This window comes from Ambystoma mexicanum, chromosome 1p (assembly GCF_040938575.1).
Source record: "Ambystoma mexicanum isolate Mex_15411 chromosome 1p, UKY_AmexF1_1, whole genome shotgun sequence".
In the NCBI taxonomy this organism is placed as follows: domain Eukaryota; kingdom Metazoa; phylum Chordata; class Amphibia; order Caudata; family Ambystomatidae; genus Ambystoma; species Ambystoma mexicanum.
The window spans coordinates 195,451,056-195,595,234 of NC_090921.1; the positions used below are offsets into that span (position 1 = coordinate 195,451,056).

At 46.5% G+C, this 144,179-nt stretch overlaps 1 protein-coding gene across 1 annotated transcript; it reads right to left on the minus strand.

The window, feature by feature from the left end:
- Positions 1-68,735: 68,735 nt before the first annotated feature.
- On the minus strand, positions 68,736-120,395 carry LOC138465425 (extracellular calcium-sensing receptor-like). The gene is made up of 8 exons (XM_069607223.1): positions 119,922-120,395; positions 119,205-119,230; positions 112,958-113,140; positions 111,624-111,915; positions 107,810-108,634; positions 98,319-98,543; positions 69,743-69,866; positions 68,736-69,652 (listed from the first exon to the last, which is right to left on the minus strand). Exons 1-8 carry the CDS (start codon positions 120,393-120,395, stop codon positions 68,736-68,738), a joined length of 3,066 nt encoding a protein of 1,021 aa, XP_069463324.1.
- Positions 120,396-144,179: the final 23,784 nt, after the last annotated feature.

Below are 144,179 nucleotides of genomic sequence, written 5' to 3' on the forward strand. Positions count from 1 at the left end.
TACAGACAATGTTAAGTACACATGTTCTCATGTCTTTGGATGAATGCAAACATGATTCAACTGGTAATGTGATGGATTTGTTGCATGATCTAAGTATACAACAGCAAAATTTGAAAATAAAGGAATTATCGAGCAAATCAAAATTTGTGCCTACTTTCCCCAAGGACAATTTAATTGATACATTTCACCAAGCAGTAACTAATGACATACACAAATTGCAAGATTCTACCAATTCGAAAAAAGGGTGCAAACGCAACTTATCTCACCAACAACAAATAGCATTGCAAAAGTTAGCCTCCAACGATAATTTGATCTGGCAGATAAGGTGGCAATGTGGTAATAATGAACAAGAAGGACTACATTGCCATGGGTCTTGAACATTTAAACTCACCTGGTTGTTATGAAACCTTGCCCTCAAACCCAATTGGCACAATACGGGCAACAGTCAGCCAACTTGTGGCCAGATGGCACGCCAGAGGCCTCTTATCAGATGTTGAAAAACGTTTTCTCATTGTAGATGGTCCAGTCATGCCCACAGCCTACTTCCTGCCCAAGATTCATAAAGCCTATACCACAATACCAGAAGGGAGACCCATCCTGAGTGGGGGCGGTGGCATTTTTGAACCAATCTCTATTTGTATCAATGAATGTCTTGCACCCCTGGTGACGTCCATTCCGACCTTTATTCGAGATACCATGCACATCTTACATATATTGGACCAATTACCTGTTCTCCCTGATATGTTATTAGTGACGCTTGATGTTAAAGCACTTTACCTCTCTATTGACCATGTTAAGGCAGTCACCAGTGTGGATTATATTTTCCGTGAGCATTCTGCCTCGTTCTTCGAACACATTGAATTGATCAAAGAACTCCTTCTCTGTGCACTCTCCAACAATGTATTTCTGTTTAACAACATCTACTATCGTCAACTCATTGGTATCGCAATGGGAGCAAACTATGCGCCTGCCCTTGCAAATATATTCATGCATCACTTTGAACAACTGGTTGTGTTTACAAATGTTATGTTTTCACCATATATCCATACTTGGAAGAGATATATAGATGATGTGATTCTGATTTGGACGTGCTCCTGTGACACACTTAATGACTTTGTGAATTATCTTAACTCTAACTCATGGGGAATTCAATTTACTCAGACTGTAGCCAAAATAGTATCCATTTCTTGGACTTAACCATTACTATTTCAGATAACAAATTGACAACTAAAACTTATCGCAAATCGACTTGGGTTAACTCATTATTCCATGCGAGCAGTTGCCATAAGAAATCGGTCTCACGTAATATTCCTAAAGGAGAATTCATACGTGCCAGATGCAACTGTTCCTCAAATCAAGATTTTCAAACAGAATGTGCATTTATCCGTAATCGCTTTTTGGCCAGAGGATACGACAGTCGCCTCCTTGACAAAGCTCAACGTGAGGTGAAATCGCTAAAGAGAGAGGATTTACTCACTCCAAAAGCACGCCCTCAGAATACTCACAGCAATAAACTGAAATTTATTACTAAATATAACACAGAAAGATCCAATCTGTACAGCATAGTCAAGAGACATTGGCACATCCTCCAACTGGACAGAGATATCACACCCTGGGTAGATGACTCGCCAAATTTCATCTACACCAAGGCAAATAATCTTAAAAACATCCTTTCACCTTAATTTATGTCTAACCCACAACATAAACCAACTTGGCTAGGGCTAGCAAGTACAAGTGGATTCCGCAAGTGTGGGGGGTGTTCGATGTGCACCATTGTACTTGAAACAAGCAAGCTTGAATTTGGCCATTTGGGTACACATACAATCACCTCATTTATTAACTGTAATACCAAGTTTTGTGTATACTGTATTCTGTGTGTATGTGGACAGTGCTACATTGGCAGTACAATTTGGCCACTAAAGAACAGAATTAGAGAACGCTTGGCCTCCATCTGTCAGACAGATTCTAAATATCCATTAGCAGTACATTGGCAACAAACTCACCAAATGGATAACAAAGCAGAAATTAGATTCACTGGGATGGCCAAGGTTACACTACCACAACGAGGTGGGAATTTGATTCTCAAATTGCGACAATTAGAAGCGCAGATTATCTGCCGTTATCGCACTGTCACACATGGCCTCAATACAGACCATGAACTCTCTGTGTTTTTATGAGCTAAGAGTAATGCACAAATGTAATGTTCAAATTGACTTCTCACTATTCTCTCTCTCTATTTTGCCTGTGGCTCTTCATGCGTCATACATTTAGCTGGTTTTCAATTTTGCCGATCATTGTCATACCTGCTAATATCAGGTGTAATAGGCAAGGTTGGTTCCCCATGCCATTTGTACTCGCTATGCAGCTTTTCTCCTCACCTATCTTCAAACCCGTCTCTTTGTTGGGTTATTTCTCCAAATTCGCGTATATTTTTACTTTTAATGCGATCAAGGGGGTCGAGTCAATTGGATACTGGCCCTTTTTTATTTCAGTTATAACTGTCAATCTCAATGCATTTGTGTCAAAAATAAAATAGCATGATGATTACCTGCAGGCCATACCTCCGTCATTCCTGTAAAAGACGGAGCTGGGCTGCTATGAGTATATACTTTTCTAATTAATTAATTCACATTATCTTTTACTTTCTATCTACTATCCAGCTAACTCAAGCAGATTTAATCTGCAGATCTCATCCCCCACAGGGGCGCACACACACTCAAGATGGCGGGCTCACATTCCCACACGTTAGGCCGCGCACGTTGACTTGCACACGCTGCTGCTATTACTATGGCAACACGGGCCGCGGCCGGCAGGCTCCAGATTCATTTCTCAGCGGAAACGCTGGTAAGTACTACACTTGCACGTAGACCCCTAGGGCTCCGAGGGTCTACGTGCTTAGCAATTACCAAACCAGACAAGCAGCTGATTTTAATTGCGCTGCCTGTCTGTCTTTTTCTCCCTCTTTCTTTTCGCTGGGCACGCGCTACCGCTCGTCTTCTCTCCATTATCTTTGTAAAGCAGACACGCGGAAACGCTTCCTTACTCCCTTGTCGCAACTGCAAATGACAGGTACTCACTTGGCAATTGCCCTCCCATATGCTTAACTGATTCTATTATGTAAATAGTGCACATGTATAACTTACTCTTTATAAAATTGAACTTACAGTGGAGCCCATGAGAAATCCATCTTAAATTGCTTACCTTCAATTAGGGTAAGTGTATAGCGAATATTTTGCAGGAATGATAAGATGTCAAAATTTAAATTAGTGATGCCGCCTCTATAAAGTGTCCTAAATTGGATTTTTATCTCACTTTCTCTCAGTTCATATTTGAACTACATCTGATCACAGGTAAACGTATTTAATATCTAACAGTCCTTATATCTTGTATGGCCCACCGAGAACCATCAGGCTAATGAATTCTTATTTACCCTCTCTTCCCTTCTTCCATTGTTGATCTGATGAATTCAAACATGCAAATGGTATGACTTTTCCTTTCTCCATTGTAATTACACTGTACATGTTTTTGTATCGTTGACTTATTATTTTTACATTTTGAAATTGTTCATATATGCTTTGCCCTTTAACATTATGGATTGCCAAATTCGCAATATTGTGCCATATATGACTACTGTACTGGTCCATGGCTCATCCCTTGTTTTGCCCTGTAACCTTGGGTCCACACAATTCGTTTAATTTATTTGCAATACATTCTTTTTTGTGTTTATTTAAACAAACTTGTAGCCTCAGAGGAAGGGCGAGTGCCCAAAACACGTGTCAGGCTACCTCAGTGTCAATTAAAAATTTCTTAAACAACTAGTTTTATTTAGTGTTTATGCGCAGTGTGTTTGCAAAAACTGTATCTAAGATACAACACAGCCCACATTGAAACCCGGGGCATAGTGGAGCGCACATTCAGAGTGCTCAAGTCACGCTTTCGCTCCCTTGACCTTTCTGGCGGGCAGCTGTTATACGCTCCCCCAGTAGTGTGCAGGATCATAGTGGCAGCATGTGTCCTGCACAACGTTGCAACACGCGGGGCCTGCCCATGGACATGGTGGTGCCCCCACATCCCCAACCACAAGCACGGACGCTGCGCATGGGAGGGGAACGGGCACGGGGTGAGACAGCCCGTACACAGCTGGTGGATAATTACTTCACCTAAAATCACACCCCTGTGGAGTGCACACAGCCCTGGCACATACCAGCTGACAATCAATGATGATGACATAAGGAACAAAGCTGTCACAAACATACCAGCCTGAGATTGGTCACCTGGAAGTGTTACATTGTGTGCCCTACCTACACAAACACCACCAATGCTGTGTCATCAAAAGACACACTTCTATGCTGCAAAAATCATTACCCCCTTGCAAAATACAAAATGAAACAGTGCCATGTCACCCAACTCCTCCCCAGCACCGCCACCCAACACACCATGGCATGTCATGCTATGTGAGAGCAAACAAAGCAATCCCCAAAACATCACACAAGTGTCAAAGTACAGTGCCCTCAATGGAAACTGCCCACACACAATATGCTCCCAGTAATGTAGAACTAACAACACACATGACCAAATACTTACCAACAATACAATGCAGCTACACAACCTCAAACATAGCATAAACATGACAGTACTAAGTTAAAGTAGTGGTAGTTTTACAACCTGCTCATGCCAGCACATCGGCCACTTCCAACTGTACAGTGCTGCTGCCACGCAAATGTCCAAGTGCACTGCTTACAACATGAACTCCATCTCCAAAGTAGACAGCCTTGTGAAGACATGAGGAATTAACCTGCAAATTAGGTGAAAGACCTGGATGCACAAGCACATAGCAATACACCATGCAGTGTATAATTCAACAACAATATCCACTAGGAATGTATACACAGTATTGACTACAGACTGCCCACACAGCTCAAGATAGTCCTATGTCACCGTGTAAGTCAATGTCACTTGGGAACACTCTTTGCAGGCCCATGGAAACAGGAAGCAGGAGGGGTGTGTGTCTCACGAACCCAAGCATTTAACCCAAACTCAGGACAAGCCTGCATGTGCCCAGCTGGAATACAGTGGATGCCCACGGGAGCCACACAAGGCAACACACTGCAAAAAAAAAGAAAAAAAAAACAAAAACCAAAAATCAAAAATCAAAAATGGACATGTGGGGGTCAGGGGGGGCAGGCCACCCAGGAGGTCCGAGGACAGGGTGTGCACCAACACCCACCTGTGTGGATGTTGGAGAAAAAAACACCTCCATGGGCTCATGGCCTGCACGGCTATGCGAATGTGAGAGAACTGCTGCTGTCGCTATCATCACCCTCTGCTGCTGCCACAGGACGTGGTGGTGCAATGGGAGGCAGCCCAAGCAAAGCCCTGGTATGGTCCTCCATGGCAGCAAGCATGCAGGTGTGGAAGGTCTCGTTTTGGAGGATTATAGTGCAGAGATCCCCATGCAGCACCTGACGTGATGCACGGATCTCCTCCCGAGTTGCCTGCATCTCAGCTGAGAGCAAACGTGTGAGCCGCTCCAGCTGCTGTTCTGTCTTCAAGTTAGTGGAAGCCTCAAGGTCAACAAGAGTCTGCCGGAGGTGATGGAGTTCTACCCTCAGGGCTTCCCTGTGGCCCTGGGACTCTATTAATATCGATTGGCGTAGAGTCTCCAGTGCCGCCCGTCTGTCCCTGTCGGACGCCTACATGTCCTCCCTGTGTGATTGGCAAATGGAGTCTGTTGCCTGCTGTAGTAGCTCCATCTGCCTTTCAGGGGGGAAAATGGAAGTGGCCACCCTCTCCATTGCTTGAGCCATCATCTCAACTGATGCTGCCTGTTGGGTTGCCATACCATAAATGGATTGATCCCATGCGTCGGCTGGCACCACACCTGTTTGGGGCAAGGCGATCTGCGCCTTGCTGTGCCGGCACTGCCTGAGGCTGCAGGACCCCTCTGATCTGCTGGCCCAGGAACAGGATCAGATGTTGTGGAGTGTGACCCTGCATCCGTAACCGCCAAAGGCGGACTTACCAACACTGACATCCCCATAGAGCATTCTACCCCTGGTACAGGTGGGTTGGACAGAACAGAATCCCTGCCAAAAACACTTACCTACGATGCCACATAGGTCTCATCATCCGAATAAGCACCTGAATAGAGGTCTGGGGAGGTGCACCCAGAGGCACCCCTCGACAGAATGTTCTGCAGCAAGATTGGGTTCTCACCCACCACCACACCACGTCCCCCACTGGTGCCCGGTCGTGCCTGAGATTCCTCCTGGGACTGCACCATCTCCTCAACCTCAACAGCATCAAGTGCGTCATCCCCTGCAAAAACATGAAAGACAAAAAATGGAAACAGGCATTAGCACCATAGCACACAAATAGGCCTGACAAGCTACATAACCAGTACATGATTTACACGATTTACACATGTCCCACTTGACTATAACCCTCCCATGCATGCACTGTCATGAGTTTGAAGGGAGGCACTGATGACACCTACATGGAAGAGCAACACATTTGCTGCATGCTGGGTAGCCCTGCCATCACACATTGGGCTGTGAGTGGCATGTCCAATACACATACATGACACATGCCATCACACAGATGGCATGTACCATAGCCATGGTACATTCCACAAGTACATCCATATGTCAGTGAATGAATACTGTCAGCCATCCATGTGAGATGGACATGATGAGATTAAAAATGCTACATAGTGTGACAAAATAGGCATGTGCCACACACTGCAACACATCCAGTGTACAAAAATACAGTGATTGCAGACCGATGTACACATCAATGGTTTGTCACTTCAACATGACAGGAAACAACTATCATGTTCCACATTCAAACATGCCCCATAAATTACTGTGATCAGGCCAATACTCAATTAGCCTGAATGGTCAAATCATTCATCTAACAAGGTAACACATGTGGTCCAATGTGGGGTTCATCAATGACAGAAGCATGTCACAAATGTGACAATAGGGCTGAGGAATGCGTAGCCAAAGTGGGAGAATTGAAACAATCAGCCTGAACGAACACTGAAAAATACAAACAATGTTGTTGCAAGATGCCACTTCAAGGGCAACTGCCGCAATGTTGAGCCAAATTACTAATGTGGGCAGAAGGGATACAGTCACACCCAAATCCAAGGCCGCTGAATGTTTTGGATGAAGCACATGGGTGACCCATACTACTCAGGCACACACACCCTCACCTGGCACTCAATCAGAACCCGTCACCCAAACAACATACACATGCATTACACACACATGCATGGGCACTCACCGGACAATGCTTCATAATCAGGTAGTCCTCCCACACCTTGGATCTGTTCCTCTGTGACGAAGGCCCCAGCAGCAGACTCATGTTCAGTGAGTTTGTTGTCCTCTTGTCGAGACCCACCGCCAGTCACCAGAGTAGCGGCATGATTTGAGGCCAGCTTGTTCTTTGCTCTGCGTTTCAGGTCATTCCACTGCTTGTAGCAATCATCTGCTGAGCGCCTCACAAATCCAAGGGCACTTATGCGGTCGGCGATGGTCTGCCAGTGTGCCTTACGTTGACCAGGTGTGGTCTTGCACCCTGCAGTCACCACCATTTTGTGGCTATGTGCTGACACATAGCCCACAAGTGCATCAAGTTCCGGATCATTGAAGCAAGGCTTCCTTGAGGTACCAGAGTGTGTAGCCGTGTGTGGGGTCTCAGCCTGTCGTGCCAGAGCACCCTTCTTCCTCTTCTTTAAAGGTGGAGCAGAGCCAGAGTGGCTTACGCCGCTCTGGTCAGTAGGGGCAGAATCACCGGTGGACTGGGTAGTAGGAGTGTGGGAATGCACAATGACCATAGGTCTTGATGCAGGCATTGGTTGAGGGTTATGATGGCAGTGGGAACGTCAGTGTGATGGACTGGGACTGACACTGTCCTGGATGGGAGAGTCAGAGCTGGGGTGGATGGAGCTGCAGGTGCCCCTGCAGCCTCCCCACCCTGCATACTTGGGGCAGCAGGTGACATAACTGCCCACAGATCCACGTGGATTGGTGACAACCACTTGCACCACCACACATGGCCTAGACTTGCTGACCTGGAAGTCAGCCAGGGAGTCATCCTGTGCCAGGTCAGGTGCCACAATGGGCTGGTCCAAAAGGGGCTGAGCTTGGATGGTGTCAGCCACGTTTCCCTCAACCATGGGGAGGGGCATGGGTGTCCCTGATTGTTCCTCCACACATGGGGGCATAGGTGTACCCTGAAAATCTCGGCCACGTCCCCTACCACACCCACCACACCCACCTTTTGAGGGTCGGCCACCTTTGCCTCCCTTACCGCTTGGTCGCCTCCCAGCCATGGCACTGATGTTGTTGTGTGTTTGGGAGTTGCAGTAAACTATTGTCCTGGGCAATTTGGGGTCAAAGGGGTAGGATACCAGATGGAATTCGTACCCTAGTGCTCTAACAAGGCTGTCTGTGACCCCTGGGGGAAGATGACGGGTCATGCAATGCACAGGCAGCCCAAAATCAAAAATAAACGTGCACGCAACCCCTCGTAGACCAAGTGCGTGAAAAAATGAACCCGCATTACGCTGTGGCACCCAGAAACACAAAAATAAGCATATGCGTAATACACGCAGCCTACAATGACCTCTGAAGGGGAACGCGACACACGGGGCAAGCACAGTTGCTAAGTACGTGCGGAACTCACCGTCTGCCTGGAAAAAGAACATGAAAAATATGCGCGTGTGCGCGTTGGCAACACCCCTGCCAAAAGAAGATTTGTACGCTGTCTGAGGAGACAGGACAAAAGGAGAAGTGAACTCTGTTTGAGGAAACAGGCCCAACAAAAAATCAGAAAAGAGCTGTCAGAGGTAACAGGGAGTACGAACTAGAAACACTGTGAAGTAATCGCGTGTGAACCGACAAGAAGTACAGATTTCACCCACTCGCTCTCCACAAAAAGCACGTACAAGGAAATGGCTTCCTACACGCAGCTTTTAAACCGGCCCACACATACACGTCAGAGACGCGTGTACGCGGGCGCTTTCATCCAATTACACGCGATGACACTCGGACGTGCAGTTTTTCCACGTGTGCTCTGTCATCACGTGCTATGAGGGAAACGTCCGCGCGCGTAATGTAACTTACGCGCCTACGCGCTAAGGGCCTTTGGTCCAATGGAATCGCGTGCGTGTGCTGACGTGCTTACACGCTAAGGCCCTTTCCTCGAATTACACGCTGACGTGCAAGATGTTCACGTGCCAAATCACTCCGTATCAAGCTGGCCACGGGAAAACACACGGAAGACCACGCTCCTGCTCTGAACGCAATTTTCCTGCCCCCCAGAGCCCTGAGCACGCTCCCACCTGCCATCTGCTGCTGCCTGACTGCCTGCTGTCATCGTGCCCTGCTATTTGGAGCCTGCACATCAGCCATCTGCAGGGGTCCAGTTGCTGTGTCCACTCCTGCTGGAACAGAAGACTCCCGACTGGGATACCATCGCACCACAGCCCAGCCCCAGGACCCAGTTGCCCACCCACGCCTGCCTAGGGGGTCGACATGTCGGGGCAAACACCATCTGAGACCACTGGCGACCCCCAGCTAGAGGGGCAGAGGGCCACCAGCTTCAGTCAGAAGGAAGTTGGTGTCCTGGTGGAGCATGTCCTGGGGCATTGTGATGCCCTCTTCGGAACATCACGCGCCAACAAGGAAGGACGGGATAGGATCTGGGACGACTTTGAGGTTGCCATCAACGCGGAGGGGGTGGAAACCCGCAACATCAAGCAAGTCAAGAAGCGCTGGGAGGACTTGAGGTCCAGGACCCTCAACAAGGCCCGGCGCCTCGTGGATGGGGGCCAGGGCAGCATGAGTACCATCCCGATGAGGGTCCTGGAACGTGTAGGCCCAGGGCTCCACGTCCAGATCCTTCGGAGGCAGACCCGTCCGGATTTGAGCAGTAAGTGGCCAAGCATTGCTGTGTGAGACAGGGCATATTGCAGGGTGCTGGTTGTCTGATACTTGCCTATATGTGTGACATAGGCCATGTACGTATGTGTGTGTGCATGGACATCATGGTCATGCATGTGAGACCAGTAATGTGTGAACCAAATGGTTGGTGCATGTGTTACAATGCAACATGCGGAGCAGCATGCGGAATGCACACATTGATGCATGCCTGTCTCTGTTATTAGACATGGATGGGGTGTGAGAGATGGGTGCTGCTGACATGGACATGTATGGTGTCCATGTCTGTGTGACTGACTTGCGTGTCTGTGACTTGTAAATGCCATGGATGCATGACACATGTCTGTGACAATGTTCAGATTCACTGATGCAGCCTACTCATCCTTGTATCCACTGTGTCTGGGGTGTACGAGGCCAGATTGATGAAACTAGGGTGAAGTGTGTGCATGTGATAGGCATGACCCATGATGCATGTGAGTTTCAAACCAGCATTGTATGTTTCAAGAGTCCCTTGGACATGTATGCTAATGTTCATAGCATGCGCCATGACTGTTACTGCATGTGTTTTGCCTGTACTGACCCATGTGTTGTGGAGGGACATGATGGAAGTGATGTTTGACAGTGCCACTCATCTGCTATTGCTTCCTGTTTAGGGGACCATTGTACAGTACCCTGAGGCTTGTGTTCTATGTCTGCCTCTACAAAGTGGCAAGTGATGAAGAGAGCAGAGACGGCGCTGTGGAGCAAAGCGGCGGGGATGCCCCCACCGGCTGGTGACGCAAGGCCCAGTCACCCTCCCAGAATTTACCATCGTCCAGGAGTGAGGGGACTGGTGCTGCGTCTGCCACTATGGCTGCAGCGGAAGGGGTGGGTGCGCCCCCACAGGGGCTTGCAACGGCGGAAGATGGTGTGGATCCATCCAGGTTGGTGGTTTCCACAGAGGAGGAGGAGGCCGCTACTGAGCCACACATGGGGCCTGGTGGGGGTGGTACCACTGGTGCAAGTGGTGCAGTCCAGGGCCAGGGGCAGGAGGCAGCACAGGTCACCGCGGAGGGGCCTGTGCATGTCACTGTCCCTGACCCTGTGACTGCACCACCATGCAACAGCAGGGATGCCCCATCCCAGGCCTGTCCGCAGGTAGGGGGGATGTCCATGTCATCTGACACTCCTCTACCTGCGGATGAGGGGACCCCTGGCCGTATGGAGAAGGTCCTGATTGGTGTTGCGTTGCGCACGCGTGACATTCATGATGACGTGCCTGCTTCCCGGGGGGAGCACGCACGTCATCACGAAGAGCAGCGTGCCAACGTGGCCCAATTGGGAGTATCCATGGTCGGGGGTTTTGTACATGTGTCGGCCACTCTGGCGGCCCTTTCCTCCTCTGTGGAGACTATGCGCCAGTCGTTCTCCATGCCATCTTCCGGCACATATGCCACAAGGGCCCCCTGTGGACCTGCCCTGACCAACGCAGCCAACTCGGTGGGGATCCCATCCCTGCCACAGTCGGGAGTCAGAGGTCCAGCAGGGGTGGAAACCACAGCAACTGGACCCCAGCAGATGGAGGATGTGCCGGCATCATCGAGCAGGGCACGTGCACAATGGCGTCGGTGGATTCCATCAGCCTGGCGGCCGTCATGCTGGCAGAGGCAGTTGCGTCGGAGGCAGCGGCAGGCTCAACGTGGGAGGCATCATGGCTCGGGGCCATCTACATCAGAGGGGCAGGCATCGGCCGGAGGGCAGGGGGACCCTGGAATGGGAGTGTCTTCCGTGTGGCAGCGGTTGGGCCAGCAGATACGTGCGGAGCGGCGGCGGGCGAAGGAGGCACGGCTCACAATGGTCAGGGCGGAGAACTCCATGCGCAGGGCGCTGAGCAAGCTGAGTGCCTCGAGCGAATTTGCAGGGAGTTGGAGGTGGACATGGTGTTATCCCTGCGAGACCTCGGGGACAGAGAACAGGCCTGCCTCCAAGACATTGAACAGGAGTTCGATGATGCCCTGGCCCATGACATCAACAAGTGAGCCATTGGATTTGCCCGCCGCCATTGTATATAGTTCATTAGTGTTAAGTTTCATTTCTTTTTTCTTTCATTTGGGGCGCATGGACTATGCCCCACATTTTTGTATATAGTTAGTAATTAGGTAGGTTTAATTGTAGGTTTCATTTATGTCGTTGGGTTCATGGACCCTGGATTTTCTATTTGTACATAGTTTTACAGTGGATTTTTCTCCTTCATCTTTATTTTTCTTCACCATGGAGCAATGGATATTACGCTTTTCTTTCCCTTTGGATTTGCTTTGTTGGATGGTGACTTTGGACACATTTTCATTTGGATTAATTTGGATTCTCATTTTATTTATTTATCATTTTTTGGGACATGCTGCATTTTGATTATTATTGGCATTATTGTGTGTTTTTATTTTATTCCCTTCATTTTGACTTGAATACATTTTTGTTTCTTACTTCAATGTGTGGTCTTCTCTCATTGGTTTCATGCATGTCATAATGTGGGTTTTCTCAGTCATGTGTTGCCATTGTGTGGGTCTGACAGACTTGTACTCATGCGCATACTGCTTATTTGTGATCTATCATGTAATGGTGATTTCAATTTGGAGTGGATGTAAAGCTTGGTTGGGTGTTTGGACTGGGGTGGCGTGGGGTGGAATTTGTGTGGCCATAAGAGCCAGGCATCTGGATTGTGACAACATGTTGGCTGGGGGACATGTGTCGGGGCCTGCTGGCAGGTGCCTGTCAATGATGGGGGGCTGGGGGTCCTGGGGGACATGAGTGGGACATGAGTGGGACCCCCTCCTCACCTGAACCCTCTATGCGCCAGTCATCCTCTGTGCCATCTTCCCACCCATGTATCACCTGGGTACCCTGTGGAGCTGCCTCTGACCGTGCGGCCAGGCTGGTGGAGGACACATCCCTGCCACAGTCGGGAGTCAGATGTCCAGCAGGGATGGCCACCTCAACAACTGCACCCCAGCCGGAGGAGGATGTGCAGGCAGCAGGAGCCAGGGCATGGGCACAGGCACAGCAGCAACAAGGGGGGAGCTATGATGGCTCGGGCCTTCGACATCGGAGGGGCAGGCATTGGCCGGAGTGCAGGAGGACCCAGGACGGGAAGTGTCTTCCGTGTGGCAGCGGTTAGGCCATGCTATAGATGCGGAGCGGCAGCGGGCGGAAGAGGCACGGCTCACGATGGTCAGGGCGGAGAACTCCATGCAAAGGGCTCTGAGGCGGGCCCAGTGCCTCGAGGCAATTCGCAGGGACCTGGAGGTCCGGATGTCATCGTCCCTGCGAACCCTCTGGGCAGGCCCGGCTCCAGGAATGTTCATCTGGGTGGGCCAGGTTTGTGATCAGGGGGGCCCAATTTCTATTCTGTGTGGGCTGGTATTAATCCAGATTTCCCAGATCTGTGATCCAGAAGAAAATGTCTTCCCAGATCCGGACAAAAATAAATGAGCAAAAGAGAAACTAGGAAAATAGTGTTGCAACATCAATCTACCTATCTTCACTTGTCATCTGCTACTCCCGTTTCTATTATATGCACTTCTCCGTCACTTTGCACATCCAATCACCTTCCATCAGGTCAGGTCCCCTGACCACCATTCCCATTTACCTCCGATCTCACCTACCCCAAAAACCCACACCATGGTCATCATTACAAGTTTGCCAGTCCGGAAATAATGGTGCCGGTAAGCTTACCAGCACTGTTGTTTCCGGACTGGCAAACTACGAGTCTGCCTGCCAGAGCCGCTGTGTCTGACAGGGCAGACCCTGCCGGACACATCGGCCATGGTAGGCAGACCGTCACGGAAGCACCAGCACTGTTAACAACGGTGCCGGTGCTTCCCTGGTCCCCATTCCCATGGAGTCTTATGGGATTTACCAGCGCCTGACTTTCCGGAACGCCCGGGTTGTAATACCTCAGTCTTTCCAGCAAGTCTGGCGCCAGTAAATCATTAAGGGTCTGGCGGCAACCTGCCGGTAGTACCAGCACGGTTATCGCCAGACTCTTAATGAGCCCCCCATGTCTTTCTTGGCCTGGCTGCAGAGAATCAAGGGTGATGCTGCCTCTTCCTCTGCGAGGACTGGGCAGCGAGGCCCCCAGTCTTTGTTCCATTTCAGTTGGTGCGTGCCCAACAATGCCATCCTAAACACTGTGGCTACTCCCAGCAGGCCCAGAAGGAGGTGCTTTTTGTCCCGCCATCTAGTTGTAAAAGATAGTCCCCCCTCTCCAGAATACTGAAGCAAGGAATAGGACATCTTGTTTCTTACAAAATGACATTTCGAAGAAAAACATTTTATTTTTTTGTTACATTTTTGAAGAACACTTTAATTGAGTTGAGTGCAGGAGGGAGTGGTAGCATGTAGGAGAGAGAACTTAGGATTGGGGGAGTGGGATCAATAGGCAGGCAGTGCAGGTTAAGGGGTTTCCAGCTGCCTGGCATCGCTCCCGGTTGGGCTTGGCAGGGAGGAGAGGTGCTTCCTCCCTGCCATCCCCCTGTACATCAATGTCTAGTACATACTGTACATACTGTTTACATGCTGGTTAGAAAATATGAAATTGTCCATGATGGCTTTTTGTTTGATGTGTTTACTTTGATTTGCTATTCAATTTCACAATTTTGTTCAATATATGTGGCCTGATATTTTCAAAGAATGGTGCGTGTGTGTTCTTGGCAGGTCCTGACACATGCGCTGGTCATCTATTAAACCGCGAGTGAGGCTTTTTTGAAATAGCTTATACTGTGAACTGAATGATTACATTATTGCCCAGGATCACAAACTTTGGTTAAGCGGGAAAGTCAGAATTTGAAACTTGCTTGAAATTTAGATTGTTGACTACGCATCCTCCAAGCTCAAGTTGGTAGAAATATGTGATGAAATTTGGTTTTGAATATCTGAAATAATACTCAATTTTATACAATTGCTTTTAAAAGTCACATGATAAACCAACCTGACAAGGTTATCATTGTAGAAACGTGTTGATGAAAAAGAGTAAGGGAGTAATTTTGTTTGCAATCCTAAATTGCACCACTCCTGTTTTCAGTTTTTTGCAAAAGTACACCTCCATGCAATTGTTTCCACCAAGTACCGGTAAAGTAAAGCATAAAACACTGGTAAATATCGCCTTTGATCTTCCCTTTTCCTCTATGTGTCTGGAAAAGTGTAAATACCTCCCACAATTAACAATTGTTTTACATGTAACAAGTGTAAAAAAGTCAGGCGTATTCCATAGGAATCCATTGGTTTTGCAGCAACATAAAAATACATTCTGGTGGAAAACCAATCGGATTCAGCAAAGGGACCTTTAAGAGCAGGCAAACTTGTTAAATTCGATCTGCTCTCCAACTTCGCCTACCACCATCCAAATTCCTGCAGTGAACAAAAAGTTGTGATAAATGCTTTTAGCGCAACTTTTTCCACTTCGCTTGACTTGGAAAATGATCCACTATGATTATAACTTTATTTTCCCCATCCTGAATGATAGCCTACGAACTCCAGCATAAAAGTTAATGAGATGTTAAAAGAAATCTGATAAGAGTACCAACATCAACCCCAGACAAGTGTTTCGGTCTGGTTGGACCTCATCAGTATGGTGGAGCTGTGCTTCTCTAAGAATAGTGAGAAAAGGGTCCACGTCTGGGGCTGTTGCTGGTACTCTTGTTCAGAGGAGAATTGCTTAGCATTTCGGTGCTGGACTGCCCTAGGGCAGGACAAAGACTGATATGGTTTAGATATTTCTCCTTTGTTAAAGATAGTGAGCTAAAGACTCTGGGTAAGTCTATCATAACCGGGACAAATGTCCGGCAGAGGTACTCCCAGGTCCCCCCTTGTTTTTTGCATATTAAGTAACTTTGGGTCTCACCCTAAATTACTAGGGGAATCCAGACGTGGACCCCTTGCTCACTATTCTTAGAGAGACACAGCTCCACCCTACTGATGAGGTCCAACTAGACCTAAACACGTGTCTGGGGTTGCTGTTGGTACTCTTGTTCAGAGGAGAATTGCTTAGTATTTCAGTGCTGGACTGCCCTAGGGCAGGACAAAGACTGATATGTTTTAGATATTTCTCATCTGTGAAAGACAGTGAGATAAAGACTCCGGGTAAGTCTCTCGTAACTGGGACTAATGTCCGACAGAGGGACTCCCAGGGCCCCCATTATTTTTTTCACTTTTTGATTTTACTCCTCTCCGCTCCAGAATTACATTTTTGTTACTACCAACCTTATTTTTTCACTTATACTTAAGTTGTTATTGCAGCAGAATATATATTTTCAATGTAATTTGTAAAGGACCCCAGTTGATTGATGCACCTTCTGTAGACATCTGTGTAAAAGCAACATCATGGGGGTCATTACGAGATAGGTGGTAGCCATGGTGCTATTAGCACCCTGGCTGCCTCCCATACCGTGACCGAGTCCGGTCTTGTTCAAGTCCATTGTCCAGTCCATTCCGCCCCGGAGAGACCGGTAAAATTGAACAAACCATTCCCCATTCCCATTTGAGTCCCCATAGGGCTCAATAGGAATGGTGAGGGCGCTCACGACTAGCAAGCCTGTTATTAGCGCACTGGTCCCTTAGCGGGACCCGTAAAGGACGTGTGGTCCGACCACATGTCCCTTACGGTTCCCGCTAAGGGACCTCGGAATTGGGCAGTAGGGGATTACCGGCACCGGTCTCCTTACCGGTGCCGGTAATCCCTTACCGCCCAACTCATAATGACCCCCCATGTGTCATTTATTGTTTGATATAGTTAAACATTTAATAAAGCATGATGTGAAAAAATGCTATATTCCCACAACAAAATAGACATGCTTTAAATGACAGAAACCAACTTTGTGATTTTAGGTTTGAGAAAATAGTTGTAGGCCTGCTTATGTAAGTGTGATTGAGTATGCTTGAGTAAGTGTGCTTCTTCACTTAGTGGTGTTTAATGGCCCTTCATCGCCCTGGTTGTTTGTGCTTTCATGTCTGTGGGGCATAGATCATTGTTCAGGGCAAGCAAACAAATCCTGGCTGGGCCTCCTGCAGTGCAGCCTCTCAGAATGATAATCTCTCAGAGGTTCCTGCTGCACATTAGGGCCTGATTCACAGAACTCTTTCCTATGAGATTGCGCCATTTTAAAATACTTCTGTGAATCAGGCCCTTCGAGTGAAATGCCCACTGCTGGCGATTGAGCCGGCTCTCGCCAGAACCGAGATCCGGCTCCAGATGTGTAGCTGGATCTCGGGACCCTGCCAGAGCCAGCGCTGGGGGAAAAAAAAAAGGAAGCGCCCGTGAGCAAACTATAACTTCCTCTGGTGACCCTGTGCAAGGGGTCACAAGAGGGAGTTACAGTCCTCAGCCACAACCCGGTTCATTTATTTATTTATGCAATGTTTGTCTGATACATGGGCCCAGATTATTTATTTATTTCTGTAATGTATGCAAAATACCTGTATCCGACAAACATTGCATGAATAAATAAATACCCCTATTAGCATTGAAACTATCACACATGATGCTGCCACCTGTAGGGTATTTTGTGGAGATTTGGGGCCTGACGGTATTTTATTACCGCCGAAAAATAACTTAGCAATAATCACTCTTTGTATTCAGATTTGGCCATGTGCAACAATAATACAATGGACATGCATTATTTCAGCACCCAGACCTGCATATTTGGTATACGTGGTTGGTGGTATTTTGGTGAGCATAATTCCCTTGTTTTATTTGTGGCCCCAATGTCCAGAATCCCTTATCTTTGCTTAGATTTTTCGTGTGATCACTAGAGAGACCTCAGACCTGCATTCTAGGAATACCACATTTTCCAGTGATAGTGTTGGTGTGCCACCATGGGCGAACTCACTGACTTATTTACAACAGAGAGCTATATGTGGTAGTCTTGTGGTAATTTCCACTACCTTATATACGGTAGGGAGCTATGTTCAGAGAGTCTCTCTTCCCGTTGGCACATGTACCTCCAACAAGCTATGCTACAGTCACTCACAATTATTCATACTGATTCTGACATGCACACATCTGTCTTAAAATGACCATTGCACTGTTTAAAAATCTCCCCACATCATCAGCATTGTAATGGTAAACAATAAACATCACCCGTCTGTTTTCAAATATTTTTCTGTATTATAAAAGTTGTATTTAAACACGATCTCATTATTCACAGAAATAAAATGGTACAGTCAAAGCATTGTCTGTGACACACTGCAAAGAGAGTGGCGGAGAACAGAACTCAAATTGCAACATTAGCACTTGATTAAGACACGCACAGGAATCCTACACTGACTGCATATTACCGTACACACTCAGCTCCCACACTTCTCATTACCTTATCTTTTTAGTTGTTCTCTTTGTGAATGTGGCTCTCTTGGATTAACTCCAGCAAAAAGGAATGCTTGCCTTCTCAAACCGGGGTCATTGCCTGGAATTCTCAGCTTTTGCAGATAGGAATGCCTCAGCCAGTGGAAAGGTCCTTCTTTCAGCTCTCCCCAATCTCGACTGCAGCAGGACACAGGAATCTGCATTCAGTCAGGAGCCCCACAGCCAGGTCTTCTCCCCAATAGTGCAGAAAGATGTCTGCCTGTCTTTTTCCATGATACTGCCCACTAAAACTCTCCTCTCAGCCCTCTGTATGACGTGTCCCAATGAAATCCATCATCTCTCATCCTCCTACTCTTCAACAATAGCTTCGCTTATACATTTGCAATTGTTGCAAATCTGACTTCCTTCTTCCTGCAGTTACTGTGCACAAAAACACGGAGAATCAGGCAGAGAAGAGAAGAAAAAAATCTGCACACGCATTTAAATGGTTTTCAGAGTATGCCTAATTCTGCAGTGGAGAACACATTTTATTAGTGGGTTATGTTAAATAAGGTTTTATTAGTCAGGTTAATTGTTAATAGGTTAGCTGTTAATTTTCAAATGTGTCTCTAGCAATATAGGCATTTCAGGTGAAAAATAGTGTGCATTTTTAAATGAGCACGTGTGCTTTTAACTGTAAAAATAGATTTGCATCTTATATGTTAAAATCGTTTTTGACTGAATAGCCTGTCTTTCCTTGTTAATCTGGTAACCCATATAGCAATGCACCGCACCCTTGTGGTGGTGCTGCAAAAAGAAAATGTGCTACTTGTGCAGTATTACTGTACTCTGTACTGTAACACGACAAATATCCTTACATATACCCTCCTTTTGTTTTTAGAACTTGGCTATAATCCAAGCCAATTCCTAAAAACAACTTGTTCTATTTTTTTTACAATATAGCAATCCAACAAAATGAATATTCATGTGCATCAATGAAAATTTGCAATCAACATTTCATCTGAGTCCATCAGTTCATAAAATGTTCCACATTTGCCTTCTCAGTGGAAGTGGCATTACTTTAAGTTTAAATTTTCCAAGTCAATTAAAAACAATGAAATAAAACAACTAACTAAAACAAATAAGTAATATAACAAGTTAAAATAAATAATTAAAATAATAAATACGTGGAACTTCATATGCCGGAACTTTTGTTTTGTCTCTTTTGGTATGTCCCGACCAGCGATGTTATTCGGTTCATTCGAGTACTCTTTCATCTTGGCAATCTTGAATCCACAGTAGTCATCTCTTTTGGCATTCCGGTTATTTTGTCTTCACCTCCACCTGGAGGCAGGCATCTTTTGGTCTTCATCCAGGGGACTCCAGGACTCCATCGTCTCCCGTGGCCTCTGATCCCGGAACCTCCGACCAAATAATGTTAATTGTCTAAATCAAAATAGAAAATAAACAGATTAAGTACATAGCACAATACTAACTTCATCCTTTTGCCAAAAATAAAACATGCTTGGTAAAAATATTTCATTTTTTTTTTTTCTGAAATTAAACACAAGTTAAAAGAAAACAAGCAGATATTCAATATTTAACACACTTTCTCTCTGCACACCAACCACGAGCTTCCGTTATATGTGCATTTATTTATTTATTTATTTATTTTATATATTTTTACATATATTACAGTGTTTATGTGCCATCATAACAATCAACTTTTTTTAACTTCTTTGTCACTGCCTCCTGATTACACCCATTTATTTTCTCAAGGGACTCTATCTGTTTCTACATGCTCAAGCTGCCTGATCTCATGCCTGGGATGGCATGGTTTGATTTGATTTACATGGACAAACTGCTCTATTGCTGTTTCACCTTCATTTTTCAAAATGTTATACACTACAGGAGAGACCTTATCTATAATTCGAAATGGCCCCTGCCAGGCCGCTAGAAATTTAGAATTTTTCTGTTTACTTTTTCCAAAATGAAACTTGTACACCTGATCCCCTACACTGTATTCCTTTACTGATGTCTTTTTATCATAATATGACTTTGCACTGTCAGCAACTCTTTCCAGATTTCTCTGCACAAAAGCAAATGCATGTTGCAAATGCCTCCTCAGTTCATCAATATATTCATGAACTGTGGATGCACTCACTAGAGTTTGCTCATGTGTTCTGTATAGTAGGTGTTGTGGTAACACCATTTTCCTACCTGTCAAGACCTCATGGGGGCTAACACCTGTTGCTTTGGCAGGAGTCGACCTGATTGCCATCAGAACCAACGGTAAACGTAAATCCCAGCTGGAACCTGCTTCTGCCACAAATTTCTTTAAAATATCCACAACAGACCTATTGCTTCTTTCAACTGTACCTGAAGACGCCGCCCGATATGCGATATGTAGTTTCCTTTTCACACCTAGTATTTGCCATACCTTACTCATTAGAGTACTTGTGAAATGACTTCCTCTGTCTGACTCAATTCTTTGTGGCAACCCAAACCTTGAGAACACATGGTTCACCAGTAATGTGGCTGCTGTTTGCGCACTACAATCTGGTGCAGGAATGCACTCAATCCACTTCGACATCAAACATACCACACTCAAAATATAACGGTGTCCCCTGCTCGACCTTTTTAAAGGACCTACATAGTCTATTTGCAAATCTGACCATGGGAGAGTTAGGCCTCTTTTCATCAATGGTGCTCTATGCATTGGTGAAGCAGGTTTAAATTGGGCGCATACTAGACATCCTCTAGTATATAATTCCACATCTTGGGACATATGAGGCCAGTAAGCATAATCTTTTAGTATTTCTAATGTTTTTTGTGAACCTCTATGGCCTGCAGTTATGGCATCATGTGCATGGTGTAGCATTAGTCCTCTGAATGAAAGGGGTACTACCCACTGTATTTGTCCTGTTATGGACTCTCTAATCATGAGTCCATCCTGTAATCTGATTCGTGTTTTGTTCTTTAATAACACCCTCAACTCTTCTTTTCCCATGCAATCTTTTTCTGTTAAAGGATTTTGTTCAGGATCTATCAAATGATTATAATAGATTCCCAAAATTTGATCATTCTTTTGTGCCTCAATCAAATCTTGGTCTGGCGTGTCATGACTCCACTGCACCACCGGTTGATCTATCTCCTTTGGTGCTTTAGAACGTGTCACTGCATCAATTTGTATTTCACCCATTAAATAATCAATATGTAGCAATTCTCCCATCACAGCCCCAATCTTAGCCAGATGGTCTGCCTTATCATTTCCCTCCTTATCCTCTCCTGGTGTTTTTAAATGCCCACGAATTTTTCTCCAGTATATTGTTAAATTATTTTCTGACACCAATTTGTCTATGGCTTGTATCATTTTTCCATGTTTAAGTGGCTTTTTGTTGTATGTAACCATGCCTCTTGCTTTCCAACCAGGCAAATACTCCACAAAGCTATTCCGTGCATAGTCAGAATCAGTCACCAGGACAATTTCACTGAACTTTTTATCAACTGCAGTAGCAATTGCTTTATAGATGGCTGCCAATTCCGCCACCTGACTGCTCCTATCTCCAATCCTCATCCCTATACTAGGAACGCCTTCACATTTCAACCAGACATTTCCTATTCCTGCCACTAATTGTTTATTACTGTCATTTTCAATGTGAAAAGCACAACCATCCACATATACAGTTGGCAAATCCTTGCATGTTTTTTCATCAAAAGCTTTGTGTGGTGATTGTTCAAATTCCTGTAAACTAGCTTCCACTTCCATTTCATTTGGTATTTGTTCAGCTGCACAGTCATGTAAGTCAGCTAACCCTTGAGCAATTGGGCTCTTTTTATTTTGTCCATATCTTACTTCTACGGGAAAACCTTGTAATGCCAGCGTCCATGAAGTGATTCTGGATTGCGCTAGATTGCCTGATCTAATTCTTTTATTCTCTAAAAATTGCAAAGGTTGATGATTTGTTTCAATAATCACCTTTTCTCCCTGAACAATGGAGCGAAAATGTTGTAGCGCCCACACAGTGGTTAATAGGGCCTTCTCACATTCATTAAATTTCATTTCAACTTGGGAAAATGCCTTACTTGCATATGCAATGGTTTTGTGATTCAAATCGTGTTTTTGTGATAACACTGCTGACATACAATGTTCAGAAAAGCCTATTTCTATAAAGAAATCCCTGTCCTTTATGGGGTATGCTAAACATGGTGCCTTTACAAGACATTCCTTCAATCTAGCCACTGCATCAGACTGCTCTCTTTCCCATCTCCAGGGAGTATTTAGTTTAAGCAGTTTAGTCAATGGTTGCGTGATTTCTGCATAATTCTCAATGAACTTTCTGTTATAGCCTGTCATCCCTAATAAACTTTTTACTCCTTTCACATTTTTAGGATCTTTTAATCTTTGTATGGCCTCTATTTTCTTCCTTTGTGGATTTAGCCCATGTTCAGTCTCTTCATGCCCTAGAAAGTTCACTTTTTTCTTGCACCATTGTGCTTTTTGCAAAGATACTTTGGCGCCTGCTTTCTGCAATTGCCCAAGCACATGTCTTATTTCATCAAAATGGCTTTTAAGGTTTTCATTTTTTATCAGGACATCATCCACATAAACTATTGTTCCTCTTTCCGCTGCATCCGGCATGGCCTTTCTCAAAAATATGCCAAATTCACTCCCACTATTGATGTACCCGAACGGAGCTCTAAGCCAGGCATATTGAGTCCTGTCAAATGTAAAGGAAAATAAGTGTTGTATCTCCTCTGCCAATGGCACACACCAATATCCAGAGGTGAGATCTAACGTGGTAAATACATTTGAACCATGTATCTGAGCTAGGCCCTGATCAATGAATGGTAGTGGCCATCTAGATACTGGTACTCTTTTATTTAACTCTCTTAAGTCTGCACACAGCCGCCATTGACCATTTGGCTTTAACACACCTAAAATAGGCGTATTGGATGTGCTATGAATGGGCCTAATTATTCCCCGTGATTCCAAATTTTTAATAATCTCTGCCAATGATTCTAAACATGCCAGCGGTAGTCTATACTGGCGTACAAACACTGGATTTCTGCTACAACCTTCTGGTAGTGTGGCCACATGTAAATCAGTTAAACCACAATCATAAGCATCTTTTGCAAATACATCCTTAAACTCCATAAATATTTCCCTCAGGTCGTTTCGATCCCCATCGCTGTCACATGCATCCGCTAAGGAGATCTGCTCTTCTACCATTCTGGAAAATTCTGGAAACTCTTCTGGTAAAGGAATCTCAGCGCTTTCCTCTAACTGTGTGGCTGTGTCTTTTTGTAGAGCTGCCACTTTTAAATATTTTGGCATATCAGCTCCCACTTCAATGGGCTGATTTCCTGTTTCATTTTCATTTAAATTAAATATTATGCAATCCTCTTGATGGCAGCACACTGTCTCATTTGAATCATAAGGATACACAGAATGAATTTTAAATATTCCTTTGGGCTGAGAGTCCAGGTGTTCTGGCAACTCGCCCTTGGCATCTACATATTTTTCAGGAATATTCCCAATCACCATGTTATTTAAATCTGCCGTATAATGTGATTTTTGTATGGCCATTCCTAATGGGGAGTTTTCCTCTAAATGAATATCCTGACAACCTTTATTATTTACCATGATTTTTACAGATCCCTCACCAATGTCTACCAATGGAATGTATTCATAATCCAGGCCTTGCTGTTTTATGGATTCATTCAGGCATACAAATGCATCAGAGCCTTTCATCTGCTGCCCATTTTTGCATTTCAGTGTTATTGCAAACTGTTTTGTAAATGCAGGAATAATAGTATCTTTCCTTATTTGTAATTCGATGGCATAAGGAACCAGTTGTGCACAATGATAAGCCCTTCTTTTGTCTTCAAATTCAGGTGCCGACCCACCTAGGCGTGACCATATTTTTTGATTAAGGAAATCTAACACCATACACATTCTGTGCATGATGTCATTGCCCATGTAAAATTCATTTTGTGCTCCATTCACTATCCATACATTATGGTAAATTGTTTTCTGCCCAATGCTAATTTTAAGCATGCATCTGCCTGCAATTCGGTTTTCAAAGTCTGGACTGTCCAACCCAGAAACATATTGGTTTTTAATCCTAAATTTCGGGATTTCTTCCCTCTCCATAATTTTTTGCAACAATTTCTCATTAATGAAACTCCTTTCATGTTCAAGCGCTAAAGTGGCTTTTATTGTTTTAAGATAATCATTTATACCAACGTGAACCCATGGTTACTCATCTTCCATGTGTATTTCTGCCAGAGTGGTAATGTGTTTTTCTGAATCTGTTTTAGGAACAATATTCTGTTTGCATGTATTCTCTTTTAAGTAGAAACGTAATGTGTGCTCATCTATAGCAGTCTGCCAATCTTTCCTTGGGTCCAAGTATATTTGTACAGGTAGTTTTTCATTGTCGCTCTGATCTTTGTCTTGACACATTAATATAACAGTGACACTAGGTATGCAGCTATTCTGGAGATATACCTCCACAGCATCATTTGTTTTGGCAACGGTGTGACATTCATTTATATTGCTGTTTTGTGATTTTAGTTTCTTAGGCCTCAATGGTTTTTTGGTTAAGGACCACAGCACTCCATTCACCCCATCTATGAGAGGAGACAATCTTTTCAGGCAATCTGTCCCCATCAGAAATGGAATTTCACAAATAGATGTGATCAATACCTCTTGTTTCATTCTGTGCTTTCCTATTTTTATGTCAACCTCAGTTACACCTATGATGGGCACCTCCTCCCCATTAAAGTTATGCACTGGGCCTTGATTTGCCTTCACTGTGATCTGACTCTGTGGAGGCCTCCCTTCATTGATACTCTTTACCAGCTCCTTGGACATAATTGTGGCCTGTGCGCCAGTGTCAATCATAGCAAAGGTGTGGCACTTTTCTTCTACAGTGATGGGTGCATAATATCTGTCCTCAACTTCCTCTAATACACATAAGAAATGTGAATTCTTACTGATTTCAGGGCTCACCTTTCTCAGGTCTTTTTCACTTTTGGCTAAGCACATTGGTAAATGAAAAGACATTTTTCCCTCCTTTTTACCCATTTCTGTGCGAGATATTTTATTCATTTCTCCATGTTCAGAGGTTTTTTTGAGTGTGGCCACTGTTCGCCCATCCATCTGGGTAACATCAGAGACCACATTACAACCTTCCAACTGAACATGTGTAACAACATCATTCAGCAATTTGTCATTTTTTAATTCTGTGCATTTGTGATCATTTAGTGTAATACCAGCCCTTTCAGCCTCTTCAAAAATATGTGGCTCAAATAATTTTTCAGGTGATTGACTTGTACCCTCCTTGTGAGTATTTCCTTTTTCTGTCCGTGTTTGGTCATTGTTTTGCTTGCCCAGGGAAGGAGCTATGGCATCCCCACTTACTCCCTGTTCACTGGTATTCCCCATGCATGAGTCATTTTTCTTAAATCTGTTCCTTTGTTCTTTTGGAATTCCTAATGTTTCTTTTTCATTTGTGCAAATCTTTACTGTTTTATTTAGCTCTAAGTTAAACCGTACCTCTTTTTTAGAAGTATTTGCACTTTCTGTCACAATTTCATTTACTGGTACTTTCATTTTTAATCCATTAGGCATCTCAGAGTCGTTATGCAAAATTATATCAGAGCAATCTGTCATTTTGGCACTCCAGTTATCATGAGTACTTAGTCACTTTTCGGAAGCCCCCCGGTCATTGCTATGGCCATCAGCCCCCTCTTTGGAAGGTTGTTTTTGCGCTGTATAGAGCTTTCCTATTTGCTCAGCTAACATTTTCACTTGGGCCTCAAGGTACTGGAACCTTTCCATCTCTCTAGGATCCTCTTTCTGTGGCCTAGGTCGATATTGGTTGTTTTCCCCCTGATTGGATCTATTCTGATACCTCTCAGGTGATTGATACCGGTTGGGATGGTTTCTGAACTCTTGATTCATTTGTGGAGGGGAGCGGGTTGCACCCATCCTTTGATTATAGTCCCCTGGTGGGGAATCATTGTACTGGCGTGGACTGTAGTTCACGTTTTGCCTCATGTCCTGTCTCTCAGATTGTGGGTACTGGCCCCTATGTTGATTTCCATTATCAGGAAATCGATCCACATATCGGGGCCTATCCTGATTACCATATATCATGGTGTTGGGATCAAATCTGCTCTGTGTCCCCAATGACTGGTAGGGACCATCATTTCTTTGATCTTGATTTTGTCTCTGGTTATTGTTCATACCTGCCATATCAGACCGGTATCTTACCCGGGGTCTATCCCCTAAATATCTAGGGCTGATGTAGCTCTCTCTATTACTAGGATCATGTGATTGGAACATTGGTACAGGAAATGGCGATCTTTGTTGATTACCCCTTTGTTCAGGTGTCACATTTTTACCTTGACTTTGAGCAGACTCAAGGGACATTTTGGCTGACCTGATTTCCATTACTGTGGCTGAGGGTTCTTTAGATTTAGGCCTAGTATCTTTCATTTTATCACTTTCTCTACCCTGACAATAGAGTACCTCATATAGCTTTGTGCTTTGATGTACAATCCATTCAAGGGACTTGTCACGGTCAAATTCACGGACCAATTGGGATATGATGTCTTTCTGTAGCCCATAGAAGTATGCAGTTTTAAACTCATTGGAATTTGAGTCAAAAGATACATCAAAACGAGAGAATGCTCTTCTTAAGTCTTGTAAAAATTGGCGAGGGGATGTATTAGGTCCAGCAGTAATTGTGTACGCGACTTTCTTTGCCTCCTGCAATGACTGAAAAGGAGAAAAATGACGCCTAATTTCTTTTTCAAACTCCAGCCATGTCATATTCTGCTGTTCATTTAATCCCCTTATGATGCTGGCCGTCGGGGCATCTAAAGTTAAATGAAAATATTGTCTGTACTGTTCCTTAGGTATCTGGAGTGCTTTAAAAATGTCATGCACCGCTTCTAAGTGATCCTCAATGCAGCATTCACCTCCCTTTTTAAATGGTTTGATCAGGGCTTTAATGGATTTCATTATTTTTATGGGGCTACTTGTTGCAATACATGGAATTGCACTATTTTGTGAGTCAATCCTGTTTTCAGGTGTATGAGATTGGTGACTGCCCCCAATGGGAGTATCAAATCCCCCAAGGGCGCTGCAACCAAGTTCAGTCACCGGCCCAGTCACTGGGGCACTAGCTCTTTGGGCAGAGCTAGAATTCACCTCCACTCCATTGAATGTGGTACCCTGCCGCCTCTCCTGGGACCTGGGAATGCACATTTGCTGTTCTAAGTCCTTACACTTTTTAAGGAGTCTAGTTGCTTCATTCTGCAAATAATTATTTTCATCACTCATTTTATTAATCGCCTCCTGCATGTCGCACATTTGCATTTGGCATTCATTGAACTCTTTATTTCTTTTGTCTCTTTCTTGAATCATTTTAATCATTTCTTGTTCTGCACTCTGGAGATCACCTTCTTTTTCACAATGTTCTTTTTGTAAAATCTGCATTTCTGAAACAACCTCATCTTTATCCTGCCTAATGTGATCCACTAAGGCTTTTAAGTGTGTCAATTCTTGCTCACTATCTTCAAATTGTTTCTTGCTTTTGGATAACTGAGTATCAAAGTCTCTGCATTTTAATTGCATGTCTTTTTGGCATACATCCAATTCTGCTCTCAACATTTCCTGATTTTTACTTGCCCCATCTAATTCAGTCTTTAACCTGTTAATTAGCTGAGTATCATTCTCTTGCATTCGCAGGGACTTGTTTAAAATAAACCATATTTTGCCGCATAGCCGTATTAAACAGTCTTTCTCTGCACTTTTATCGGCTGCATTCAATAATCTTATAAGGCAGACCTGAATTATGCTGCCTTCTGCAAAAATATTGTCTAGTTTTTCTTTCTGCACCTCACCCTGAATGCGGTTACTCCATTCTAACGTGCTATTCGAAGACCAATTCCCATGTGCAAATAACTTTGCCTCTAAATATTGCACTAGATCTGAGAATGTGGTTTCCCTTTGTGACATTCTGAAATTCGTTTTTAGTGGCACACTGCTATTATAAAATGGGTTCCCTTTAATGTGCAAATGGCAGTGTGAGACACGCTTGCCACGCCCAGTAGGTACTCTATGATCACTTTCCCGGCCTGCAACGCACCATAAATATGTAGGGTATTTTGTGGAGATTTGGGGCCTGACGGTATTTTATTACCGCCGAAAAATAACTTAGCAATAATCACTCTTTGTATTCAGATTTGGCCATGTGCAACAATAATACAATGGACATGCATTATTTCAGCACCCAGACCTGCATATTTGGTATACGTGGTTGGTGGTATTTTGGTGAGCATAATTCCCTTGTTTTATTTGTGGCCCCAATGTCCAGAATCCCTTATCTTTGCTTAGATTTTTCGTGTGATCACTAGAGAGACCTCAGACCTGCATTCTAGGAATACCACATTTTCCAGTGATAGTGTTGGTGTGCCACCATGGGCGAACTCACTGACCTATTTACAACAGAGAGCTATATGTGGTAGTCTTGTGGTAATTTCCACTACCTTATATACGGTAGGGAGCTATGTTCAGAGAGTATCTCTTCCCGTTGGCTCATGTACCTCCAACAAGCTATGCTACAGTCACTCACAATTATTCATACTGATTCTGACATGCACACATCTGTCTTAAAATGACCATTGCACTGTTTAAAAATCTCCCCACATCATCAGCATTGTAATGGTAAACAATAAACATCACCCGTCTGTTTTCAAATATTTTTCTGTATTATAAAAGTTGTATTTAAACACGATCTCATTATTCACAGAAATAAAATGGTACAGTCAAAGCATTGTCTGTGACACACTGCAAAGAGAGTGGCGGAGAACAGAACTCAAATTGCAACATTAGCACTTGATTAAGACACGCACAGGAATCCTACACTGACTGCATATTACCGTACACACTCAGCTCCCACACTTCTCATTACCTTATCTTTTTAGTTGTTCTCTTTGTGAATGTGGCTCTCTTGGATTAACTCCAGCAAAAAGGAACGCTTGCCTTCTCAAACCGGGGTCATTGCCTGGAATTCTCAGCTTTTGCAGATAGGAATGCCTCAGCCAGTGGAAAGGTCCTTCTTTCAGCTCTCCCCAATCTCGACTGCAGCAGGACACAGGAATCTGCATTCAGTCAGGAGCCCCACAGCCAGGTCTTCTCCCCAATAGTGCAGAAAGATGTCTGCCTGTCTTTTTCCCTGATACTGCCCACTAAAACTCTCCTCTCAGCCCTCTGTATGACGTGTCCCAATGAAATCCATCATCTCTCATCCTCCTACTCTTCAACAATAGCTTCGCTTATACATTTGCAATTGTTGCAAATCTGACTTCCTTCTTCCTGCAGTTACTGTGCACAAAAACACGGAGAATCAGGCAGAGAAGAGAAGAAAAAAATATGCACACGCATTTAAATGGTTTTCAGAGTATGCCTAATTCTGCAGTGGAGAACACATTTTATTAGTGGGTTATGTTAAATAAGGTTTTATTAGTCAGGTTAATTGTTAATAGGTTAGCTGTTAATTTTCAAATGTGTCTCTAGCAACATAGGCATTTCAGGTGAAAAATAGTGTGCATTTTTAAATGAGCACGTGTGCTTTTAACTGTAAAAATAGATTTGCATCTTATATGTTAAAATCGTTTTTGACTGAATAGCCTGTCTTTCCTTGTTAATCTGGTAACCCATATAGCAATGCACCGCACCCTTGTGGTGGTGCTGCAAAAAAAAAATGTGCTACTTGTGCAGTATTACTGTACTCTGTACTGTAACACGCCAAATATCCTTACACACCCAACTGCTTTCAGAGGGGAGCTGTAGGAGCTGTGCCGCGTGTGGTGCAAGTAAAAGAAAACCTTGCTTATAGCAACAGAAATCACCCTGTTTGAATAGTACCTAAGGGGAAGTTTAAAAAAAAAAATGGGATGCAAACTGTGCATTTTAAAGAATATTTACTCAGCAACACTGGTCAAAACTATTTTTCCGCATAGTGAAGTAACTCATCATCAATGCCATGGAAGTGGTTTAAAGTGGAATTGATATATAGTTTAGAAAAGAAGCAGCATGAAAGTAATAGCGCTGTTTAAAACTATTATTTTAGACATTTCCTTTGATCGGAGGTCAACTGCTAACTACGCTCCCCTAAACCCTGCCTCCTCGGGCACTGTCCCCCCAAACCACTGCCCCCACCCGGCCCTTGTGGGATCCCCCACCAATTTCTTTCCATTTCCACCACTCTAAATGCCACCCCACACCCCAAATTCCACACTCCCTCGGGTCCCACATTGACGGCCTCCTTTCTAGGGGGGGCCAGGGAGTGGCCTTGGGGGGGCCTGGCCCCCCTGGCCCCCCTGCTGGAGCCGGGCCTGCCTCTGGGCCTTGGAAGAGGACCGCCTCTGGGACATCGAGCAGGAGTTCGATGATGCCCTGGCCCGGGAAATCAGGAAGTGAGCCATTGGACTAGCCCACTGCCATTGTATATAGTTAATTAGTGTTAGGTTTCCTTTTGGATTTCATTTCATTTGGGGCACTTGGACAATGCCCCACCTTTTTATATATAGTTGTTCATTAGGTAGGGTTTTTGTAGATTTCCTTTCAATAGTTGGGCTCATGGACCCTGGATTTGTACTTTGTATATAGTTCTACACTGGATTTCACTTCATTTAAGTTTCTTTTTTACCATGGATCAATGGATGTGTCTTATTTTTACACTTTGGATTTGGTTGGACGGACAGACTCTTTGGACCCATTTGCTTTTGGATTGCTTTGGATTCTGCTTTCACACATTTTTTTGAATATTTTGGACATTCAGCTTTTTCTTCATTATTTCCATTATTGTGTGATTTTTTTTTTATTCATTTGGTTAATTATTGAATACACATTTATTATATACTTTACTGATGTGGTCTTATGTCATTTGTTTTGTGCATGTCACACTGTTGATCTTTTCACAGTCGTGTCACAATTAGGTGGGCCTGAGGGACATTGATTCATGGCCATGCTGGTTATGTATTTTCTATCATGACTTTGGGAATTCAATGTGGGGTGTTTGGACTGGGGTGGGATTTGGGTGGCCATGAGGGGCATGGGTCTGGAGTGTGATGACCTGTAGGGGGGGGACATGTGTGGGGGCCTGCTGGCAGGTGCTCCTGACTGCTGGAGGGTGTGGGTGCAGGGGGACATGTGTGGGGGCTTGCTGGCAGGTGCCCCTGACTGCTGTGTGGTGGGGGTGCAGGGGGAGATGTGTGGGGGCCTGCTGGCAGGTGCCCCTGACTGCTGGGGGGTGGGGTTGCAGGGGGACATGAGTGGGGGCCCACTGGCAGGTGCCCCTGAATGCTGGGGGGTGGGTGTGCACGGGGACATGTGTGGGGGCCTGCTGGCAGGTGCCCCTGACTGCTGGGGGGTGGGGTGCAGGGGGACATGTGTGGGACATGAGTGGGGACCTGATGGCAGGTGCCCCTGACTGCTGGGGGGTGGGGGTGCAGGGGGACATGTGTGGGGGCCTGCTGGCAGGTGCCCCTGACTACTGGAGGGTGGGGGTGCAAGCTGACATGTGGCTTGGCTGGGGGGCATGCCCATGGTGGATGGGCTGCCCGCGGGACATGACCAGGGGTGGGGGGTAGTCTCCTGTGGTGTGGGCTGCCTGCAGGTGCCATGGGGGGTGTAGAGGGAAAATTCACGTACCCCGCTCTGACAGCAAAATCGCGTGTGATACTTCCCGCAAACCCCAGAAATACATGTACCCTGCTGAAACCGCGTGTGAAACTTCCGGCGAACCCCAGTTATACACGTATGTCACTCGCACAGGCCCTTTCGCATGTGAAACTTCACGCGAACCCCCGTAATATACATACCCTGCTGAAATTGCATGTGAAACTTCCAGCGAACCCCAGTTATACACGTACCCCACTCTCACAGACCCTTCCGCGTGTGAAACTTCATGCGAACCCCCATAATACACGTACCCTGCTGAAATCGCGTGTGAAACTTCCCGCGAACCCCAGTTATACACGTACCCCACTCGCACAGGCCCTTTTGCATGTAAAACTTCCCGCGAACCCCCGTAATACACGTACCCTGCTGAAATCGCATGTGAAACTTCCTGCAAACCCCAGTTATACACGTACCCCACTTGCACAGGCCCTTTCGCGTGTGAAACTTCATGCGAACCCCCAAAAAACACGTACCCTGCTGAAATGGCATGTGAAACTTCCCGCGAACCCCAGTTATACACGTACCCCACTCGCAAAGGCCCTTTCGCATTTGAAACTTCCCGCGAACCCCACTTATACACGTACCCCACTCGCACAGGCCCTTTCGCGTGTGAAACTTCACGCGAACCCCAGTAATACACGTTCTCAGCTTGGCATTTGCTGTTTGGCAGCCCTGTAAACTGGTCCAGGGTTAGCGCAGCCCTTTGCGCTGGATTGGGGATTTTGATGGCTTTTCCCTGCGCTAGGGGTGTTCTTGAGGGCATAACTTGTGCTGCTGCAGGGTCGCTGCGCCACTCTGCGCCAGGGCTGGTTTTGGAGCTGAAAATCCATGAATACGTTGTGCGCGGAAATCGATTTTAACGCACGCGGCTGGTGCAGACATTGGCACACGCACACTGTGCGCCAACCGCGTGCGCCACTTTTGTGCGAAATTCTATGAATTACCCTGTTAATTTTTCTCTGTTACAGATAATTGGAGGTCATTGACATGTGAAAACGTTCATTCTACAGTGCTGACATGGAAGGGACGTTACTCGAAGTACTCTTTAAAACACTGCACAATGTTATGTTTTAAATTGCTTTAAAGTAAAACTAAAAAAAAGCGGAATTTACAAAAGGTGTGGGAGCTCATCTTCCAAGAACGAACATGGCTCAAATAACCTGTTCTACAGAATGTATTCCACTCAGAAGGATCTAAAACCACGTTTAGGCTCATTGTTCCCTTCATAATGAGACAAGATATCTGTGTGTCATGCCAATCAATGGCTCTCTCTTTCTTTGTCTCTCTCTCATTCTCTGATCTCACTGTTGCACTCAATGTCCCTGTCATTGTGGAGCAGATGTGGGGTTACAAAGTTAATACAATTAAATAATTGCCTTTAATTGTATGTCCTTTCTTTTTGGCTAATGCAATCAAACATAATCCAAACAAGAATAGGCTCTGCTGGAAATTAATGAAGGGGATGCAAACATTAATCCTGCTGGAGATACTTTTGATGCAAAAACCTGACTTCTCCCTCATTCTTCCTGCATACTCAACACATGTCAATAAGAACATCATTCTGGGTTAAAATCTAGAACAAGCTTCAACTTCTCCGGCAAATTTCCCAAGTAAAATGAGAGTGTGAGCAGGGACGTCATTTCACTAACATGCCAGGGGTAGCGGAAGTGAAATCACATGACCCTTGACCTCTGATGACATCACAGGAAGTGGTGTCATTTGACCAGTGGCGGCTGCTATTATAGGGCGCCGCCCCCAAAAAAGAAGGAGAAAAGAAAGAGGAAGCTAAAAGAGATTCAATTTGAGAACTTCTCTGATTGAATCTCTTTTAGCTTGCATTTGCCTTTGCCAACAGCGTGGGGGCCCTGTGGCAAGGCAACAATAACAAAGGGCCGGGCCCGCTGCTTTCACAGTGGGGCGCGTCCCGTTGTACACTTCCTTAATCAATAGTAGAGTGCGTGGAGCTCGTAGCTCCACGCAATCTACATAAGCCCCTTTAATTTAGAAGGCTGACGGGATGCTTCAGGGGTGGCCCCCCAGTCTAAAATGTGCATAAACAGCGCACTAGGTCTCCCCTCCCCTGCATGGAGTCCATGGACACAGTAATGTCATTGGCTGTTTGCCGGCCAATGACAACCCTTGCATTGGCTGGCAAACAGCCAATGACATTACTGTAGCTATGCAGATCTCCGGTGCTGGTGCAGGGTGTGAGGGTGCACCTGCGCCATCTTCACACTCTCTCCCTGAGTCCCTGGCCTTTATTCTTCCAGGACAACGACAGGAGGAGTCACGACTGACCACCACCACCACACACCACCAGCCCAGCAGAGACGGCCTGGACCCTGGTCCACGACACGAGTTGCCGGCGGGTAAGTACTGGTCCCAGACTCCCAGCAGATGTTTGTGTTTTTGGGCCCGGGCCCCGGGGACGTGGTCCTCGGACCACAGCCCCAGTCAGCAACACTGAAAGACGTGGTGTAGGCCTCGGCCAGGGCCTATGTCTTTCAGTGTTGCTGACTGATGTGCCGTCAAGTTAGTTACTCGAACTTAATGGGGGGGCCGCCTGTCTCTCACGACGAGTCGACTCGTGACTCGAGTCGAGTAGTCTCCGTCCGGCGGGGCCATGGTGGTAGCGGGCCCGGGCCCGCTGCCTACCACCAAGGTGGGGGCCGCCTGGCCTGGACTTTTGCCCCGGTCCGTGGCCCATGTGGACAGCAAGGCCCAGGCAGGCGTGCCTGCTGCTGCTGCTGTCCAGTGCGGGCCTTGTAGAAGTCCATGATCCAAAATGTGCCCGCCATTTTATATTTTCGTCATTTTTCCACAGAAAATGCCGAAAATATAAAACAGCACAACTAAGTCATCACCAGGGAGAGCCAGAGCCCTGGCAGCGTGAGGGAGAGGCCTGGCCGCCTGGCACAGTGGCACCACCCACCACGGCTGGTGTGGTGCCTGGTGGCGAGGCCTAGCACAGGGCCTCAAGGCCCATGCCAGGCAGGCGTGCGTGCTGCTTCTGCACAGTGCGGGCTGCCCGCGTAGAAGACGTCCATCCAAAATGTGCCATTTTATATTTTCAGCATTTTCCGACAAAAAAATGCCGAAAATATAAAACGGCACAAGTAAGTCACCAGTGCCAGTGTGCTACTGAGAGCCAGAGCCCTGGCAGCATGAGGGAGAGGCCTGGCCGCCTGGCACAGTGGCACCACCCACCACGGCTGGTACGGTACCTGGTGGCCAGGCCTAGCACAGGGCCTCAAGGCCCAGGCCAGGCAGGGGGGCGTGCTGCTGCTGCCCAGTGCGGGCTGCCCACGTAGAAGACGTCCATCCAAAATGTGCCATTTTATATTTTCGGCATTTTTCGACAAAAAATGCCAAAAATATAAAACGGCACAAGTAAGTCACCAGTGCCACTGAGAGCCAGAGACCTGGCAGCGTGAGGGAGAGGCCTGGCCGCCTGCCACAGTGGCACCACGCCACCACCACCACGGCTGGTGCGGTGCCAGCAACACAGGTTCGATCCCCGGGGTCAGCGCTTAGAAACCTCTGGGTATTTTACGGGCGTTATAAATAACCAATTAGCAGGATAAGAGCAGAGATAATTGTTTTAGCTAAGTGGGGAGCCCGGTGTAGGCAGATTTTCCTAATCTTTAGGAATGTTAGTCTGGCTGAGTTGGCAGTGGCTGTCGATGAACTGAATGAGTTTCATGTAGCTGCGAAAGAGAACCCCAAACTGTGGTGTGCCATGGGCAGAGGGCGGACTCAGAGGTCAGTAGGTATCACTCTCAGGAAGCTTGGGGTCAACACACCTCTAAGAGGGGAGCAGGACAACATTCCCTGAATTATTCGTGGTCCCAGACTTCCATACCCAGCAGCCTCTCTGGAGAGATCGTTCGTTAGGATGCACACAGATCCAGCATGCAGGGAGAATCCCACCGGTCATGAGCCATGGAGCTGCAGAGGGTACAGCACAGTCATGGTTATGAAACCATAGGGCGCAATCCTGTTCCCCCTGAGGGGCTATCGCCTTGTGTGGCAGGAGTTGGGCAGGAATCAACCGATCCCTGTAGCATAAACTAAAGGATACTTTGTCTGTTGTAAGTCACAGGTCTACGGTAGCCTCAACGTGGTTCCTTCTTTATGTGGACCAGGCTCTGGAATTGGGAAGGGCTGCTTGGGATCGATGGATTAAGGCGCTATATAAATAACACATCATTATCATTGTTTGTAAATGACGTATACCTGGTGTTGAAGGTTTAAGAACATGATCATATACGAGGGGCAGGGACTGGCAGACATTCTATTTTTCAATATTGACATCCTGACGACAGTATTTACATATATAATAAATGCCATAGTGCAGTCCCCTTGCCTTGGGCTACGCCGGACCGGTACGCAATGCCCAGGAAGGGATTGTGCTGCTACTTGGGCAGCAGCAGCGCACGCCTGCCTCCCTGAATGCCCTGGCCCAGGGCACTGGCAGGCATGCGTGCACTGCTGCTGGTGCCCTGGGCCAAGTAGCAGCACAATCCCTTAACACCGAAAAGAGCACTGTTGTGGGCTTGTGGCCAAATAAAAACGCGTCGCGCTCACGCTTGAGATGACTTTTTTTTTCTCAAAAAAAAAAAGCCCTCCTACATGTAAACCCCAACCCCCATGGGGAGAAAGACAAAATAAAATAAAATAAATGAAGGCCTCCACTGGCGAGTGAGCCACCCTGGGGGCTCTTCAAAACAAAACTGTATGTTGAGGAAGTCATGCGCAAAGCAACTTGGACAGTTGTTGCCCAAATGCAATCCTCATGACAAGTGCTGACTGAGCACCGCTACGGCCCGGGATCTTTGTGGGGCACTCTCCCCTGTGAGAGGGAGAGGGGACCGCAAACTCACCACCACCTAGCCGCGGCCCACGACCCTCCCGCATTTGTGCCGTTTTATATTTTCAGCATTTTTCGACAAAAAATGCCAAAAATATAAAACGGCACAAGTCACCAGGCAGGGAGAACCCTGGCAGGGAGAGGGCCTCTCGCTGCCAGGGCCCTCCCTGGTGACTTGTGAAAGCATGCACATTCCTTACCCACCCTGGTCTACTGGCACAGTGTCTACATGGGCATAAGAACATCCAAATGGGGATGTGCAGTCTTCGCTGCTCTGTGCCTGCTCTCTCTGCAGCCCTCCCTTCCTGGCAGTTTCTCTTTTGGTATCCTACTATCTCTTCATTGAGCGCTTTGAAGCACGTCTCTATGTACAGGCGCTGTACATATAAACACATTTTATATTAAATAAATAAATATATCCCACTGGGGTGTGCCATCTGAAGCCAGTGCCAGTCCCGGCTGAACCATGTGCCTTCAGCACTCTTTGCTAAACCTCTTCCCTGAGCTGTGCCCAGGATGAACCCTGGATGTGCAGTCAAAGGCTGACACAGAATCGCCTGTGCCAGGGGCTCTGGTGCCACACACCGTGCAGAGGTCAGCATTGCCAGTTAACGCATGCGCACACACAATCACTACACAATTTGACTTCATTGTGAACAGGTTTAACCGTTTCATGGTCCTTATGTCGTGTATATATACATTCTTTACAAAATGAGGTTCCATTTTGCTCTTAGGCTATCTAGGGGGTAGTCAATTCTGTGCCTCCCTCTACCCATGTCCATGGGTACCCCTGTGTACATGAGCTGCCAGTCTCAGTCCAACTCCGGCTGGGCAGCTGTGCACGCATCACAGAGCCCCCATTTCTATGTATGGGCACTCTCAGCAGAGAGGCCTAGGGTGGAAGGGGCAATAATAACCTATCAGATCCTCATATCATATTTGGACAAAAACAATATCTTTGTTGAAACACTGCTTTCTCTGCTTTGCTTTCAAGGTTTTTAAATATAGTGTAGAATGTGTATGCAAGATGATTTCAGCTGTTACAATTTACAGGGTAATTCATAGAAAATCGCACAAAAGTGGCGCACGCGACTGGCGCACAGCATGCCCGTGCGAATGTCTGCGCCAGCCGCGTGCGCTAAAATCGATTTCCGCGCACAGCGTATTCATGGATTTTTGCATCCAAAACCAGCCGTGGCGCAACATAGCGACCCTGCAGCAGCGCCAGTTACGTCCCCAAGAACGCCCTTGCGCAAGGAAAAGCCCTCAAAATCCCCAAATAATCGCAAAGGGCTGCGCTAACCCTGGACCAGTTCACAGGGCTGGCAAACAGCAATCGCCAAGCGGGGACCGTGTATTTCAGTGGTTCGCGGGAAGTTCCACATGCAATTGTCCTGTGTACGTGTGCATCAGGGGTGCGCGGGAAGTATCACACGCAAATTCAGCTGGGTACGTGTATTTCAGGGATGCGCGGGAAGTTCCACACGCGATTGGCCCCGTGCGAGCAGGGTACGTGTATCCCAGGGGTGCGCGGGAAGTTCCACACGCGATTCCATCAGGGTACGTGTATTTCAGGGGTGCGCGGGAAGTTCCACACGCGATTGGCCCCGTGCGAGCAGGGTACGTGAATTCCATGGGTGCGCGGGAAGTTCCACACGCGATTTCAGCAGGGTACGTGTATTGCAGGGGTGCGCGGGAAGTTCCACACGTGATTTCAGCAGGGTACGTGTATTTCAGGGGTTCTGGGGAGTACTACACGTGAATTGGCCGTGTGGGTCCTCCCAGGTGTTCGCTCTATAACCTCCACGGCCCCTGCAGGCAGCCCACACCACGGGGGACTACCCTGCACCCCTGCCCATGTCCCGCAGGCAGCCCATCCACCATGGGCATGCCCCCCAGCCAACCCACATGTCACCTTGCACCACTGATCAACAATGCATGTCTCCCACCACCCCCACCAGTGCATGGGCAGCCTCCACCAGGCCCCCACTCATGTCCCCTGTTACCCCCACCCCCCAGCCACCCGGGGCACCCACCACCAGTCCCCCACTCATGTCCCCTATTACCCCCACCCTCCCGCAGTGCAGGGGCAGCCTCCACCAGGCCCCCACTCATGTCTCCCACCACCCCCACCCCCCAGCCACCAGGGGCAGCCTCCACCAGGCCCCCACTCATGTCTCCCACCACCCCCACCCCCCAGCAGTCAGGGGCAGCCTCCACCAGGCCCCCACTCATGTCCCCCTGCACCCCCACCCCCCAGCAGTGCAGGGGCACCCTCCACCAGGCCCCCACCCATGTCCCCCTGCACCCCCACCCCCCCCCCAGCCACCAGGGGCAGCTACCACCAGGCCCCCACTCATGTCTCCCACCACCCCCTACCCCCCAGCAGTCAGGGGCAGCCTCCACCAGGCCCCCACTCATGTCCCCTATTATCCCCACCCCCCAGCAGTGCAGGGGCAGCATCTACCAGGCCCCCACCCATGTCTCCCACCACCCCCACCCCCCAGCCACCAGGGGCACCCTCCACCAGGCCCCCACCCATGTCTCCCACCACCCCCTACCCCCCAGCAGTCAGGGGCAGCCTCCACCAGGCCCCCACTCATGTCTCCCACCACCCCCACCCCCCAGCAGTGCAGGGGAAGCCTCCACCAGGCCCCACTTATGTCTCCCACCACCCCCACCCCCCAGCCACCAGGGGCACCCTCCAACAGGCCCACACCCATGTCTCACACCACCCCCTACCCCCCAGCAGTCAGGGGCAGCCTCCACCAGGCCCCCACTCATGTCTCCCACCACCCCCACCCCCCAGCAGTCAGGGACACCCTCCACCAGGCCCCCACTCATGTCCCCCTGCACCCCCACCCCCCAGCAGTGCAGGGGCACCCTCCACCAGGCCCCCACCCATGTCCCACTGCACCCCCACCCCCACAGCCACCAGGGGAAGCCTCCACCAGGCCCCCACTCATGTCTCCCACCACCCCCACCCCCCAGCAGTCAGGGGCAGCCTCCACCAGGCCCCCACTCATGTCCCCCTGCACCCCCACCCCCCAGCAGTCAGGGGCAGCCTCCAGCAGGCCCCCACTCATGTCCCCCTGCACCCCCACCCCCAGCCGTCAGGGGCAGCCTCCACCAAGCCCCCACTCATGTCCCCTATTACCCCCACCCCCCCGCAGTGCAGGGGCAGCCTCCACCAGGCCCCCACTCATGTCTCCCACCACCCCCACCCCCCAGCCACCAGGGGCAGCCTCCACCAAGCCCCCACTCATGTCCCCTATTACCCCCACCCTCCCGCAGTGCAGGGGCAGCCTCCACCAGGCCCCCACTCATGTCTCCCACCACCCCCACCCCCCAGCAGTCAGGGGCAGCCTCCACCAGGCCCCCACTCATGTCTACCACCACCCCCAGCCCCCAGCCACCAGGGGCACCCTCCACCAGGCCCACACCCATGTCTCACACCACCCCCTACCGCCCAGAAGTCAGGGGCAGCCTCCACCAGGCCCCCACTCATGTTTCCCACCACCCCCACCCCCCAGCAGTCAGGGACACCCTACACCAGGCCCCCACTCATGTCCCCCTGCACCCCCACCCCCCAGCAGTGCAGGGGCACCCTCCACCAGGCCCCCACCCATGTCCCCCTGCACCCCCACCCCCACAGTCACCAGGGGCAGCCTCCACCAGGCCCCCACTCATGTCTCCCACCACCACCACCCCCCAGCAGTGCAGGGGCAGCCTCCACCAGGCCCCCACCCATGTCCCCCTGCACCCCACCCCCCCAGCCACCAGGGGGAGCCTCCACCAGGCCCCCACTCATGTCTCCCACCACCCTCTACCCCCCAGCAGTCATGGGCAGCCTCCACGAGGCCCCCACTCATGTCCCCTATTACCCCCACCCCCAGCAGTGCAGGGGCAGCCTCCACCAGGCCCCCACTCATGTCTCCCACCACCCCCACACCCCAGCCACCAGGGGCACCCTCCAGCAGGCCCCCACCCATGTGTCACACAGCCCCCTACCCCCCAGCAGTCAGGGGCAGCCTCCACCAGGCCCCCACTCATGTTTCCCACCACCCCCACCCCCCAGCAGTCAGGGGCACCCTCCACCAGGCCCACACTCATGTCCCCCTGCACCCCCACCCCCTAGCAGTGCAGGGGCACCCTCCACCAGGCCCCCACCCATGGCCCCCTGCACCCCACCCCCCCAGCCACCAGGGGCAGCCTCCACCAAGCCCCCACTCATGTCCCCTATTACCCCCACCACCCCGCTGTGCAGGGGCAGCCTCCACCAGGCCCCCACTCATGTCTCCCACCCCCCATCCCCCAGCCACCAGGGGCAGCCTCCACCAAGCCCCCACTCATGTCCCCTATTACCCCCACCCCCCCGCAGTGCAGGGGCAGCCTCCACCAGGCCCCCACTCATGTCTCCCACCACCCCCACCCCCCAGCAGTCAGGGGCAGCCTCCACCAGGCCCCCACTCATGTCCCCCTGCACCCCCACCCCCCAGCAGTCAGGGGCAGCCTCCAGCAGGCCCCCACTCATGTCCCCCTGCACCCCCACCCCCAGCCGTCAGGGGCAGCCTCCACCAAGCCCCCACTCATGTCCCCTATTACCCCCACCCCCCCGCAGTGCAGGGGCAGCCTCCACCAGGCCCCCACTCATGTCTCCCACCACCCCCACCCCCCAGCCACCAGGGGCAGCCTCCACCAAGCCCCCACTCATGTCCCCTATTACCCCCACCCTCCCGCAGTGCAGGGGCAGCCTCCACCAGGCCCCCACTCATGTCTCCCACCACCCCCACCCCCCAGCAGTGCAGGGGCAGCCTCCACCAGGCCCCCACTCATGTCTACCACCACCCCCAGCCCCCAGCCACCAGGGGCACCCTCCACCAGGCCCACACCCATGTCTCACACCACCCCCTACCGCCCAGAAGTCAGGGGCAGCCTCCACCAGGCCCCCACTCATGTTTCCCACCACCCCCACCCCCCAGCAGTCAGGGACACCCTACACCAGGCCCCCACTCATGTCCCCCTGCACCCCCACCCCCCAGCAGTGCAGGGGCACCCTCCACCAGGCCCCCACCCATGTCCCCCTGCACCCCCACCCCCACAGTCACCAGGGGCAGCCTCCACCAGAACCCCACTCATGTCTCCCACCACCACCACCCCCCAGCAGTGCAGGGGCAGCCTCCACCAGGCCCCCACCCATGTCCCCCTGCACCCCACCCCCCCAGCCACCAGGGGGAGCCTCCACCAGGCCCCCACTCATATCTCCCACCACCCTCTACCCCCCAGCAGTCATGGGCAGCCTCCACGGGGCCCCCACTCATGTCCCCTATTACCCCCACCCCCCAGCAGTGCAGGGGCAGCCTCCACCAGGCCCCCACTCATGTCTCCCACCACCCCCACACCCCAGCCACCAGGGGCACCCTCCAGCAGGCTCCCACCCATGTCTCACACAGCCCCCTACCCCCCAGCAGTCAGGGGCAGCCTCCACCAGGCCCCCACTCATGTTTCCCACCACCCCCACCCCCCAGCAGTCAGGGGCACCCTCCACCAGGCCCACACTCATGTCCCCCTGCACCCCCACCCCCCAGCAGTGCAGGGGCACCCTCCACCAGGCCCCCACCCATGTCCCCCTGCACCCCCACCCCCCCAGCCACCAGGGGCAGCCTCCACCAAGCCCCCACTCATGTCCCCTATTACCCCCACCACCCCGCTGTGCAGGGGCAGCTTCCACCAGGCCCCCACTCATGTCTCCCAACCCCCATCCCCCAGCCACCAGGGGCAGCCTCCACCAAGCCCCCACTCATGTCCCCTATTACCCCCACCCCCCCGCAGTGCAGGGGCAGCCTCCACCAGGCCCCTACTCATGTCTCCCACCACCCCCACCCCCCAGCAGTCAGGGGCAGCCTCCACCAGGCCCCCACTCATGTCCCCCTGCAACCCCACCCCCCAGCAGTGCAGGGGCACCCTCCACCAGGCCCCCACCCATGTCCCCCTGCACCCCCACCCCCCCAGCCACCAGGGGCAGCCTCCACCAGGCCCCCACCCATGTCTCCCACCACCCCCACCCCCCATCCACCAGGGGCAGCCTCCACCAGGCCCCCACTCATGTCCCCCTGCACCCCCACCCCAAGCAGTGCAGGGGCACCCTCCAGCAGGCCCCCACCCATGTCTCACACAGCCCCCTACCCCCCAGCAGTCAGGGGCAGCCTCCACCAGGCCCCCACCCATGTCTCCCACTACCCCCACCCCCCAGCCACCAGGGACAGCCTCCACCAGGCCCCCACTCATGTCCCCCTGCACCCCCACCCCCCAGCAGTGCAGGGGCACCCTCCACCAGGCCCCCACCCATGTCCCCCTGCATCCCCACCCCCCCAGCCACCAGGGGCAGCCTCCACCAGGCCCCCACTCATGTCTCCCATCACCCCCTACCCCCCAGCAGTCAGGGCAGCCTTCACCAGGCCCCCACTCATGTCCCCTATTACCCCCACCCCCAGCAGTGCAGGGGCAGCCTCCAACAGGCCCCCACTCATGTCTCCCACCACCCCCACCCCCCAGCCACCAGGGGCACCCTCCACCAGGCCCCCACCCATGTCTCACACCACCACCTACCCCCAGCAGTCAGGGGCAGCCTCCACCAGGCCCCCACTCATGTCTCCCACCACCCCCACCCCCCAGCAGTCAGGGGCACCCTCCACCAGGCCCCCACTCATGTCCCCCTGCACACCCACCCCCCAGCAGTGCAGGGGAACCCTCCACCAGGCCCCCACCCATGTCTCCCTGCACCCACACCCCCCCAGCCACCAGGGGCAGCCTCCACCAGGCCCCCACTCATGTCTCCCACCACCCCCACCCCCAGCAGTCAGGGGCAGCCTCCACCAGGCCCCCACTCATGTCCCCCTGCACCCCCACCCCCCAGCTGTCAGGGGCAGCCTCCACCAGGCACCCACTCATGTCCCCCTGCACCCCCACCCCCCACCAGTGCAGCGGCACCCTCCACCAGGCCCCCACCCATGTCTCCCACCACCTCCTACCCCCCAGCAGTCAGGGGCACCCTCCACCAGGCCCCCACTCATGTCCCCCTGCACTCCCACCCCCCAGCAGTGCAGGGGCAGCCTCCACCAAGCCCCCACTCATGTCCCCTATTACCCCCCCCCGCAGTGCAGGGGCAGCCTCCACCAGGCCCCACTCATGTCTCCCACCACCCCCACCCCCCAGCAGTCAGGGGCAGCCTCCACCAGGCCCCCACTCATGTCCCCCTGCACCCCCACCCCCCAGCAGTGCAGGGGCACCCTCCACCAGGCCCCCACCCATGTCCCCCTGCACCCCCACCCCCCCAGCCGCCAGGGGCAGCCTCCACCAGGTCCCCACCCATGTCTCCCACCACCCCCACCCCCAGCCACCAGGGGCAGCCTCCACCAGGCCCCCACTCATGTCCCCCTGCACCCCCACACCCCAGCACTGTGGGGCACCTGGCAGCAGGCCCCCACTCATGTCCAACTCATGTACCCCAGCCAACATGTCATCACAATCTAGATCCCTGGTCCCTATGGTCAGCCTCCAAAGGCAAAACACCCACCCGAGTATTGCTTCCACCCACTCAAAATTGGCAATTACATGACAGAACACCAATTGCAAGTTCCGAAACAAACACAGTTCCCTCACATGCACCCAATGGGTGTCAGTGAATCTCAAAAGCCATATCATGATATGCATTAAACCAATGAGATGATACGACACATTGAAGTGTGATTAAAAAATATGTATTGAAGGAAACATAAATAGAATCAAAAATAAAGAAACAGAAATGGGAATGTACAAAAATGAAAAGAAGCATGTCCGTGAAAAAAAGCAAAACCAAAAATAAAAATCCAAAGTAATGGTGTCCAAAGTCACTGTCCAGAAAACAAAATCCAATGGCAAATAAAATAGAAAGGCATTGCTCCATGGTGAAAATGCGAAAGAAAAATACAATCCAACAGTGAACTATGTACATACGAACAAGCCAGGGTCCATTATCCCAACAAAAGAAAGGAAACCTATCTAACTACACTGACTAATAATATAAACTATATACAAAAATGTGGCCAATTTCCGAAAGGTCCAAAATAAATAAAAAAAAAAATGAAACCTAACACTACCTACATAACTATGTACAAGGGCAGCAGGCTAGTTTGACGGCTGACTTGTGGATGTCCCGGGCCAGGGCATCATCGAACTCCTGCTCAATGTCTCTGAGGCGGTCCTCCTCCATGGCCCGAGGGTACGCAGGGCCGTCGACGTGTCCACCTCCAAACCCCTGCGGATTGCCTCTAGGCACTCGGCCCGCCTCAGGGCCCTCCGCATGGAGTTCTCCGCCCTGACCATTGTGAGCCGTGCCTCTTCCGCCCGCTGCCGCTCCGCATCTATGGCAAGGCCCAACCGCTGCCACACGGATGACACTCTTTGTCCTGGGTCCTCCTGCCCTCCGGCCGATGCCTGCCCCTCCGATGTTGAAGGACCCGAGCCTTCATGGCTCCCACCACGTTGATGCTGCTGCTGTGCCTCTGCCCGTGCACTGCCTCCTGCTGCCTGCACATCCTCCGCCGGCTGGGGTGCAGTCGTTGATGTGGCCACCCCTGCTGGACGTCCGACTCCTTACTGTGGCAGGGATGCCTCCTCCACCAGCCTGGCCGCACCGTCAGAGGCAGCTCCACAGGGCACCCAGGTGACTAATGGGTGGGAAGATGGCACGGAGGATGACTGGCGCGTAGGGGGTTCAGTTGAGGAGGGGGTCGTAGCAAGCCCCAGCAAACGGAGGAATCCGGACTGGGTGACCTGTCTCAGCAGGCTGACGTGTTCAACGAGCCATTCGAGATGACGTGCAGTCTCCTCATGAAAAGACTGCAGGTCACTTCGCATGGCCCGTTGACGCAACGCCACACCAGTCAGGACAGGCTCAACCCGGACCCGGATAGCCACGTCCGCAGGCAGAGGAAGGCCAGTTGTCGTGAGCTCATTCCCTGCCTGAAAACGGGTGTGAACGTAGGCATCCCAGCTGGTGCAAGATGATGCAGGGACAGGATCAGGGACAGGATTGCACACAGGCACCTCCGTGGCGGCCTGTGCTGCCTCCTGTCCCTGGTCCTGCACTGCACCACTAGCACCAGTGGGATCCCCACCTCCAGACCCCGTCTCTGTTGCTTGCACGGCCTCCTCCTCCACCAAACCCCCCACCAACCTGGATGACTCTGTGCCATCTTCCCCCGTTGGGCCCTGTGGGGTCCCAGCTGCCCCTTCTGCTGCCGAGGAGTCCAACTCCAACCTCGGCCTCTTGGACCTCCCCCCGGCAGCTGCGGCCTGGGACGCGGCACCGGACTCCTCACTCCCCGACGAGATGACAACATGGGAGGGGAGCCGGGCCTTGCGTCTCCGGCTGGCGGTGGGATCCCCGCCGCTGTGCTCCACAGCACCTTCTCCGCTCTCTTCATCAGTTGACGCTGCAGACAGCGAGAAATAAAACACAGGCATCAGGGCACTGTACAATGGACACATACACACATGACAGTTGTACATGAGTGGCATTGCCAAACCTCAGACATGTCATCACAATCCCCAACACACATGTCATTTCAACTCGCACACATGAGCCATACCACAGCCATATCGCAACTGCCAGCACCATCTATACACATACAACAGCATGAGCAGGCAAAGGTGAGCCAGACATCACATGCAACACAGGAAGTGCACCACACATGTACACACACCACCACACTTGCATGCATGTGTACACCTCTGCCAAGTGTCGCAGTGTTCAGATGGGCATCCATGTCACATCTGCCCATCAGACTTCCACATACCGCTGTCACATGCATCCATGTTGCATCAGTCTTGCACCCTTGTCAAATACACACACATGCACATGTACACAGTGCTGATACATGCAGCTGAAAACAACATACATGCGTGACATCACGGACATGTCTACTTACATACACATTCATCCAAACATGTGTGCCCACACAACTGCATTTAGCATGCAAGCCTACACACACAAGCACCATCCATGTCTCACACATTCCAGCCCTCGCATGTGTTAGCCCCACGGCCCTGTACACCCCCACCCATACTCGACTCCATACAAACAGATGTGCAACCTGCACACTACTGAAAAATCACCTCACGCACAGCTCACAATCAGGATGCATGTACACTTACCGCTCGACTCCAGACGGGTCAGCCTTTCAAGGACCTGGACGTGGAGCGCTGGGGATATGCGTTCCAGGACCCTCATCTGTTCTTCCGACAAGTGGCCCCGGCGCCCCTTGGCATCCGCTGCCTTCAAGAGGCGCCGGGCCTTGTTCAGGGTCCTGGACCTGAAGTCCTCCCAGCGCTTCTTGACATGTTGGAAGTCGCGGACTGCCCCCCCCCTCCGCATTGATGGCAGTTACAATGTCAGTCAAGATCCGAGTCCGTCCTTCCTTGTCGGCGCGGGAACTTCCAAAGAGGGCATATCACTGCCCCAGGACTTGCTCCACCAGGACACCAACTTCGGTGGCACTGAAGCTGGTGCCCCTCTGCCTCTCTGGCCGGGGGTTGTCAGTGGTCTCAGATGGTGTTTGCCCTGACATGACAACCCCAGAGGCAGGAGTGGGTGGGCAACTGGGTCCTGGGGCTAGGCTGTGGAGCGATGGAATCCCAGTCGGGAGTCTTCGGTTCCAGCAGGGGTGGTCACAGCAACAGCACCCCTGGCTGATGTGCAGGCAGCAAATGGCAGGGCACGTGGGCAGCAGGCAGTCAGGCAGCAGGAGATGGCAGGTGGGAGTGTGCTCGGGGCTCTGGGGGGCAGTAGTTCAGCCTTCTGGGCAGGAGCGTGGTCTTCGTGTGCTTACGCGTGGCCAGCTTGATACGGAGTGATTTGGCACGTGAAAATCCTGCACGTCTGCGTGTAAATCGAGGAAAGGCCCTAAGCGCGTATGCACGTCAGCACGCATATGCGATTTCATTGGACCAAAGGCCCTTAGCGCGTGAGCGCGTCTGTGACGTGAGGCGCGCGGGTGTTTCCCTCATTACACGTGATGACAGAGCACACGTGGATTTCCACCAATCGCGTGTGGAACTTCCTGCGCATCCCCAGTAATACACGTACCCAGGCCAATCGCGTGTACGCTCATTTCCCTCTGATTACACGCGATGACACTCGGACGTGCAGTTTTACCACGTGTGCTCGCATATGCGATTTCATTGGCCCAAAGGCCACCATGCGCAGCTGTGACATCACGCGCATGGCCGTAGAGAATGGCGCAAGTAAAAATGAAGAGATACAAGTCCGAGTGTCAAAGCGCGTAATTGGTGGAAATGGCCTCATTGCATATGCGCCTCTGTGACGTGTGTATAAAAGGTACGTGTAGAACGCCATTTCCTTGTACGTGCTTTTCGTGGAGAGCGAGTGGGTGAAATCTGTACTTCTTGTCGGTTCACACGCGATTTACTTCACAGCGTTTCCAGTTCGTACTCCCTGTTACCTCTGACAGTTTTTTCTCTTTTCCTCTTTTTCCTGGGCCTGTTTCCTCAGACAGCTTCCCTACTACTGTTGTCCTGTCTCCTCAGACAGCGTACAATTCTTCTTTTGGCGGGGGTGTTGCCAATGCGCACACGCGCATATTTTTCACGCGTTTGTTCCTGGCAGACGGTGAGTCGCGCACGTATCTAACATCTGTGCTTGCCCCGTGTGTCGCGTACCCCTTCAGAGGTCATTCTAGGCTGCGTGCGACACGCATACGTTCATTCTTGTGTTCCTGGGTGCCACAGCGTAGTGCAGGTTTATTTTTCCACGCACGTGGTCTAGGAGGGGTTGCGTGCACCTTACTTCCCTTTTTTGGGGTGCCTGTGCGTTGCGTGACCCGTCATCTTTCCCCAGGGGTGACATACAGCCTTGCTAGAGCACTAGGGTACGATTACCATCTGGTACCCAAGCCCTTTGACCCCCAATTGCCCAGGACAATAGTTCACATCAACTCCCATACGCACAATAACATCAGTGCCATGGCTGGGAGGCGAACAAGCCGTAAGGGTGGCAAAGGTGGCCGAGCCCCAACTGGTAGCCGTGGTGGATCCGGTAGGGGACGTGGCCATGACTTGCAGGGTGCCCCTAGCCCCCCATGTGTGGAGGAGCAGTCAGGGACACCCATGCCCCCCCTGGTTGAAGTTACTGTGGCTGACACCATCCATGCTCAGCCCTTGTTGGACCAGCCCACTGTGGAACCAGACCTGGCAAAGGGTGACTCCATGGCTGACCTCCAGGTCAGCAGGTCTAGGCCACGTGCGCCGGTGAACGTTGGTGTCATCAGGCCACGTGGATCAGAGGCAGCTAGGTCATCTGCTGCCCCGCGTAGGCAGGCTGGGGAGGCTGCAGGGGCAGCTGCGGCTCCATCCACCCCACCTCTCACACACCCAGCCAGGAGAGTGTCGGTCCAAGTCCATCATGCTGACATTCCCCCTGACACCATCACACTTGAGATAATGCCTGCACCAACTCCCATGCTGAGTGTGCAATCCCACGCTCCTGCCCCTAGTGTCCAGAGCGGCGCAGGACACTCCGGATCCCCACCACCTTCCAAGCGGAAGAGGAAGAGTGCTCGTCCAGTAGAGGCTGATGCCCCAGACATGGCTACACAGTCCGGCCCGTCAAGGAAGCCCAGTTTCAATGAGGCCGAACTGAATGCACTTGTAGAGTATGTGTCCGCACATGACCGCAAAATGGTGATTGTTGCAGGATCCAAGACCACACCTGCACAACGTCAGGCACACTGGCAGACCATTGCGCACATCATAAGTGCCCTTGGAATCGTGAGGCGCACAGCTAATGATTGCTACAAGCGCTGGAATGACCTGAAGCGCAGGGCAAAGAATAAGCTGGCCTCAATTCATGCCGCAACTCTAGTGACCTCTGTTTATTCAGGCAGATTGTTTGCATACCACCACTTTTACTCGGGATTTCTCAGTCCTATTGTCACATGTCTGACATGGCTATGGTACAGTGGACTGGCTCAGTTTCCTGGACATGATTAGTTTGGACATGTCCCTGTGCTATAGGACCATGTTTGACTGGCAGCTGCATGTTAAACATTAGAACCATTACAATGAAAATAATCATGTGAACAAACTGGACTGAATGAACAATTGGTGACCTCCTCTCCCTCTTCACTTCATGGCTAGGGTACATGCCATCTGTGTGATGGCATGTGTATTTGACCTGCCAATCACTGGCCAATGTGTGATGGCACTGCTAGGCAGCATGCAGCAAATGTGTTCATCTTCCATCTTGGTGTCATCAATGTGTGGCATCTGCCTCCCCATCACACGCAGTGACGGTGCATGCATGGGAGTGTTTTAGTCATGTGGGACATGTGTCAATCAAGTACTGTTTCTGTAGCCTCTCAGCCCGCATTGTGTGCCATAGTGCTAATGCCTGTTTCCATTTGTGTTCTTTTATGTCTTTGCAGGGGAAGACGCACCTGATACTGCTGGGGTTGTGGAGATGGTGCAGACCCAGGAGGGGTCTGAGGGCCGACCGACCACCAGTGAGGGACGTGGTGTGGTGGTGGGTGAGAACCCACAACTGCTGCAGGTCGTGCTCTCAAGGGATGTCTCTGGCTGCACCTCCCCCGAGCTGTACTCAGGTGTTGATTCGGATGATGAGACCTACGTGCTGTCGCAGGTGAGTGTTCCTGGGAGGGATTCTGTTCTGTCCGACCCACCTGCACCAGGGTTAGAACCCTCAATGGGGATGTCAGTGTTGGCAGGTACGCCTTTGGTGGTTACGGATGCAGGGTCACACTCTGCGACATCTGATCCTGTTCCTGGGCCAGCAGATCAGAGGGGGAATGCAGTCCTGCAGCCTCAGGCAGTGCCGGCACAGCAAGGCGCAGTTCGCCTTGCCCCAGACAGGTGTGGTGCCCACCGACATGGTGGCCGTACGCCACCTGGCAATACCGCATGGGAGCAATCCATTTACGGTATGGCAACCCAACAGGCAGCATCATCAGAGATGATGGCTCAGGCCATGGATAGGGTGGCCACTTCCATTGTCCCCCCCGAAAGGCTGATGGAGCGACTACAGCAGGCAACCGACTCCATCTGCCAGTCACACAGGGAGGACATGTTGGCGTCCGACAGGGACAGGAGGGCGGCACTGGCGACTCTGCAGGAAGCCATCTCCATAGAGTCCCAGGGCCACAGGGAAGCCCTGAGGCTGGAACTCCTTCACCTCAGGACGACTCTTGTTGAGCTTGAGGCTTCAACAAACCGAAGGACAGAACAGCAGCTGGAGCGTCTCACCCATACGCTCTCAGCTGAGATGCAGGCAACTAGGGCGGAGGTCCGGGCATCCCGTGAGTTGTTGCATGGGGACCTCCGCACACTCATCCTCCAGAACGAGACCTACCACACCCGCATGCTTGCAGCCATGGAGGAACAGACTAGGGCTTTGCGTGGGCTGCCTCCCATAGTGCTACCACCTCCGGATGCAGCTGCAGAGGGTGAGAATAGCGACAGCAGTGATACTCCCACAATAGGGTAGCCGTGTAGGCCATGAGCCCATGGAGGTGTTTTATTTTCGCAAGATCCACACAGGTGGGTTTTGGTGTGCACCCTGTCCTCGGACCTCCTGAGTGGCCTCCCCAACCCCCCCGGGCCCATTAATGGCCATTTTTGATTTTATTATTTTTTTTTTTTGGGACAGTGTGTTGCCTTGTGTGGCTCCCGTGGGCATACGCTGCATTGTGGCTGGGCACATGCAGGCTTGTCATGGATTTGGTTCAGATGCTTGGGTTTTTGTCACACACACCCCTCCTGCTTCCCGTTTCCATGGGCTTGCAAAGGGTGTGCCCAAGTGACATTGACGTACATGGTGACATTGGACTCCCATGAGCTGTGTGGGCAGTCTGCAGTCAATACTGTGTATACATTCATAGTGCATATTGTTGTTGTATTGTACACTGCGTGGTGTATTGATATGTGACTCTGCATCCATCTCATCCTCCATATTTGCAGGTCCATTCCTCATGTCTTCACAATGCGGTCCACCTTGGAACTGGAGTCCATGTTGTAAGCCGTGCACCTACACGTTTGCGTGGCGCTAACACTGTATACTTGTAAGTGTTCGGAGAGCTGTCATCATCAGGTGGTGAGGCTAGCTAATTTTTAAGTCTGTAATGTCATGTTTAAGGTAGGTTGGAGGTTGTGTAGGTGATTGGTATTCTTGGTAAGTATTTGGTAATGTGGGCTGTAGGTCCTGCATTACTGTGAGCATTTCATGTGTTGACAGGTTTCCATTAGGGACACTGTAGCTGCTGACACTTGGGGCATGTTGTGGGGATTCATTTCTTTCCTCTCACATTGCATGACATGCCATGGTGTGTTGTGTGGCCGTGCCGTGGAGGGGGTGGGTGACATGGCACTGTTTTCATGTAGTATTTTGCAAGTGGGTATTCATTTCTGCAGCATGGAAGTGTCTTTTCATGACACTGTATTGGTGGTGTTTGTGTAGGTAGGGATGCACACATTGTGACACTTCCACATGAACAATCTCAGGCTGCTATGGTTCTGACAGTTGACAGTCCCTTTGTTCGTCTTAATTGTCAGGTCGAGTCATCATTGCTTATCAGATGGTATGTGCCAGGCCTGTGTGTTAGGGAGAATTCTCTGTTTAGGCTGAATTTCCTAACCTAGTGAGTCCCCCAGCAGCTTTGCTGGATTTCTGGAGTTTGTTTTTTTCCATCCTGCCAAGAGTGAGACTCTTTTCTCCCACTCTTGGACATGTATGTGTGTAATTCCTTTGAAATGTCAATGTGTTCGATGGGCTATGGGGTCTTTTACTCCATAGGGTCTCATATGTTTTTCTATGTGTGTTACACCGCACCCTATGTGCCGTAACACAGGGGCGCCCTAGCGGGTCCCCCACCATAGACTCCATACCCGGGGACTGACTACTGTCTCCCTGGGCATGTAAAGTCACCATTGGCTTTACTAGACCTAAATTTACTAACAGAACTAGTACCAACCATCTTATTGTGGACGTACTAGTAGGGGTAATTCGATTACTCCTGGATCTGTTACTCGAGGGGGCACTGTCTTGGCTGGTGGCAGTGGAAACTACTTGTTATGTTTGATCCCGAACATAACCCTATGGGATTCGTCCCATTGTCGGAGATTGATACTTTTTCTCATTAATCTCTGACGTACCACCGATCTACTTATCTTAAATAAGTTTATCGAGTGGTATTTTCTGCCAGAACTCGGTTTTAAAATGGCGTCTGTGTTCGTCTCTGTGACTCCTAAACCAAAGGTTGAGCCCTTTGTTCCACTTTTGGCGGGCCTCTGTACAGAGACCCTCCAAATTGGTGCCATTCTGTCTGGGTTACCTCAGAGGTGTGGGAGGGGGTTTAGGCACCCTGGACCGAGTTGCCTTGCCAACTCAGGTCGCACTCTGGAGTGATTGGCCCAAGTGGTGAGCGTTCCCGCTCACCACTTAGCATGTGTTGATTGACAGCTAGGCTGAATGAATGGGGGTTTTCTGCATAAAAGCAGGGCTTTTGGGACTGGATCTTCAGAAGTCGCCACAGGACCTAAGAATCCGACGAGGGTAACGCTGAGCCAACCTGCACGACGACACCTCCGGTGGAGCCCTGTGGAACCGACTCACCACTTCCCGACGACAGAGGAGATCTCCCTGCCGGAGAGTCTGTTCCCCTGACTGGTGGGAACAACCAGTCCCCTTTGCTTTTTATTTGCCTCAGGACGCAGTGGTCGAATTGCCCGTGCAGAGCACCTCGGCAACCGGATAGCCACTACCCCTGTACCGCGACCAAAAGGTGGTGCCTTGTGACGGAGCACTCCGCGGCTGGTCTCTTCCCTGGTGGTGCACCGGACTTTTGTTTCCTTCGACGACGAGATCATCTCTACTCTTGGCCAAAACCCGACGTGCATCCACTACCAGGAACAACTGCCCCCGCCGGAGCTGCCCTCCACAACAAGGTACCGTGTCCGCCTGGCTTCCCTTTCGTTCGGTTCGAGTGAGGTGTCTTAATCCTCTCCGTTCCGCTGGGTCGCCTCAAAGCTTTGCTCATTCTTTGTTCTGAACTGGTTCAATCTGCCGATAACAATTTGCTATAAAGACTTGAATGCATCTCCACTAGAGACTTTTCGGGACATTGCGCCTTGCCTCTCTCCGAGTCGGCCTGGCCTCTGAACTTTATGACCTATTGCGATTCTTGCCTTCCTGCCTTGCATTTTATCCGCGTAGGATTGAACTGTGTTGATTTCATAACCTGCCTATCTTGTTCTCTCCCTTCCTAACAAATATTCGAGTGTCATCTAGGTTGAGGTATACACCTCTGTCTGAAAATAAGTGGTACCGGTAGAACCTAGAGTTGTCGATATTTTGCTAGGGGGATTGATCGTTTTCTACTTCGTAGAGTAATTGTGTTTGATTTGTTTGCCGTGATTTGCTTTAGTGTTTTCCATAGATGTTGTGTTATAAATAAATACCTTGATATCTTTACACTAAGCCTCGCTGCGTGTTTGCTTGTCTTGCTGTGAAGAATTGCCCTATTTTGTGTACTCCACATACTGACCAACTTTTCTTGAGAGAAGTCTGACTGCTCAGCCACAGCTACCAAGTGAATCTGTGTGGTACAGACTGCTACCAAGTGGGTTCACCGCCAACGCCTGTAGTCCTAAATCTTTTGCAGTGGTCCCAGATGGAACTGCACAGGTTTCCGCCTAACACTGTGTGCACTCCACTGGGGTGTGATTTCTATGTGAAGTAATTAGCCACCAGCTGCGTACGGGCTGTCTCACCCCGTGCCCTCTCCCCTCCAATGTGCAGCGGGCGTGCATGTGGTTGGGGATGTGGGGGCACCACCATGTCCACGGCCAGGCCCCGGCGTGTTGCAACATTGTGCAGGACACATGCTGCCACTTTCATCCTGCACACTACTGGGGGCGCATATAACAGCTGCCCGCCAGACCGGTCAAGGGAGCGAAAGCGTGACTTGAGCACTCCGAATGTACACTCCACTATGCCCCGGGTTGCAATATGGGCTGTATTGTATCTTACCTCTGGAGGCGTGATGGGGTCCGAATTGGCGTCATCATGTGGGTGCTCAGAGGGTAGGCACTGTCCCCTGGTGAGGAGGTGATGGGTATCATTAGTGGGGTAGTGACATAACTCTGCATCTGACATGCATGCATGTGCAGTGGCATTCATACTCACCAAGCAGCCATGTATCACCATGCCGGCCAGCTTCTAGGTCCCGGCTTAGGGTAGACATTTGGTAAATGAAGCTGTCGTGGGTGGACCCTGGATAGTTGGCATATACTGAGGTGATGATTCCCTTAGCATTACATACTACCTGCACATTGATGGAATGCCAGTGCTTGCGGTTCCTATAGATGTGCTCAGATGCCCTGGGGGGACGTAGTGCCACATGGGTGCAGTCAATGGCACCTAGCACTTTTGGAAATTGTGCCACACCGTAGAAATCGAGGGTGGTAGCCTGCCTTTCTGCAGGTGTCCTGGGCAGGTATATGTGCCTACGGACTGATGGGCGTGCAGTGATGATGTTCAAGACCTGGTGTAGGCAGCGTGACTGCGTGGCCTGTGACACCCCACCCACTATGGCACTTGTCCGCTGAAATGATCCTGTGGCCAAGAAGTACAGTACATTGAGGACCTTCTCCAGGGGGCTGAGTGCTTGGGAGCACAGGGTGGGTGATGTGAGGTCATCCTCCCACTCACTGACCAGGTCCAGTATTATGTGTGGAGGAAACCTGTACCTCCCATACACCTGGTCATCAGGCATCCCAAAAAGGCTGGTTCTGGGAGTGAAAATTCGGGCCCTCACTATCCTCTTCCTCCTCCTTTGGAAACCCATGGCCACTGCTGCTAGGAATGGTATATTCATCCTGGCGTATGAGCTTGTTTGTTGTTTCCGCACACTTTTATGCTGCGCGGGTCGACGTACGCCTGCTTCATGCTGGCGTATGTGTGTCAGGATTGGACCCTTTTTCGGCACGTCGTAGGCGAACGTGTGAATCTTCCCGCCCACACCAGGAATACACGTATCACGCTCTCACAGGCACAGTCGCGGGTAAATATTCCCGCCCACCCCTGGAATACATGTAACCCACTCTCACAGGCCCAATAGCGTGTGGAAGTTCACGCGCACCCCGAAGTATACGTACAATGGTATGTGGAAGTTCACGCGCACCCCGAAGTACACGTACCCAGGCAAATCGCGTGTGGAAGTTCACGCGCACCCCGAAGTACACGTACCCAGGCAAATAGCATGGCTGGGGGGTGGGGGTGGTGGGTGACATGAGTGGGGGCCTGGTGGAGGCTGCCCCTGCACTGCTGGGGGGTGGGGGTGGTGGGAGACATGAGTGGGGGCCTGGTGGAGGCTGCCCCTGCACTGCGGGGGGGGGTGGGGGTAATAGGGGACATGAGTGGGGGCCTGGTGGAGGCTGCCCCTGGTGGCTGGGGGGTGGGGGTGGTGGGAGACATGAGTGGGGGCCTGGTGGAGGCTGCCCCTGGTGGCTGGGGGGTGGGGGTGGTGGGAGACATGGGTGGGGGCCTGGTGGAGGCTGCCCCTGCACGGCTAGGGGGTGGGGGTGGTAGGTGACATGAGTGGGGGCCTGGTGGAGGCTGCCCCTGCACTACTGGGGGGTGGGGGTGGTGGGAGACATGAGTGGGGGCCTGGTGGAGGCTGCCCCTGCACTGCGGGGGGGTGGGGGTAATAGGGGACATGAGTGGGGGCCTGGTGGAGGCTGCCCCTGGTGGCTGGGGGGTGGGGGTGGTGGGAGACATGAGTGGGGGCCTGGTGGAGGCTGCCCCTGGTGGCTGGGGGGTGGGGGTGGTAGGAGACATGGGTGGGGGCCTGGTGGAGGCTGCCCCTTCACTGCTGGGGGGTGGGGGTGGTGGGAGACATGAGTGAGGGCCTAGTGGAGGCTGCCCCTGGTGGCTGGGGGTTGGGGGTGGTGGGAGACATGGGTGGGGGCCTGGTGGAGGCTGCCCCTGCACTGCTGGGGGGTGGGGGTGGTGGGAGACATGAGTGGGGGCCTGGTGGAGGCTGCCCCTGGTGGCTGGGGGGTGGGGGTGGTGGGAGACATGAGTGGGGGCCTGGTGGAGGCTGCCCCTGCACTGCTAGGGGGTGGGGGTGGTGGGAGACATGAGTGGCAGCCTGGTGGAGGCTGCCCCTGGTGGCTGGGGGGTGGGGGTGGTGGGAGACATGAGTGGGGGCCTTCTGGAGGCTGCCCCTGCACTGCGGGGGGTGGGGGTGGTGGGAGACATGAGTGGGGGCCTGGTGGAGGCTGCCCCTGGTGGCTGGGGGGTGGGGGTGCAGGGGGACTTGAGTGGGAGCCTGGTGGAGGCTGCCCCTGCACTGCTGGGTGGTGGGGGTGGTGCGAGACATGAGTGGGGGCCTGGTGGAGGCTGCCCCTGCACTGCAGGGGCGGTGGGGGTAATAGGAGACATGAGTGGGGGCCTGGTGGAGGCTGCCCCTGGTGGCTGGGGGGTGGGGGTGGTGGGAGACATGAGTGGGGGCCTGGTGGAGGCTGCCCCTGCACTGCTGGGGGGGTGGGGTGGTGGGAGACATGAGTGGGGGCCTGGTGGAGGCTGCTCCTGGTGGCTGGGGGGTGGGGGTGGTGGGTGACATGAGTGGGGGCATGGTGGAGGCTGCCCCTGCACTGCTGGGGGGTGGGGGTGGTGTTAGACATGAGTGGGGGCCTGGTGGAGGCTGCCCCTGCACTGCTGGGGGGTGGGGGTGGTGGGAGACATGTGTTGGTGATCAGTGGTGCAAGGTGACATGTGGATTGGCTGGTGGGCATGGCCATGGTGGATGGGTTGCCTGTGGGACATGAGCAGGGGTGCAGGGTAGTACCCTATGGTGTGGGCTGCCTGCAGGGGCCATGGAGGGTGTAGAGGGAACACCTGGGGGGAACCACATGTCCAAATCAAGTGTAGCATTCCCCCGCACCACCGAAATACACGTACCCTGCAGAAATCGCGTGTGAATCTTCCGCGCACATCGGAATACACGTACTCAGGCCAATCGCGTGTGGTACTTCCCGCGCACCCCCACCTAGCCACGCCAATCGTGTGTGGTACTTCCCGCGCACCCCGTAGTACACGTACCCAGGCCAATCGCGTGTGAAACTTCTCGCGCACCCCTGGAATCCATGTAACCAGCCAAATCGCGTGTGAAACTTCGCGCGCACCCCGGAAATCCACATACCCAGCCAAATTTCTGTTGGACTTCCCGCGCACCCCTGAAATCCACGTACCTGGCCAAATCGCGTGTGGAACTTCCCGCGCACCCCTGAAATCCACGTACCCGGCCAAATCGCGTGTGGGACTTCCCGCGCACCCCTGAAATCCTTGTACCCAGCCAAATCGCGTGTGAAACTTCCCGCGCACCCCTGGAATCCACGTACCCAGCCAATTCGCGTGTGAAACTTCCCGCACACCCCGAAATACACGCACACGTTATTTTTCAGTCAGCGGGTGTCCGTGTTTGTGGGTACCCCTTTGCACGTCATTTGTCCTGGAGGGCCACAGTATAGGACATTCATCATAGCTGTATATAGGTTCTATTTGTTGGCGCACCTTTTGGCGCACATTTTTTACAGGCACACGGACGCTACCGCCTGCTTTCTTGTGGCGGTCGTGTTTGTGCCTGTGCGCTGGTTTGACCGTGCGCTGTTTTGCCCTATTCGATTCCATGAATACGTGTTGTAGGCGAGCGTGTGGGCGTTCCGCGCACTTGCACCCTGTACTCCCCCCGTGACGCCCACATTTTGGCAAGTTGTTCCCCATTCCGAGTGTTACGCCCCGTGTTCCGCCTACTTTTGTTGTGTGCGCCGCGCTATGTGCGATTTTCGCTGTGGCCTGTGCGATTTTCGCTGTGACCTGGCGCACGCCGTTAGATGGCCTGTGCGCCAACGTGCGCCACGCACTTTTTTAGCGCACATCAGATGGCTTTTTCGTGCACGCCCTTCCATGAATCGATTTGCGCTGCTATTCGTGCGATTTTCGCACTTGCACTGCGAATCGCACGTTTTTGCCCACTTGCGCCGCGCTAATAATTCCATGAATCTGCCTCTTAATGTATATTAGATTTACATCCAGTAAAATATCCATGATGCCCTACCCAGATTTAATTATTGGCAGAACACTAGCAGTATATATTAGTATATATTAACGTATAATTGCCTTGCAATGTTTGGCTTCCCCTTTGACCTCGGCTCACTCCCTTGTGTTGTGCTTGATCTGTCTACCTTCACTCACCCCTTCATCCCTTGTTGTGGCCAGGCACAGCTGTAGCACAGCTACACTTGCCAGGCGCTTGCCAGGCACAGTGCCACTTGCAGAATTAACTACCCGTTGTTGTAGAAGCAGAAACATGGTCATCATGATCTAATAGCAGTGCCTGACAGAAGCTTACACCGTATGCACAAAGCCAAAATGTTGGCTTTGTCAATGCTTGTGTTTGAACAGGATCTCAGTGGCTTTGCCAAAGCTGTTTTTAACAGGACTTCAGCGAAGGACACGCAGAGTGCTTATAAATCGGGTGCCCGAAGGGCTGCAGAAAATTAATTTTGTAATGTGAGCTCCGCAAAGCGCACTTTTAAAGCCCCAGAACGAAAACATTACAAAAATGTATATATTGCAGCATTATACAACTGATGACTGGCACATGGTGGTAGCTGCTGGTACTTTCTTTACACATTGTACTAATGATTATTCTGGTGCAGCTTCAATGTTACAAGCAGTTAACTCTCTCTACTTCATGTGTGAAAACCCTTTTAATACTGCTCTGAGCCTATGTTGCCCTTTCTCAGATCAGTCTCTCGCTTTCTCTTTACAGACCATCAGCAACACCTTACATGAACAAATCCAACCATTCCAGGGCAATTGTGCAAATAAAAACATCGGACTTCAACCTCCACAGTGCACCATCCGGGATTTGAATTTCCCATAGCCTGCGAAGGAGTTCATTGCAGTGACCATTCTCCAGAACAAGGTGAGCTAGCATGAGTCTTTTGTAGGGTTTGGTGCTCAGGGCACTCCAACTCTGTTTGTGTTCATCTGTAGTAAAGAAGGCACACAGCTATCTTGTTTACATTTTTTTAAAAAGAAGTCCATATTTGTGGGGATCAATGAGGTGGGGGGAAATCTGATGAACAGTACAGACTACAGATACAGAATGGCATCTATGACTAGCTGAGAGTGTGGCATGTGAAAATGGAAAGTCATACATATAATGCAAAAAGGCCTGCTTATGGTTCAATGGAAGCAAACCTGTCCATTTGGAAACAGTTTTTCGAAGGATAGCATTGGGTGGTGGTTCCCACTTGCCTCATGATGTCCTGGTATCTTCCAGTTGAATGGCATACAGTAATTTGTTTTACTGCTGTAAAATCCCACAGTCTTTCAAACATCAGAATACCTTCTTTCTAATCTTCGCCATTGCTCCCACAGTGCTTGGGAACAGTATTAACAGAACAAACTTGCCTAATTTCTTCCATAAGTACTCATTTGCCAAACAAGCTGCAATACGTACTGTGTGGCTGGTGTCACATTTGCTAATGGGCATGTGTGTTAACGCATGCATAGATAACATCAGCAATTATACTCAATTGTACTGGTCGATGATAAGTACAGCAGAGTTGTGTATAATTGCAGATGCTATCTGTGTCTAGTACCGACTAATTATACTAATGTGTTATTGAAGAGCATACCTAACAATGACTACATGATTCCATCTACATATACATGTACATAATAATTTTGCTTATTAACAGGTGTCACTGTTGCGGAAAATGAATTCAGTGGACCAATTACTCTCAAAACCATTTTCCGGACTTGCACACAATGAAAAACTGTAGGTGAAAAGACTAGGGCCTGATCGGCCAGATGTAAAAATTGAACAGTCTGCAAAAAAGATAGGGGAAAGGCTTACACACGCACATTTTCCATGGTGTGGTATGAAAAGAAGACATGGACAAAAACCAGAGTCACTGACTTAAAGCATTTGTCAGAAAAATGCAAGAGACATGAATCGTGCAAATCTCATATTGAGAATATATTACAGCTGCGCATGTCGGGAAGTGTAAACATTGCAACACAGTTGGATGATGCTTATCGCTGGAGCGTGATGAGACTTAATGAGGATGTGGATAAAAACCGATACATCTTGTCAAAGTTAATAGACTGTGTGCGTTTTTGTGGTGCATTTGAATTGGCTTTACGTGGCCATGATGAAACTGAAGACTCTTTAAATCCTGGTGTATTTAGAGGCCTGGTGGATTTTGTATCCAGCATAGACAGTGCAATGCAACAGTATTCAAGGGCACTTCAAAAACAATTCAGAATGAACTGCTGGACTGCATGCTCACGGTCACCAGAGAGATCATTGTAGAGCAGTTAAAATGCACAGATTATGTGGCTATTCAGGCAGACGATACAACTGATGTTTCCAATAAGACTCAGTCTGTGCTAGTCTATCGCTACATTGATGAACGATACAGAATTGTTGAAAGGTTTTATTGATTCTCTCATCTGAAAGACTCTAGTGCGCAGACCATTGCTACTGCCATAATGGAAAAATTGGACAAAGTATTCCCTGAAGATTGCCACAAAAAAAAAGTACTTGCACAAACATATGATGGTGCCAGTGTAATGAGGGGGGTGTCTGGTGGAGTCCAAAAGAAAGTAGCTGAAGTGTATCCAAAGGCACATTATGTACATTGCTATGCACACCAGCTTAACCTCATCATTGAACAGGCTGTTTCAAAAATCTCAGAAGCTCGAGTTTTCTTTTGTGATATCTCTAGCTTCTGTACATTTTTTTCTCGTTCTCCAAAAAGAACCACAGTTCTAGATGAGGTATCGGATCAAAGACTTCTAAAACCATCTGGCACTAGCTGGAGCTACCATATTCGGGTAGTAGAAGCCATATATCAGCACAGGGAAGCACTTCGTACATGCTTTGAGACTATTATTGAAAGACAGACTGATTTTGAGGGGGTACTGTGCATGAGGCACAGGGATTCATTCGAACTCTGAAAGAGAAGGAGTTCCTTTTCTTCCTTTTTTTGTTCAATGACATAATGCCCCATGGCGACATTCTATATAACCAGCTTCAGAAGCGAGACATTGACTCTGTGTATGTACAGAAAGCTACTGCAACTTTTATCAAGTGCATTGGCAGAGTACGTGAAATCACTGACAATCTGGAAGCTAAACTTCCATCAGAGGCAACATTTTCAGGTCGCAATGTAAATATGAACACTTTGAATCGTTTGGCTAAAGAAGTATGTGATATTATAGTTACACAAGCCCAAGAACGCTTTGCATTTACTAACCACTTGGAGGGGGCCAAATTGTTGCAGAGTGACCTATTTCAAACACATGGGGCCTCATTACAACTCAAGCGTTAAGGGTTAACGCTGTCGTTAACCCTTAACGCCTGATTCCGATTTTAACGGCTACTTTTAGCAGCCGTTAAAATCCATGGCGCTAAACCGCCTTGGTGCCAATTACGCCACCGTAATTTACGGTGGCGTAATTAGCGCTTTCCCCACTCCCATTATGCCCTATGGGGCAAAAATGGGAATGGGCAAGGGTAAAATGGGAAATGGGGATTTACCGCCCCACTCACCTTGGAATGGGGCGGTAAATCCGCCATCCACCATGGTGTAAACGTAGTTTACACCATGGTGGTAAAGTTGGCGTACTTACCGCCTGGGTCGTAATGACCCCCATGGACAGTCTTTTCCCAATGATGCACTGAATGCAACTGTCCAAGCGTACCCCATGTTAAACAAGGAAAGACTGCGCACTGAGCTTTCAATTGTTTATGTGACACCAGAATTCTGTAGTTCAAGTGGGGCAATTTCTTTATTAAAAGTGTTCGTTGAAAACAATCTCGAAGAAGCATTTAGTGAGACAATGCAGTTATTAAAAATTCTGATTACTACACCCATGACAACAGCTGAGTCTGAGCGCTGTTTCTCCACCCTGAAGCGAATTAAAACATTCTTGAGAAACACAATGACTGAGGATCGTCTGAATGCTTTGGCCATGCTGTCCATGGAAAAACAACTAATTCAAGAGATCCCTGACTTCAATGAACGGACTATTGATAAATTTGCCTCTCTGAAAAATAGACGTGCACAATTTGTGTACAAACTTTCAAAATGATTGACCAGTGAATGTTCTGTTACAAACAATCTATTTGCAGTTATTTTGTGGGTTACCTTGAATTCTTTGTTTCAATGGCCTTATGTATGTTAGGATTTGTGTAGAACAGTGAGAAATGTGAAGTATGTTTTGATGTTATGGTTGTTGGTTGATAATAAAGCACTCAACATAATAAACTTAGTAAACTATTTCTGTTTCAATTTTCTCCATGCAATATGTATGTGCTATTTCTGAGACCTGTGCATTCCACGTGTTGCAACTTTGAGAAACTGAAGCAATGGCAACTCAGCGTGGCAGACAGCCATTAAAGGTAGGACAAACGTCGCATTAATTAAGTGGTTAAAAACTAAAGTAATATTTTAGCTTAGTTTCCCCGCTTCAGAAAATGCCTAAAATCCCACCTCAGTAAGAGGATGAGCGCGTGTGAATGCCAGTAACAGCATGACAAACATATGTTTCCATCATTACTGACTATATAATGAATTTCTTTATGCATACACCATAGTACCAGCTATTCTCAATACAAGCTGCTGTAAAATACACCATCACACTTGCACACGTAAGAATAGTGTATCACCATTAATATGTAAAACCGAATACTTTTTTCATATTTCGGTGGGTTTTTTGGATAGTAAATTGCACATTTTGTAGGCCATTTTTCCAAAATTTTCGAAGGGGGAGAACCCCCCCGCAACCCGCTCGGGGGGGTGGCTCGTGCGCTGCGCGTGCTCGCTACTAAAATCTCACTGGCAAATTTACGCCCCGCCATCTTTCAAACTCAGCAGCCGCCACTGCATTTCACCCCACCCCAAAGTGTTATCGCGGGAAACGATGGAACACGACCTTTCACATCTTGGCAAAACAGGAGAAGGCATCATATACCATTGTTCCTAAGCACACTCTGAAAAATATGGATACAATATCACTATTATGTGAAATGCATATCATACAACAATGGATCGCATATGTATCGTTAAGATGAGTGTGTATAGGCCCATATTACAAAATTAATGTGAATGCAAGCAGACGTCCATGGCCAAATGATAATGATGTGCTATTATATAGCACTTACGCTTAAGCGCTTTATATAGAATAAAATATCACCCAACCTGTGTTGGTACTCATTTATCGACCTCAGAAAGATGCAAGGCTGAGTTGAGGTGTTTAAGAACAACAGACTAACCCCTTGAAGTGTGCCTGAAATAAAGCTTTAATGAATCTAGCAATTATTTTAAAGAATTCTACAAATTATCTGGTATTCCCATTCCTTCTAAGAGGCCTGCACAAGAAAGCCATCAGCTCCAAAAGCAAAGAGCCACATGGTGCTGGCCACAGCCCAGGATCTTGCATCAATTTAAAAAAAGTGATAGCATTTTACCTTTGACCTTGATTGCATCACATGAACAAAAACAACATGACATCATCAATGCAGCCAGACAATTCCTCACCACAGAGAGTTGCATGACCATTGCCAGAACAAAAACGGGTGCTAGACTAGACTACTGTAACGCCTTATTTGCCGGAACCTCCAAACAAAACCTAAATAAACTACAGATTATCCAAAACAATGCACTTTGAGCAGCACAGAACATCCCCGAAAAGGACCACATCACAGTGGCTAGAAAAAAGGCGCACCAGTTCCCTATCCCGGAAAGGATTATTTTCAAAACCCTTTCCATCACGTATAAATGCCTGGGCAAAACTGCCCCTCAATACCTCTCACAGAAAATAGAAAGACCCAAGTCCAACAGACCAGTAAGACCCATCTACGCCCACAGACTTACTCTACTTAAACTCAAAAAAGCCAAAGGATGAGGGAGGGTGGGCAAGTTTCCCATTTGTCACAGCAAGACATTGGAACGCTCTACCACTAGGGCTAAGAGCTGAGGATTCATAATGTGTCTTCCTCAAAACCCTGAAAACATGGTTATTTGCATAAACGGCCCTCCTTTTGAACAATATACTCATTGCACAGTCATTCTTTTTGTCCGCTCCCTCCTTGTTGAAGCTGTCACATGTAACTGTTTTGCACCAGCGCCCTAATGCCTGAGGGTTTAGGTGCTTTACAAATGTGAAAATAAATAAATAAATACATTTAACCTCAAAGTCACTACCTGAAGTGATTGACAGGTTTAAAAAATACATAAAATACCAAACTGGTGCAAAAGTAGATATAAGGCATTTGAAAATACCAACCATGGGTGTCATGTTATGATAGAGATAGACCCAGAAGAACCAACATAGGCTAGGGGCACTGCAATGAATATGCCACCACAACCTTATATGTCAATTCACTACTAATGTGTAACAATTAAGGCTTTACATGCCAGGGTTAGTAATGGCAAGGAAAACCACACATTCGACAGTGCTGCCAAAATACAGTATGGTTAATGTAGCCTCAATTTTAGGATATCCACATCTCCTGTCTTCTATAGCGTTACAGCTGTACGGAAATGTATTCAGAATTTCACCAAGGACAGCTCCACATTTCAACATCCACATTTTAGCAAAGGTCTGATGAATTTTAACTAGGGACATGGGTGTGAGACTTATGTGCGTGACTCATGTGTGAGACCCAGACTGAATCTAATAGATGTTAATATTGGGATTGCACGGAAAACATGCTAGTAAAATAAAGAAGTCACAGGGTTTATCACTTTGCACCACAATACACAATCAAATAAAATCTAACATGAAACTTACATCCTAATTTACCTTATCCATTTAACATATAACAGATTCCCATACTAACAATCAGTGCAAATCAGTTAGTGCCGGTTACATAAACTTTGTGCAGATTAATGGAAATGCAGGATTAGTTTGGAAATTAAATTAATTAAATGCACAGGATTATCTGTGCTCTGTCTGAATGGGGATGTGACAAATCATAAGAGTGGAATGTGAGATCCGTTCTGCTAAAGACATTGGGTCTCATTATGAGCTTGCCTGTCCGGATACAACGGTACCGGCACAGGCAAACTCTGAGTTGTGTTCGTGGGTGTCTTTCGTTCTGCCAGGTCTGACCTGGCGGAATGAAAGGCACCCACGAGCACAGCATATTGGATGCACCGGCACCGTAATAAACGGTGCCGGTGCATCCGACCTCCCCATTCCCATTTAGCCCTATGGGGTTCAAATGGGAATGGGGAATCATTTTTTCCAGCGCCCAGTAATGGGCAAATACTGGGTCCGGCAAGTCCGTAATGACCCGGTAATTGCCAATTTCTGGGCGGCGGAAATAAAGGAATGCCGGCGGCAGCCGTACCTGTATTACAGGCACGGCTACTGCCAGCCTCATAATGAGGTCCATTGAATTGTTTAAAAATTTTTAGAGCAGGAAAACAGCACTAAGAAGTAGCTATTGCTTCCGTTTCTAAGCTATCGAGATGAACATGGGCAGAAGATTCTTGGATTGGCTGGTTGACAAAAAGGGAGGTGGTTTTGAGTGACACATGAGGTCACAGAAAGGAGCAGGCATTTCTACAGTTTAAGTAGATCGGATCTATATTCTGGGGAGGTCTCTGAAAAAGGCTTAAAAAGGCTCGAAAGCGGAAAGGCTGGGTCTCGCGCTCTCTCGCTCACTCTCTCAGGCTGCTGGACTTCCGCACTTTCTGGCTTATGGTCTCTAGCTGGCAGCCATCTCAGAAAGGTTTTGCTGACCCTGGGGCGAAGTGTGCAGGCAGAAAGGCTGACAGATGACTCGGTGGGGATCGTTTTGGGCTAAGAGGGAGCTGGACGGGGGCATTGGCAGTTCAATGACACATTTAAAGATGTTATCCTTGGTGAGTTCAGTTAATGTGAGGAGCAAGCTAATGTGTGAATGGTTTGTGATCAGATGGTGTAGAGTGGGAAAATCGGTTTCTTTAGTTGTTGCACTGTACAGTGAGGTTTTAAATGTGCATAACTCTGTTTATATATTTTTCTGATTAATGCAGCAAAATTCAAATGCAATAGAGGTTTAGCCTCTTCCAAGACTAGTTGGAAGCTCAATGTCAATTGCCACAGAACACTGGCTAGTTACCAAAATCCACTGTCCTGAAGGCTCATTTTTATAGTGTACATAAAATACTGCAAGAACATAGAGTCAGCATTGGGAGTGTAATGACTTGCTGTTAGTGATCCCGGTATAAGAACAATTATCAGGTAGTCCTCTAAGGTTAGTTCCACCACTACACCACGAAATACCAAAATACCACCAACCAGAAATACCACCAACCAAAGGAAATACTGCCCTAAATACCCCCCCTACAGCTGTGTAGGGAAATGTATTTGGAATTTCAACAAGGGCAGCTCCACATTTCAACATGCACATTTTAACAAAGGTCTGAATTTAAACTAGGGCCAAGGGTGTGAGACTTATATGTGTGACTCATGTGTGAGACTCATGCTGGATCTAATAGATGTCAATATTGGGAATGCACAGGCCACATGCTAGATAATAAAGGAACAGAGCTTGCTACGATTCAAACCTGTAACCTGCACAGCAGAGATCCATTCTAGCAGGGAACGGTTAACTCACTGAGCTATTTTACAAGCATACAACATCATTTGGCCATGGGTTGGCTACGGTAGTTACATTTCCTAATTACATAACACGTATTACTACAGCACTTATAAGCAGGAGGAATATGTAATTGCCCACTTGTAAACCAGATAATAGTTGTGCTATAGTTTGCTTAAAAAAGGACTGGAGGTGCCAGAAGCTGGTTGTGGATAGATAACCTAATACCTTTTTCCTTTTTACTAATTGATTAAACAGTCATAATTGCATAGTTAAAAGCTCAACTCTGACATGTGCCAGGCTACACTTTCCAAGTTCATATTTTAGCAGGGCGGATCAGCTCTTCATCCTTCTCACATTGATAGATTAAATACTATTACATTCCATAGTAATAACACCGATTTTTATAGATCTTTGAAACAGGAGCAAATAGGAGTCAGACATGAAGCGATATACCTAAACATATAGTATAACAACCATTTTACCCCGATACAGGAGAATCAAGGAAACAGTAACACAAAACACTGAGTATTTGTACACAAAATTATAGCCATCAGAACCATAAAACAATCAAGTTTTCCCCAAATGAGAAGCTCTGCATTTGGGGCATCGACTCTGACTGGCATATATAGACATACACTAATCTACAGCTACACCTTTGCAAATAAAGCAAATGAGAAACTCAAACTTCACAGGGTGAATTATGAAAATAAAGAGAGCTCTAAGAATGTGCTTCATTTCTTTTTTCACACTTCCTCTGCATTCCTAAACCAGGAGTAGAACAGGCGGTGCGAGGGGTCACAGGAAAGTCACCAGGAGTTGCTGCTGCTAACACTGGGGACGCCCAAATTACATCCATGCATTGGAGGAGACAAACCATTCACAAAGAAGAAATAAATGCATTGATTTTACTAGGTCATGGATATCGATACCACAGTTTACATACTTTATTTTGCATACAAGATAGTAACAAAAGGGTTTGTAAGAGCATAGATTTTTAAAATAATTCCTGGGCTAGATGTGTGCAAAAGGAAATGTCATCATGAGAAAGAAAATAAAGAAGAAAACGTGACTTTTAACTGAGGTGGGGCAATGGTTATATATTTGGGTGTTCAGAACCCTTTCCCATTAAATATTCTTTGGTATTTCTCTTTGGCTGGAAAATGATGATGTAACATTTAGGAAAAAATATACAGAATACCAAAGCTAAACTGGAAGTCAATATAGCAAATATTTCCATGGCCACCATGTACTTGCCCCGAGTGCTGAGGTAGGCAGGAATAAATGAGAGCCAGACACTGAGGAAGGCCAGCATGCTGAAGGTGATGAACTTTGCCTCGTTGAAGCTGCCAGGCAAATTTCTGGCCAGGAAGGCCACTAGAAAGCTGATGGTGGCCAGAAGTCCAAGATATCCCAGCATGCACCAGAAAATAATGGGAGATCCCTCATTACATTCCACTATGATCATACCAGGCTGAGCATGGGTATTATATTCAGAGAAAGGTGGAGCGACCACCAACCAAAAAACACACAGAAGAAATTGAATCAGTGTATTAGCGCTGATGATTGTGTAGGACAGCTGAGGACCAATCCATTTCCTTAAATCACTGTTGGGCTTTGTGGCATTGAAGGCGATGACCACCATGATAGTTTTAGCCAAGACACAAGAGACACAAAGAGTAAAAGTGATGCCAAAAGCCGGCTGTCGGAGAAGACATTTTTCTGAGGTAGGATAACCAATAAAAGCCAAAGAGCAGAGAAAGCAGAGGGTGAGGGACACGAGCAGAAGGTAGCTGAGATACGAGTTACTTGCTTTAATGATGGGTGTGCTTCTGTAATGAATGAAGATGCTCAAGGTGACAACAGGGATTGTTGAGGACACAATGGTGGCTACTGTCAATATGGCTCCAAAGGTGTCATTATAAGAGAGGAAATCTGTGATCTTTGGGATGCACCGTTCTTGTTTCTTGTTAGGCCATTGATCCCAAGGGCATTTCATACATTTAATGGAATCTAAGAATTGAACATAATAGAACAAAATAAGCTGTCTTTACTTTTCATCATGAAGAACATTTAAGTATGTTCTTGTGCTCGTTCTCTTACCCGTTTGGTTAGAGATCTCTCCCAATAAGCAGCGGACACAATGGAAGCAGCAAACTGGCTGCCCCGGTTTGGCAGCTCTTCTGAATCCCGAGGTGCAGCTGGGACTGCACAGAGAGGTAGGGACCTAAAGAGAGAAAACACAGCCACAGTCAGTTAGTGATGAAGACATACATAATGGTTTTAGATGAGGCAGCATTTTAGAATAGAGAATATGGATTCAGTGAACAAATAGGGTCCCACTTGGTTGGATGTTTGTCTCCAATAAAATTAGAAAGGTTCCTGGTAAGGGAGGGAGATGTTATGCTAGATAGTACAAGAGCGTCTTCCAATGTTTTTCAAAATATTATGGTACCGACAACTACACCACCTTTCTCGAAGCACTTCTGCGAGTACTCGACAAAGTCCATGCAATGAATGGACTGAACTTGGTTGGGTGTAGCTCACACCCATCTGGCGAATATCCATACATAAAGGAGTCTCATTCCTTTTACTACATTGTTTGAATGTTTGGTATCCAGATGCATACTAAAACATAATACTTATCTGACCATCGTCACCATTTACAGGCCTCCAAAGGCACTTGCTTGTTCCATAGTGAATGATCACATTTTTTGGCCACCTTACACACTACAGCAAAGACAATTCTTGTCATGGGGACTTTAAGATTTAGCTAGACTTTTCCACTGCCCTGAAACTGTGTGATGCTTTGGCAATCTCCATCTGCCCTTCACCCCAATCTCATACTCCGGGTACCTGACAAACCTGGGCGGAACGTCCTTTGTACAGGTTCAGTTATATTGTTAGACTATTCTCTGTGTAGGTCAGAAATTATTGGAACAAATTGCCTTCATGTATCAAATATGTCAGGTCCCTCAAAACATTCCTTTAAGTAAGCATTGATGCAGTGTTTGTATTCTGTACAACACTACTCATTCTCCAGCACCAAGAGTCCATGTCTCTAAAGAGCATCCTATAAATACGTGCAATATTGATCTGATCACATACACTCACTCACTTGTGATGGGGACATTACTTCACTACGTCAATCTGGTAAATTAACAACAATGCCCCTTGTTACAACCATTACCACTGCCAACAGGAAGCAGTTACTCCAAAGTTTGAGAGATGGATTGGTGTTAGCAAGGGGTAAGGCTGGATACGTTGATACTAAGTGAAAGGTGTGCACTATGCATGTGTGTTGTGTCCAGATAAAACAACACATTAAACTCTATAGTGAGATAACTGTTAGAGAGAATTCTCATAAATGTGCTAATTCCTCTCACCTTAGAGACCCCCAGTTCTTTTGCTAAAATGTGGGACGTTGTACTTTTAATTCTAATTGTTTTATGTGTTCGTTTCTTTTGGTTATGGGGTCTAACCAACTCCATAGGCATCATCTTTTCATTTGTGTCATACAGCACCCTCAATGCAGTGGCACAGGGAAACCGTTTCAGGCTTTCCCAAGGTTTAAATACCTTCTCTCGGATAAACTACTGTTTCCCACAGTAAGTAAAGTGAAATTGACTTTACTAGTTTTTTTAATTCCTAGACCCAGCACAACCCATCTTCCTATAGAGTGCTGGAAGGGTTAATTAGTATCCCCTGTGTCTATATACTCATGTAGCAGTCAAATGCTACCATTTCCTCTCAGAATGGCTGGTGGCAGAGGTTTTACAACGAACTACCATGATTTTTCCCCACCGTGAGCGCCGGTAGTGTTAAATCGCGGGAGCCATGTTTGTTAAGATGGCGTCTGAGCCTCCTCTGTAAAAACAGGTCCTAGTCTTCTTTTTTTTACATTTCTTTGTGGAAAGGCCCTTCTACAGTTTTGCTCTGCACGCCAAACCAGGTTTGGTCACCTTTGTTCATTCGCCTTTGGCAGGTTTCAGGAGTGAAGACTGCCTGTGGTGCCTGAGTGTCTGGGGTGGGCAGGAAGTGAGGGAGGTGCCTGAAACTCCCTGTGCTTAGTCTCCTAGGAGACCCAAAATGCACTCTGTGGTGATTGGCTGGCTAACTGTCCGGCAAAGACAGCCACCCTGCTGGGTGTGTGACAGCTAGGCTGGAATGAATGGGAGAGAACTGAATAAAAGGCAAGTCTCTTGGCTTGGAGGCAGAGTCGACCACTGGAGCAAAGGAACCGAAGAAGAGCTTGAAGAGGATGGCTGCTGCAAATCCTGGATCGTTGCTTTGCCCAGTGAAGCCCTGCTGCAGGTGCGACTCACCACGTTCACATCGACAGAGAAGCCCCAGAAAGGATGACTTCTCCCTTTGAGTTGGTAGGACCAATTAACTCACAAGTAAGCCACCTGGACACCTATCTCGAACTGGTTGAATTTCCTCAGGGTTGCTGCAGGAAACCGTAGAACCAGGGAGAGGGACACCAGTTTGTGTGCTTTACTCACAGCCACAGAAATTGAAGTTTGCCAAGTGCTAGCTGTTGGACCAGTCCCAGTGCAGTGCAGGAGTCCCCCAACATCCTCCCTCTTGTCCCCAAGACTGAGGCACAGGAACAGCGAGATCTGCAGGAACTGCCAGGAACGGAAGTCTTCAGCTGCATCTTTTTCTTCATTGTAAGGTACTGTGAAATAAGACTGACAGTACTTACCTATTGCAGTCAAAGTGCTTGAAACTTTTGCAACTCACAGGCCTAATCAGCTTGTGACCCAACATATGATTCTTCTTTTTACAAACTACTTCCAAGAACTTGTGCAGAGACTTTACCGTTTACTTACCAGAACTGCCTTATCCTATCCAAGACTTTAGCCCATTGACTTTGGCCTAATCTATTGACTTGGATTGACTCTTTTGGTGAACACAAAGTATTTGCACTGTCTAAGAATAATTGTAACCTTTCATGTTCTAATAATCTTTGCCTTTTAGTCCTCTTGAAAAGTATCCTGAAATAGTATTGAAGTATATTTGTGTGTGATTATATTGCCCCTTCTTATGAATGTTTTATAACTGACAGATAAATAAATTAATAAGAATGTATCAAAGAAACCTTGAGTGTAAGAGTTTATTTGAACACTTTTGATTATAGACCTCTCTGTAACATCATTACGGCTCACATTCCCCTCTTGAGATATGCCTGGCTGCTCAGCTCCACTACCCAAATTGTGTAATGCAGACTTATACCAAAGGTTCTTTTGCTTGCACCTGTAGACCTAGTTGTGTGTAGTGGTCCCAAAGGGTACTGCATACAAACTTTGCCTAACAATAACTCAATAAATGAATGCACCTGCTTCTGTAATCTGTGTGAGAACTACAGGTCATACAATTGAATCTGTGCAGGAATGATTAGGTCTTTTATCCTCCTAACAGTATTAAAATGGTTATAGATGAAGGGCTCCATTGAGAGATTTCATAGTAGACTTGCAGAATCTACACCATGCCAAACAAACTTAGGCTTTCTTTTCATACTTATAATAATTAGCTTCAGCTGTTAATCTTGCTTTCTATTGGAACACACTCTCATTTAAAAGATATTACTCCTTCAAACCTATACTATGTTCCTTTACATATCCTCTGACTGGTAAGGCTATTGTAGAGGAGTAGTTGGATGCCTTTTCCCTAACTCCCACCCCTCAACGCCGTCATACTGGAACAGTAGGAGAAGAACCCTACATGTGACTTCATGTGTTATGCCTTTACCACATTGAGTGTACGCGAGACGGTATGCACGCAGAAAACCATATGAAATGTATCCTCGAACTGAGAAAGTGGAAGGATATCGTGTGGAAGGATGTCAGCATGCATCATTGGACATCATGTAATGCTGAGGAAATCTGAAGAGGGCTTAGCGATTTCATGAAGAAGATGTGCAAAGACATACTGAAATGACATGAAATGCTTAAGAGTGACTATGTAACGACAAGAGAAACATGTAAGAAATAATAAAGAAGATAAAGTAACTTGCTGATCAATAAGTGTAAATACGCAGCAATGCAAAGGTAGGTGAGACATACAGAAGCTTGCTATAAAGGAAAATATAATGCAGCAAGGAGGGCCATGATAGAAAAGTAGACGTCGGCTTGTGTAAATATTCAATCCAGCTAACTCAGAAACAGACCAGGGGTACAGAGTCAGGAGATGCTGGAAAACAGCTTTGTGTGCAAAAGGAAGAGGAGTCTATGTTGTTCTGGGATCAAAGATTTTTAAGTAATAGCTGCAAAACACAAAGGGAAGCAGACAGATAATTAATGGACGTGAGGCATATTTCTCTTAGATTAAAGAAGAAGAAAAGATTGAAAAGAGCCAAGTATTGGACAATTAAACGTATGTAAAGTCTATAAAAGATGGAGTGAGCGAATCTCAAGAGGCCAAGAGGAGCAATGACACCCAGCATAATTGAATTAAATAGGAGAAAAGGAGAGGTTGAAGCGGACACATGTGTGGTCTCTTCTTACATGATCCAGAAGTCAATAACTAGGGCTTTGGATGAAGATAGTGATGGGCTCGCACTCACTTGAATGTCCCAGAACAGAGAGCAGACAAAAATGTCAACTACCTATGGGAAACTTTGGCTGATTGTTTTACAAATGAGAGATGATGGACCAATTTGAACGGTGGGGAGTAATCTGACGTGACTCAAGCACCTGGGTTTCGTTTTGCTTATGTGCTGCTAGCCGAGCCGAAAGTGCAAGATTGGGTGGTGATGCCAACCAATCAGTTGGCCTATGGGGCAATCTGCTATACAATGTTGCATAGACCAATCCCCTGCCATTGTGTCTACTATAATCAGTATTATACGTGTTTAAAAGCAGTTCAAGGTGTGTCCTACAGACAAGAGACTGCCAATGAAGTGCTAACCCCTTATGTATTCTACAAGGAGATATCTTCCCCTAACCAATTCCTCCCATTAATAGGTTTTACAGTTTGTCACGTAGGATTGACAAATATTGGGGTATAAAACCTCTGTGTAGTCAAGTTGTGAGTGTGCAAGCATCAGTTTGATGTCTGCCAGTTTTGTCCTGCTTTATTAAACTGAAAATAAAGTAGTACTTTGCCATATGAGTCTCTTCGGTTATTTAGTCTGCGATCTTTATTGTTAATCCCATCTAGTGCAAGAGATGCTTCAAGGTGCTAGAGCACACTATAACCTTCTCAGCAGACTATTCACTTGAACCTTTATGATCCTGAAACTGACATCAATTTAACATGAATGCAACACCCACACATTATAAAACTTTGTGATGTTCAATGCACTTTTAATACCTTAGCTGTTCATGTCATACAGGGTTAGGACATATGCATTTCTCCAGTTATCCTTTCGTTGACAGCTTTGTATGCTCCTGACTTCCGCAAATATGCTGAAACTACTACAAGTCTTTTTGATGAATTCCGGAATTCATGCCAACAGAGAGTCTGTTCTGTCTTCTTAGAGTGTCACCCTCATCTCATGGAAAGAAAGAGTTTAGTTTGGCGGTAAATGGTAAAATTGGTGGTAACTCTGCTACCGCCAACTTTACCACTATGCCAAATTACGACACAGGCACACAGACACAACTGCAGAGTGCCATTTCCATCAGGACAGCCACCCACCCCCCTTTTGAAGCTGGTTGCAGTCCGACATTTCTGTGGCACAGGTGCCTTCCAGCACACAGTAAGGACACTGCATGGCATATCTCAGCCCACATTCCGAAAGGTGCTGGACCAGGTCCTGGATGCCCTAATGACACGCACATCTGAACATCTCCATGCACGTCACCCAGGCACAGGTGCATTCAGCCAAGGCAAGGTTCTATAGCATTGCACAGTTCCCCAACACCATTGCGTTATTGGATTGCACCCATGTGGCTTTGGTACCACCCCAAGCAACAGAACAGGCATACAGCAACCGGGAAACAATATCACTCGATGAATGTGCAGATGACCTGCAATGCCGATCTCACCATCAGTTACTGCTGTGTTCGATATCCTGGTGCCACACATGATTCACTAATCCTGCACAACAGCACCCTGCCTGCGTGCAAGGAGAGGTACAGAGGACAGCACACCTAGCTCATGGGTAAGTAGCACTCAGACCTGACTGCCAAAAACACTGACACACAACTGGTGCACTTTAGCAGTAGCAAAGTGAATGAACCACAAGTCCCATGATGCAACAACAACAATTCACAGAATATGGTAGGCACCCTGACCGACCCGCCCAGTACACAGACATGAAACATGTGATGACACAGGACATCCAGACATGCTAGGCAGCACCACACAATTAGGCCAATATACAACCCAGCATGGTCATGCACCCCAAATGGTGCACTGCCACATCATACGTGACGAGTGCAATACTAATGTCACAGTAGTGACAGACACCACATGCACCGTTCCCATCCACTGAGTCATGCACATTGGGGCATACATGTCAGCACCATAGACTTGTTCCACTGCCCTCACACCGCCATGTCTCACACAGTCCATTCATGTCTTGCAGGTGATGCTGGATACCCGCAGTTGGCATGGCTAAGGACCCCTGTGAGAAACCCTGCAACACCACAGGAGACAGCCTATAATGAGGTGCAGAGGAGAACAAAAGCATGTATTGAGCACACATTTGGCCTTCTGAAATCCAGGTTCAGGTGCCTACATCGCGCAGGCAGTGCACTGATATTCAGTCAGTCTTGAAAAAGTAGGGAAATTCGTAGTGGTCTGCACCATGCTACACAAACATATGCCTATGCAGGAATGGCGAAATGCCTACAGATAAGGACAATGACCCCCCCTAGGTCTGATGAGGAAGAGGATGGAGCAGGGAACAGGGCACCACAGCCCATACGTGGGGCAGCAAGTGAAGGCCAGATGGTCTGCCAGGAGATCATGGATAAGTATTTCTGACTCTAGAGATGTGACACCTATCCATGCAATGAATGCATATGTCAGAATTGCATCTAATGAAAACCCTCATACTGATAAAGATTCAAGTGTGTTTATTAATGGCAACATGGTGCCACCATCCCCAACACCAACACCCACCCCCAGCCCCATCGCCAACACCAAGAATTGCACCCATCAGCGCTTGTCCTTGTCCCCCTTGTCCACAGGCTTAGCTGCATTTGAGGCACGCCGTTGTGAGCGCCTGGGCGGGTTGCTCACCAATGACTCCTAAGTAGACTGTGAGCTCCCCTGCACACTCCCCCGTAGATGGTCCATGCTGAGATGTATGGCTCCACAGTCAATTGATTTAGACAACCATCTCCATGCCCCATGGATGCAGTCACGCATGGCCTCAGCTTTCCCCAAGTGTTCCTGAGCACTGGCGTGCATTACCGTCTGCCTCTGTTCCATGTGGCCCATAGGGTCCCAGATGGCCTGTGTGGGGGCAGGCACTGGTCGTGGTGTTGGCCTTGGTCATGTTCTTCATGCTGCCCTTGATGGTGAGCATTCCTGGCCTGATCATCACATAGTGAAGGGTACAAGCGGGAATCACGGTGGGATGGTGGTTGCGCAGTGGAGAGAGGCTGAACAGAGTGGAGGACTCAGGAGTGAATTGGTAGATGGGGAAGGTAGGTGACTGGATGCAGGGGATGCACCCTCATGCTCCTTAGCACCCATGCCTGCATTGGCCTGTGGTGATTGGAGGCTGTTGTCCAAAGTCAGACCCCATGTGGTTGTGTCCTGGCTTGTCGCTGGTGGAACTGACTGCACGCTTGGGGTATGTAGTGGCCCTGTGGGCGTGATGGACTGGTGCCTCTTGTGGCACACTCCCAATCCCCGAACTGCCATGCCTGACTGCTTGCTGGCAGTAGTTGGTGCTGGTGTCGTGGAGGGGTAAGCCTCCTTGGTCCCTTCCTGGGTGCTTTGCGTTCCTTTTGGGACAAATTGAGATGTGCTTGTCAAATCAACTTTCACTGTCACTTGTTCTTTGTTGTCACTGTGTGTTGGGCCTCCTGGGGGCGCTGGCATCATGCGTCAGCCATTGTATACATGGCATAAATTGCGTCTGGATGGCCAGGTGTGGGTTTGAATTTTTGGTGCATCCTGGGGATGTGTTTGGCTACGGGCTGTCCTGTCCAGTGGTGCCTCATGTCTGTTGGTGGCAGGTATCCATTGGTGCAATCAGGTGGGTGCAGTGCATTCAATTGTTTATGTTTCAGGTGGCCATGTCATCAGATGTGTACTCCTCAATATGTCTGTACATGGGCCATGGTAGCAGAGGGGCTAGTGGCTCTGACACAACTATCAACAATTGTGCATTCATGGGTAAGGAGAGGTTGCATGTTTGCATGGTGGTTATGTTGACTGTGCATGGGTGTCATGCCAGGGGGTCCTGTGCCACTGGTTGCTGTCATTGTGGTCGACCTCACATGAATGCTGATTGCTTGCTGGGGATCACATTGCTTGCTTGCAAGGCTGTGTGGGTGTTCATGCATGCCTGCAGGATTGTCCATTTATCGGTGGATGTGTCACTGTTGTACTCACCAGATTCAGCTTGGCTGCTGGCTCCTATGTCTGCTGTGCCTACGCCCTGATCCAGACTCCTGACCATCACCTTGAGGTAATTCCACCTCTTCTTCATGTCCTCGACCTCACGTTGGACATGCCCTTGTACCTGATTTATGCCCATATATTTTTTTGCGCTGTTGGCTGGTCTTCTGTGCGTTGCCCCATACTGCTCCTCAGAGTGGGCAACCACTTGCTCTGCCAAAACCTTGAGCTCCTGCTCCATGAATTTTGGCTTACGCTGCCTCATATCTGGCACCCTGCCTTTGCCTTTTCCCAAGGACATGTTTGGCCTTAGCTGGGTGTCTGGATGGCACTCCTATCTCGAGATATTCGATAGATTGTAATTTCCAAAATGGCCACCTTGGTGCTTCTTTTTATAGGGATGATATTTCGCCAGCGGAAATTCCACTGACTGCCATGGTTGTAACAGTAATTCCACCACTGTTTGGCAGAATTAGGTCATACCACAGGTCATTCGGCGGTAACTCTGCTGGGCAGAATTATCCTTACTGCCATTAGTAGGTGCGTGTGCCCGCCAGGTTGTAATTCGGTGGAAATTCCACTACAACACACGGCAGTAACACTAATTCTGCCACGACAGAATTACCACCAGCATACCGCCCTCCTTGTAATTAGGCCCAGTGACTTTGCATCTTAATTTTCTCCCAATGGTTGTCATTTTTCTAAGCTTGTTTCAAATGCAAATGTCTCAGGTTGATGCCTGTCTGATATTTCTTTTACTTCATTTTTTAAAGTGCAATTTCGGTTAAATAATAAAATACATAAACCTTTTTGCACTATTTACATAAATATATTCATTATCAGATAATACAATTATTTCATTGATTCATCTAATATTTAAATAACTTTATCCTAAAACCTTCTTTGTCTGGTATCTGCAACCTCTGATTCACTTTGCCTTGCCATAATCCATAAGCCCAAATCCCAAGTCAACTTTTCTCTCTAGCTCATGTTTCACTCCACCTCTTTAATAGGGCCAAAGTCCCAGTACATCTTTCCCTTAAAGGACTTTTTTAAATTTAATTTTTATTTTTATTGGTGTTATGTGGTTAAACAATACAGTTAACTATTGCTATTATTGGTGCGCATGAAAACATTTTCTTAAACAGTATAAAATCAATTGTTAACAAGTAGAGTTAAGAATAATTATTTTAAATCAGTGCAATTTCACCAGCGCTAAGGTGAGTGGCAAACGTGTTCCCATAAATAGTTTATCCACCACTCCTCATGTGTTCGTGGGCCATAAGGACAGTGTAGACTGATTCATAGCTGGATAGCACAGGACTAAATGCTTTAATGATTCTAGTGTGGTTCCGTCTTGACACAATATGCATTCAGTTCCAAGGTCATAACCTTTCCTGCCCCTTAAGATTTCCCTAGTCAGGAAAAGATTTAGAAGAAACCTCAAAAATGGGTCCTTATAATACCAATGTGGAAACAACTCCAAGTATCTCGGTCATGTGTTTTATTTTGTTGATTCCGGAAATGCTTTGCCATAGAATGTCTTGGATTGTCGTTCTTCCTGTGTTTGTATCCAATCATGGGTATATAATTTCTTTTTAACTTGGTCGGGATTGTTGCATAGAGTTAGTTCCGATTCATCCAGATCTGATAGGATTGTATGACAAATATCTCGCCATTCTGACAGTGTCTAATCGTTGTTCCTAGACAGGGCCTCTCTTAATACCATGAAACGCCCAGTCTTTATGCTGTCCAAACATTTCCTATAGAGACCAAGGGTTTTCCAGATGACAATAGTTGTCATGGATGTAAGTCCCAGTTCCATCCGTATGGCTTGGATGGGGTACTCTAAAGTAATCCTAGCATAGTTTTCCAAAACAGCCCCTCTATCTTGGACCAGTTTTCCCCTTGGAATGAAAACGAGGTTTCTGCTCCGAATGTCAAGATGGGTAGGACGTTCATACAGTAGAATGTTATTAATGGTGCCAATGAAAACCCACAATATCTTCCCATCAATATCTGCCCCTTGGGATGCCAGATTTTTAGCTTTTGCTCTTAGGTGCTCCAATCTCAGAATGTCCCTTATACTTGGATTCAAGCATGTTCCAAGGTAAGTAAGTGATTTGACTACCGGGATCTTTTTCCCCATGAGGTGCAACGTGAATGTTTTCTTCAGATTTGAGCCACCTTTAAAGACCAATATCATTGTCTTAGATGGATTTATTTCCAAGTTGTTAGTTAGGACGTAGTTATGTAAGCACTTTAATAGATACTGTGCCCACCCTCCCCTGCTTTACTGTGACAACTTGGATTACAAGGTTCAGTAGGGGTAAAATTGCTCACTCAGCCCTCACACGTCTGCAAACCAAAACACAACGCAATCATAAATGTAAAACAGGCACAGTCAAGAGATATACCTCCTTTGCCTTTTCTGGTAATGATTTATATTGAACTGACTACAAGGAAAACATTGTATCGCACAAAAGGTGCAATAAAACTAATGCCCATACGGCACTTTTTGCCCATTTCGAGAAGTATTTTTGCACATTTTTAGGGAGTTTGAAAAAACAGAAATGTTCCTGCACTGTGTGTGTATTGTACCTATATGTTTTTTATTAATGTTGTAAATGATGAATAAATAATGCTTTTTTAACTTCAATTGAACAATAAGGGTCTGATGCAGTAATTTTGATGTATCTTCATTTTGTCGACCGGTTGCAAACTTCGACACTTCAGGGAGGGGTAGCTTGTCATTCTATTTACTGCCCCGGAACCAATAACAGAAAAGAGGGAACGACCATTTTTTTCATGAAAAAAAAAACAGGGCTTTGCACTCTTGCCTCATGGCAATTCCATGCATTAACAGAAAAGGTAACAAATGAACTGAGGAAACACATGACAATGTTTATAAACACGGTATGCCCTTTTTACCTTAATGTCCACATGTAGCAGAAGCTCTATGTTTGCAATCCTTTTGTGATAGACATCAGGTGGTTGGCCAATTCCAATGTATCCTAACATCCGAACCCAGCCCTATTCAAATCCATTCATCCATTCATCCATCCATCCATACATCCCATTTCCATGTCATCTATCCATCCATTCCTCATTTCATTTCCCTTCCGTAAAGCAATCCATTCTTACTGTATTCATTCATCCAACCATCCATCCATCCATCAACTCATTCTCCCTTTAACTATTGTCTTTTTTATCAGTGCGTTTACTGTCCCTTTATCCCGTCATCTGTTGGTTCTTTATCTATCAATCCAATTTGCCTTTTTCCTTCATGCCCTTTAATCTACGTATCCCCTCCCCCCTCCTTTCTCTGTTTATTTATTTCTGTGCAATGCTCTTTCATGTTCTTGCACCCGATACCACTTCTTCTTTCATGATTATAATTTTATATCTTACAATAGCTCTCCTTGTCATCTCCTTCTTTCTCTCTCTCTCTCTATTTCCCCCTCACTCTCTCTCTCTCTCTCTGTCTGTCCGTCTGTCTCTCTCTGTTTCTCACTCTCTTTCTCCGTCCCACCCAATTCATTAATAGGATACTTCTTAAGGTGCAATATGATTGTGAATTTAAAATTAAAGGAAACATGCAGAACTCTTCAAAGATTTCTTTAAAACAATGTTGTTAAATTCTGAGGGACTTCGATATGTTTAATTTTGATTTGGCAGATCTGCCGACCCTCTGGCTGTGCCAAACCAGGCACATGTCTAAACACACCTGTGGTTAAATGGTTGTCCTTGGACATTACCCATGTTCTCATTCTAGGTTTACAGAAGGGAGGGCTGTTGCTGGACTGTATTGACTACTGGTTCTAGGCTATAGTAGTACATTCTGTGATACAGTGCAGAGGAATGCAGATAGCATGTGTCCTACTGATGGCACTTGTTGGAATGCCAATCCAGTGGTCTTTTCTTGTGCACTGCATTCCATGTTCCCCTGTTGAAGGAGGGTATACCACAAGACAGAGCATTGGTGTTGAGTTCTTTATATTCTGCTGCTATGATGGATTGGATTTGCCACTCAAACACTATGTTGTGATACTGCATCCATGATAATGAAGCTGTAAGCGATATTCAATCAACACTACAGCTAAGTCAATGCCTAGTCTGGGATGCTGAGGAAAACCCTTATTGATGTATTTTTATATTCAGTTCAGTACTCTGGATGACAACCCTTGTATAACACCCCCCTCTTAGAATCCCCCTGACCCCACTGAGCCAAGAAGTAGGTTTGTTTTGCAAATTAAAAGGTTTATTTGAAAAATTAAACAATATATATATACATATATATATCACACTTTTATAATAAATTAATATCTGATAGTACACTGAGACATATGATGTGGATCCACAATGGGTAATGTTACAGTGGTACACTTGATTACTTAGGAGTAGTATAAAGGATGAGGTAGCTGAGAGTGCTTTTATGGCTTCAAGGACAACGCAAGGATGAATGAAATGCAGTACAGAAAATAACTTGAAATGGCTTCAACAAAAGGCAATGTAATCACTTTTCCTTGACAATTCACTCCCCCCTATGCAATGTAAGAAAGGGAAGGAGAGCACACAGTCTTCAAGAATCCCAACAAAATGCAATACGAAATGCAGTTCCCCCCAGCAAGCTGAGAGGAAAACAGGTAGAGGTTTGAAACACAGGCCCAAAATGCTTTTAAATGTGATGGCAATGAAGTGAAAAGGTGCTAAAATTGCTTTTAATTCCCTCTAGAGGTTCAGGGTAGGTGATGGCTACTTTATATTAGTTCAGGCTCACTTTAACAATACTCTATGAATGATTAGCAGATTGCAAACGAATTTTAGCAAAGAGAAGCAAAACGCTGCTGATTTCTACAGATGAAGAAATCGGGCCAAATCGCAAATCGCAGTAAATTTCGCGAGTGCGTGTCTCGCGATTACGGGAAAAGTATAGGGAGTAGGAAGTTGGTTCTAGGTTCGTTGGAAAGCCTAGATTCTAAGCTTTCGGATAAAAGTAAATTTCGTTCCTAGCCCAAACGGTTCCAGAGATACAGACGATTAAATAAAGGTAGTTTTTGATTTAAAGTAAACTCAAAATGACAGGTGACAGCTTGCAGCTGCAGAATTGACAGGTGACAGTTTTGCAGCTTTAAAAATGACAGATGACACAATTTCTAGGAGGCAGTTCTACTTAGGTTAAAATAGTTTGGATTAGATTATTTTAACTAAGAGATTGGTTCTGCACAGTTCTGCTAGGTACTCACAATATAAATTTGAACTAGGCCTCGTCACGGATCTGGTCAACACGTCCGGCTGCGGTTCTGTCTGCTCGGTGGGTCAATCAGGCACCGGTTCTGCTCACAGCAATCTGGGGCAGCTCTGCTCTGCTGGTCTAGCCTCTCTGGATTCTGGATGTAACACTGCTTTCTGGGTACTGCTACAGGTTCTTGCAAAATTTCTCGGCAAAAATTCAAACAGCTCGCCCGGCTGTTGAATAGTTTGGTTAGTTTTGAGGCCTGCTGAAGAGGATTCAGCTGGTGGATTCAGGCCTCTCTGCTACAAATTCTGGAGTTAATTTCTGATACAGGTTCTGGAGATTGATGGATTTGAAGTCTGGATCTCTGGATGTGAAGTCGTCGGTCAGCATGCTCCGCAGCAAATGGAATTGAATGTCTCTACCTGTCCCAGCAGTCTCTTTTTATGTGTTTTGAAAATGGGTGTGTGCCTGGGCCTAGCTAAGCCTGCCCCTCTCTACTTGCCATTGGCCCAATTCTCCCCTCTCCCATGATTGGGGGAAGGAAATGGATTGTCATCATGATGAGGTCTGTTTATGGGTCAGAGGATCCTCCCCTGGTCAGTTTGCCCACAAATCTATATTTGATTCAAATACATCTTTCCCAGATATACAATTTGTTGAAATTACATGTACACATTATATATTCCTTATGGTCCATGCTTGTCTGCCTCTGATCTTCCTGGGGGCTTGCATTCAGAAATGACAACATTTTGCGCTTTTTAACTGGTTTTGCAATATCGGACATTTACCCAAATTTACACACATGTGCGCAAGGAGTATGGACATTAATTGATGAAGTGTCAGATTTTTAACATGCAGACATTTGGAGTAAGACTCTATTTTCCGCTAGCAACCCCCCAGAATACACCACAGGGTCCTAACGCCTCTTAAAATGTGCACCGAAAAATCACAAGAATAATGGTATTACTTATATAATTCTGACAAGTCCGTACTATGAATTATCCATCTTTTTTTAAATTATGCCCTGGTCAAAAAGGGGTATGGCTTCCCACATCACATGGTGGAATAACTGGTTTATCCACTTTCCCCAAGCCAGCTTGTTCACAGAGGCACAGCTGCCCACCAGTTTCTCCCAAGAGGAAGCTATTTTACGACACCCCCAATATAACATTTGCCTGAGTCAAGGAAGTTGCATTGTTCGGTCCCTTCCAGTTCCCAGATGCTCCACCCCTAATCTAATCAGAGATTTGTCAACTCCTTTTGGCAAGGGGCAGCAGGATGCAGCTAGGCCTGGGAAGAGTGGCTGTTGATCCAGTTTCAACTCCTCTCGGGGGTAGTTGTCAGGCAGAATTCAGTTTCATTAAGCCAGGTTTCAGCTAAATGTCACTTTTTGTTCCCAGTTTTCTACATTCAAACCAAACTGACAATTTTTACCTATACATTAAATAATTACTTTCTTCAAGTCATTTCAGAATATAGTTTTACATTGTATCCACCTCTTAGCAAGTCTTTCCTTGGTCTGGTTTTGTTTCATTTGTTCAGTTTTACACAAAAGTCTGGTGGTTTTAAAACGCCGGCTTTCTGATAGTGGTGAGTACTGGTAATGCAACCATTTTTGGAATTAAGAAAATGAATTCCCGACAGTTCTGAGTTGCTTTTTGGCAATCAGCATTGCCATTCCCAATGGTTTCAGCCTACTGTGTGTGTAGCCCAATGGTGGTTTTAGGCAGTGCCCTCCTGTGCTCACAACATAGGCAAAAATGGGTGGCAGCCTATTCTTCATGTTTTCCCTGTGCACTCTCTGGGGAGTTCTGGCCATCATGATGTTTTCCATGCCAGTACTGCACAGTTTTATGGTAGTGCTTGGATGCATGGGTAAAAACATCCCACAAGCCCCCCCTCTTGCGATGGCCATTCTGTCCTTTCGCTGATGGAACTCGCAAGATCTGGGATGTTCGCCTCCTCTTCTTCCAATTCCATGGATGGCACAGTTCAGCATCTTTTCCTCCCTCCAGTCGATCAATCAGTTCTCCTTGCTGGTCCTGATGGGAGGATTGGGCGGTACCCCGGGCCCCTCGGGTCTCTGCTCCCGGTCCCCGGTAGTCCTGCTTGGTCAGTCTCCATGGTTTCATCTCTCCTAGGATGATAAAGCAAAGCGGCAATACCTATTCGTAGACATTTCTTCACCACTATTAATGGTGTGGCGAACATATAAATTTTATGAATCAGAAGATATGAACATATACATTTTCTTTTTTAAATAAGGAGACAAGAACATATATATATACAAGGATCACAGAATTTTATATGCTATATGTGGAATATTTTAGGGTTGGAACTGAATTACTCTGGAGCGGCCCCCTCTGGGATTCCAGTGGATTCCTTCAGTTGTTGCAGAGTGTGCCTGGGATGGCAACACTTTAGCTGATTTATATGTACCCACTTGTCTTCCCCTTCAGTCAGACTGCCTTTGGGGATGCAGATCTTATAGGCAACAGGGGAGATCTTGACTATAATTTCAAACGGTCCCTTCCATGTAGGCAAGAATTTTCGCTGTTTGGACTGGTTCCTTTGGAAATTGTATAGATAGACCCGATCACCCACCTTATATTCCTTTCGGGTAGTTTTTAAATCATAGTGGGTCTTCATGCTCTCGGCTGATCTTTCTAGATTCCGCTGAGCATAGGCAAAAGCATGCTGAAGGTGTTTCCTTAATTCTCCACATACTCATGAGTTGTGGAGGCATTTATCAACGTTTGCTCTTGAATTTTGTAGAGCAAATGCTGGGGAAGCACCATCTTGCGTCCAGTCATCAACTCAAATGGTGACATTTTGGTTGCAGATGAAGGGGTAGATCTGATGGCCATTAGGACCAGAGGTAATCGGATATCCCAACATGGCCCAGAATCTGCCACAAACTTTTTTAAGATGCTCACAATGGTTCGGTTATATCTCTCCACTGCTCCAGAAGAAGCTGGCCTGTAAGCAATGCGTAGCTTCCTTTTAACCCCCAGTATCTCCCACATCTTTGTCATTACTTCACTGGTGAAGTGGCTACCTCTGTCGGACTCAATCCTTTGAGGTAGACCAAAACGGGAAAAGATGTGGTTAATCAACAGGGCATCTGCTGTTTGTGCCTTGCAATTTGGGGCCGGGAGACATTCCACCCACTTGGTAAACAAGCATGTAACGGTCAACATGTACTTGTTTCCTCTAGACGAGCGAATCACAGGGCCTACAAAGTCGATTTGCAAATCTGACCATGGCAGTGTCATCCCCCTCTTTTGGAGAGGCGCACAGTGTGTGAGGGATGATGGCTGAAATTGTGCACACACAAGACACCCCTTCAAGTATTGATCGAGGTCCTGCCCCATGTGTGGCCAGTATGCAACCTCTCTTAAGATTTCCAGTGTTGTGTGAAACCCCCTATGACCGGCGGTGGCCGCATCATGGGCGTGACTTAACATCAGGCTTCGGAATGAGGTAGGAACCACCCACTGATCGTGGCCATCTTTGGATTTCCTTACCAGCAAACCGTCTTGGATTTGGAACATTTTTGGACATTTCATCAACACTCTTAGGTCCTCTTTCCCAATGTAATTGGTATCCGTCAGGGGAAAGTTCTCAGGGTCCTCAAGGTGTTGGTAAAACTTACCAATAATTGGATCCCCCTTCTGAGCTGTAATTAAATCAGCATCAGGGGTCTCCTTACTCCATTGTGCAGTTGAAAGATCATTGTGAGCATTTGTCTGGGACCTAGTGATAGCAGTGACCTGGATTTCCCCCAACAGGGACTCTATTTCTATTAGATCCCCTTGGATGGCCCCGGTTTTGGCCAGCTGATCAGCTAAGTCATTTCCAGTTTTGTCTGGTCCCTCTACTTTGGAATGACCTTTGATCTTTTTCCAGTAGATGGTCATCCCATTCGATGTGACCAGATCATAAATGTTTTGGATTAACTTCCCATGTTTCAAGGGTTTGTTATTAGCACACAACATGCCTCTGGTTTTCCAATTAACCAGGTGCTCCACGAACCCGTTCCGTACATAATCCGGATCTGTGATTATGACCAGTTCATGGAGTTGATGTTGGACAGCAGTGAGGATGGCCTGATGCACAGCCATCAATTCTGCCACCTGACTACTTCGGGGACCAATTTTGTATCCAGCAGAGGGTTCTGGGAACTCCTTCACCCATGCCTTCCCTACCCCAGCCACCAGTTCTTTCTCCCCGTCGTTGTCAACATGGTAAGAGCATTCATCCACATAGACAGTGGGCATTCCCTCACACTTGTCTTCTTCAAAGACTTTGTGTGGGGGTTGTCCTTGATTTTTAGACTTTCATCCTCGAGACAGTTTTCTCTGGCACAATCATGCAAGTCAGCCAGACCTTGCGCGAGGGGACGCTTCTTGTTTTGGCCATATCTGACCTCCACAGGAAAGCCTTACATTGACAGAATCCAGGAAGTAATTCGGGAATTACTCACATTTCCGGCCGAGATATTGCAGAGGCTGGTGTGGAGTCTCCACTATGATGTGTTCCCCCTGGATAAACGGGCAGTAATTCTTCAATGCCCACACCGTTGCCAGGAGTGCCTTCTCACAATCGTTGAATTTTTCCTCCACAGAGGATAAAGTTTTGCTAGCATAGGAGATTACTTTATTAACCTTGTCATGCTTTTGGTATAATACTGCTGTCAAGCACGTATTAGAGAACCCCGTCTCCAGGAAGAACTCCTTGTTTCTGACAGGGTAAGCTAGGCAAGGCGCTTGTGAGAGGCTTCTTTTGAGTTGTCTTACCGCCTCGGATTGTTCTGGACCCCATTCCCACTTGACCCCGCCCTTCAAGAGATGAATCAGGGGTCTAGTGATCTCTGTGTAGCCTTCAATGAACTTTCTACTGTAATTAGTCAGTCCAAGGAGGCTCCTTAGTTCCCGCAGAGTTGTGGGGTCTTTCAGTTTCAGGAGTGCTTCCACTTTCTTTTCTTGGGGACAGAGACCCTGAGGAGTAATCTCATGCCCCAAGAGATTAACACGGGTTCTACACCACTGTGGTTTCTGAAAGGAAAGTTTTGCTCCGGCGGCCCTCAACTGTGTCAGAACATAACGGATCTCCGCTATGTGTTCCTCCACAGATGAACTTTTGATGAAGACATCATCTACATAAGCCAGGTTACCCCTCGCACCCAGGTCGGGCATGGCCTTATGTAGGAAAATGTTGAATTCATTGCCGGAGTTGAGGTATCCGAAGGGAGTCCGGGTCCATGTGTACTGCTGGCCCCCAAAGGTAAAAGCCAGTTTGTATTGGTCCTCCCTACTGACAGGCACGGTCCAGTATCCATTGGTCAGGTCTATTGCTGTGAATACCTGTGACCCCTGAATCTGGACCAGCCCTTGGTCAATGTAGGGCAGAGGCCATCTGGAAGTATGGACCGGTTTGTTGAGCTCCCTAAGGTCGGCGCAGAGTCTCCACTGGCCGTTTGGCTTCAATATTCCGAGCACCGGATTATTGAAAGTGCTGTGGACTGGACGGATTATTCCCCGGGACTCAAGGTTCTTAATTATTTCAGTAAGGGACTCCATGGATGCGAGAGGCAAGCGATATTGCTTCACAAACACTGGAGTCATTCCAGGGTCCGTGGGAATTGTTGTGGTGTGGATGTCGGTGCGACCACAGTCATATGAGTCTACGGCAAAGAGATCTTGGAAATCCAAGAAAACTTGTTTCAACTTTTGCTTCTGTTCCAGAGTCACGCAGGCGTCAGCTAGGTTGACCCTCTCTTCCACCATCTGCCTGAAGCCGGGAAAGACTTCTGGTTTGGCTATCTCAGCGGCCTCCTCCAGCTGGGTGGAGAAGTCCCTGGTCAGAGTGCTAATTTGGACTGGAGGCTTCAGGTGGGAAAGGCAGCCCTCATGGACCTGGAAAATCACCTCATCCCTCCTGAAGTCACAAGTCACATCTTCCTTACCATAAGGGCAAGAAGTGTACACCAGGAAGTTCCCCCCATGCCGGGTGAAAATCCTGTCTGGTGTTGTGTTGTCATCACTGTCACTGTCAAAACAGTGCTTGGGGATTGGTCCTAACAGTTCATTCCCTAGATCAATGGAAAAATGTCGTTCATCAACCGCCATTCCAATAATGGTGCCTGCGGCTAGAGTAATACTCTTTAAGTCACTGTTATCCACCTCTATTGGAATGGTGTCATGTTCTATGTTGACTAATGGTGTTGGGTTTACCCCTAACCCTTGCTGTTGGAGAGAAGCATTTAGATGGATATAAGCATCAGGGTATTTCAATTTTTGTCCTCTTTTAACTTTCACTTCCAGGGAGAATTGTCGGGTCCTTTCTGGGATGGTGACTTCCTCTTTGATCTGAATTTCAACTGCATAAGGTAGCAATTGAGCTGACCTAAATGCTTTTTCTGGATCATCAAAGCCCATGGGATTATCCGCTAATCGGGACCAAGCTTTGAAGTTTATTAGGTCCAAACTAATGGGAAAGCGATTGAGAATGTCACTGCCTAAGTAAAAGGCGGCAGTGACGTCTCGCACGACCCAACAATTATGGACTATGCTCTTGTTGCCAATGGAGATTTTGAGCATACACCTGCTTGGCAGGAGATGTTTGGAATTAGGTGCTTCCAGGTCTATTTCCCATTTGTCTATCAGTTTGAATGTGGGAATGGCTGGATCTTTTGGGAGTTGGCGGAACATGGCTTCGCTGATGAAGCTCTTACCGTTGTTCACACACACTCGAGCGAGAACAGAGTCCTTCCCAACATTTAACTGAACAGGGATGAACAACTGCTCTCCAATTTGCTGAATATCAGCCAGGCTCTGAGCTGATTTCACATCTTTCTGGACTATAGGAGTGGGAGTTTCTGATTGCGGATTAGTAAAGAATTTCAGGGTGTTTCCTTCCAGTGTGGAATACCACCTTAAACTGGAAGGAAGGTTGATTTTTCAGAAATAGAGAGGACCCCCCATCACCAGTCTGTTGTCCTACTGCTATTACTATGCAATAAAAAGAAGGGGTACCTGTTTTAACGTCCCTAGTTCTACAGGTCAATCTAACAGAAATAACATAGGGTTTGAACTAGTAGACCAATACAAAGATGACGGAGTACACAAGTAGTTTGAGCTCGGTTTACAGTTCCCAAGCTTATTTTCTTTTATTCAAGCAAATATGCTGTATCAAAAAATATATTAAACAATTCATATAACTCTATGGCCCATGCTCTTAATACATTCGTTCACATTTATACTTTCCTCATCAATCTCTCACTCTACACTTCATTCTTTGAAAAAATGGTCTGTATAGAAAAAACAGTAAAAACATCTATCTCTAAATTTGTTTACAATTCATTGTGAAAACATCCCCACCAATTTGGGGTATCACACAAATCTGTGTTCTGTTATTCCCACAGTTCTCACGTCACAATTCTATATGAATTGTTTAATATATTTTTTGATACAGCATATTTGCTTGAATAAAAGAAAATAAGCTTGGGAACTGTAAACCGAGCTCAAACTACTTGTGTACTCCGTCATCTTTGTATTGGTCTACTAGTTCAAACCCTATGGTATTTCTACTGCTATTACTTTCACGTCTGGGGTTTGGTTGTTCTGGAAGTGAAATTCTACTTGGTCAGATTTTTGTTCAACCATGTGGCAGGTGCCGTTTAAACTAACACGGTTCACACTCTGTTTTCATTTTATTGGTCGGCTAGTCTGGGTCCAGAGGACCTTGTTTACACAATCTATTAGGAGTGACAACCTTCTCAGGAGGTCATTCCCTAGTAAACAAGGGGTGCCCTCTGGAGTCACTACTATGACCGGGTGTTTCACCTTGTGTCGCCCAATTTTAATGTCCAAGTCTGCAGTCCCCTCTACGGGAATTTCCTTCCCGTCAAAGTTCTGCAGTTGTCCAGGAAGAGAGGTGAGAGGAATTCGGTAATTCTCCCCCCTTCCTGCATTTAGTTCCTCAAAGGCCCTTTTGGAAAGAAGGGTAGCTTGGGATCCAGTGTCCACCAGTGCCAAAATTGTACCCTGCCCCTGTACTTGTACCGGGGCATAGTATCTTCCCTCCTTCTCCTCAAGGGGGCACAGATAATGCACATTTTTGGACAACTGGTGGGCTAACTTTCTGGTTTTGGACATTGCTAGCGAAGAGATGTGGGTAGAATTCTGTGGAGAGCCTTGGGAATCTGAAAGAAAAAGTTGGCAACTGGAGATCAGAGCCATTGTGGGTTCCCCTGGTTCCGGTTCTGGGCTGCCCCGCCCTTTTTGGAGGCAGTCATCAGGATGGGTTTGACCCTTGGGATTTTGGTATTGTCGGTTCTGGGATGAGATGATGGGCGGCGGTAGCTCAGTCTCCACATCTCCCCAGTCTGGATTGGAATCCCTTGGGACCCATTTTTCCTTGGGAGGAGTTCCCCCATCTCTGAAGGAGAAGATCCCTTTCCCAGGATCTTCTGAGGATCCCTCTCCCTCAAATTGGAAGACCTGTACCTTCTCCACAAAGTGGGTCTGTTTGGGTCCTTTGTTTCTCCTACCCCCCATCTGCTCCTTGGGAGGCAGGCTTTCAGGAGCAGGAGATTTTGTTTCCGGTTCCTGGTTATCCAGGGGCTGTTTACAAGTTGGGAAGGAAGCTTCCTCCAAGGCTTTACACCCCCCTTCCCCTTGTGCCTCCTCCCTGGGAACCGGTGGGTTATCGGGGTGCTGCCCCCGTCATTGATCTGGAGCACCAGGTCCAGAGTTTGGGGCATTCTGCGGTGGCATGCTCATCTGAGGGTTCTATTGAGCCCTCAGTATGTGACCCAGATCTCGTGCCATATTTTGGACCTGGCGCTCAAGTTGTGAAACCCGCTCAGGCTGATACGGGGCCCTATTTCCTCCCCTGGGCTGATCCCGGGAAGGGTAGCTATCCCTTCTCTGATAGTACCCCTGGTTGGGAAGATTTTGTTACCCCTCCACCCTTGGCCTCCCCTCTCCCGGATTAGGTTGTCTGGGCTCAGGGAATTGAGGAAAGAAGGATGGATGATTTTGGGGCTGGAAATTGGGTGAATACCTGGGGAAAAAGTTCTGCCCAGGATTTGGTGAATTTCTGCCCTCCTGGGGGAAGTTGGGAGGGAAGTTCCCTGGGTTAGGTGCTTGGCTGGATCCCCCCCCTTGGGCTGGAGGAGTCCACACATAACCCAGGATTGGTCGGTTTCCCTTGTAGCTGGGACTTACATAGTCAGGGGAGCGGGGGACCCCATTTGTGGGACTACCTCCTCGACTCCCTGTCTGTGACTGGCCCGAGGGCCTTCTGGGCTGTGAATTATTTGGTGCAGGCAGGTTTTTAGGCCCCCCCATCTCCAAATCTAAAACAGGGGCAACCTTTACCTCTGCCACCTTGGCAGCAGCAGGGGTGCTGTTGGTTTTGGGGTTTTTCGGCGCGTTATTTTTATTTTCGATGGGCTTCTGCACCTCATAGATCCGGGTAGCCTGTTCAATGACCCAGTCTAAAGATCTTTTCTCATGAAAATCTCTCACGAGCTGGGTCATTATGTATTTGGGTAAGGCATGGAAAAACGTATTGATAAATTCTCTGCTATCCGTGCACATCCTTCTGGTGGTCTGCGCAAAAGCACGCTTTAATTCTTGCACAAACTCTTGTGGGGCCTGATCCTCCCCACATTGCAAATTGTAGGCTGCCTTGCGAGCCTCTTGAGGATTTCTGTGCACAGAAAAATGTTTCAAGATGGCCGCCATGTATGTGGACCACCTTGAATGGTTTTGATCCTCCAGCCCCACAAAGAAACTGGAGTATTCTGGTGAGAAGGTACACTTTACATATTGAATACAGCTTTGGCTGTCCTTCAAATGGAAAGTCTCCATCATTTGCTCATAGAGCTCCAAGTGTTCCCAAACAGAATACTTGGCGTTCTTATGATAAGGCGTGATGACACTCCTTATTGCCTTTATTTGTTTCAACGGGTCCTTAAGCAAGGCCCTTTTTGCCTTATTGGCCTTTTTGGTTCGGGTAACCCTGGTCCATTCATCCTCCGACTCAGAAGCGCTGCTCCCAGAGGTGCCCGTCTGATCTTCCAGGTTTTCCCGGATTCTGCGAGCCTGGAAATGGCTGGCAGAATGTGGGGACCTGGTCTCCTGTGTCCTATAATGCTCAGAGGAGTCTTCAGACCCCTCCTTGCTGCCAGGATTTGATGGGTACCCCCCCCCACTGACCTAACTGGGCAGAGGTTTTCAGGATGCCCTTAATGGGTCTACTCTCCTGGGGTTTCCCACTAAATTGCACTGTGCTTGGTAGCCCATACCCGGATGCCCGCCCCTCCATTCCTGGGTGGTACTGGCCTATGAGCCCCATACTTTTAGCTGGATAGTAATCTGCCATCCCCGTGGCCCTGGGCTCATGTGTGCGAGGGGACATTGGGGTGGCAGAGTCCAGGGACTGGGAGAGATGAAGGCCTCTGGTACTAGGGCTCCTGAGGTTATGCTCAGGAGTTTCTCTTTCCCAGAGAACCTCATCTCTATCCGCCCCTGCTTCCTGTTGCAATGCAAGAGCCTGCGCTTTCAGTTCCTCAGTTAAGGCCTTACTAGACTCTATCAGTCTCTCCTGCATGGCTACCTGTTGCTGGAGCCTATCATTGTGCTGACAGAGAGCCTCATTTTCTCTCTGTGCCTCCTGATTGGTCCTGGAGTACTGGGCCAGTCTCTGCTGCAGGAGGGTTACCTCCTCAAACCCATCCCTACTGGCCTGCTCCTTTCTTGCCAGAGCCTCCTCCACCCTCCTGGTGTGATCTAGCAAGCCCTGATGCTCTTTTTGGAGGTCACCCAGCCCCTGGAGGGCCAAGTGATTTTCTTCAATTTTTCTTTTTAAGTGGTAGACTTCCTGGCCTCAGGTATCCCTTTCCTGACAAAGAGCCTGCATTTGTGATGCCAGGTTGTCCCTCTGCCTTTGAAAGGCACCAGCTTTCTGGCATTCTTCATCAAACTCTGCCTGGGTATCCAGGTCTTTCAAAATCAGTTTATTGCTCTCTGCCTTCTCCCTATCTAGGTGGCTTTGCAGGGTGACTACCTGCTCAGCACATGCCCTATTGAAGTCTAACTGTTGCTCCAGCTTTTTCTGGCTCTGCAGTAGGGAGTCCAAACCTTCTTCGTACTCCTTCTGCAAGGCCAGAAATCTGGTATCCTGGTCAGCTTTTTCCTGTTGCAGTACATTCATATCCTCCTTTATTTTAGTGATGTACTGTCTGCTGTCCTTTTCTGACTCCTGGCTCCTGAGCAGCCTCTGCTCAGAAGAGTCCAGATCAGATTGGGCCTTCTCTAACGCCATCTGTTGCCTATTTGCCAGATCTTGGCCTTCAGCACATTTGTCCTGCATGGCTCCCATATATAGATACAAATATGCCGCTATCCTAACCATCTTGTCGTGTTCATCTTTAACTTTAGGAGCCATGTATAATTCACTCAGGGCCACATGTAATGGAGCCTGATCTCTCCATAAATCTGACCCTGTTTCAGTGACCTGTTGCACGATTGCCTGCAACCAGACCGTTTGGTCCTGATGAGTCCACTCACCTCTCACAAATAGCTTATGTAAGAAGTGCTCTCTGGCTATTTTCATATCTACCAAGGTCGTCATTCTGGAATTTGAGTTCCTTCCTGACTTACAGAAGTTTGTATTTTATTTTGCAAAACAGACCGTTTCCTTAGAGCGTTCCTTTGAGGGATGCTTTCACAGTGTAAAACAGCGTGGTGATCTAACCGGATATGTGTATCTGGTCAGTTGGCACACTGTATTAATCTGCACAAGTAGTAAATCTAACCCAGAATATCCCGGCTCCGAGCCCCCACTTTTGTAAGCGATATTCAATCAACACTACAGCTAAGTCAATGCCTAGTCTAAGATGCTGAGGAAAACCCTTATTGATGTATTTTTATATTCAGTTCAGTACTCTGGATGACAACCCTTGTATAACACCCCCTCTTAGAATCCCCCTGACCCCACTGAGCCAAGAAGTAGGTTTGTTTATATATATATATCACACTTTTATAATAAATTAATATCTGATAGTACACTGAGACACATGATGTGGATCCACAATGGGTAATGTTACAGTGGTACACTTGATTACTTAGGAGTAGTATAGAGGATGAGGTAGCTGAGAGTGATTTTATGGCTTCAAGGACAACACAAGGATGAATGAAATGCAGTACAGAAAATAACTTGATATGCCTACAACAAAAGGCAATGTAATCACTTTTCCTTGACAATTCACTCCCCCCCTATTCAATGTAAGAAATGGAAGGAGAGCACACAGTCTTCAAGAATCCCAACAAAATGCAATACGTAATGCAGTTCCCCCCCAGCAAGCTTAGAGGAAAACAGGTAGAGGTTTGAAACACATGCCCAAAATGCTTTTAAATGTGATGGCAATGAAGTGAAAAGGTGCTAAAATTGCTTTTAATTCCCTCTAGAGGTTCAGGGTAGGTGATTGCTACTTTATATTAGTTCAGGCTCACTTTAACAATACTCTATGAATGATTAGCAGATTGCAAACGAATTTTAGCAAAGAGAAGCAAAAAGCTGCTGATTTCTACAGATGACGAAATCGGGCCAAATCGCAAAATGCAGTAAATTTCGCGAGTGCGTGTCTCGCGATTACGGGAAAAGTAAAGGGAAGTCAGTTCTAGGTTCATTGGAAAGCCTAGATTCTAAGCTTTCAGATGAAAGTTAAATTTCGTTCCTAGCCCAAACGGTTCCAGAGATACGGACGATTAAATAAAGGTAGTTTTTCGGATTCAAAGTAAACTCAAAATGACAGGTGACAGCTTGCAGCTGCAGAATTTACAGGTGACAGTTGTGCAGCTTTAAAAATGACAGATGACACGATTTCTAGGAGGCAGTTCTACTTAGGTTAAAATAGTTTGGATTAGATTATTTTAACTAAGAGATTGGTTCTGCACAGTTCCGCTAGGTACTCACAATATAAATTTGAACTAGGCCTCGTCACGGATCTGCTCAACACGTCCGGCTGCGGTTCTGTCTGCTCGGCGGGTCAATCAGGCACCGGTTCTGCTCACAGCAATCTGGGTCAGCTCTGCTCTGCTGGTCTAGCCTCTCTGGATTCTGGATGTAACACTGCTTTCTGGGTAATGCTACAGGTTCTTGCAAAAATTCTCGGCAAAAATTCAAACAGCTCGCCCGGCTGTTGAATAGTTTGGTTAGTTTTGAGGCCTGCTGAAGAGGATTCAGCTGGTGGATTCAGGCCTCTCTGCTATAAATTCTGGAGTTAATTTCTGCTACAGGTTCTGGAGATTGATGGATTTGAAGTCTGGATCTCTGGATGTGAAGTCGTCGGTCAGCATGCTCCGCAGCAAATGGAATTGAATGTCTCTACCTGTCCCAGCAGTCTCTTTTTATGTGTTTTGAAAATGGGTGTGTGCCTGGGCCTAGCTAAGCCTGCCCCTCTCTACTTGTCTGTTTATGGGTCAGAGGATCCTCCCCTGGTCAGTTTGCCCACAAATCTATATTTGATTCAAATACATCTTTCCCAGATACACAATTTGTTGAAATTACATGTACACATTATATATTCCTTATGGTCCATGCTTGTCCGCCTCTGATCTTCCTGGGGGCTTGCATTAAAAAATGACAACATTTTGCGCTTTTTAACTGGTTTTGCAATATCGGACATTTACCCAAAATTACACACATGTGCGCAAGGAGTATGGACATTAATTGATGAAGTGTCAGATTTTTAACATGCAGACATTTGGAGTAAGACCCTATTTTCCGCTAGCAACCCCCCAGAATACACCACAGGGTCCTAACGCCTCTTAAAATGTGCACCGAAAAATCACAAGAATAATGGTATTACTTACATAATTCTGACAAGTCCGTACTCTGAATTATCCATCTTTTTTTAAATGATGCCCTGGTCAAAAAGGGGTGTGGCATTCCACATCACATGGTGGAATAACTGGTTTATCCACTTCCCCCAAGCCAGCTTGTTCACAGAGGCACAGCTGCCCACCAGTTTCCCCCAAGAGGAAGCTATTTTACGACGCCCCCAATATAACAAGGAAGTTGCATTGTTCGGTCCCTTCCAGTTCCCAGGTGCTCCACCCCTAATCTAATCAGAGAGGTGTCAACTCCTTTTGGCAAGGGGCAGCTGCATAGGCCTGGGAAGAGTGGCTGTTGATCCAGTTTCAACTCCTGTCGGGGGTAGTTGTCAGGCAGAATTCAGTTTCATTAAGCCAGGTTTCAGCTAAATGTCACTTTTTGTTCCCAGTTTTCTACATTCAAACCAAACTGACAATTTTTACCTATACATTAAATAATGACTTCCTTCAAGTCATTTCAGAATATAGTTTTACATTGTATCCACCTCTTAGCAAGTCTTTCCTTGGTCTGGTTTTGTTTCATTTGTTCAGTTTTACACAAAAGTCTGGTGGTTTTAAAACGCCGGCTTTCTGATAGTGGTGAGTACTGGTAATGCAACCATTTTTGGGATTAAGAAAAAGAATTCCCCACAGTTCTGAGTTGCTTTTTGGCAATCAGCATTGCCATTCCCAATGGTTTCAGGCTACTGTGTGTGTAGCCCAATGGTGGTTTTAGGCAGTGCCCTCCGGTGCTCACAACATAGGCAGAAATGGGTGGCAACCTATTCTTCATGTTTTCCCTGTGCACTCTCTGGGGAGTTCTGGCCATCATGATGTTTTCCATGCCAGTACTGCACACTTTTATGGTAGGGCTTGGATGCATGGGTAAAAACATCCCACAAAGCGCTCTGTTCAGTTCAGTTCCCATGCAACATATTACAGGTTCCTACATTCTCTGAAATGCATGCCCTTTATCCTGTCAGAAACTGTGGCAACCTCCTTTCTTAAAGGGACGTCCTCCTACCTGTGTGTTCCCTGCTGCCCATCGGATGGCGCTGGCATTGATGACGAGTGTCCTCCCTGAAGGTGCACTGGAGTCATAGCTGCCCACTTTCACTTGCCTGATGGTGCTCTCTGGGTCTCGCTGCCAGTTTACAATGTCATATCGTGCTGGCGGATTGCCATATCTATCAAAGAAGGGCTCTGCGTCACCCCTCCAGAAGCGCATTTTCTTGAGGTGATTAATGAGCTGGAGACAAGGAAGGGTTAGAGTCACGCCTGATAACTAGTCGCATTCTTTTGAGTTGTACAATGGATGCATGTAAACAATTTCCATCAATCATCCCACTTTGATAGGCCTTCTGAAGGCAATGTAGGCAATGTAGTGAAATGCAACATTTCACCACTCATTCCCCATTTTGAGGCCTTCCTTATAGCATAAGAACGTATTTTCAATCATCAACAAATACACACCACATATTTGAATCTCCTGCGCCAAAATGTGCCTGCATACGGACCCTTTCACAAATGATTCCTTTTGCAACATGGAGTAAAGCTATCTCATATATAATACTTGATGGCAGAAGACTGCTGGCAATAATGACCGTTTATCAGGCTCGTTGTAAGCATAGAAGCAGTAACAGGAACAGTTATGTATTGACTTAGATGGTGGGGGAGAGGGTCAAGGGATTAGTTTTCTTATCACAAGTCTTAGATAGGGAAGCATTAGCACTAGGATGCAGGTCTGGCCTGCTGGACCTATGATGCTGACTGTCCTGTGAAGATGGTTGCTGAACATTAATGAAGATAGAAAATAGACTCAAGTTCATGGTATATTTGTCCATCTCCTTTATTCATCTACAAGAAAGAGATGGTTATTTCCTACTGCGTGATAAGTGACTATTTGAAAAAGTATACACACAAAAATACCATGCTGAGAGGGCATCCAGCAGGAGAGAAGCTGTCCTATGGTCAATCTTCAGGGGATCCTAACCCTGCCACGGTTTGCAGTAACAGGATCAACATCACTGTTTTATGCACAGCTCTATATTTCTGTGACAGAGAGGGAGCAACTACATGTAGCCTGGCTGATGGGAGACAGTGATCTCTCCTCTGTACTACCCATCTCCTGATGTACCTGATGTCACCTGATCCTAAGTTGTACTGCACCTGCAATCTGATTAAAGAAGATTACATTCATACCTGCGGCCCACCTGCTTATTTATCTTATTTGAATGTAACAACAGCCTTCTGGCATCCATTCTGTACCCTTCTTTCTCTCCTTGGGTTTTAGGACAACACCTGTGGGGGGCAGCAGGGTCCCCTCCCCTTTCATCTCCTTCTGCTCCCCCAGAGCAGTCTACTCTCCTCATCCTCTCTCACAGCTACCTTGTGATTTCTTCCCCTGGTTCTTCACCTGGGTTCTCACCAAAGACAAGCGTGTCACCTGCTGTTACATTCAAAAAAGATAGATACTGAGGTAGGCCGTAAGCATGCATGTAACCTTCTTTAGTCAGGTTGCAGGTTGTTGGGAAGATGGGAAGCACAGAGGGGAGGCCACTGGCTCCCACCACCCAGGCTACATCTTCCAACTGATCTGAGTTAAATCACATTCAACCGCAAACATTCTAGTCAATCTCATAGCATTCTATTCATGACACCACACCATGCATGCACACACCAGACATTCCGGGAACAGGGACCAAGCAAGGAATACCAATCAAAACACCCTGGGCCTCATTACGACCCAGGCGCTAAGTGGTTAACGGCGCCGTAAATGGGTGCGGCGCCGTTAACCACTTAGCGCCTTACTACGAGGTTCCTTTGCGGGACCCGACCTGAACGGCTGGTCTGGACCAGCCGTTAAAGTAGGGACCCGCAAAGGGAACTCGCAGGCAATTACGGTACTGTAATTGCCGCCTTCCCCATTCCCAGTGAGCCCTATGGGGCAAAAATGGGAATGGGAAGGGCCATGGTGAAATGGGGAAATACCGCCCCGCCAACCTTGGAATGGGGCGGTATTTCCCCATTTCACCATGGCGGACTCGGTACAACACCGGCACCAACCATGGTGCTAATAGCGACATGGTTTAGCGCCGGTGTTGTAATGAGGGCCCTTCTCCCTGCCGCTTCCTTTTTTCCCACTCTTGGCCCTCCTCCCAACCCTCCCACAACCCTGTGATTGGGGCTACTTTCTTTTAGCAACTTGCGACCAGACCCCAGGCCACTAATATCGTCCAGTGCACCCTTGTGTGATTGTGGTGCCCAGGGTAATTGTTTTCCTCCCTCCTTGGTGCCTAAGCACCTGTTTAGTAGCATTTTTCTCTAAATTAGTAATTTTTGGCACACCCGAGCACCATCCTGCATCGTAGGTAATCCCTCTCCCTGCCGCTTCCTTCTTTCCCCCTCTCGACCCTCCTCCCAACCCTCCAACCAACCCGTGATTGGCTAACTTCTGTGAGCAACTTGCGACCAGGCTCCAAGTCCCTAACATCATCAAGTACCCCCTTGTTTGCTTTTGATGCCCTGGGTGTTTGCCTCCCTCCTTGGTGTCTAAGCACCTGTTTAGTAGCATTTTCCTCTAAATGAGTAATATTTGTCACACTCAAGCTACCGCCTGATCGTAGGTAACCTTTCACCCTGCTGCTTCCTTCTTTGCGCCTCTAGGCCCTCTTCCCAGGCCTCCCACCATATCGTGATTGGCCAATGTCTCCTTCTAAGACACATGGCAGCCTCTGCCCATTCAGCCCCCTCAGCTCAGGGCCAGAAGGCAAAAGGCAGCTCCTGAAGTAGCAGTTCCAGTCCGTGTTTGCCCTTGTTCTTCTAAGAAGTCAGCCATCAAACATCAGCGACTGACAAGGTAAGTGTGACCTGGGTGGGGAGCACAGCAATTACTGTATTCTAAAAAACCCTACCATTTTACTTACCTACATAACATAACACACCAAAGTTAGCAAGCTAGTTAGGTTTTTCCAATGCACTGCTGTGCTCTAAACTTTAACTCTTTTTTTTACTTTTACTGTTGTGACTGCAATATAGGTGTTTCTCTCTCTATCCAGGAATCTGAAATCTATGTGTTTTGCATTTACTGTTGTTTCTGCAATTTAGGCGTTTTTTCCCTTGATCCAGGATTTTCAAATCTGTTTTGCATGTACTGCTGTGTCTGCAATTTAGGTATGTTTCCCTCTATCCAGTAATCTCAAATCTAGCTGTTTTGCATTTACTACTGAGTCTGCAATGTAGGCATTGTTCACTCTATCCTGGAATCTCTGATCTAAGTATTCTGCATTTACTGTTTTGTCTGCAATTTAGGTGTTTTTCCCTCTGTCTAAGAATCCCAAAACTATGTGTTTTGCATTTAATGTTTTGTCTGCAATTTAGGCATTTTTCCCTTGATCCATGAATTTCAAATGTAGGTATTTTGCATTTACTGTTGTGTCTGCAATGTAGCTGTTTTCCCCCTGATCCAGGAATTTCAAATCTATGTTTTGCATTTACTGCTATGTCTGCAATTTAGCTGTTTTTCCCTCTATCCAGGAATCTCAAATTCCGGTGTTTTGCATTACTGTTGTGTCTTCAATTCAGGCATTTTTCCCTCTATCCAGGAATTTCAAATCTCGGTGTTTTGCATGTACTGCTGTGTCTGCTATTTAGGCATTTTTTCTCTATCCAGGAATCTCAAATCTAGGTGTTTTGCATTGATTGCTGTGTCTGCAATTTAGGTGTTTTTCACTTGATCCAGGAATATCAAATGTACGTGTTATGCATTTACTGCTGTGTCCGCAATTTAGGCATTTTCCCTCTATCTAGGAATATCACATCTAGGTGTTTTGCATTTACTGTTGTGTTTGTAATATAGGTGTTTTTCCCTCAATCCAGAAATCTCAAATCAAATTGAGGTGCATTCTCACCTCCACCATGCTTCTAATGTGAGAATTTCTAGGGGGTAGCTGGCAGAAAAGTAGAATGGCTAGCCATACTCTGAGTGGTCTAATAATCTGGGGAGTGTAGACTTCACAGACAGACCAAAAGGTGAGTTCACCAAATTGCACATTTAGGAAACACCCCCCACCTCTGCCCTATTTGGACCTCTCCATCATCCCAATCTGCAAGACACCAGACCACAAACTCCCCCCCCCCCATTATCCCTGACAATAACTACAGACAACAAAAGCCACCAAGAAAACTATGACATTTAAGGGGACTCATAAAACTAAACAAACAAAAAGGCAACAACAAGCCCAACAAAACCTTTGTAAACATGTTGACGGTTTAGTTTAGTTTAGTTTAGTTTAGTTTAGTTTATTATTTGTATGGCACGCCATACCCTGGAGTATCACGGCGCAAACAGACAAGGATATGCTCAACTTAGTTACAGATACATGAAAATCAGATGAAGGTACAGAGATACGCTGAGCTTGGTTACAGATATGCTCGGCTAATTGCAAGTACAAGGAAAAGGCAGGAAGTGTAGACATAGGCATCAGCAATATTACAGTAAGCAGATATGAACAGGAAGAGATCAAGAGCAAGGGAGCAAGGAGCATGCTCCTGCATGGTCCCGTTCACGTAATATAAAGTTATATACAGTTATGTACAGTTATACAGTTATGTACAATGTGACAAGTGCAGTGGTTAGCTGTCATTGGCTCTCAGCCACCTAGTGAGGTTTTGTCTAAATTTTTCGAAAGGCTGAGGTTCTCTGACGTCATGGGGGAGGGAGTTCCATAACTGCGCAGCCTTGACCGGGAAGCTATTTCCTCCTATAGTGGCAAGTTTGAAATGCGGAACTTGGAGACAGTTTGCGTTGGCTATTCTGGTAAGTCTGGAAGAAGTTCTTTTACGTAATCTGTCCATGAGGTAGGGAGGAGCTTTGTTATTGATGCATTTGTGAGTGAGGGAAGCGACGGTGAGCAAAAACGAGTCAATCTACTCAATGAGAAAACAGACCCAACTGAACACACCCTACATCCTGAAAATAATGAGGAAACTCACCAACAAGACCACACAAAGAAGAAATCAAGAACAATTATAAAGAAAAAAATTCACTGCAATCTAATCAATGCAAGATCGATGTCCAAACATGCTACAGTGGTCTACGATCTACTCAATGAAGGTGGAATTGACATCTCATTTGTCACAGAAACCTGGCTAGATGACAACTACAAAGCCACATTACACAGCTGTCTACCCAACAACTTCAAATGCACACAGGTAAAGAAAAGAGGAAGAGGAGGAGGACTTGCCGTAGCCTACAAAGAATACCTGAAAATAATACTGAAAATAAAAACAGCTGAACCACTGAACATACAGAACTGCAAACCCATCGTCCCTGACATCGGACCCACAAACAAAACTCACATTCATACTCATCTATAGACCACTGACCTATGATGCTACCTTTATCGACACCTTCCCACAGGCCGTCACAAACCTGCCCATCAAACATTACCACATAATGATCTTCGTGGACAAGAGAGCGCAAACTCGCAGAAATCACTAACTAAGCAATTTTAGTCAATGAAACTACGTCAGATGGTGAGAGAAGCGACACACATGGCAGGACACACTCTTGACACAATTTTTGACAACAGAAAACTGATCTAAACTGCACCTCCTTACAAATGCTATGGAGCAACCACCTCATTATATCGTTTGTCATCCAACTACCACCTAAAACATCAAAACAGCCCCAAAACATTCCCCCGATCTGGAAAAGAAACTGGAATACTGTCAAAAGCGTTAACTTAGAAGAATGACTAGAATCCTCAGAACCATCGATCGCAACCATGTACAAAGCAAACGTAGACGAAAAAGCAGACCAAATCTAGAAATGGATCACCAAAACTATTGACAACATTTCCCTGGAAAAAACCCTCATCCCATTACGAAAATAAAGCAGTGGCAAGATGGTTCAAGCCCCACCTCAATGCAATGAAAAAGACAAACCAGAAACTGGAACAAGAATGGAGGAAAAACTATGGGCAAGCCAAAAGAATAATTTATCAAAAACAAATCCGAGCATACAAAAAGGAAACTCTTAAAGCCAAAAAGAAATACTACGATGACCGGATCACAAAAGCCACCAACAGTCAAAAAGAACTATTCAACATCGTAAATGAGACATCCCCCTGGATGCAGTAACATACTGCTACCTTCACAAAAATGATGCAATGATCACTTTAAGAATAAAATCACTGTTATACACCGGATTGTACAAAGTTGACTAAGCAACCAGATTGTGCACCATTGCCTACCTATCCTGGGACCACAGAATATGCTAAACAACTTTACCCAAAATGTCAAGAGAAAAACACAACAACCTGGTGAATAAAACAAACAAGGCAGGCTGCCTAATGGACGCCTGCCACCTGACATTTATAAATCAATCCTTACACAGGGCACACCATCAGAATGCTACCCAAATCACTTCAACCTATCACTCTCAACAGAGTACTGCAAGCAATCAAATCTGCATACATTAAACCACTCCTCAAGGATAAACTGGGTGATGTGGAAGACCTGGCTCCATTGGAATATTCTGATCTAAAAACTGCCATTTGTTCACTCACATCACAACTGAAAATACAATTGAAACTCTGGGTTGCAATAACTTTAGTCTCAACCATTAATTCACCCCATGGTTTATTGCTGGTCAACACAAATAGTGAAAACCCTCTGTCAAGCTCCCATGCATTCAAGAGATTACATCTGCCTTCTGCGTTACGTATCAGACCATAAAAACCATGGCCGGATCCTTAACTGAGCTTACCATCTCTAAGGTCGAAGTTACTTATTTACCAATCCTCTAGCCTCTGAAAGCTCTGCAGAACCATTTTCTTGAACTGAACTCTTGACTGCCATGCGTCTTTCAATCTGTTTAGAGAAAGCCCACTACATATAGATTAACGAATCCCCTTTATATATTTTCTCAGTGTGCATGCTTGTTAAATACTATCTTTCCTTCACAGTGGACTCTTCAGACTGGCCCTCTTTCTTGAATGCACATTATGAAAACTCCCCATCGCCTTATTCTTGACACACCATAGCACATTATGACTGAATCACCTTTATATTCCATTTTGCAGTGTTATCATTTGTCTTTCTTTGCGTGTGGAAAGCTACTCTGCATCAGTTTAACTAAAAAGTAACACTCAGGGCCTCAACACGAGTTGGTCCTTAGCCCTTAAATGCAGAGGTAATGCCATTACTGCCACATTTAAGGGCTGGTCCAATCACAAGTTTGGACCTGCTAGCAAGCATTCACCTCCAGCTCTGAGCGGGAGGTGAATGTGCCAGCAGAGAGGGCATTTTCGGCGCAACTAGCCCCAGCGCTAATAGCTCCCCCAGCCCAATGGGGAATGGGGAATTACATCTCTGCGGCTATTCCTGATCCAGCGCAATTGCCGTTGGGATACCACCGACCTCCTGATGAGGCCCTTTAAGTTACACATCACATTCACATTTAACTATACTGGATACATATGAAACTACAACTTTGCGCCCAGTTGACTGCACCCCTAGTCACAAACACGGCACATGCAACAAAAACCCCTCTTGATTGTGGGGGCCTTTCTTGACCATTCCAACAACATAAAGAAAAAAGAGTTAGATTCATGGTTAGTGAATGGTTTCAGTCTAGGATCAGGGAGAGAGCTAGGATTGAGGTCATATTTAAGAATAGTGGTAAGGAGGGTTTTTGTGGGCTGAAGTATAGCTATAAGGGTAAGCATAGGGCAATGGGTATGGTTATGGTTAGCTGTAAGGTTTAAGTTGGGTTTAGGAGGGATGTGTGCGAAGAATATGGGTTAGAGAAGAAGGGAGTTACAGAGGACCCCCGATTAGTATAAAGTGAATTTAAGAAAACGTGAAAAACAAAAAACTTAAAAGTAAGACATGCATTCCTTGAAATGGATTTCCTAAGGTACTTTGCAATGCTTTAGGCAGAACAATCTAATGTCTGTTGGCTTAGTGAACAGACATGCCTAAAATATTAGATTGCACATGTCATGGACCATAGCAAACATTGTCTGAAATCCTTCTGGAGTAGTTAATTATACCACTGACCGATTTATTGTAAGAGGGGATACAGTAACAAGTTGAAGCATAACTCCATTACAGCTGTTGTAAATAATATTTGTTGCCAAAGAGGGAATTTGTAGATCTCCTCAGGCAAGTACAATTATTTCAGACAACATCAGATTTGCAACTCAGGAAGATGCAAGCACATTCTGCTCCTACTGCTTCGATCCTATACTATTCCAAGCCACACAGGCTAGTCTCACCAAACCTAACTTGCTTCCTCCAGCCTGGTGACTGAGATGGGTCCTGAATAATAAAAGGACAGTTTAAAGAGTCTCACCATTTAGTCACTGATTTAAAGGGCAGACATATTACCCCAGTGAACATACAGCTCTTGCATGTCTGAGATGCCTGACCACCATTGTCAAGAGTTCTGGCATTTTGAAAGATGATATAAAGCTAAGTTTGCAGTCAAGCCAAGTGGTGAGTTTATGGCCAGCATTTCTAGGACAGTTGTGAAATGTGTTCACAGCTCGTTGATAATCCTGAACTTTTTACCAGCTCAAGCCAAATGGTCCTGCATCTTATACATGACAAAGTGTTCACACTCTATATTTGCATTGGTTTAGCTTTTAACTCCGACTTCCCTTCTCAACATGGTATGTGCATGGTTTCTTCTGGATGTATTCGGATGTGTTTCTATTATTCCAGGTCCCCTAAATGTCAATATGCAAAGTGATGGGCAGGAATGTGCTCTGTCTTAAGAGTGTACCTTCTTTCCATTTTCTGTATGTCACTTTCATCTTTTTGGCTAGATTCCGGATTTAAGTAGTAATGTGTTTTGTATAGTTGTTTGAGGGTGTCCTTCTGCTGTACTCTAGTGTGCATGCCATCAAATTCAAGAATATGGGCGCGTGCCTAGTTCCACTTCCAAGCCCTCGCCAGCATGGGACAGCCTGGCAGCCAGTGCCAATGCTTATGTGATAATGACTAAGCATACATCGGTAAGGATTTGCCACATTGTATCGAATACATATGAACACACTTTTTGCAGTGCATATGTTCTAGTCCTGCACAGTGAAGTTGCTCAACTGTGTGGTCCTCGTGTGATTATTTCTGCTTTTCTAAACAGGAGTAAAACATTTGGATCCCTGCACTATCACTTACGTGTAATCGCACAACAAGAGGCTTATGTTCCAGATCACTCAAACATCCCTTAAATTGTGAAATATACTGTGGAACATGTGTGTGTTTAAGTGCTTATATTAACATAGCCATCGTTCTTCACAATGTGAAACTATCCCAGCAACTTGATTTGATGAACTTTCTGCCTCTTGTCAACAGAAACATCTATCACTACTAAGCTTTCTGCAAGGTTATTCTTTCAACTTTTTCTCCTAATAAGAAGTACCACTGCAGTAGTGTATGATGCGTATCCATAAATAGTCAAATAAGTCAAATTAATAGATAAACATGCTTTAGTGAAATACATACTTGCCATGGATGAAAGTTTGAGATATTTCTACAGGTTTCTTGAAGGAAAGGACTTCCACCCGGAAGGCATGCCAGAAGATCCCTTAAAGCCAGTGCGGTGGCATAGACTGCATTGTAGACATTGAAGGTGATTCTGAAGTCTGTCATGCTTTTGATGGGAAGACTGTTCAGTTTTTCCTCCCCTGTGCACAGCCTAGACTCATTATCCTTGATTTTTAGGGAGGTGTCATGGTCCAACCATTGACATCCAAAGGCTTCCTCCCAGAACCTTCTCACAAAGGCATCATCTCCAGATGCTGAAGGGTGAATCTTGCTCAAATACTCTTGGAAGTCCACCATCTCTCCACTGTAGATCGCAAACTCAATGGTGCCACACAGGGTTTCGCCATATTTCTCGATGGACAGTAGTGATGATGTTGACCAGGCTTCACTAGCAATCCATGTCCTTCCAGTCACATTCTGCCTCATTATTTCATCTAGCAGAGGGACCAGCTCAGCATTGGAAGAAAAGACCACAATGGCCTGGGCTGTTGAGTTTTTGATCACTTCAACAATATGGACGGCGTTCTTTTCTGCTCGGTTGAGGAGGATGTTTTCACTGAAGGCCACACAAGCTCCGGCCGTGATAAGCTCTTGACGTACTATGGCAGCGCCCTGTTGCCCATATTCGTTATTCGCAGCCAGAATGCCCACCCATGTCCATCCAAAGTGCATCACTAACTGGGCCAGTCCACGGGACTGGAAGTCATCACTGGGGATGGTGCGGAAGAAGGACGGGAATTGGTTCCGGTCACTCAGGAGTGGACTTGTGGAATGATAGCTGATCTATTGCAAAATTTAAAAAAAAGTAAATCTATTACCAAGTGACTAGTTTACTTGCTACACTTTTGAAGTTGTAGCTCTGTTCTTGCTCCTTGAATCTCCTCGAGCATTATTCTTTTAAACAATTTTAATTTCATGTTTCAATTGGAAAACAATACATGCATCAAACGGGGAGCAAACGCATAATTACAGGATCCTTATCAAAGAAGGTCTAGAACATTTTTGGGCTGTGGCTGAAGGACATACATCTCTATTTAAATGTCTTTCAAAACGAAGCAGGATCGATATACCTCCTGATTTTCATAAAAGGTTAGCACTCAAACAAATGTTAAGAGGCAGATCAACAGATAAGGTTCAGGTTGCTAAGGGACAACTGACCAACTTAATAGCTCACATTCTTAGCACTATTTCTCCAAAGCGTATAAATACACGTGCATGGTTTGCTTGTACATAATAGGTTATTTAATTTGATTTCAGGTTTTCGTAAAGGACCAGGAGCTAACATGCGTTAGGGCCACAGCTTCTTCGGGGTGAACATATTTTCTATACAATGAGGATTAACTGAATATAAAAAAAAAGAACAAGAAAAAAGAACTAAACATGTTTTCCAACACAGTAAAATTGAGCCTAAAAAATACAAATTTTTAAATTATTTTCTAGAATAAATTCATAAAATGGAAAAACATGACTCTGGGGGCACACGTTTGATGGACGAAATCTGCTGTAGTGATGTCAGTAGCAGTTTATCTCATGCGTTTACACTAGTGACTAGTTATGATCACTCAGAAAGTGCCTTTTAACGCACTGCCGAGACAGCAGAATTGAAAGAAATCTGCTTTGTGTTGTGCCCAGTTTTACCAGAGGACTGGTCCATGGTGTCTTGTGGCAGCATTTGAGATGGTATGTCATGAACTATGGATTGGTCTATGATATAGGCCAGCATGCGTTATGGAAGTCTGAATACTGATGCAGGGTCTCATAGGTTCTATGTGATTTTAACGCTGGCAAAACACCTACTGGAATAAATAACAAACCTTAAATATCATTAAAAATATATAGAGACACCTTTTTCACTAAAGCAAATATGTACATGTAATCCGGATCTATTGTTTCTGAGGGCCATCTAGTGGATCTTTCTATAGTTAGAATTCAGGTTAAAAAAAGGTTTTACGCTTGTTTAATGTAATTTGTCTAACAAAATCATTCTACCTCTTTTTACTTGACTAACACATACCTTTTAGGTGGGGTTACACCTCGAAATCCCCTTCCCTCTTCTACGCCTGAAGTCTCAATTTCTCTCCTCCTAAAGCCCTCCCACACACCCCCTGCAATTTGTAATATTCCTAACTCAAATGAGACTTTTTCTTTACAAATTAATGGCAATCCAGCTTTTTTTAGGCTCGATTTTCACCAAAATCGACATTTTGTAATCTTTATTATTTCATTCAAGGTTTTTTGGTCGAGAATATCACTGGTCACTGTCAATATCCTCCCATGTTCGATAAGTATGAGAACATTGGGTAAAGATAACACCTTCAATCACAGTGAGCAGTGGAATAATAATAATAATAATAATAATAATAAGTATTATTATTATTATTATTATTATTATTATTATTATTATTATTATTATTATTATCATTATTATTATTATTATTATTATTAATATTATTATTATTATTATTATTATTTATTAACAGTATTACAAGGACTTGGCAACACTTTGCCGCTTAGCCAGGCGTTTTCTCAGCTTTAGTGCGGCTAAATCCCAGGTGCAGGGGTGGGCCGAGTGCCTGTGCTGAAGAGGGCCATTATGCAGTCCATTATATTTGTATGCGGAGGGACATGCTGGAAAGGCAATTGGGTTGGGGGGGATTCTTGGCACAGTGTCGTCTACGTTCAGCACAACGTTATACCTTGATGATGCACAGTGTCTTCTACGTTCAGCACAACGTTATACCTTGATGATGCACAGTGTCTTCTACATTCAGCACAACGTTATACCTTGATGATGCACAGTGCTTTCTACGTTCAGCACAATGTTATACCTTGATGATGCACAGTGCCTTCTACGTTCTGCACAACGTTATACCTTGATGATGCACAGTGTCTTCTATGTTCAGCACAATGTTATACCTTGATGATGCACATTGTCTTCTACGTTCAGCACAACATTATACCTTGATGATGCACAGTGTCTTCTACGTTCATCACAACGTTATACACAATGTTATACCTTAATGATGCAGAGTGTCTTCTACGTTCAGCACAGCGTTATACCTTGATGATGCACAGTGTCTTCTACGTTCAGCACAACATTATACCTTGATGATGCACAGTGTCTTCTATGTTCAGCACAACGTTATACCTTGATGATGCACAGTGCCTTCTACGTTCAGCACAACGTTATACCTTGATGATGCACAGTGTCTTCTATGTTCAGCACAACGTTATACCTTGATGATGCGCATTGTCTTCTACGTTCAGCCCAACATTATACCTTGATGATGCACAGTGTCTTCTACGTTCATCACAACGTTATACACAACGTTATACCTTGATGATGCAGAGTGTCTTCTACGTTCAGCACAACGTTATACCTTGATGATGCACAGTGTCTTCTACATTCAGCACAACATTATACCTTGATGATGCACAGTGTCTTCTACGTTCAGCACAACTGTATACCTTGATGATGCACAGTGTCTTCTACGTTCAGCACAACGTTATACCTTGAAGATGCATATTGTCTTCTACGTTCAGCACAACGTTATACACTCCATCGCCTGCAAAAGCAGCATTAAAACCTACACCTTTATGCTACAAAACCCACAAGACAGAGACACAGCATACTCTTGCTCCACTCCATGTCACTGGTTATGCCTGTCAACATTGTGGCCTTAGGTAAGAATCTACTAACCATGATTATTATTTAAACGGATTATCATCCCTGAAACATGAGGATACTGGAGTGATTCCTATCATGACTTACCTGCGGATATCTGTACAGGCCAAGGATGCGAGCAAGAGCAATTGAGCGTGTGGATCCTGCATCCCCAATGATGGCAGCTGGTGGCAAAGTTCTTTGGCACCGATAGTTAGGAATTGGCTTGTCTTGCCCTGAAAGAATCCACATGGTTCCGGTGAGTGCCTTCCGGAGCATGGTACATGAGTCGTAGATCTGGAAGCCCAGGCTGATGTTGGGCAGAAGGTCGGGGTTGTTGTTAATCTCTTCAATGGCAAACACCATGGCCTGGACGCACTGGTAATTTTGGAACCCAAACCTTCAATACATATGGATACAGTTCAGATACATTAACAACATGCCAGTATATGTTAAATAGTGCATACTGATCAGATAGGATGAGCAATAAGAAAAACTATCGGAAAGAGATCATCATTTAACACTTTCATTTATGTAGACCTGTGTTTATAAGAATCAATAATTCAAAGTACTATTAGATGATAGGTCCTCACTCTTAAAAACATACAACTCAACCTTATGGAGTACCGCAAAATGTTTATAGCCATGGCTATTCCATGCCTATCTGCAACCTTTTCATGGCCTCATCGCTCAGCACACCACTATCTTCCAGTGGATGATGCACAGATCACTGTTAGTCTTTTTGGCTCTGTTTGACTATTCAGCTCAGCTCTGAATGCCCGCCCCTGATTCAACACCGCATGATCGAAAACATTCTGCTTGAATGCCACAAATGCTGAGATTATCAGCTGTGGCTACTCCACTCCCTCTGCCATTGCTCTTGCTTGACCTCCCTGTGAGAAATTGATTTCTGCCCACAGGAGTACAAGGATGAGCACATGGTAAAATGCCTACCCATGTGTACAACCCAAGAGTCAACACAAAAATAAAGGTAAAACAGGCACAGATAAGAGACATACCTCCTTTGCCTTTTGCGATAATGTGGGCAGGGAGAAGGCTAAACTCTCAAGTGGGGTGTGAATATGATTCAGTAGCAACCCAACGTGCATATACGAGTCTAAATTAAAGAAATGTCGAATCAAGGTTCTATTAAAATATATATACTTTAGTTAAACACACCAAGTAAAATAATAACTAAATAGGAATCTCTACAAAAACCACCTCTGTAGGAAGGGGGAATAAAACAACAATGTTTCAAATTATTGAGTTGAAAAAAGGAAATAAAGTGACCAAGCTAGTCTCTAGGGCACGAAGATGGACAAGGAGAAAGTTAGCAGTCAATAATACTTTTTTCTCTGCTCTTATTGGTCCGGCATCACCAAAACAGACTTCTTGGCGCTGTGCGAGGAATTCGCAGAGAGTGAGCATGCAAAAGGCAGTACCTGGGTCCTGGAGATTCAAATGTGTTGAACAGTTCTTGAAACACGGCCCAAAGCAGTTCAGCAAAAAACATTAGGATCCGGTTGTCTTGAATCTGAGGAACTCTGAGTCCAAATCCAGTGGATAAGGGACAAGATGCCTGATTTTCTCGGTATGCAGTAATAAAGTTGCGGCAAAAATGTCGCCTTTACAAAAAATTGTGGCAAAAATGTCATGGTTTGACCCGGTAAAGGTGTACCCCATTATACCAATTAAGGGGAGCGGGGGTTGCGGGGGTGTCCACCGCTCCCCTTAAATGGTATAATGGGTCTGGGGTTGCAGGGGTGTCCCCCGCATCCTTTACATGGATTGCAGTGGCAATACCACAGTCTTTTTGCCGCAATTTTTTGTGTAAACGGGCATTTTTGCCGCAATTTTAACACATGGAACCCTTTTCTCATGCTCCCAAACATGAGTGAGGATGGCCACAACTGCAGGGGTTCTCCAACGCGGTGAGGTCCCAGGTACCACTGTGATTGCTGAGAATGAGGTGTTTCTCCAGCAGCAGGTCACCCCCACTCCCCCCTGGGGATGGTTAGGGGACAGAGCTTTCCTCTGTCTTGAACACTCAGCCTTCACTTCACTTTCAGAGGACTTTGAAAGATCAACTCCCCCAACAGAAGTCCAATGAATTCTTCTTCAAGGGCTGAAGCATACATATGAATCAAATACATGGTGGAATAACACTTATTTTAAAGTCAAAAGACCCCAGGTGATTGCACTGAAGCTAGCCTGCTTTCGGGGTCCAATCCCTGTTCTAGTAACAAGTTGCCTTCTGAAATCACATCCAACGTGATTTGTGTTTCTGAAAGTGGAGGGGATAAGAAGGAAAGATAGATTCAGGGAGAAACAAGATGGTGGAACCTTCTATCAGCTGCAACAAGCTCCCTCTGCCTACACTAACCCTAACCCCTTCACTTAACAAAGGCCTTAAGATATGCAGCACCCTGATGTGAGGTTGAGCTTTTTGGGGATGGGTGTGCCCTTTGAATCTTGATCCCAGGCAAGCTTCCTGTGGACTGGCTTTCTTCTAGGGAAACAGTTACCTACCTCACAAAAGGAACAAAGAGAGGCAATCCTCAGGCTACTGTCCTTATCAGAAGAATACACATAATCTTTTCACAGCTGATTTGGCCTTACAGGACTGGCACGTGTGTGATATCAAATAGCTGTGGCTGTAATACTTATTAGACCTAGCATCCACTGTGCCATACATCAGGTATGGCTTCTATTTAAAGATGTATGTGCCACCAGGACAGTAGACTCATAGTTGTTCAGTTGTGGTACAGGGGCTCATGTTTTCAATCTGTGCTGTAGAGACTTGGATGTCACTGCCACTGTCAAATGGACACCTGCGACATCAGAACCTGTACTGTGCCACTGGTAGAGAAAACACTGCAGATCAGGATACTGATATAGCAGGACACAGCTATACACTATGCTTTTCGCATGGAGCTTATGAAAGGGGACTTTGATCAGCAGATTTCCCTTTCAGAGATGGAGTTACCCACATGATTTTATTAATATGAATACAAATAAAAATCTAAAAATTCATGGCGGGTCACACCCTTGGGATCCCTCTGCACTTTTCTACCTCATCCATATTGCTTTTATGGACAGTATTCCATTCTAGCACAGGATAAAGTAAGACCTTCACTGCTAGCACCGGAAAACAATATCTCTAGTTGTTGCCAACATCCAGGAAAAAGAAACTGGGAGGCAGATCTGTGTGTGCCGCAGAGAGTCATTCTGGAACAGTCTTCCATCGACTACCACTTTCACTTCACAGAAAATCTCCATTTTAGATTATCTTTAATTCTTGATAGCATGGTATCCTCATTCAATATGACCTAGTTTGTTGCCCCAACCCACGAGCCAGTCCCATATTTGACCCAAAGTTCGCAAGCTCATCACGTTGTTCTGCGTACGCCGACCCATCCACTTGTTCACTCCACTATGCACTTATTCTATTGTTATATCTATTTCATATTGTACTCTGTTATAGTAAATCTATTGTCTATGCATGTATTGCATTATGTTTCTGCACTGTTGTATTGCGCTATGCCTTGGTCGATCTATTGTCTATGAGTGTTTTGTACTGTTATATCTATGCGCTGTTGTATTATACTATGCCTGTGGTCTGCAACCAGATGTTTTGGCCTATAACTCCCTTGATCGTTCTTCATTGACTATGTTGGCCAGAGTTTATGGGAGTTTAAGTACAATACCATCAGAGCCAGAGAAGAAGAACAGGTCACAGAGATGGAATATGCATAATTACATCAAGAGGACCAAAATATTCAACAATATACATTCTCCTGAAGCTGCACAAGAGGTAATGTGCTGGACTTTATGTGAGTACCCTGCACTTGCTCGATCTCAATGTCACCTAGCCTAGTAGGATTGCTGTCTCTGTCTTCCCTCTGTTTCCCTCCCAGGCCTCGTTGCGCCTTGAAACACTTGTGTATAGGCGCATTATAAATGCAATATCATATCATATCATTATCCTAAAACAAGTATTTAGAAGCTGTACCCGGCGAGACTCAAGCAGAATGCAACACACATTCTGATTGGCTCTCGCCGGGTCCTTACCCGGCCGAAAATCATTCGATTCTCAACCGGGATTCCATCCATCCCCACTCCGAGCCTCCCCGCGGCTGAGAGGCTGCCTTCGCGCCCCCCACTTGAGACTCGGATAAGGCTTTTTTTTAAAATTCCCTTTCCTCCCTCGTCCCTCCTTCCCCCACTTGCCTTCTTGTTCCTGCATCCCCGGCGAGGGACGAGGGAAGCCTCCAGCCGTGTGGAGACTCGGAGCAGGGCCATCCCCGCTCTGCGCCTCCTCACGGTTGGAGGCTTCCCTCGTCCCTCGCCGGGGATGCAGGTGCGCTTTTTTATTTTTTTGAACTTTTTTTTTAATCTCCTCCCCTCTCCTGCCCCCCCAACCCCACTTACCTTCTTTTTTATTCTTTTCCGGGAGCGGACACGCTGGGAACACTTGTGTTCCCAGCGCATCTGCTCCCGATGGCCGCCATGGAAAGGGAAAACGGACCCCGTTTTCCCTTTCCATGGTGGCCATTTTCTTGGTCGTTTCTTTTTTTTCTGTCCCGAAACGCGGCAGCATTTTGGGACAGAAAAAAATGCTTGTAGTGCCCCGGTCACGCACATAATGCGGGCCGGGGTACTAATAGCAATATCACCCTCGTGGCGGGGGCATTACCGACTCAGGTAATGGCCCGGGGCCTTCGTTAAGGCCCTCGCTTCACTTGGGCCGATAACTATGGGCCCCGGGGCATTACCTGAGTCAGTAATGCCCCCGCCGCTCAGGTCATATTGCTTAAATATAGACTGATATTACAGACCCATGCCTTATATTTTACTTTTTTCAGCACCGACCAAATACTATAAAAGAGAGAGACACGGATTGATTCACTGCGCTCCTCCATTGAATATTAACAGTGTCCAGGACCCTAGCAACAACTGGACCCCAGCAACTACCATAATTGCACTAGAAGTAAGAATTCCTTCCTACGTTTAAAAATCATGACTTATTCAGGATGGCAGTATGACACATCCAATACCTGTTGTTCTTCACAGGTTGAAAAAATATAGTCCAGAGTTGACTTTCGAGATAATGGACCTATAACACACATGGGTTCAAACATCGCTCAACTGATAGAGAATGTATTTAACTATTTATATATTGGGCATTTGTAAGGTGCTAATACATCAAGAAAATTGTGTTTCGAAGCACCCACAGGCTAAAGGAAGGGAATGTTGGTAAGGGGCAAGCCCATCCTACCCCTACCCTCTAGGCACTTTAAGGTGAGGCTTGCCCCATTGGAAGAACTATAACAGATCAGGGGAGAGGGAGGTATCCTAAAAGTCCCCACATGATCATAATATTGCATCGAGTTTACACATATTAGACATAGTGCATGTAAGCAAGCAAACACCATTTTTATAGATACTATTAGCCATAGCAAAGCACAGGGCCTGCACGGCCACGCAGTATTTCGTGTGTTAGACACAGGCCGTGACCCTGAAGGGCAAATCTGGATAGGCCCAAGTGGTGATGAGAGAGGCCCATGCCTCCGACTTCCACAGAAACCCTTCTTTGTTCTAAGATTGTTGCCTATATGTTTGCTTTGTAAAGAATGTGCCCTGCAAGGCCACGAGAGAGAACTGGGCGCCTTGATGTACGTGTCATCACAAATAGGCCAAAGCAGGCTTCCTACCCCCACACAGCTAACCACGAGTTATAGCCTCTACAACTGCTCTAGTTCTGAGACCCCTGAATTCCATGACACCAGGTGATCCCAGACCATCGGCCATAAACCAAACAAACATAAAATATCTGAGAGTATGCTTTTCAAACCTTTATTTCATAACGACATGATTTGTAATGCGAGGTACAGGGAGGGATACATTATAGTTCAAAAGTGAGGGTGGAAGCGTTGGAAACCGACAGATGCGGTCGGGAGTGAGTAAAGTATGTGTTGGTCGGTTTAACCTTGAGTCTTTGAGCCTGCCAGATGCACTGTATAATGATAGAGTAGCACTGTTCACAAATGTAGCTAGTTGCTTCTTTGGACTTGGTTCCCTGGAGATGATGAGCCCAGCAGACCCCACGTGATGGAAGACGGATGGACTGGACTAGCCAACAATGAACTGGCATCCCCTCTGAAGCAGGCCGACCATGTATAGGGTAGCACCAAACAGCCATGTGGGTTCCCACTGTATACAATGATGTCGTCTATGATGCTGTGTCTTCTTTTATTTTTTTTTTTTTTTTTATTAATTTGTTTGGCTGATATTCAACCTTTCAAATATTTGATATAAAGCAAGCACAGTAAAACACAGGTTAAAGGTTAGTTGTTTCGACTCTAACAACATGTAACAACTTAAAATTCAATACATTTCATCTTTGACATACAAGGCAACATGAGATTGTCTAATATCTCCTTATATTTGCAACAGTTTCATCTAATGGAGGATAGTAGTTATAAATTTAACTAAAGCGATTAAAATCGCTGGGCGTTCACTATTGATTAGTAGGCCCCAAATTTCATCCTCAGAACGAGAGCAATAGAGCTGTAAGGAAGTTTTAAAATATATTTGCCGTAGTGTTTCCAATGTAGAGCAGGATACTACTAAATGTTTAAGGGTTTCAATACAGTTGTTATCTTTGCAATACCGACACCATTGGTTTTGCGTTTGGTTCTTATCACGTCTAGATAGAATTTCGTGTGTGGGTAAAAGATTAAAGCGTATTCTCATCATCTGAGCTCGTACAAAGTGTGAGGGACTCTGTTGTAAATATTTTTCCATTATACCCACTTTTTTGGGGTAAAAGGTGGTCCAAGAGAAATCAACTAAATTTACGCAAAGATCTTGGGTCACAATCCAATCATGTAGGAGCAAAGTTTTTTTCGCTTTGGTTGGATTTGCGATTAACATCTGCAAAGAGATATTAGCTTCAGTAAGCGTGTTAATTACATTTTGAAGCCAAGCTTTTGGAAATCTGTCAACAAATGTTAACAAATAGTGCGCTAGAGTGTTTAACACATTTTTTTCAGAAACACCAATTAGACATTTTCTAAAAAAGCAACACATTTTCCATAAGACATAACAATGGATCGAATTTAAGCCCAATTCAAGTCTCAACAATGCCGTTGGTGTACAATTAGGTAATCTGAATACCAATTTCCAAAACGTGCCTTCAAGCTTATCCCAGTATTTTCTAGATTGCACTTGTTGGGAATCAGCTCCGTAAGATATGATGGGAATTACTTTTTGTTTATAAAAAAGCAGCACATGTTTAATTGTGAATTTCCCATATTTATGCAAAATGATAGAGGCTTGAGAGGCTAAAGACTGAATTTTTGCTTTTAGAATAGATAGTTGTAACTGGGGGGCTATGCTTCCAGTAAAGTGTATGCCTAAGTATTTGTAGGTGTTAACTATACAGAGATTTCCATTATTTAGTCTCCATTTGCATCGTTTGAGTTTTGCCTTGACTTTATTGTTTTTTTGACAAATCAACACCTGCGTTTTTTCTGTGTTGATTATCAGATTATTCGTTTTGCAATATTTTTCAAGACATTGGATCAGATTTTGAAGGCCTCTGGGTGTTTGGGATATCAATACTAGGTCGTCAGCATAAAGTAACCATTGAATTCTTTGTGATCCTAATTTCGGCGCATCACTTACTGTTTCCTCAAAATCTGATCCGAGATCTAAAAGGAAAAGATTGAAGAGCGTTGAAGCTAAAATGCATCCTTGTTTTACCCCTCTTTCCGATTTTACACTTCTGGATAATGATCCTTCAGTGGATAACCTGATCTGAATCGTTGTGTCTGAGTGAAGTTCCTCAATAATGCGGAGTAGTGAGTATGGACAACCAAACCTTCTTAGTTTGGAAAATAACAAATTTCTGTCAACGGAGTCAAAGGCACCGCGAAAGTCGACAAATGCCATAAAGAGATTTTGGTTGCAATTGATGTATTTAGTTTTTAGTAGATTAAGAACAAACATGTTTGGCGTCGTGCCAAGACCTGAGACGAAACCAGTTTGGAAAGGATCACGCATATTAGCTAGATTCATCCAAATGTTCAGTTCTTTAAGGACAATCCTGGTATAAATTTTACCAGGTGCATCGAGCAACGCAATGGGTCTGTAACTTTCAGGTCTTTCACGATTACCCTTTTTGTACAATGGGACTATGATAGAATGTTTCCATGATTTGGGTAGAGTTTGGGAATAATTGATTTGTTGAAACAAGGAGAATAAAATGTTGGACCACAATTCTGGGTTTAGTTTAAAGATGTAATTAGACAGCCCATCTGGTCCTGGAGCTCTTGAGGGACTTATAGTTTGAATGTAATACAAAATGTCCGTTCTGTCTATTTTAAGAAAGAAAGGACTAACCTTAGTTTGGGGGGATACTGGAATAACATGAAAGGGCAACGAGAGGATTCTTTGAAAGTATTCAATCCATGTGGATTCCGAGACCTGTTGAATTTGTTTACAGACTTGTGAGGTTGAGGACGACTCGTTTATGGCTTTCCATGTACGTGCGGTGTTTTTGTCTTTTGTCAGTTCTAACATATGTTCTCCATCTGTTTGTAGCATCTGGGCTTTATGGTGTCGCATCCAGTTTTTAAAGTTTGTTTTTAACTGTTTAAGTTTTTGGAAGCGGTCGCATATTGGCAATAACATGGTTTCACGCTTTGCTTTCCTGAAAGATGCTTTCTTCTCTTTGATTTCCCAGTCAAACACATGGGAGTGTGTCTTGTAGGGTCTCGGTCTGGTATGAGCTTGGGTCATGTTTTGTAGGATATCATAATAAACTGAACTTTGTACGATGCCACCATGAGATCTGTCAAAAGCAGAGTCCAGCATCATACCAAATTGAGTAATAGTGTCTGGAGTCCAACGCACTCTGTTAATGCCGTTGTTTATCGCAATAGAATGCTTCCATTTTGTTTCATTGATTGCTAATTGTCAATGAGGCATGGTCCATTGAAGGCATAGCAAATTATGATCGCTATTTTGGGATTGATCAATTTTGAAAACAGGAGAAAGCAGGAAAAATGAATCCGAGACATAAATGTAGTCGATGATTCCACTACTCTCTCTCTGTGACCATGTATTTTGTGGAGGATCATCATGGGGTCCTAATCCATTCATCATTTGAAAGCCTCTTGACTTCATAAGGTGGTCCCATGAAATTCTACGATTTTGTTCAGAAGCTCTCAATTTTGTGATGCAGTGAAGATTTAGATCACCTGCTACAATTGTGTGGAATATTTTAGGTACAGCTGTTAGATAATTCAGTAAAGCTGATACAGCAGAGATAAATTCAGAGTCATCAATTTTAAGAGGGTTCCAATACAGGTTAACTAGAGCATACAGAACGGAATTGATAGATACAACCGTTAGTTGCGAGAAATGGTTTAAAGAATATTTGTGTAAGATGGATATATTTGCACTGCTTTTAATAGCAGTCACAAGGCCACACATAGGACGGCCTCTTAGATTTTTCAAAGCTAACGTATTGTGAAGCTCGTGATTATCCCATAGGATTTGTTTCGCAATCCAAGTTTCCTGTAGCATTACGACATCATACTCCCAAAGTGATTTATTGTTATGTCCCAAGAGATGACCAAAACCACGTGTGTTCCACGAGACAAGGGATACAACAACATTCACGTTCTCTTGCTCTAGTTAACTTTCATTAGCTTTGCAATGGCAATTACATTTCCCGCTTATGACATGGTTTGAGTCATGATTGTCAACATCGCTGCGCCAAGTAACATTCTTTTTTACACTTTCTTTAGCATGATGGCTAACCTCAGGCTCACTTTGCGCTTCACATATTACCAGAAAACCCATGGAAAAAAGGACATCCCTCGCCTGCCAAACCAAATTTTTGATTACTCTTGAGCGGAACCATAGTCTGACTATGCTCTGTTGTTTGGGCATTATAAACTCAACTTGTTCGATGTCAGAACTAATGACATCATTCAAAGAGTCTATATCAAAGAATATTTCAAGAATGGATTGGCGGTTTAGTGTATATTGAGTATAAGGGTTGGGGCGACAGCTCAACACCAATGATCCTAAATCAGGGTGATATGGTTTTAGTTGTGATTTTTCTTGAGCAGTAGACCTATTATGATTCAATAATATCGAAGGTCTAATGCAAGTTTCGCCGTTGTTTTTTGTTGGCAATAGAGCTTTGACCAATTGAGCTATTTCTGATTCATGTTTGTCCTTACAAAGGGAGGAGGAAAGCTTGTCATCTGTACGGGCACCAGCACGAGGAGATTGAATGTTGGTGACATCAGAATATGTTGATTTGCCAGCAGCCTCTATGTTTGATCGATCACTCGAGACTTGTAGCTCACTCGATGAAGCGGGTAGAGCAGGTGAGTTTAAAGATAAGGGGGTTATAAGATTTCTTTGGGCTGGGCATTGGGCCATATAAGCATCCACAGCTTTCCTGATCTCGTCACGCCGGGTTGCCGCATTACTCATTGAGCTATTAGCTAGATTGCTCGGCTGATCAGATGTCGATGCATATGAGCTTGCATGGGAATCTACTGCTTTAATCAGATCATCCAGCGGCTCGTAAGGAGTTGCTTTTTGATTAAGCAGAGAGGAAATAGACGACTGTTGTTTACGGGTTTGTGCTAATAACTGGTATTTTTTTACTACAGCAGAGGAAGCAACTTGAGTATTTTTATTCGGCATTGTAAGACGTTTGATAAACTGTTTGGATGCAGCTGTCATAGGCTGGATGGAACCTGTCATATTTTTAGGTTTTTTAATCGCTCTATTGGGCACTTTTTTAGCGCCCGATTGCTTTGTCTTTGGTTCCTTCTTTGAAAAGATAGCATATACATTAATGTCTTTTGTACTTGAAGGATTTTTGTTCTTTTGTTTAGCTATTGGAACCGATGCAACTATGGCATTAGTTGCTTGATCACCAATGATGTTGGGAAAACAAGGGAGGACAGGGGTCCATGTACTCGTGTCAGGGCGAGTATTAACATCCACTTCAAAGACAGATGGGGCAGCTGAGTCTGCTGTCGTTGGATGTTGAGTTACTTTTAAATCAGATGTTGTTATATTGTTACGCGTTGTACTTGCCACATCATGTTTGGATTGCCACGATATGACTAGGTTGAGTAAATCAGTTTGAACCTTAATCTTGTCATTTAGGGTATCAAATAATTTAAGTAAGATGTTCATAGTTGTTTGCATAGCTTCAAATGATATGATAACAGCCCTAGAAACGCCCTCTTGGCCTGGATGACTGTGTGATTCAGTTTGTCTACGAGGAGTGGGATTAATGAATGAAGAACTGGACACACATTGATTCTGATAAGTGATAGCAGAAATGTTAGGGGAAAAGGATAATTTTTCTTCCAGCACATGATTAGAGGTGTCACTTTTTGGGTTTGCTAAATCAATTGACATAGTCACCTCATTGCGAGGAGGGGAAGGATAGCTACCCAAATCAGCGTTATTTTGAGCATTTGAAACCTCTCTTAGCACAGTGCTGTCTGAGAGAGAGATGTCGCAGCCTGATATTTCTATAATTGCATCCTCATCAAGACTCACGATGACTTTATCTTTGGGCAAGCCACATTTAGTGTTGACACTTGATGGAAAAGTTTTGGTAGCAATGCCAGCGTTGGAATGAGCAACAGGAAAGCAGAAGGATCGGATGTCTGATGTATTGTTACCAGAAACTTTTTTGCTAGTACACCTTCTGTTCTCAGGTACTAGTCTAGGAGTAGAGCATGCAATTGCAGTGCTAGGGGCGCTCTTGATGTTAATAGGGGTGTCAACCATTTTGGTTTTATCAGTCTCACATTCAAGTCTCCAAACATTGGGAAGCACTGGCATTCCAGAGCTAAGAGTGTAAAGATGTCTCATATTGAAAGTTGGAGGTTGGAGGCAACCACGGAAACAAAGTTAATTTTGCTGGGTGTTTTAAACTTAACCACTAGAAAATCGAACTTACTTATTATGAAACTCAAGGGAAGTGCCAAGTAACGATGTGTCAGCGCTTAAGCGCGCCGCGCACCGCGAACAGCAAACAGTACTTTCGAGTACTTCCGCGGTGCGCGCGCGAGTGCGCGGGAGCAGCAGTATTTATGCCACCCACCACAGAAGGAGGGGGGCGGGCGTAGGTCCGGCTCACAACCTGAAGACACAAAGAAAGGACACTATGTAAGAGGGAGGTGTAATAGAGAAACACTAGGCAAGAGAAGAGAGGGGAGGAGGCTCCGTGTCTTTCAATGTCTTTCCAAGTCTTTGGTTTGTTTGAAGAAAGGTAGAGTTAGTTAGGCTTACTTTTCTTAAAGCAGTAGACACAAACAAGTGTTACTGCAAAATAGTTCCTCCAGCAGCCGAGGACGATCAATTCCCAAGGCAGCGCCGTCGGCCAAGCGAGAGAAGCACCAGCAGGGACTCGAGCAACAGGCAGAGAGCCGAGACAGCAAACAGTACTTTCGAGTACTTCCGCGGTGCGCGCGCGAGTGCGCGGGAGCAGCAGTATTTATGCCACCCACCACAGAAGGAGGGGGGCGGGCGTAGGTCCGGCTCACAACTTTTCTTAAAGCAGTAGACACAAACAAGTGTTACTGCAAAATAGTTCCTCCAGCAGCCGAGGACGATCAATTCCCAAGGCAGCGCCGTCGGCCAAGCGAGAGAAGCACCAGCAGGGACTCGAGCAACAGGCAGAGAGCCGAGACAGCAAACAGTACTTTCGAGTACTTCCGCGGTGTCTTCTTTTAAGCTTCTGCTTGTACACCTTTGGCAGAAATGTCCTTGGCAGCATAGCTCTTTGCTGATGCATCTATTTTTTGTATATTTTTTGTATAAATAAACACTTCTTGTAAGAGTTTCTTCAGCGTTTTTCGCTAGCGGGTTGTTTTTTCTGGTGTGAGTGTTTAGGGGCGTGCCTTCAGGAACAAGGGCAATAACAAGACAATGGAAAATCCAAAATACATGCAAGTGCAAGGAGAGAGAAGGGACAGGGAAAGGGGGTAAGGGCTAGAGGGTCCACAGAGGTATTAGGAGGATAGTTGCAAGGCAACAAGTAAGTGCTAGAAGTGAGTTGCAAAGGCAACAAGTAAGTGCCAAGTAGTGACCACAAAATGGAGGAGGGGTTAGCAGCCCAGCAGCTCATAAATAAGTGTCTAACTGTTGGGAAACAAGTCAAGTGGTGCCAAAGGCAAGTGCCAAGGCGAACAGCAGATGCTGTGGGTGGCTGGACAGAAAGCCAAGACCCAGAAGGACACAGAAGGACCCAGGCCACCAATCAACAGCTACTGTGTGGTTTAGCATGAGAGGCAGAGAGGTAAGGAGGAGGAAAAGAGGAAACTCTTCAGGTGTTTGTGGAATTTGAGGAGATCTGGCTCAAGACAGAGAGAATGGGGAGGCTGTTCCAGAGGAGGGAGCCAGCTGAGAAGAGGGAACGTCCGCTCAATCTCTGCTTCGAGAAACTCTTGACAAGCAGAGAGCAAAATGACACAACACTTTCACTTTTCATGTTTAAGTCCTCACACTGACGAAGACGCATGAAGGTTTCACAACTAGCTACAGATTATTTTCCCACTACTTGCCAGCTCCCCTGATGGTTGAAACACGTGTTGGTGAAAAATGTGGTTGAAAACTGCAACCAGTTTCGTTAAAATTGTAGTTAATGTTCAGGTGAAAACTGCAGTGAAATCTGACATCAGTGATTGAGGAAAACTGCAATTCATGTTTGGAAAATAACTGATGAATAACGTTTTCATTTGTGTTTGGTGGAAATCCAGCTGAAACCTGGCCTAAAAACTACAATTAGTGTTTGGGTAAAATTGCAATTAAAGTTTAAGTGAAAAGTGTGGTCAAAATTGCAATCAGTGTTTTGATGAAAATTGCAAGTAATATTTCGAGAAATCGTTAATAATGTTTCTCCTTGATAGATTTAATGACTGTTTATGAGCCTATAATTGTGGGAAATAACATGAACATTGTTTGAAACAAGATGCCCTATAACCACATTTACTGTGTGCCTGTTGATGTTTGATGTTTATTTATTTATTTATTGTTTGCTTGTTAGGCGCTTATACAATAAGACAATACTGTTTCAAAGCGCCCAATGTTCAGTGTCGGCTGTAACTAAATTACATTATTGATAATCAAATTGATTTCTGACGGAGTGACTGAATTGTCACTTAAACGGTGGTTGAACCTTCTATTTTTTCCAGGGTGGGAGGGAGAAGAAGGAATTCTGCACAGGGCCATTTTCATTCCCACACATGCATAGACGTTTCTACCCATGAATGGGATGGTTCCTTGAATTAAGTATGAACTCACATTAATACACACACCCGCTAGATTGCCATCGTTGCCTAAACATGTCAAGGCATTCGTGTGAATTGTCCAACATTGAATGACCACCTTGCTAGTAACATTTTGATGTATGGTTTTCAACCCTTTCTGGCATGCAGACTGTTAACAGCACTGGGAAGACTTGCAAAGTGGAAGCATGGCAGCCTCACTGAGGGAGATCCATGGAACGGAAGGACACTTCCACAGGAAGATAAGGAAAGGAACGTTGGTTTACAGCATCACAAGGAAGAAAGATACTATCACTGGAGAAAGGGAGAGGCTAGTGTAGAGAGAGTATATGGGCAGTTGCAGAGTTCAAAAATATTTGTTGAACTGTTGGGGGAAGACCAGTGATGTTCTCAACCCATTCAGTCTCTTGGGAAAAACACACTCCCAGACCTCAGAGACAGAATGCACAATTTTTCACCATGGACTTTTCAAAGCTTCACTCACACAGACATATACTTCCCCAAATCCTCAATTAATTCTTACAGAACAGGTCGCAAATGGGCATGATTCAGAACAATTGGCACCTGAGCAAATTAGGGGATGGCCATGAGAATCGCTGATTTACCCATGCATTCCTCAAAGCCTAAAACCCGTAGTAATATGATGCGTTTCTAGAAAGCTCTTGAACCAGGCTCCAGATAGTATTTTGAGTTTGGGAGTAGTTTACTTCCTGTCTCTGAAAATTGGGAGTACAATATTTGTTCAGGCGAAAACTTGTCAATCACGCCTAACGTGTCTCCCATTGCTCTGAGTTCCCCCATTGCTCTATATCTTGTCTAACATTTGTAGGTACATGAATCCACTCGCAGTTATATTAGCCTTCATATACCTATTATACCCCAATTTCAGATTGTGAGACCGACGTTAAATTGCAGAGGCCCTAATTCATAGAATAGAAAACCAACTTCATTCTTGTCTGAAGCCGGATCTCTTGTATTCCATTCATAGAGTTAACTTTCATTGAATTTTCACAGAAGAAACACTATGAAAACCTATTAAAAAACACTCAACTTCTGCCTTCCCAAACCATGCGTCCGGCAGTCCATAACATCCTAGTCTTTGCCTGCGTTAAGAATGGTGGCACCTGACTGAAAGATCCATCCTTACCACCTGTGCAATTTTCAGAGCCACTTAACATGCATTCTAGTACTGCAAGGCCCCACGGAGCAGCTAATATTGGCCAAAAAGGCCCCCACGCCAAAAAAACTGCCTCCATTGTAGAAAGGATCACTTGCCCTCTGAAAGAACCGCCTGTTCACCCTCTTCGAATTCAGAAAGTTCCTGTAAAAGGTCTCTTCGATCACCATGTAACACTAGAACCTCTCAAATGAGCTGATCCTCACCTTCTACCTGCACCTATCAACATCAATGTGCCCATAACCTCACTGTTTACTTCATCATGTAACTGTAACTAAAGCTTACCTTAGTTAAATGCTGATGTTGATAGACAGGGGATAGGAAAGATAAATAACACAGAATGATATCCAATATCCATATATTGCTATTCATTTTGGCAGCAATTGATGAGTTTTATCCACCAATGATTTAGGATGAAGGATTTTGTTTTTGTGTTATTCATCCGACAACCTTGATGATACAGGACAGGTGAATTAGTACATATACACACACACACATTCATTTCTCACTAGATATCTCCTACAAGTATAATCTTTTTGGATACATTGATTTGTGTTGCTCAGCGAAGGTTGTGGGGCATGTGTTATACATTACTTTTCTTAGTTTGGCTGCACACAAGAATTCATGCTTGCACCTGACATTGATGAGCATCAGCCTACCAAGCATTGTGGTACTGACAAATGGCATATTTCTACTGCTGCAAACCTGCCTTCATCGTTGCACTTAACCTACCTGCTGATCTGGGGAAATACATTCTCATTGATGGCGCTGAGGACATATTGACAAAATGGACCTCAATTCTGACCTGCTGAACAGGTCGTTTTCTTAATTTGATAGTTGAAGGTGTTCTTCAGCAAACCCCAACCAATGCATATCCAGGATTGTCTTACAAGTGGGGACAACACTAATGTAGTTGTTCCCACCAATGTGACATTAACATCGGTTAATGCTCACACAGCTCAGCATTTACAGAGTTTGTTGGGCATTGCCCGCTCACACCCTGTCATGTCTAAGTGCCCTCAGTTTTAACCTTCTGAACATTGTGCTATCTCATGCAAAGGAATGAAGAAGACATGGGCCCCCCGGCAATGGCTTGATGACCTGTCTGCTATTTCAAAGTGTGCCTTCCAGTCAACCCCAGTGTAGACTTGCTGATCTACTAGGTATCTCAGTCATGGGGTTTGATGTAGCTGCCAACACACTTTAGTAATATTGTGATGAATGGCTTGACATTTTGGCGGTGGACATGGTGTGCCTGATAATAAAGTTGAATAAAGGGCCGCTTCACTGCTTGCTATTTCAGTGGTGGGGAAGGACATGTGTTGAGTGAAGCACCTGAGTCCGAACTTGAGTGCTAATCGGATAGACAGCATATACAATCAGTGACAGGGCATTGCTGGCTCCTTCTAGCACAGCACTGTGCATATGTGCTGCACTGCTTTGTATCTTAGTGTGGCTTGCAAAGCCCTTCTTCCGGCAAACCATAGTGAACCTGATTAAATGCTTTCAATATCATTGCTGGGTCTCAGAATATTCAAAGAAACTCTGACTTTCCGTATATGGCCACACATTGGGAGGGATGTTGGTCAGCAACTGCAACATTTCAGAGAAATTAATCAAACCACTGTCGGTCAATCACCACCTCCACAGCAAGGTGGAACCGAGGCACGGGTGCTACAAGATCTCTCGGTTGCCTGATACCGTAACTCATAATAGAGTCCACTTGAGACTTTCTGAGGCAGGTTGCCAGGCAAGGCTCGGAAGGGGATGCTTGCTCGCAAACCAAGAGCAGACGGTTATAATATTTCCTTAAATTCTGAAACCTGCCTGTTAGAGTGTGGGGTCTCCACCGCTCTATTTAATATATGCCTTATCCATCTGCTAACGTGTATTAAATAATTTTTGCTGATGACACACTATTTAAAATAAGTATAAGCAAGGCTAACCACACAACTTCTTTGTCAATTGGCCTTGCAAGCTTGGATGCAAGATAAAGCTTAAAGATGAACCCTACCACAACAGAGAAAATAGAATTGGTAACCTGCCCCCAATCACAATTATGACGAGGAATTGGGGGGGGGAGTGGTCTATCTGGATTTAAAGTTCACCATTTCTCCCCGCCGTTAGAAGGATTGTATTGTTAAGAAGAGCTGTTACATCTGAGACTTCTAAAGAGAAGGTGTCCCTTTTTAGATGTTCCAAGCACAAAGACTGATTGAAGCATTCATCCGTGCTCTGGAAATAGCATTTGTTTGGGACTGCTAAAATATCACCTACACTGACTGCAGAAACAACTACTTGCACTGGTTGCATAGGTTTGGCCATGTAATTGTAATTGGTTAGTTATAACGCACTTAATACCCAGAGGTTTCAAAGCGCGGACCACGGCATCGAACCTGTGGTACTCCATGTCATCTTGCTTCCAAGACGAGCGCCTTGCCCCTGAGCTATCTTCCCGAGACATCATGCCCACACTCAGCCAGCTATGCTAGCCAGCAGATGAATGCTGTGCCAGGTCTAAATACTAGTGTATCCTGCACAGAGGACTAAGGAGAATTGTACCTTGTCTCCTCATGCATAATATGTCCCTTCTCAGTCACTGAGGTCCTCTGCCTTAGCGTCTTTATCGATTCCGAAAACCAGACTAATACAGACTGGAAACCCTTTATTGAATTTCCTTCCACCACAACTCATATCCACACATTAACCCATCCAATTCAGAAGTACTCTGAAGACCTACATTTTTTCCACTGAAATCTCTAAAAAATGCCAAATATATAAAAACAATATCAACCTTTGTGATTACCACTGAAAGGAATTGCTATAGTGAGATTGTTCAGCCAATTGCTCTACAGTGCTGACCTGCACCCTTACACGTTCTAGCCATATGGATTGCGAGTTCCTGAGCACACATGGCAGTACATTATGATCAGTGCCAACATACATTGTTTACATTACTCCACTAATTCACCAGTAAATTCCCCTGATATATCAAAGCTCCTTGTTATACACCTTCAGACATAGTTTGATGACAGTAGCTAATATATGCTTACGTCTGGCATATGGCCGGCACAGGCTCTTCGCGGAATGTGATGTCCTGCTGCACGCTGTCATCATGTACTGGGAAGATTCCACCAATCAGAAGATCTCCATCTCTGGAATATCCACTAGCCTTGATATCATGGAGGTGGCATTGAGGGATCATGCTCTGGGCAACAGGCACTGGCATCAAACAGCAACACAGCAGGGAAGCAATGGCTCTCTGGCAGTTAAGAAGTTTGCTTATTGCTTTTAATGACATGCTTCTGATGGCTCTGGATCTTGTCTATTGACTCATCTATTTATTTATTTATTTATTTATTGTTTTTGTATAGCGCGCAAAACCCTGAGGTACCAAGGTGCTTTTCTTAGTGGTTACAGTGAATGTCTTGGCTATACACAGAGGTCCCTTCATATGTCATGTATGGTGAATGAGACAGCAGGTAATTGTTTGAGTTCACCAATCCGATTTCCTCTTATTTAATGTTTCTTTGTCGAAGGTCCCTCAATAATATTATTTGATACCACGATTGGGATATTCATCTTAGGCTAAAACAAATTATATACCAATGCACTTTCTATCATCTATAAATATTTGACATTATTTGGTAGCTGTCTTTCACAGTTTTCTGCCTTGATTTTAGGACTATAAATCTATCTATTATTTTGGTTTCCAGATAGTGGTCTTTATTAGGAAAGATTCTGTTGGTCTCTGAAGTGAAAACAATGTGTGTACATTTTCCTGGTGTCCTGTAGCTATGTGACTTCAAAGAAGAAACTGTGTCGCCTGGGGTTCTGGTTGGAACATAGTCATGTGACATTGGGACTTTTGTGAGGCAGGAGTGTCCTGTAGCGCTAAATACACTTTTTGGTGGACGACTGCATGGGCCTGTTTGTGCTAAGGAATGGATGCCGACAATATCATTTAAATATGTTTTCAATCCAGAATTAAAATGGCTGCATTTGTTACCAGTGTTGCTGGCAAATGGAAACTCCAAACCCCTCCTTTGTTTCCGAAATCTGGTAAATTCTGATGTCACCTCGTTCTGAAAATCCTTGAGCATTCACAACCCTGTGGCTGCTTTTACTCTCAGCCGGCTTCAAATGCCTGTGCAGGTATCCCAGCCACTTATGTAAGGTGTTGGAATCCCCAGGTGAGGCAAAGACACGAGCGCAGAGATGTGCAGTAATTGATGTCTGTCGAACGGCGATCCCAGGTGGAGGAACATATGTTCAATGCACAGAACACTCATCTGCCCCAGAAGACTAGGAAAATGCAGGGGCCCCAGCAACCCCTCCCACGCTGAATGTAAGGAGCTCAACAAGACAGGGGAGCAAACACTGTTGGAATGCTGTGCGGAACTGACGTAGGAACACATGTATCATTTGCTAAATTCACATATAGTGTGACCCTGAAAAACCTCTCATAGTCTCATAAATATAATGAAAACACCAATATAAAACAAAACCACTTTGCACCCTCAACATCAGAATGAGATCTACTTATACATTTTAGAATTCATCCTAGATCATTTTATATTATCCTTCTCATACTCTCAGTGTAAAGGAGACCTGATGTCACATCATCCACTTGCATTAGGTTAAGCAGTCCTGATATTTAAATACCAGGCGTAAAGTCCATTTTCTAAAAATTATTAGTTTGAACCGAAGGGGAGAACAATGATCACGTTCTAGGAACGACTTCATTTTAGATATGTCCGTCCGACACATTAATTTAATTCTACACTATCAAGAATGCCAACCAAAAAGTCCCTCAACTGTACATATTCCAAAATCACTTGACAATTTTGAAAATTACTTGCCTACTGCAGTGGCAATCTATGCTTAATTAGAGTAACCAGCTCTTATATTGATATATTATGATATATTATGGCTGGAAAATCCCGTTCCATAAGAATATAAACCAATATATTTGTATTTCATTGCCTCCTAAACTGGCATCAAATTTCATTCATTATTAGAAAGTAAGCACTTGGAAGTATTTTATCTGGGTTAATTCCCCTGTAGGAGCCAAGCAGACTAGATGTTATCCAGCCAACCAAGCTCTGGAGGTGAAAAATGGAATGCTAGAGCTCTTTGAGTTGCAACAAGCTCCAAATATTAGAGGTTGTGAGATGATACCTGCAAATAATCTCGGTAAAGGAGACCAATTTCAGTTGAGCTCACACAATGTTGTGACACACCATTGACTGCTGTCCAAAAATTACATTAGCTTCCATGCCCCCTAAAAGGGAAGGGATGTGTGCACCTTTGGTTCAGCACAAAAGAATCCACAAAATGGCAGAAAGATAGACACTTGAATCCCTCCTTTGAGTCCCATCGTTTCACAGCATAGGGTAGTTGGCATTCCCTCTGGCAGCGTAGGGAGCATACCAACGCCCTGTCATGCTACAATCGTTCCTCTGGGCATCTAGTGACAGTGAACCATCTTACATTTGGATTTCTCAGCTTGGGAAGGGTAGTGGCAAGGAAGGCCACCTGCCTGCCTGTTTATAGTCTCATTGTACCTTATACTACACCAGGATCACACAGGCATTACATCAGGTTGGAGAGAGCCTCATTTAGTGCCATGCGCCCTGTGATTTTTGACCCATACTGCCACAACCTCCTTTCTATGTGCGAATGGTTCTCCAACCAGAAACCTTTGCTGTCCTACAGAATAACTTTCTGCACCGAACATTTCTGAAACTCACTTTTGAACACCAAGAGCCAGAAAATGCTCTGCATCACCCACATGAACCATTCAGACTCCATTATCATTTGGCACTGCTCGCACACTTGTCAGATTGTAGTATACTATATAGTAGTTGAGGTATGCTAATTGATCCTGTGTGATTGCTCACCCATTAACCCTGTCTTCTCTGAGCCTTACAGGCCCTCCTTTGAGAGATTTCCCCCCTCACTTCCTGACTTCAGCAAATGTAGCCCCACTGCCTCTTTAATATCTTGAATATGGCCTACTGGCTTGTCTGTGAGTACCCCTAACACTCCCTCTAGTCCTTCTCATGAGCCTGACTCTATCCTCTTCCTGTCATGATTGAAATGCAGCTCCTGGGCTTTGCTGTGAATGGTCCTGACTCTTCTCAACTACCCTCCTCTATCTTCTTGAGTGTCAGATTCGGCATCTCAGCCTATGGCTAAGCTGTGAAGGACTCTCTCCCTCCTCTCCAGCCATATGTCTCCCGTTTCCACCTTATCTGTTAAGGCCTAGAAGACATCACCCGTGTGTGGCTGCGAATGAACCTTACTCACTCCTCTTCTCATATCCCTTCCTTGCACTGTGAAGTGATTTTGCTGGCTGAAATGTTGCTTTCTCCAAAATGTCCTCACATAAAATAAAATAAACACATTTCTATTTGTAGAGCAAACAACATCTGCCCATGAACCCTAATAAGTTGTGTAATTAACAAATGTAACCAAGATGTTTTGAATATTCTCAATGTTTCTTGCAAACACTTACACTGTTGCTTTGATGAACTTGAGGTTAGAACTCTCTCAAGGGCCCTCAACACTGCCCTACCGGCAGAAATCCTATTACGGAGGGATCCATGAAGCTATTATAAGTGACTTCTAGTTTGAGCTACTTAGACAACTCCACATTTCTGACAATACTTTTCTATAGAGACTTATATTTTGTACTGAGGCATCAATTATGTTCCTGCACAGCACCCCTTTCTTTATCTGCACAATATATTATTATCCCAGTAGTGGGACATCCATAGAGTTCTCATAGTGCACATGCAGCTGGAATTCTGGCAGACTTCCATGCTCCAGTATTGAGACCACCGCTGAGGATGTTCACCACCCAGTGCCTCCTTTTCGTACTTCATTGAGCACTTGAATCATAGTTCCTGAGGTGTGACTTGTAAGAGGATTCAATTCAACACTACAGCTAAATCAATGCCTAGTCTGGGATACTGAATGGAAACCCTTATTGATATATCTTTATGTCCAGTTCATGAGTTCTGGATGACTACCCCTATATAACACCCCTCTCTTAGAATCCCCCTGACCCCACTGAGCCAAGAAGTAGTTCTGTTTTGCAAGTTTAAAAGGTTTATTTGAGAAATAAAACAAAATATAGATACCACGCTTTTATAATAAATTAATAATCGATATCGCCCTTATAAATATAATGTTAATCAACAATGGGTAATCTGACACTAGCACACTTCTTTATAATCAATGAGGAGTTAGTATAGGACGGATAAAGTAGCAAAAATACTTTTATGATTTCAAGGGAAAAGCAATGAGGAATAAAATGCAGTACAGAAATACTTGATATGATTTTAGCAAAAGATAAGATAAGGCAATTCACCCCCCTCCCCTATGCAATGTAAGAAATGGAAGGAGATGGAAGTAAGACACACAGTTCTCAGGAATGCAATCAAATACAATACGAAATTCAGTTCCCCCCCAGCAAGCTTAGAGGAAACAGGTAGGAGTTTGAAACACAGGCCCAAAATGCTTTTAAATGTGATGGCAATGGATGGGAAAATGTGCCAAATGATTTTAATTCCCTCTAGAGATTCAGGGTGAGTGGGAGATGCGTGTTGGTATTATTTCAGGCTCACTTTAGCAATGCTCTATGAGTTATTAAGAGACAAACGAATTTTTAGCAGAGGAAAGCAAAAAGCTGCTATCTTTTTACAGGTAAAGAAATCAGGCCAAATCGCAAATCGCGGCAAAATTCCTAGCCCAAACGGTTCAAGAGATACGGACGATTTAATAAAGGTAGATTTTCGGATTTAAAGTAAAACTCAAAATGACAGATGACAGCTTGCAGCTGCAGAATTGACAGGTGACAGTTGTGCAGCTTTAAAAAATGACAGATGACACGATTTCTAGGAGGCAGTTCTACTTAGGTTAAAATAGTTTGGATTAGATTATTTTAACTAAGAGATTGGTTCTGCACAGTTCTGTTAGGTACTCACAATATGAATTTGAAATAGGCCTCGCCACGGATCTGGTCAGGTTTTGGACTGGACTCCGGTTCTGGTCTCGGCACTTCACAGTGATCTGGGTCAGCTCCCTGGTTCTGCTCACAGCGGTCTGGGTCACTCTGGATCTCTGGTCTGGTCTCTGGCAATTGTTCTTGGCAAAAGAATTCAAACAGCTCGCCCGGCTGTGGAATATTTTGCAAATGATTTTAAGGTTGCTGAGGCCTGCTGAGAAGAGTTCTCAGTTTGTGGGTTTAGGCCCTTGCTTTAAGTTCTGAAGTAAAGTTCTGGTCTTTGGAGATTGATGGATTTGAAGTCTGGATCTCTGGATGTGAAGTCGTCGGTCAGCATGCTCCGCAGCAAATGGAATTGAATGTCTCTACCTGTCCCAGCAGTCTCTTTTTTATGTGTTTTGGAAAGTGGGTGTGTGCGTTGGTCATAACTAAACCTGCCCCTCTCACTTATCATTGGCCAATTCCTCCTCTCTCCCTTGATTGGGGGAAGGAAATGTGAGTCAGAGTGATGAAGTCTGTTTATGGGTCAGAGGATCCTCCCCTGGTCAGTTTGCCCACAAATCTATATTTGATTCAAATACATCCTTCCCAGATATACAATTTGTTGAAATTAGATGTGCACATTATATATTCCTTATGGTCCATGCTTGTCCACCTCTGATCTTCCTGGGGGCTTGCATTCCAAAATGACAACATTTTGCGCTTTTTAACTGGTTTTGCAATATCGGACATTTACCCAAAATTACACATATGTGCGCAAGGAGTATGGACATTAATTGATGAAGTGTCAGATTTTTAACATGCAGACATTTGGAGTGAGACCCTATTTTCCGCTAGCAACCCCCCAGAATACACCACAGGGTCCTAACGCCTCTCAAAATGTTCACAGAAAAACCACAAAAATAATGATATTACTTATATAATTCTGACAAGTCCGCACTATCAGTTATCTATCTTTTTAAAATGATGCCCTGGTCAAAAAGGGGTGTGGCTTCCCACATCACAGGGTGGAATAACTGGTTTATCCACTTCCCCCAAGCTCAGCTGCTAGCAGAAGCACTGCGCCTCCCAGTTTCCCCTAAGAGGAAGCCACTTTACGGCCCTCCAATATAACATTTGCCTGAGTCCAGGACAGGCCTTTGTTCAACTCCCTGTAGTCCCCAGCTGCCACTCCCCTTTCAATCAACAGGGCCATGTGACCTCAGGATGCAGCCAGGCCTGGCAGGGAACACAGCTGTTGATCCAGTTTCAACTCCTGTCGGGGGTAGTTGTCAGGCAGAATCCAGTTTCATTAAGCCAGGTTTCAGCTAAATGTCACTTTTTGTTCCCAGTTTTCTACATTCAAATCAAACTGACAATTTTTACCTATACATTAAATAATTACTTCCTTCAAGTCATTTCAGAACATAGTTTTACATTGTATCCACCTCTTAGCAAGTCTTTCCTTGGTCTGCTTTTGTTTCATTGGTTCAGTTTTACACAAAAGTCTGGTGGTTTTAAAACGCTGGCTTTCTGATAGTGGTGAGTACTGGTAATGCAACCATTTTTGGGATTAAGAAAATGGATTCCCCACAGTTCTGAGTTGCTTTTTTGGCAATCAGCATTGCCATTCCCAATGGTTTCAGGCTACTGTGTGTGTAGCCAACTGGTGGTTTTAGGCAGTGCCTTCCTGTGCTCACAACATAGGTAAAAATGGGTGGCAGCCTATTCTTCATGTTTTCCCTGTGCACTCTCTGGGGAGTTCTGGCCATCATGATGTTTTCCATGCCAGTACTGCACAGTTTTATTGTAGGGCTTGGATGCATGGGTAAAAACATCCCACAAGCCCCTCTCTTGCGATGGCCATTCTGTCCTTTCACTGATGGAACTCGCAAGTTCTGGGATGTTCGCCTCCTCTTCTTCCAATTCCATAGGTGGCACAGTTCAGCATCTTTTCCTCCCTCCAGTCGATCAATCAGTTCTCCTTGCTGGTCCTGATGGGAGGATTGGGCGGTACCCCGGGCCCCTTGTGTCTCTGCTCCCGGTCTCCGGATCGTCCTCCTTGGCCAGTCTCCAGGTTTTCTTTCTCCTAGGATGACAAAGGAAAAGCGGCAATACCTATTCGTAGACATTTTTCCATCACTACTAATGGTGTGGCAGACATATACATTTTATACTTTAACATACCTAACATTTTACTTTTGAGATACAAGTTATCATTCAAAGACAGTGGCTTACAAGAGTATAATATTTTAGAGACTATATGTGGGATATTTTATGGTTGGAACTGAATTATTCTGGAGCGGCCCCCTCTGGGATTCCAGTGGATTCCTCCAGTTGTTGCAGAGTGTGCCTGGGATGGCAACACTTTAGCTGATTTATATGTACCCACTTGTCTTCCCCTTCTGCCAGACTGCCTTTGGGGATGCAGATCTTATAGGCGACAGGGGAGATCTTGTCTATAATTTCAAAGGGTCCCTTACATGTAGGCAAAAATGTTTGCTGTTTGGCCTGGTTCGTTGGAAATTGTATAGATAGACCCGAGCACCCACCTTATATTCCTTTTGGGTAGTTTTAAAATCATAGTGGGTCTTCATGCTCTCGGCTGATCTTTCTAGATTCCGCTGAGCATAGGCAAAAGCATGCTGAAGGTGTTTCCTTAAATTCTCGACATACTCATGAGTTGTGGAGGCATTTATCAACGTTTGCTCTTGGGTTCTGTAGAGCAAATGCTGGGGAAGCACCACCTTGCGTCCAGTCATCAACTCAAATGGTGACATTTTGGTTGCAGATGAAGGGGTAGATCTGATGGCCATTAGGACCAGAGGTAATCGGATATCCCAACTTGGCCCAGAATCTGCCACAAACTTTTTTAAGATGCTCACAATGGTTCGGTTATATCTCTCCACTGCTCCAGAAGAAGCTGGCCGGTAAGCAATATGTAGCTTTCTTTTGACCCCCAGTATGTCCCACATCTTTGTCATTACTTCACTGGTGAAGTGGCTACCCCTGTCTGACTCAATCCTTTGAGGTAGACCAAAACGGGAAAAGATGTGTTAATCATCAGGGCAGCTGCTGTTTCTGCCTTGCAGTTTGGGGCTGGGAGACATTCCACCCACTTGGTAAACAAGCATGTAACGGTCAACATGTACTTGTTTCCTCTAGACGAGCGAATCACAGGGCCTACAAAGTCGATTTGCAAATCTGACCATGGCAGTGTCATCCCCCTCTTTTGGAGAGGCGGACGGTGTGTGAGGGATGATGGCTGAAATTGTTGACACACAAGACACCCCTTCAAGTATTGGTTGAGGTCCTGCCCCATGTGTGGCCAGTATGCAACCTCTCTTAAGATTTCCAGTGTTGTGTGAAACCACCTATGACCGGCGGTGGCCGCATCATGGGCGTGACTTAACATCAGGCTTCGGAATGAGGTAGGAACCACCCACTGATCATGGCCAGCTTGGGATTTCCTTACCAACAAACCGTCTTGGATTCGGAACATTTTTGAACATTTTATCAACACTCTTAGGTCCTCTTTCCCAATGTAATCGGTATCCGTCAGGGTAAAGTTCTCAGGGTCCTCAAGGTGTTGGTAAAACTTACCAATAATTGGATCTCCCTTCTGAGCTGTAATTAAATCAGCATCAGGGGTCTCCTTACTCCATTGTGCAGTTGAAAGATCATTGTGAGCATTTGTCGGGGACCTAGTGATAGCAGTGACCTGGATTTCCCCCAACAGGGACTCTATTTCTATTAGATCCCCTTGGATGGCCCTCGTTTTTGCCAGCTGATCAGCTAAGTCATTTCCAGTTTTGTCTGGTCCCTCTACTTTGGAATGACCCTTGATCTTTTTCCAGTAGATGGTCATCCCATTCGATGTGACCAGATCATCAATATTTTGGATTAACTTCCCATGTTTCAGGGCTTTGTTATTAGCGCATAACATGCCTCTGGTTTTCCAGTTGACCAGGTGCTCCACGAACCCGTTCCGTACATAATCCGAATCTGTGATTATGACCAGTTCATGGAGTTGATGCTGGACAGCAGTGAGGATGGCCTGATGCACAGCCATCAATTCTGCCACCTGACTACTTCGGGGACCAATTTTGTATCCAGCGGAGGGTTCTGGTGACTCATTCACCCATGCATTCCCTACGCCGGCCACCAGTTCTTTCTCCCCGTTGTCGTCAACATGGTACGAGCATCCATCCATATAGACAGTGGGCATTCCCTCACACTTGTCTTCTTCAAAGACTTTGTGTGGGGAATTAAGGTATGCCTCCATGTTGTCCTTGATTTTTAGACTTTCGTCCTCGAGACAGTTTTCTCTGGCACAATCATGCAAGTCAGCCAGACCTTGCGCGAGGGGACTCTTCTTGTTTTGGCCATATCTGACCTCCACAGGAAAGCCTTGCATTGACAGAATCCAGGAAGTAATTCAGGAATTACTCACATTTCCGGCCCGATTTCTGTCACTTTTGAGATATTGCAGAGGCTGGTGTGGAGTCTCCACTATGATGTGTTCCCCCTGGATAAACGGGCGGTAATTCTTCAATGCCCACACCGTTGCCAGGAGTACCTTCTCACAATCGTTGAATTTTTCCTCCACAGAGGATAAAGTTTTGCTCGCATAGGAGATTACTTTATTGACCTTGTCATGCTTTTGGTATAATACTGCCGTCAAGCACGTATTAGAGAACCCTGTCTCCAGGAAGAACTCCTTGTTTCTGACAGGGTAAGCCAGGCAAGGCGCTTTTGAGAGGCTTCTCTTGAGTTGTCTTACTGCCTCGGCTTGTTCTGGACCCCATTCCCACTTGACCCCCCCTTCAAGAGATGAATCAGGGGTCTAGTGATCTCTGCGTAGCCTTCAATGAACTTTCTGCTGTAATTAGTCAGTCCAAGGAGGCTCCTTAATTCCCGCAAAGTTGTGGGATCCTTCAGTTTCTGAAGTGCTTCCACTTTCTTTTCTTGGGGACAGAGACCCTGAGGAGTAATCTCATGCCCCAAGAAATTAACACGGGTTCTACACCACTGTGCTTTCCGAAAGGAAAGTTTTGCTCCGGCGGCCCTCAACTGTGTCAGAACATAACGGATCTCCGCTATGTGTTCCTCCACAGATGAACTTTTAAGGAGGACATCATCTACATAAGCCAGGTTACCCCTCGCACCCAGGTCGGGCATGGCCTTATGTAGGAAAATGTTGAATTCATTGCCGGAGTTGAGGTATCCGAAGGGAGTCCGGGTCCATGTGTACTGCTGGCCCCCAAAGGTAAAAGCCAGTTTGTATTGGTCCTCCCTACTGACAGGCACGGTTCAGTATCCATTGGTCAGGTCTATTGCTGTGAATACCTGTGACCCCTGAATCTGGGCCAGCCCTTGCTCAATGTAGGGCAGAGGCCATCGGGAAGTATGGACCCCTTTGTTGAGCTCCCTAAGGTCGGCGCAGAGTCTCCACTGGCCGTTTGGCTTCAATATTCCCAGCACCGGATTATTGAAAGTGCTGTGGACTGGACGGATTATTCCCCGGGACTCAAGGTTCTTAATTATTTCAGTAAGGGACTCCATGGATGCGAGAGGCAAACGATATTGCTTCACAAACACTGGAGTCATTCCAGGGTCCGTGGGAATTGTTGTTGTGTGGATGTCGGGGCGACCAAAATCATATGAGTCTACCGCAAAGAGATCTTGGAAATCCAAGAAAACTTGTTTCAACTTTTGCTTCTGTTCCAGAGTCACACAGGCATCAGCTAGGTTGACTCTTCCACCATCTGCCTGAAGCCTGGAAAGACTTCTGGTTTGGCTATCTCAGCGGCCTCCTCCAGCTGGGTGGAGAAGTCCCTGGTCAGAGTGTTGATTTGGACTGGAGGCTTCCGAAGGGAAAGGCAGCCCTCATGGACCTGGAAAATCACCTCATCCCTCCTGAAGTCACAAGTCACATCTTCCTTACCGTAAGGGCAAGAAGTGTACACCAGGAAGTTCCCCCCATGCCGGGTGAAGATCCTGTCTGGTGTTGTTTTGTCATCACTGTCACTGTCAAAACAGTCCTTGGGGATTGGTCCTAACAGTTCATTTCCTAGATCAATGGAGAAATGTCGGTCATCAACCGCCATTCCAATAATGGTGCCTGCGGCTAGAGTAATACTCTTTAAGTCACTGTTATCCACCTCTATTGGAATGGTGTCATGTTCTATGTTGACTAATGGAGTTGGGTTTATCCCCAACCCTTGCTGTTGGAGAGAAGCAATTAGATGTATATAAGCATCAGGGTTTTGCAATTTTTGTCCTCTTTTAACTTTCACTTCCAGGGAGAATTGTCGGGTCCTTTCTGGGATGGTGACTTCCTCTTTGATCTGACTTTCAACTGCATAAGGTAGCAATTGAGCTAACCTACATGCTTTTTCTGGATCATCAAAGCCCATGGGATTAACCGCTAATCGGGACCAAGCTTTGAAGTTCATTAGGTCCAAACTAATGGCAAAGCGATTGAGAATGTCACTGCCTAAGTAAAAGGCGGCAGTGACGTCTTGCACGACCCAACAATTATGGACTATGCTCTTGTTGCCAATGGAGATTTTGAGCATACACCTGCTTGGCTGGAGATGTTTGGAATTAGGTGCTTCCAGGTCCATTTCCCATTTGTCTATCAGTTTGAATGTGGGAATGGCTGGATCTTTTGGGAGTTGGCGGAACATGGCTTCGCTGATGAAGCTCTTACCGTTGTTCACACACACTCGAGCGAGAACAGAGTCCTTCCCATCATTTAACTGAACAGGGATGAACAACTGCTCTCCAATTTGCTGAATATCATCCAGGCTCTGAGCTGATTTCACATCTTTCTGGACTATAGGAGTGGGAGTTTCTGATTGTGGATTGGTGAAGAATTTCAGAGAGTTTCCTTCCAGTGTGGAATACCACCTTAAACTGGAAGGAAGGTTGATTTTCAGAAATAGAGAGGGCCCCCCATCACCAGTCTGTTGTCCTACTGCTATTACTGTCACGTCTGGAGTTTGGTTGTTCTGGAAGTGAAATTCTACTTGGTCAGATTTTTGTTCAACCATGTGGCAGGTGCCGTTTAAACTAACATGGTTGACACTCTGTTTTAATTTCATGGGTCGGCTAGTCTGGGTCCAAAGGACCTTGTTTACACAATCTATTAGGGGTGACAACCTTCTCAGGAGGTCCTTCCCTAGTAAAGAAGGGGTGCCCTCTGGAGTCACTACTATGACCGGGTGTTTCACCTTGTGTCGCCCAATTTTAATGTCCAAGTCTGCAGTCCCCTTAATGGGAATTTCCTTCCCGTCAAAGTTCTGCAGTTGTCCAGGAAGAGAGGTGAGAGGAATTTGGTAATGCTTCCCCCTTCCTGCATTTAGTTCCTCAAAGGCCCTTTTGGACAGAAGGCTAGCTTGGGATCCAGTGTCCACCAGTGCCAAAATTGTACCCTGCCCCTGTACTTGTACCGGGGCATAGTATCTTCCCTCCTTCTCCTCAAGGGGGCACAGATAATGCACATTTTTGGACAACTCGTGGGCTAACTTTCTGGTTTTGGACATTGCTAGCAAAGAGATTTGGGCAGAATTCTGTGGAGAGGCTTGGGAATCTGAAAGAAAAAGTTGGCAACTGGAGATCAGAGCCATTGAGGGTTCCCCTGGTTGCGGTTCTGGGCCACCCCCCCCTTTTCGGAGGCAGTCACCAGGATGGGTTTGACCCTTGGGATTTTGGTATTGTCGGTTCTGGGATGAGATGATGGGCGGCGGTAGCTCAGTCTCCACATCTCCCCAGTCTGAATTGGCATTTTCCTTGGGAGGAGTTCCCCCATCTCTAAAGGAGAAGATCCTTTCCCCAGGATCCTCTGCGGATCCCTCTCCCTCAAATTGGAAGATCTGTACCTCCTCCACAAACTGGGTCTGTTTGGGTACTTTGTTTCTCCTACCTCCTCTCTGCTCCTTGGGTGGCAGACTTTCAGGGGTAGGAGATTTTGTTTCCGGTTCCTGGTTTTCCAGGGGCTGTTTACAAGTTGGGAAGGAAGCTTCCTCCAAGGCTTTACACACCCCTTCCACTTGTGCCTCCTCCCTGGGAACCGGTGGGTTATCGGGGTGCTGCCCCCGTCATTGTTCTGGCGCACCAGGTCCAGAGGTTGGGGCATTCTGTGGTAGCATGCTCATCTGAGGGTTCTGTTGAGCCCTCAGTATGTGACCCAGATCTCGTGCCATATTTTGGACCTGGCGCTCAAGTTGTGAAACCCGCTCAGGCTGATACGGGGCTCTATTTTCTCCCCTGGGCTGATCACGGGAAGGGTAGCTATCCCTTCTCTGGTAGTACCCCTGGTTGGGAAGATTTTTGTACCCCTCCACCCTTGGCCTCCCCTCTCCCGGATTAGGTTGTCTGGGCTCAGGGAATTGGGGAAAGAAGGATGGATGATTTTGGGGCTGGAAATTGGGTGGATACCTGGGGAAAAAGTTCTGCCCAGGATTTGGAGAATTTCTGCCCTCCGGTGGGAAGCTGGGAGGGAAGTTCCCTGGGTTAGGTGCTTGGCTGGATCCCCCCCCTTGGGCTGGAGGAGTCCACACATAACCCAGGATTGGTCGGTTTCCCTTGTAGCGGGGACTTACATAGTCAGGGGAGCGGGGGACCCCATTTGTGGGACTACCTCCTCGACTCCCTGTCTGTGACTGGCTCGAGGGCCTTCTGGGCTGTGAATTATTTGGTGCAGGCAGGTTTTTAGGCCCCCCCCAACTCCAAATCTAAAACGTGGGCAACCTTTACCTCTGCCACCTTGGCAGCAGCAGGGGTGCTGTTGGTTTTGGGGTTTTTCGGCGCGTTATTTTTATTTTCGATAGGCTTCTGCACCTCATAGATCCGGGTAGCCTGTTCAATGACCCAGTCTAAAGATCTTTTCTCATGAAAATCTCTCACGAGCTGGGTCATTATGTATTTGGGTAAGGCATGGAAAAACGTATTGATAAATTCTCTGCTATCCGTGCCTACCCTTCTGGTGGTCTGCGCAGAAGCACGCTTTAATTCTTGCACAAACTCTTGTGGGGCCTGATCATCCCCACATTGCAAATTGTAGGCTGCCTTGCGAGCCTCTTGAGGATTTCTGTGCACAGAAAAATGTTTCAAGATGGCCGCCCTGTATGTGGACCACCTTGAAT

What these genes read in the sequence shown, in the direction of transcription:
- LOC138465425 (XM_069607223.1), bottom strand. Translation starts at nt 120,395, where the DNA reads ATGCTGGACTCTGCTTTTGACAGATCTCATGGTGGCATCGTACAAAGT. An exon ending in CAAACTTTCATCCATGGCAA is followed by an intron (nt 98,544 to 107,809) that starts GTATGTATTTCA and finishes CCTTGTCTCCAG; the next exon opens with CTCATTAATCACCTCAAGAA. An exon ending in AGAGATCTCTAACCAAACGG is followed by an intron (nt 69,653 to 69,742) that starts GTAAGAGAACGA and finishes TTCAATTCTTAG; the next exon opens with ATTCCATTAAATGTATGAAA.